Source organism: Anas acuta, chromosome 7, assembly GCF_963932015.1.
Source record: "Anas acuta chromosome 7, bAnaAcu1.1, whole genome shotgun sequence".
In the NCBI taxonomy this organism is placed as follows: Eukaryota; Metazoa; Chordata; class Aves; order Anseriformes; family Anatidae; genus Anas; species Anas acuta.
The window spans coordinates 37046420-37190169 of NC_088985.1; the positions used below are offsets into that span (position 1 = coordinate 37046420).

The 143750-nt window shown below is 42.6% G+C and overlaps 2 protein-coding genes and 3 long non-coding RNA genes across 5 annotated transcripts in view; 4 read left to right on the forward strand and 1 right to left on the reverse strand.

Annotated features, from left to right (window-relative positions):
• Positions 1-20245: 20245 nt before the first annotated feature.
• C7H10orf143 (chromosome 7 C10orf143 homolog) lies at positions 20246-30417 on the reverse strand. Its single transcript, XM_068689284.1, has 4 exons — positions 30264-30417; positions 27940-28080; positions 27758-27823; positions 20246-25329 (listed from the first exon to the last, which is right to left on the reverse strand). Exons 1-4 carry the CDS (start codon positions 30333-30335, stop codon positions 25300-25302), a joined length of 309 nt encoding a protein of 102 aa, XP_068545385.1. The 5' UTR covers positions 30336-30417; the 3' UTR covers positions 20246-25299.
• Positions 30418-38106: 7689 nt separating this feature from the next.
• On the forward strand, positions 38107-58144 carry GLRX3 (glutaredoxin 3). The gene is made up of 11 exons (XM_068689285.1): positions 38107-38261; positions 42406-42514; positions 45207-45281; positions 45883-46084; positions 50931-51103; positions 51200-51261; positions 54009-54066; positions 55135-55187; positions 56254-56293; positions 56374-56466; positions 57875-58144. Exons 1-11 carry the CDS (start codon positions 38188-38190, stop codon positions 57923-57925), a joined length of 990 nt encoding a protein of 329 aa, XP_068545386.1. The 5' UTR covers positions 38107-38187; the 3' UTR covers positions 57926-58144.
• Positions 58145-62635: 4491 nt separating this feature from the next.
• LOC137859822 (uncharacterized) lies at positions 62636-70518 on the forward strand. The gene is made up of 2 exons (XR_011098577.1): positions 62636-63044; positions 69709-70518. It is a non-coding gene; the product is annotated as an uncharacterized lncRNA (long non-coding RNA).
• Positions 70519-105388: 34870 nt separating this feature from the next.
• LOC137859824 (uncharacterized) lies at positions 105389-125397 on the forward strand. The gene is made up of 5 exons (XR_011098579.1): positions 105389-106061; positions 115591-115709; positions 118940-119311; positions 124235-124404; positions 124530-125397. It is a non-coding gene; the product is annotated as an uncharacterized lncRNA (long non-coding RNA).
• Positions 125398-140751: 15354 nt separating this feature from the next.
• LOC137859823 (uncharacterized) overlaps positions 140752-143750 on the forward strand; it is a 16398-nt gene continuing 13399 nt past the window's right edge. Inside the window, exons 1-2 of the long non-coding RNA XR_011098578.1 lie at positions 140752-141107; positions 141317-141410. This is a non-coding gene — a long non-coding RNA (uncharacterized lncRNA). The remainder of the gene's footprint in view (positions 141108-141316; positions 141411-143750) is intronic.

The window sequence follows — 143750 nt, forward strand, 5'->3', positions numbered from 1 at the left end:
TGCATCTGAGGCCTTGCTAAAGGAGGAAGCAATAATTCTTTATTTAGAGGAGATTACAGCTTACTGCTGTAAATTACTGTATCTCTTTATTTGATCATGGCGCTAACGGCCCCGAAGGCTTAATGGTGGGGGGAGCCGTGTGCTGTACCATGAGAAATGCTGCCAGCAGCAGGGCTGAGCAGGGCACTGGGTGCGTGGTGGCCTTCTCCCATGCTTGTGCACATCATCTGGGTGCAGGGATACCTTCAAAATGAGCTCCAGGAGCAGGTAAGGAGCAGAGCTATGCCTCCGTGCAGCACCAGTGATGGTCTGGGCCTGCAGCTGCCCCTTACTGTGGGTCTTGCAATCAGACTCTGCTTCCTTCTCCTTCTGTTCTGAGGGCTGCCTGTTACTGTGTGCTTTGTTTTTCTGTGCTGCTCAAGTAATAGGTTGTGAAGTAATAGCTGCTATGAGGGCAAGCATTTTAGTAGTCCTTTCTTCCGGCTGCAGGTGTTGGTTAAACTTCTGGACTTAGAGGATGTTTCTGGTTCCTGTGCCTTTTCCTAGGTATTAGCTTGTGGGATAATTTGAGTCAAAGTTGTGGCGTGCTTAAAAATGAGCAGGGTCTCAGTATCTCCTCCCTGGCCCCTGTGGCTTTGCCCAGTGCTCCCCTGGGAGCTGTGGCTCCTGGAGCGCTCCCATTGCCCAGCACTTACGGAGCAGCTGTCTGCTGAGAGCAACCCTGGTCCCCCCAAATCAATGCTATTGACTTAACAACTGGTGTGTTAGTCCTGATGAATAACAGCTTTCAACTTTTCCGCTGATGGATGGGATGGGAAAAGCTTTTAGTGGCTACCAGCCACCCGAATTCCTGCCTGGGCCCAGCTCTTGTTTTATTGCGGCAGTTACGTGCCCAAAACCGAGTCAGCTGCTGAGCTGTGAATGTGTGTGGCAGAGCAGGCTCAAACTGTTTAAGAAGATCAAGCCCTTGTTTGTCATGGATTAGCAGTGACATCTCGCCAAGCACAGGCTGCGGTTTCCTGGGCCCTGCGGGCGAGGATGCTCGCTCAGGAGGGCAGTGGTGCCACCACCTCGTGCTTGGCATGGGCTGCTGCCTGCTGCAAGTCACAAAATGAGCAACCTGAAGGTGTCCCGGGCCCTGCAAGGGGCTGTCAGCCTCTCCTGGAGCTGTGCCCTGTCTTGGGGCAAGCTTACGAGGGGGATCCCCATTGCTGCTCCTACTCATTGCTGCTGGCACAGGGGGCCTGAGCTGTGCCACACTGCCTGGAGAGGACTTGCAGAAGGTGGGCAACGAGGAATCCAGCGATGGGCTTGGTTGGCTGGGCTTTTTCTGGGAGGTCTCCCCGTGATTGTGCCCCTGCTCTCGCTGCCTGTTCCAAGCACGGTGTGCTCAGCCCGTCCCGGGATTGCTGCAGCGCGGCGATGCTGCGCCGCGTGCCCCTGTGAGCGTTTGTCAATATTAGTCACATAGCCCAGGTTTTTAATTGATCGTGCTGCCTGCTTGTACGTGATGGGTTTTTTTCAGGGTTTTACCATAATAATGACTTCTAATGAAGCTGATTATGTCTCCCATAAGGAACATTAATAGATGAATGCATTGTTCTTAAGGTACATCTATTTATCGAATGAATTGTAATGAGCGCAGCATGGAGCTCCGTGGAGCACGGTGCTACACACACCACGTACCTGGGACACCTCTGTCTCCTCGCTGTGGGGCTGGGGGAGCTCGGATGATGGGGAGTGAGCCGCGGTGACTGCAGGGGTTAGGGCAGAAAGCAAGCAGTGCACTGGTGCATGGCACCATGGGGTTAGTTCGGCTGTGCCCAGTGTTGGAGATGCTTCTTTCAAACAACACATTGATGAGTGTCACTACTGCAAGGTGCAAACCGAGACACCAAACGAGGCATAGGCAGCACAAAGGCAGCAGTGGTTATTGCTGCGTTACTCTACAGGTGAGAAGGGGCAGGTACAGCACTCCTCTCCGCTCTTCTCCCCCCGTGCGTATTACCAGGTAACTTTTCTTTCAGCTCTCAGAGCGTGTAATCTTCTGCACAATGGCCTGTGCATGTTCAGACTCTAAATCCTTATGAAGTTGGACTAATTTTCCTGCTTCAATGTAGTGAGTATTAACAAAGTATTCTATCTAAATAGTGCTGTGAAATGCAAATTACTGCTTCCATAGTAGTTTGCTTATTACGAACTCATTAAAATGCGTAACCCAAAAACTCTACTCTCATTACGGAGCTCTGTGCTATATCGCTTCATACTATAAAGCAGCTGCGTGTTGGCTCTTTGATATTGGAAACCCTATTGTCATTAACCTCATTATGACAATACTTCTTTATACTGTTTGAAATGCGTGCCTTTCAAGAAGGATGCCGTGTAGATGATGATATTTTTGTTTTGCATAGTACAAAGTGAGGGGGAAAGGGGGCAGCAGGAGATGAGGGGACTTGGATTATTTATTAGCATCCCCAAGAACGATGGTGGCTCTCTAAGTTTAGCCACCAGGAGATGTTTGTGCCTTTGACAGGGATTTCTCTTTCCAGCCTCCCATTGCTGCGGATGAGTATTTGGTTCCTGTAGGAGACCTGAGGGGATCGCAGGGATAGCTGGGGAGTTTCTGGGGGTGTTTGCCCAAATGGATCATCCTCCCCTCAACTCATTCATGCCTGCCAGGCTCTTCACCTGGAGAAACATCCCCCGAACTTACCGAACTGCTCTAACCAAGAAAGCTCTGGCTTTATTTTATTTAACTATTTTTGTACTTCTTTCCTGGCTTTATTATATTGACTTTGAGGCTGGAGGGGACTGGCGTTGCAGGTGGTGTTCAATGGGCAGGCACACACTGCATCTACACGATCGTGATGTTTTCTGTTTTCATTTCAATTCCTTTCCTTGTAATCCTTAATACTCCATTTGCGATTGAGCACTGAGTCGAATTCTTCATAGAATGACAATGATTCTTTTGTAAATGGTAATAGCTCAGAAACCTTGCTAATAATATAAAGCTAGGACTGTCTTTTCCCTGCTTCCTGTATAACTTACCATTTACTGCAGTTTTTATCACCCAGTAACTCCGATATTGTGCAATAACTGCTTTCAGTTTCACAGCTTGGAGGTCGCTGTAGGCAGGTCTGTCTGCAACTCCACTGGGGTCTGCTGCCCCCCCTCCAACTGGTGTTCTCCTGAGTGCTCCAAGCAGGCATAGGATGAGCTTGGCCCCTTCTGACACCTGCGAGGGCTTGCATTGGGTTTGTGTCCAGGCCAGTGTTAAGGGACACACACACACAGTGGTGATGGAGCAATCCCAAGAGTTATGGTATTGGCACACCAGCAGAACAATCTGCTTTTCCCAAAACATGCTTTTTAGTGTTCTGTGCCTCCTTGTTTGCTGTGAAGTTACCTTTTTGCACTCTATTTCAATATATTTCTCTGTCTGGCCCTATGTTTGGCAGAGCGGGGTTACCACAGCCCCATGGTGTCCCTGGTGATCCCGTCTTCCTTGCTATTGCTTCTTCTCTCGGATGTTGTATTAACCACCACGACCCCTGCTTTTTTTCCCAGGGATACAATGACATGGTACAGGGTCTACTCTACAACTGAAGGTTGTGGTGTTTCTTGGGGAACATTTCTGGGTTTCTTCTTGGCCTTACAGAGTTGGGAGGTGGTGGCATGAAGATCAGGGTATGTGGAGGAAAGAAGTCAGCGCGCGTTTCTGGGAAGGTGCGCAGTGATGTCGGGTCCCTTCCATCCTGCCTTCCTTCCGCCTGCATTTCTCAGAAGCTAAACACCATGTGTGGAGCAATGGCTGGAGCAGGATTCAGCTGGGATGGGATCACCTGGGATTCACCTGCCCTGGGATCCCACCGGGGTGGGGTGGCTGCAGCCGTGAGCTTTGCTGCACCACACAAGCTGAGCGCGTCCCCTCAGCCTGCCTGTGTTGCAGGGAGAGCTCGAACTGCAACTTTTGTAATGTTTCCTTTGCACTGCATAAGTAATGCTTAATCTGCATGTCTGATTGGGAATACCTTTTTTCATCTGAGTGCACTCCATTTTGGCTCGTGTATCTCTTGGGTGAATAACAAAGAGGATGCCAGTTGTCTGGAGGAGAAGCGGTTTTCTGAATCACAAAAGAACACACTTTATCAGAAAATCTAATAATGTGCAACACTTTTGTAAACTAAGCCCTGTGTGACCAGCTGGAACTTTGAAAATTTTACAAGAAGCCATGGGGACAATTAATCATAATAGAGCCAACTTTTATGCGGTTTTCTGAAATAGCAAGCAATTACATAATTATTACAAGAGAAAACAGCAGTGGGGGAGGGTGGGGGAAAGGCGCTTGTTTTGTATACGTAGCAGGAATCTTAGCATTTGAACGGAGTTGGGTCTGCCCATAAATTCATACTTTCCATGTCATCAGCTGGGATGAGGCTTCCCAAAAAGTTTGGAGCAGATGCACAGGACTTTCTTGGGGTGAGTTGTTCTGCACAGCAATGAGAGATCAATGATTTTTTTGGTCCATTTTTATTTATTATGTATTTATTTAAAAAAGTTACAAACATTTGCATCAATTCTATTTGAAACAGACTCTTCGGTACAAACCTTGCTAAATAATTAACCTCCTTTATTTTGTGGGATTAGACATCAGATAGTTAACTAAATGTTACAGAAGTGCCTCAGGAGCTCGGTACAGAGAAGGATTTTGCAGAGGCAGACTTCTCCTTAACTTCTCAGCTGGGACATCAGAGCACCGAGCACTCTCCTGCCACGCTCAGGTCTGGGTCCTCACTCTGGCTATTAGATGACTACTGTATATTATCGATAAATATCCCCAGAATGAACCTCTGCCCTCGTGATACAGCACAATCACCCCTCTACTGATTTCACACACAATTGCCTATTTACAGAAGTGTTTGTATCTAAAAGCCTTGGCTTCTGAGAACAGCCACAATCATTTTGCCCAAACGCACACGGTGGGTGCCTCGTGGTCCTGCTCGTGGGAGCAGAGGAAAGGCTTCTGCCCAAGGTAGCAGTGGATGTGTTTTTTTCGCTTCCTCCATGAAGGTTAAACCCTAGCGTTTCGAGTCTCTCTTCCCTCTTTCCTTTTTAGCAAAATCTGCTTAAATTTTGAAATAGGTTCTTGAACTACTCAAAAGTTCGTCCCTGGTGAATTCCTCCACCATTAAGGCTGCTCTTTACTGATGTTTCCCGTTCATTTTGGTGGAATGAAATGGCAGTCTGTCTCTTACATGATGGGTAAAAGCAGCAGTAAACTGAAACTGAAACAGAAGTACAATTCACAGGGGAAGCACTACTACAGGTTTAATGTATTCCCATCAGAAATCACAAAAGTCTTTCAGGGTCTTATGTGTTTATCGTTAAACTTCTGCAGTGCTTGGATGACTAAGGGCACCTGTATATTTTACATTTTGTTGTTGCATGTAGACGTTTTATAAGCAAGTGCTGAAGCTGCAAGAACTGCTTTGCTTTTTACAAGCTCAGGGTTGAAAATGTTCATGTTGCTGGGGAGCGGCTTTGGCATGTTCTTAAATATTTTCAGAGGCTTTGGTATTGATTTCTGGTGGCAGGCTGTAATACTGCGCAGCAAGGATCTGCTGTGGGAAGATGCAAGTAATGCTAAAAGAGCCTGTACAAGCGGTTATTTCCTCGTGCACACTTCATTACACAAAACAATCATTTATTTCAATCCGTCTATTGCTTGGAATCTTCTTTTCAATGAATAAGCTGCTAGCATGTAAGCTGTGATTTAAGCTAGCTCTACGTATAGTGTCTGAGTACCGGCTGTATGTACTCCCTGAGAAGGCTTTTTGCCTTGTCTTTGAAATGCAATTAGAAGTGGTTATGGTTGTGTATCTGCTGGGATGCCCAAGTCCTTGAATTGCAAAGTTCTCCCTTACCTGGTTCCTTTTCTCTTCAGCACTACAGAATCTGTGTAAGGTAACCAAGTGCTTGACTCTGAATTAGGACACAGGGAACCAGCAAACTAAGTGAAAGCAATGAGTTGGTGATCTCGGCTTGATGTTAAAAAAGGATTAAGATGGGTCAAAGGGGGCTGGCAGCACAACGCACGTGGGCATGGGGAAGGAAGAGGCAGGCTGGACTCAGGCGCAGGACCTCGGAGCTCCTACCCCCATCCCTGTGCTTTTGCTACAGTTTATTTGTTGTCTTGCACTAAAAATTTGTCACCGAGTCTGCAATGGAAATACTTCTGTAATTGCCTGTATTATATGGATCATTGACCTTCAACAGTGGAACTGTTGAAGCAACTGTCCATTTATCTGGAAAATTACCACATGGCAAGATCACATTAGGCCGTTTTACTCGGTCTCCTCCAGCAAGTGCCCGTGTGTGATTAGCTGCTGGGCCACGAACCTCTGCACGGGGCTACCGGCTGCACCTTCAGGGATTAAACACAGGACAAGGGTACGAGACTGCTCGGTTCCCATCACTGCGTCCTGTTCCAGCTTCGTATAATCAGAGAACCAGCAAATACTGGTTCTGACCATGAAAGTTAAGTATCAGCTTGGAAATACCCATGTCAAAGTTGCAGATCAGTGGATGCAGGAGCTCTGCCAGAAGCGCAGCCCCCATGGGGCACCCGCTCCTGTGCCCTGCTGGGTTGCTCCTGTGTGGTGTGGGATGGAGCTGCTGCTGAGCTGGAGCTCCTCAGCATCCAGTGCCTTCTCCTTGCTCTTTCTGGTTCAGCTGGATGTGGTTTGATTGATCAGGATGCCAGGGGTGGGGCTGTTGTGTTGTGCAGAATTTTGTTCACTTCCATTTGTGACCTTAAGGTTCGTGCAAAGAAGCCCACGTGTGCCCAGCCTGGCTTCCCCTTGGCACGCTGCATTCTGTATGGCTTGTGTACAGTAGATGTCCCCAACATGGCTGTTACCTTGTAGCCTGAATTTCTCGAGCACCTGAACTCTCATGCAGCACTGAGATGGCCACAGCATTACTACAAGCCGGATTTGGGACTACTTTAATCAGTCTGAGGGGAGAAAAGCAAACCCTATTTATTGCTTGCTCAGAAATCTATTTATATAACTTTAAAGAACCTCAGGTAAAGTGGGCAATGAAAGCAAATATTTTCATAAAGCCATGGCAAATTTACTAAAATACATTCCACTGTAGTAAATGAAAATCTAATATTTCCTCTCCAGGTTTAGCTGCAGCTCTCAGTTATGGCTTTGTAAGCTGATGTCTACCATGCAAAACAAAGGATAAAATTAGATGCTCGTTATCTTCAGCTATATTTACTGTATCTTATAAATCTGTATGAGGACTGAAATAAAGACAAATTAGTGCTTGGTGACAAGTGCCACGTGCTGTAGAAGTGTTGTTCTTGGGGCTGTGCATCCTCTTGCTTCTGCCACTGCCACTTGAAGGGGGAGTTTCCTAACATCAGTTGCCTTAAAAATGAAGCTTTGCTGGACCTATTTAAGCAGTGACAATGACATGAGCTGTAGTGCACTGTATATTAATGCATTAAAAAAGCAGTCTCTGCTTGTCTCAAGACTCCTACATGGTCTTAAAGCAGTTACCATTAGGGCTGCCTGGCTGGATTACTCCTCTGCCTTATGCCATCATTCACAGCGCTCTCCCAGAAGCACACCCCCCAATAATGACCAGTCTCCTGGGCTATTTTGCTCCATAAATATTAATATCTGTGCCCATTCTTGCTTTGTTTCTTCCTTCTGGAACATTTGACTATTTTCTGTTTTTCTTTCCCAAGTGGAATTTCCCCCCAAAACTCAAAATTCTAGTTCGGAACACTTTGGGAGAAGATATGCTGCTCTGGAGGAATGATTTGAGACCTCTCCTGGATGTCAAGCAGCTCCTTGTGCTGTCATCTCCCACTGCCAGGTGCAGAGAGGCTCTTCGGGGTGAAGGAGTGGGGATTTGGGACATCTGACCCACGGGCTCCCAGACACAGTAGCCTCTTCTGACCAAATCTGTATGCATTCTCAGTCATAATCCCATATTTAAGCTTAGTGCTTAGTTTCCAGGAAGGATTCAGCGCTGCCAAAAAGAAAATCAATCCTTTAAAAACTGAATGGGAAGTTATTGATCAGCATTCCAGAATTTGCATCAGAACAAACTTTGGAGACTTGTTCTTAAATACTGTAACGAGCTGTAATTGAGTCTCCCCCCTGAGCACACACCTCTAAACACCTCTGCTGTTCCTCTCATTCCCCACAGTTTATCTCCTCGTCCTGGTGAGGTGCCAGGGCCAGGCACAGAGCAGCCTCTGAGGAGGGCTGTTACCTGCGGGCCCCTCTTCAGGCATTGCCTCCCTGGTGCTGTGGTAGATCACTGTGTGATTTATAATTTATCACTGTGCCTCTAGGCTGGTGGTGCTGCTGCAAGGGAGAGGGAGAAGTGGCTGGGGTTGCACGTAGGGATTGGTGCTGGCAGGGCTTGGGTACCACAAGGTGCTGGAGGAAAGGGTGGTGGGATGTTAAAGCACCTGCGTGGGGTGTCCTGCAGGTGAAAAAGGAAACTTCTTTTTCACAGGATAACGGGTTAAGATGCATGAGGTACATGAAATGAAGCATGTTGACAGTTAGCTGAAGACAAGGTCACAACTGGTCTGAGCAGTCTAAGAAATAGGCCAAGTAACAGCATGCCGAGTGCAGATTCAGTGGGAGAACAAAGGCCAATTTGGTATTTCCAGGCCTGCATAGGCCTGACTTGGATCCGATGGTGTCCTGGCATTGACTGGGACATGGCTGGTGCCTCATGAGAAGGGCTGCCTGGCCCCAGGACTGCAGGAACCCTCTGGGAGGCTCACAGAGGCCACGTCCCGCTCTGTCCTGATGCCCGCTGGCTGCTGGGCCACAGTTGGCATGACTGAGGGAGCCGTGAAACACAAAGTGCTCTAAAATATACCCAGATCTGAAAATCTATGGAAAACTGCAGTGTATATACACTGCAATCTCTAAATATTTGCATTTTATTCTGTAGCTGTACGTACAGAAAGCGGTGAGAGCGGGATCAAGCCGCAGACAGTCTTTGTTTTGTTGGCGAGAGGAGTTTTTAACGGGCTTCATTTTCACTACATAAGCCACTCTGATCTTTCTTATGCATCTGCTTCCCCTTCATCTTGCTGTGTGAGTGACAGCTACTTTGCACTAGCATTATCTGTCAAAATATTATTTAACTGGAATACCTTCCAGAACTAGTCTTTGTTATTATTAGAAACAAAAATGCAGTGATAATTGAATCCCTTTATATTCCCCATGTAATGCAAGGAGTAAGACATATTCACACCTAAGGGGAAAACACATCTGGATTTCCTCTTTGCCCCAAGACCGCGTGCTCTCCCGTACCCTGTAATGGCTTTGATTCACTATACCTTAGAGGGAGATGAAATTTGCAGTGCATGCATATCATCTAAGGAAAACAATAGCATACATTCTTTTTTTTTTTTTTTGCTATAGGAATCACATTAAATAAATATATAGCGAGCTGCAGTGTCACAACAAGTAGATGTACAATTACGAAGACAAAATACCCAAAGGAAATCAACACAAGGCTTATTAATATCCAGGCCTGCAGAAGACAACTGTCAGACAATTGGTCAACAAGGTACATGGTATCTGTTAGATACTGACTAACCCATTATGATCTTTATGAAGTGTCCTTTTGGGGGTCTAGATCTTCAAATATGAGTTGGAAGACCCTTTTCTTTTATTAGTTGCTAAGCTCTTTATACTTTTACCATATTGCGGCAGGTTAGAAGTCTGAGCTTTATTGTCTTATGTTATTGAAAATCCAGATTCCCGCAGCCTTCTCCCTCAGGTCAAGATTTGTCTGAGAATACATTCTCATTTCTCCATGTACAAAGGCTGTCTGGAGAGAGGCAGAAAAAGATTATGACTGTAATATACTTAAATCCAATTTATTTGCCTGACTAGAAACTTCCACACTTCACAATTGCTTCCTACAGAAGATTTTGTATTTAATTCTTTCATCGCAGTAAGAAGCAGGAGTGATCTTAGTCCTCTGACAGGTACAGCCGCGGCGCACACCTGAGCCAGATGAAGCGCGGCGGCAGAGACGATGAAAATAGCAAATGTACACACTTATTTTGCATGTTGGCAGTTTATTTCTGCTTAAGAATAATGAATTCGAAATGGATCTTTAAATATCCTGTGCCGAGCCGGCATTACGCCCCGCCGTGAGTTACGAGCTCGCCTATCAGCCCTGCTTGATGGAGATGTCGCGCTGTGTGGTGACTTCGTGCTCACCTTCCTCTCGGGCCTTGGGGAGGGACAGAGGCCCGCAGGAGGAGGCCTGGCAGCAACCTGGCCTCCCACACCCTGCTGCCATGGGCACTGGGTGTGCTGTGCCCCACAGACAGGCAGGGGGCACTTTTTTAAAATACTGAGTGAAAAAAACACCTCACAAAACCCCGAGCGGAGCCCACGGTGGCTGCTGGGGCATGAGGCTTCTCAAAGTGAGGGCTTGCTGAAGTCGGGGTGCTGGGATGCTCATACCAGTGCTGTGTGGTGCCCAGTGCCTGAGGCACTGGTGCTTGCTGGTGGGACTGGGCAGGGCAGGAGCGAGGGGCCCCAAGGTTGTGGCTGTGCGGGGAGGAAGGCTCCGAGAGGCCTCCTGGCTGCCCAAGGCGGCACGGCCTCGGCCTCACTCCAGGTGAAAAAACAGCCTGAGAAAGACTGTAAATCAATTTTGGGACAGCTGTTTCTGCATGGAAATGCCACAGGTTCTCCTCAGCGCTGAAGAACAATCTCAGATCAGTGCCTTCTTGGTCCAAAGCAGGGACAAGCGGCCCTCTCCCAATGCATCAAGGTGATGCATGGGGCACCCCATGGAGATCTCCCCCGCAGCCAGCACCAAACCAGGGGCTGCACTTCAGCAGAGCTCCTATCCAGTTCTGAATATTTATTTGGCTGCTCCTGAACTTCTGCAGCCTGTAAACTTTAGGTTTGTGGATCTGTGGTTTGTGCTGTGACTGCCACACCTGCCAGCCTGTGGGCTGGGCTGGTTTCACTCCCCTTTTAGGCACATGAAGCCACATCCCGGCATGGCACGTCCCTTCCACAGGGGCTGGGCGCAGCCACAGCGCTGAATTTTCTCATTTTCCTCACAACCTTCGGAACAAATTCTCCTTTCCCAAGTCTTCACCCAGTGGGGCTCTAAAATCATAACAATTAATGCTGGAAAAGACTCCTGAAGCCACCTAAGCCATCCCTCCTGTTAGGGCAGGATTGCTCAAGCATGCAAGGAAATTAATGGGGAGGAAAGGAGCTGGGACTGAGCAGTGACCTACTCTGAAGCTAAAATGGGGGGAAAAGCTAGAATTGGCTGAGACAGCTGGTTTAGGTGAGGTGGCTCCGTTACCTTGGTGTGGTAGTCACGCTGGAAGTTTGATCAGAAGTTTATCCCAACTTTAACTGGCATTTCAACTCATATTTTTTTTTTTTTTTACCTTTTCTTTCTTTCCTTTAAAAAAAAATAAATAACAAAGCACCTTTTTGCAAAGCCTGATCTCATAGCAACAAGGAGTAATCCAGAAGACTTACGATATTCAGCGTTTATCACCTATTTCAGAGACACTAAGCAGCTATAAATGCATATGAAACATCTTTGGTGGCTTCTTTGCCTGTTAAACAATGTGTTCTTACGTTTCTAATTACCAGCAGGAAAAATAGGAGGAATTTGTTTACCAGCTTCCTGCATAATATGCAGACATCTGGAGCTGCTAGGTCTGGATGGCATTCCTGGGGGAGAGCAGATGCATCAAGGGCAATTAGACAACTTGGGAACTGCAGCTGAGCAGGAACATGCCCAGGCACCGCGAGCAGCCCCGCACTGCTCCCCGCTGCTGGCTGTGCTGCCTGCTCCCTCGGATGCAATTTTTGTCACCCCCTTCAAGCACAACAGAAGGGCCAGCTCTCGGGGCTGTCCTTGCAGGTGTGGTTGGGCTGCCGAGTGTGGCCACTTGTGCTTCATGCAGCATGGGTGAGCGGGCTTGGGGTTTTTTGGGGGATCCTCGAGCCTGAGGTTTTGTGCCAACCTCAGGATCATCAGCCCTGTGCCTGTCCCTTGCTTCTGTAGAGGTCCCTCCAAAGTAGGGGGAACTATCCACAGTAATTGTCTGTGGAACACATAATTTATGTCTGTGCTACTGAAGGATGTGCTAGAACCTATTTAGGGAGTGTAAACTGGTGGTCCTTGGTGTGCCCTGGCTGCCTGAGCCCTTCCACTTTCTCCTGTACAGGGCTTGCAGCTACGCACCCTTGTGTTTTTGTGGTTTCCTATGGGCTTGTGCCACTCCCTGAAAATCTAGGGATCACAACGTGGAAAATAGGTAAAAGCAATCCCGAGGGGATGGTTTTCTCATCTGTGACACAGATGGGTTATTGATGGTATTCTCTTTTCTTATTTAACTGCTTGAGATGATCTGAGAGAGATGGTGTGGATTGATTTAAATCAGTGAGTCAAGTAACGCTTTTAATCATGGTTGAAATCAAAAAGTGAGAAACTGTGGTTTAATTGCAAAGCAAATTCAAAAAAAAAAAAATGTACATTTTAAGTTTCCTAAATAAAGGTCTGTCCCCTTTGGCAACATAGCGCAAACAAAATTCTCTTTTTAACAAATTCAGTGATATTTTGTTGCCAAACAAACTATACAATATCTGCTCATGTATTTTGAGAACATACTTTTATTCATATTTTTACATAAAAAAAAAAATCGCTCTACTTTTTTATTCCTTTTTTTGTTGCATGTGTTTTATGCTTCACTGCATCAGGCTGCAGCCGGAGAGGTGACGGCACCACAGCAAGGGCAGAGCAGTGTTTTTTTTGTCCTGTAGATAGCATTTTTCATTGCAGGCGTACCCAAGAACTGACACCCAAATATTTTTGGCACTTGTGAAGCCCTCTCCTGCTCCCCAGCCTGCTCCCAGCTGCCCTGGGCAGTGGGATTAGTGGGTATCATCCTCTTGTCTCTCTGATCTAGGGGAAGGAGCGCTGGGCTTCAGCTCCAATTATTTTCTCAGTTTTAGGGAAAGTCGTGAAGCTAAAGGAAATCTCACGGTGCTTTTATTTCTTGGTTTGGCAGTTTCTAACAGGTTGATTATAGGTTACAAGGAATTTAGTCCTTAGCCCAGGTATTTGTACTTGCAGGTGATCCTAACCATCCGGAGATGTACACAACGTAGGTCTTCTAAACTGGTTCCTTCTCAGGGCTGGGCAATGAAGGCGATCAGGGCAAAGACACCTTAGGGTTGTGCTGGAGGCCGTGGTGCTGCTCCCAGCCCATCCGGCTGAGCACACACAGCTTGCTGGAAAAAATACTCTGCGGACCTACGTCCTGGCAGGACAGGCACACACCTGCAGTCACTGGGCTGCCTTTGGCTGAGGAAGCCAGCATCAAACTATGGGGAAAAAAAAATAATCCAGGGAAAACAGAGGTTGTGCTGCTGAGGAAGCAGGAGAGTTTTCTGAGAAATGCTGAGAGGCATCCATTGATAAATTAGGAACCTGGACCACTTTCTGGTTGGTTTTCTACCTCGGGTGCCCTTTCAAAGGGCCCATCAGTATCTGGGGAGCATGAAGTGAGTGGCAGATGAGGAGGGGTGGGTGCGTGGGCAGCCAGGGCATGCGTGGGGACAGCCTGGGGGGAGCCCCAGAGCCCGGCCCCAGGCGGGGGCACAGCACGGAGCCGCCACCCGCAGTGGTGCGCGAGCTGCTTGTGCAGATCTTCAAAAGAAAAGAGTTTGGCCCTTAATGTTCTTTTTGATGTATTTTTTGTATGCAAATAAGGTTTAATTTCTGAACTTTGAACAGTTTGCAGACTAGTTTATTAGAGTGTTGTATTATTAAGTCGTATACTCCTGGGGTCAGAGCGAGGCGTTTGGAAACCTCAGTGAACATTATTTATATTGTTAAACAAAGTCAAGAACTTCAGACATCTGGTATTCACCACAAAAGCAGACAATCAAAACAAAGACATATTTGTAATCATACTCAGTAGTCTTTTTATGTGAAGTAATTACTAAAATAATCTAAAGACATGGATCAGATTATTAATGAAAATGATAGCCTGCAAACTACTGTAATATACATCTCTACCTTTCATAAAACAGACGGGAAACTGTATAATGTAATGAATAGCCCTGGGGTTGTGCAATGCCAGAATTCATACTTTGAAATCTGTTGTCTCAGCTGATGAGCTCTAAAGGGAGTATTAGCGGGCCTACTGCTGATTGGGCTGGAGATGGTAATTTTGAACTCTACTCTTCCGAGCTGATTTACTATTTTTGCTCCTTTTGCACTGAGGAAGCGAAATATGAGTTATTAATGAATTCCTTTTAATACAAGCATTTATATGCACATAGCTGGATAAAATACAAAATAAGGTGGAAAACATGGAGGGCTAACTTGCCCGTATTAACATAGGAATGGGAGGCGAAGCCAAGCACAGTGTGGGAGTAGGAGACGGTGCGGGACTGTGGGCAGCCGTGGGTCTGCCTGCCAGCATGCTGACCATGTTGGGCTGAGGTTACATTCCCGTGTGGTTTGGGACATGGGTTACATTGCCCTGTGGTTTGAGGCTCCATGGGGTGAGCTGTGCTGACACCGCAGGCCCGAGGTGTACGGGGCAGTGCAGGCCGCTGCTGGAGGCCTGGGAGCCCTGGCCGGCTGCCCTGTGGTGGGAGGCAAAGGCCCTTTGCTGCTTTGTCCTGTGGCTGTCATGTGTGAAATCTGGATTTTGGGCTGCTCTTTTCCTTTCTCTTCTCCCAAAAGCCGTGGTGAGACTCGGCCCTGTCATCCACGTCCGCTTACAGCTGCCGCTGACTTCAAAGGAGATCCTGCTGGCAAAATAGCGACGGGATTGTGTCAGGAGTTTATTCGCTCCCGAGATGTTGTCTGTTTAGATAATTAATGAAGTTAGAATATTAAAATTACATAAAGTGAAGGGTAATCTTAAAACGTTTATTATTTTGTAAATGGCCCCGAAGATTGTAACACAGTTATAGTCACAAATCAGGCACTGTGCAGGAGGCAAGTCCTTTCAAATAAGGAAGCACAATTAATAATCTCAGTTTCTGTCGTTATTTATTCATGCTGCTGCTGAATTGTCTTCTCTCCCACACCTGTGAAGCCAGGACGCTGTCTTTACCTGCTGATGCTATTCTGAGAGAAAGTTTAAACTGAGTTCTGTGCTGGAACCTGCCCGGATCACATCATGGGGTGAACTCCAAACAGATCACTCTGGTTAGGCCTAGGTACTCTTAAATTCTATCAAACTTCTGCTGTTTGCCTTTCCCTTCATGTTTAGATGTGCTGTGCAACACCTACTATAGATTCGGAATTAATTATTGAAGACTCAGTGATGGCAAAACAGACATTCACTATTTTCGACATATAATCACGGCAAGTATTGATTCTGCTCCACTCTTGTACTGTATTTGTGACAGTATCGGGGTGATTGCTATTAATATGAATGCATTGTTTGACTTGTTTCAAAACAAGCCTCTCTTACACATCAGAGTTTTAGTTAAAGCAAATTCTCAGTTCCCATTTTTTTCCACCCCGCAGTCTGTATGGCACTGGGCAGGCAGCGAGGATTCAGAAGGATCCACTGAAGTAAATCAGGTCTTTAATCAGCAGCAGACCCTCTGCAGCTGTGCCCAAGGCAGTAACAAGAATCCCAAATTCCAGGTCATGGTGTCTGGCTCTAAAACCGAGTTACCTGACTGCATTTCAACGTATCTAGCAATGTTTTTGTAAAGAAGTGGGTGAGAAAACTTTTAGCCCCTTTTCTGAAAACACTTATCACAGACTCTAATCTTGGAAAGTGATTTGTTGCATATAAAAACTGCAAAAGTGTTGGTCTGCAAAGATCTGTATTTTCTGACTCGTTTTTTAACAGAGTTGTAATGGCTACAACTTGGTCATTGGCAAAATTACCAAATATGTTACCCTGGCAATTAAGAGTGAACAGAAAATGTGGACTATCATTTCCTAGCTCTTCTAAATTGTCTAATCTGCAGTAATAGCATCTCTTTAATAAATAACACAATTTCTATTTCCCTTTTCTTATAAACGTTTTCTTTTTATTATTCTTCTTCTGAATTCTTTTCCTGCTTGGCTGTGCTCTGAAGTTAACCTTCTAAAAAGTTTCATAGACTTTTTCCTTTGCAAGTTACCGAATCATGGACAGAAAACATCTTTGCTTACTGGACGTTTTCAAGACAGAGGTGTTGGGTTCAGTTAACTTTTATTTAAGGTCTTCTTAGCACACTGATAAATATATTTATATTTATATATATAAATGGCCCCGGCATGGCAGAGCGGGAGCTGGGGGTGTCCCGCTGAGCTCCTCGCCCACCCCATGGATCTGCCAGGTGTCTCCTGCAAGCAGAGGACAGGCAGCTTCCAGCGAGGGGTTCAAGCTGTGGCCTGCCGTGCAGGTGGGCTGCCACCATCAAAGGCGTGAAACGGGGTGTAAGACCTCCCCTAGAACGGTGTCATGTTCCTCTCAGTGTGTGGATGAGCCTGTGCTGGGACACAATTGAGAAAATAGTGCCAATGCAATCTCTCCCTAATTAGGGCCTAATTCATAACGAGTTAGCCAAGCAACTCAGTGGATACAGATCTCATCATTGGGTGGTAATTTGAAGAATCAAGGTCTTAACTAGCATGTTTTGGATGATCTTTTTTCAGTGCTTTCAGTTGAGAAGGTCCTGCTTACTTACCCAGCCAACATTTTGTCCATTGTACCAGTAAAAACATGAACGTCTGCCCTGCAATTCTAATTTTTCTGCTTTGAGCACTCTCTCTCGAACTTTCAGTCTGTACCCTTGTTTTCTTAGGCTTTTATTTGCTGCTGTACTGCAGGGTGGCTTTGAGCACTGCTATTTTACTTTGGAGATGTGGAAGATGGCATCGATGTGTTCTTCCTCCTGCCCCTGGTTTGTGCTTGAGCAGGAGGGAGCTGGGGCCGCACGCGTGCCCCTGCTTTGCATGGAGGCGAGAGCAAGGGGATCTCAGGTGAAGTGTGAGGCTGCATGAGCAGAGGGACTGCGTGCTGTGCGAAGCTTTATTTGCTCCACGTGCATGCTGATATTAATGCAATTAATGGGTAAATAGAGTTTGGAGGGGGAACTGCTGTCGTGATGCTCAGATGGAGGCTGTCCCCCTGCCACTACCCTGACCCGCACCCGCCCAGCCCTCGGTGGGTGCCTGAGCAGCATCAGGGAGCACCGTGTCTTCTCTTGGTGGCGTATTGCAGGTGCCCCAGATGAGGAAAAATCTTCTCGCTTCTGCAGGTCGTCCTAATGCTTCACAGGCCGCTTGCTGTGCAATTACAGGAGGATTTTAGTCTGATTATACATTAAAAACTCTTCTCTATAAAGAAATTCAAAGATCAGAGAGGTTTTCTTTCAAGTATTACATTGAAATTTGAACACTCCTGCTGCTTAGTACAAAATGTTTCTACAAGGCACTATCAAATTCGGAGACGTTATATTTTCACTGTTACACGTCTCTTCTTTCTCTATTTAAACATCAAATCTGAGCATTTCACTTGTATCTGTTTTTCCACTGAAACATATATTATAGAAGTTTTAATTACAACCCGAGCAGAATGCGTTGTCACAAGCCATTGTTATGGATAGCACTAGCAGGACTAAGAGAATCAAAACCAAACAAAAAATAAATGACATTTTTGTCCTTCAGATATGTGAAAATGTGAATGCAAATTCTGTAGTCTTATTTTTTCTGATCCCTACTATTCTCTAATCTTATCAAATATATATTCCCATATTCTGAGTCAGGCTGATAAAGCAGCTTGATATAAACAAGTTGCATTAGATTTTGCGGAGCACATTTTCCTAGTAAATCCAATTTCACAATCTTTTTTTCTGGTGACACATTAGCCATTCTTTAGTATATAAAATGTTCTTTGAATATTTTAACCAGTGTTCTACAAGCAAACGTAGCAGAATGCGGTTGTGCCGTACGCTGTCTTTCTTTAGAAACCGTTCTTTATTGGAAATGTGTTATTGCTTTACAGCATGCTCCTTGTTTACCCTTTCGAGACAGAGGTAAGTAACGCTCACCGGTAAGCATCTCGATTACCAGTACCTGCCTCGGCGCAGCGTATCTGCACGGGGAGCTTTTGATATCACTGTTTGTCTGTGAATGGAGGTGCCTCAAGGTTCATAAATCTGTATGCAGTAGTATGGGTTCTCTAACAGCAATTCATTTTAATTATGTGAGACATAAAAAGACCACCTACAGATGAGACAATACAGCTGTAAGATTCTCAAGGTTACTATGGGGAATACTTCATAACTGAAGTATGTTTTCCCAAAGGAATTATACTACCATTTGATTTAATTTTTAATTTTTACATTTTAATCAAAAATAGATCAAATGGTGGTGTTATCTCCTGGGAAACATACTTCAGATATGAAGCAGTCCATGTTCCTTTTAAATATGTAAAGCTGCCATTTATGTATAACTCATGAATGACACCCTGTGTTGCAAGCAAATATCATGCAGTGATTTCTATATTGTTTCAGTAACAACACTATAATCGCACACAAATATCACTACACCTGATTCTACAAAGCAGATGGCATTAAATACTATCAACTTCAGACGCTAGCACAACATATATCCAGTGCTAAATAAGAGCCATCACGTATTGAACATGTGCGCATTAATATTGGCAGGGACCGCGTCCCAGGGGGCAGTCCAACATCAAGGAAGTTGTTGTTTAGGTTTCTAAAAGCTATTTGGAAACTCAGATTCAGAAACACAGGTTGGTTTATTACAGCAAAGAGCAGAGCAGCATTTTCACATCTGATCGCAGCTTGTAGGCCTTAACACGTGTGTGGTTGAGGAATGGCAAATCTGTTTTTTAGGGCTGGTGAGGGCCTGTTGTTTGGCAGTGGGTGAGGTTCAGATAAATGAATGACGATTTGATCTGCCTAGGTTGATTATTGCTATTTTTATGGGGAAAAAAAAAAAAGCAAGATGGCTTGTGTTTTTCTTGCTTACTTGTGAAGGAGATGGGGATGACTGCGGAGGGCAGAGCAGCTGGCCAGTCCTGCTGCCCCTGGCTCGCTGGCAAAGCAAATAATAAGTGAATTAGGCTAGTATCATGGCCTAAACCAACTAAATCCAGCACAAAAATATTGCACAGTATGGATAATGTATTTATTATTTCCATCCATTCATCCTACCAACTCACATTCACTCTCGCTCCTTCTTACAAGGCTTAATGCTCTCATCTTCCCTTTATACAAACTGATGTGCAATGCTATCCTGCCAAAATCATGTCCATCTATAAAGAGAGGAACTCCCTCAATACACGCAGGTGTGGGTGAGAAAAGAAGATCACAAACAAGCCAAAAATTCTCTTCACCCTCCCTCCCCTTGCTCACAGTGTCGCTGTTCCCATGTACAGCTGCTGCTTTCCCAGGACCATTGGACTGTAAGGTGTGGACAAGGTTACGCTTCTGCAAGGCAGACAGTTAAAACATTTTCTCTAGAACTGTACTAAATGCAAGCAAGTTGATGTGTGCTTATTTAGCAAACAGGTTTTATTTTCTTTGAAGATTTTTTGCAGAAAGGGCAAGTTAAAGTAAGGGCTACAGCCCAACACATATGCAGGACATTGTGTGGAGGTTTGACTTTGGACTACACGTAGCCTGCTGCCCTGAGCACAGCTGCCCCAAGGAGCAGCCCATGGCTCCGATCCCACGCGGGCAATGCGATGTGCACCGGGACGGTGGTCCCAGGGCAAGAGATTGTGCATGAAGCCACTTCAAGAACTAAATCTGAAGCAATGCACAGCGAGTGGCAGTGGGGGGGGGATTTGCTTCAAAACCACACTACTGCACAGCAAAATGATAATCTAACCAAAGCAGCGGTAGTCTAAGGAGATCAGAGCTTAGACTCACGAAGGTATCTAGGCACCTACGTTTTGACTCAAATCCTCAGGAACTTAGGTCTGATCCTAAGGTGTTCCAATTAGTTGAGGAAAAACAAAATCTGGAAACGCAGATGGAGAAGATCTGTTGAAAAGTATTAATGTTTAACTCCCCATTAAACCAAGCCTGTAGAGGAATTACTTGTTGCAAAATATTGATTCTGCATATCATTCATGTATCTGGCCCGTGAGGGGGGAAAACCACGCGGGCTATGCTGCACAAAGGAAACTCCATACAAAATAAACCACAAACAGGTTTTATTTACCTTTATACCTGAGTGCCTGCAGAACGCAATTCAATTATTGATGGAATAACAAAATCAGTCAGTTTCATACTGTAGCCAAAGTGGTGTTTAATGCTTCTGCTTTTCTGAGTAACAAATTACAAAATACAAAGATAAAAATATTATATAATCTATCTTTAATCTGAATTAAAAAGACCATATGCTTATTTTACTATATACATGTAAATAAAGTTTCACTTGAGTTATCTTGTGTACAAACCACAGCATTAAGAAATATAAAGAGTATATAATATTTATCAATAAAACAAAATTTCAGTTATACAAGGTGAAGAAAGTCTTACAAAAATAGTTTTGAGGTTCTACTGCAGATTTTACACAAATCTGCCTTATAGAAATGTTTACCTGTCCCAAACTTCATGGCATTCAGCTGTACTTCTTACAATTACTTCATGATTCTGACAACAAATCTTGAAATGAATTAAAAATACAGTACATCTGCTAAAGCAAGCAAGCAAACAAAAACCTCCCACACTGTTACAAGTCTTCAATATATCAAAGTATTTCAGTTGCAGTTTGGTTTCACCATGGCTGGTTTATAAATGCATTCCTTACCCCGTCTGAAGGCACGGAGGAAGGAATCACATCCCGGCCTAAAGATTCTCTTTAGGGTTTACACAAAAGTGTATGCAGCTCAGTTGTGAAAAGAACCATGGATGTCCATGAGGCTTCTGAACAGAAGTTGTTCTTGCCGTGTTTTTAGTCAGCTGGAAATACCAGTTAACAGTGCAGCAGGAATAAACCTAGCAGCCACTTTACAAGGACCAAAGGAGCCAGGCTCAAGGATATTCAGCAGGTGCTGCTGTGCCCCCAGTGAAGAGCTTGCAGAGAAAAATCAGCATCACAAAGTGAGCAACATCTATTGTTTCATTTCTGGATACTTTACACACCATATAACTAAAATTTACATCTACCCAGAATACTTTATCAACAGTAGCATTCAGAAAAGTAAGTAAAAATCTCAAGGGTTTTTTTTAGCACTTATAGCCTCACACAAAAAGGAAGAATGCAGAACACTGGAAAAAAAAAAGACAGTGCAATTACCCTTCTGCATCCTACCTTGAACTGCAATTCCCAGAGGTTTGTTTTTATTTTTTAAATTCTCTGCAAACTCAAGAAAAACAGAAAAGAGGGAGCTGCTATTTTTAACAAATACTAGGTAGAGTATCCTTATACTGTACAAATTACGTTTGACTACACAAAAACATTTAAACTCAAGTCAAACAGGAATTATTTCTTAAATAGTGAAGGCACCGATGTTTAATGAGAAAGGAAAAGTCAAATAGAACATTCGCCTGAAGCCTGCCACACGTTTGTATTGATAAACAAGTGTGAGGACAAAAATACCACTGGAAACTATCTGCATTTTCCTAATTTTTGTGATACCTGATGTTCAGGACTTAGCTATGAGGCAAGACTGAACGCCCACAACAGAACATGGCATAAAACACTGTTTTTCTATTTGTAAAAAGTGTTTCTATTCAGCACATGCCCCGTTTCTTAGACCTTTCCCATGTGGCTGTCTGCTACTAGTCACTGGAGCATACAGGAGATTGAACTGGGTGTTCCCAGCTGACCCAGCCTGGTGCTGCTGCAGTTAAATAACTGGGGAAAATTATCCTGGAAATTGAAATGGTAAGGAAGCAAGGATTAAAACACTCGTCAAATCTGAAGGAATAGAAAGATACAGATAGGCTTTCTTATAAATCTTTGCTACGGAAGGAAGGCATTACATTTCTGTATCAAAAAGTACTTTTTGTACTCATTCTTTCATTACAAACTGTGTTATAATGCAGCAGATGGTAATAACCAACTGTTTTTTCATTCCTTTTCAATACTGATGCATTTTATTTACAACACTCTGTATAACTACAATGATAATTGGGATGGACTGAAAATGAAGGGAGTTTCCACTAGGTGGTCTTCATCTAAATCTATTTTTGGAGTTTATTCTCCAAACAGATGAAATTGGTAGGACAACAAAGTTTTGTATTTTGTTTAAATATTACTAGAGAATTGATCTGACATATTGCTGTGCTCCTGGAGAATGTAAAAGGCTATAGTTAAACCAACAAACAAAACCCTCTACTTGTGACCCTACATTTTACTCAAGTTTACTTTCTATAGCGTAGCATTTAGAGATTCAAAATGTACTCATAACATAACCCCCTAACCAATTAGATTTGCTGTGAACTGCAGCATTATGTTTCTAACAGTGTAAAGAAAGTACAAGTGGCCATGGTCACACTGCAGGTTACAGAGTAAAAGCAGTATGAAGTATAAAGTTCTCCTATTTTCTAGAGCTGTACAGATGTAGTAATCTCCAAGGACAGACCTCAGAGTCACTGTGGACAGTGTAATAAAATACCTGTACAGTGCACAGCAACGATGAGAAGGCTGATATGAAAAAATTACATTAAAATCGAACAGTAGTATGACTTCATCAGGCCTCTGTAATGCAGCCAGCAACTATGACCAATTCCCTGATTTATGTACGGTGAGACTTCACAAAAAACAAGTGACCGCCACTCTGAAGGGTGAGGAATTAAAAAGAACATGACAAAAACTACAAGGATCACAAGGAAAACCACTTGGTTCTCATTTTACCTTACTCTATAGCAGATTAAAATACAGTTAAGTTTAAAGCAAACAGAAGAAACAGAGGCACTGGCATCCGTGAATTCTTAACATGATGAAATTTGAATTATTTAAACAGAAAACACTCTGGTTTGATGATACACAGAACTATTCCCTGTGTTTTAAACATGCTGGTGTAATTATTTGCTCTTTTATATTCCAGCATAAAACTTTTCCATTCAAGAGTCCAAGCGTACTTCTGATACTCTTGTCTTCAGATACCCTAAATATTGACTATATACGGTTCTGCTAATTGCTCCTTGCCAAACATATAGTCAATGAAGCATAATAGGTTTTGAGTCATTTTGCAGAGATTAAACTTTTAGGTACCTTTTACCCTTTTACATTCAGGTAGCTATTTCAACTTTTACAGCACAGAAACTGATACTTAGGCAGCTTTTTTCTTGGCTGCTATTATTACCAGGATTTTTAAAAATAAAAACTGAAAAATTGTGTAAAAATGAACTGCTCTCAAAATATGATGTAGTTATCTTAGTAACAAACATGTAATTTCAGAGCAAACAGCGTCTTTAGAAAACATTTTGTATTCCTTTTTTGCATTAGTTGATCAACTCTGATAAGTTTATGGGATTTTGCTCATGCACTTGTATAGTTTCAAGTGAGAACATGTTCCCTTCCAGCTTGGATAAATAACTATTGCTTCTATCAACCTGTACTGGGAGTTAGATAGTTTAAGGTGAGTCTCTTACCTTAACAAACAGGGCCAATACAATTTTTAAAACCACTGTGCTTCTTAGTGATTTGCTCTTTGAACAGACTGTACTGCTTCTGTGGCTGAAGAAGATTTTGAGGTTTTTGAAAAAAAACTGCTCTTTGCAAAGATTTATTTTCAGTGTATCTAAAATTTATATTGGCTTGGAGGAAATTTATTCTTTCCTAACAAAACACTTTGGATACCAATTTACTGCAGCTCTGCTTAACAGACTTATTTCCTCATTTGTCACTTAATTCAATTCAGTATTTAGAGGATATTCATGTATTTAGGAAGAATATCTTCTTAATAACAGTCAACTCAGCGCTAGCTACAACTCCACACACAACACGGGAAGCACTCTAAGACTGTGAAAAGCTTCGTCTAAGCATTTCACAGTATGATAAACCCCACTGGGAAAGTAAGGTTTAAAAGCCTGTCACCAGATCGTTGCAACTTTGGAGCCACCATTTTAATTTGCACTGCCTAATGTCTGCTTTCAAAACAGGAGGGGCCAAACGCTGTTCTCCCTGCGATATCTGCTTTGGGCTGAACTCTGCCCACAGGCTCGGTGGCAGCAGGGCACGGCTATGGCTCAGCACTTCTCCAACAGCAGAGATTGATTCCTGCATGAACTTTGGCAGGTCACAGCAGTTTCCCTCCAATGCAGAAGGTTAACACGCTGCTGCTTGGTTCTGAGATTTAGGACCTGAAGCAGCCACTGAGGTGTCACATCCAAGCAGCACAACTCAGATACCTTAAGAGACTAAAAATCTGAATGTGTTTAAAAATTACAGTCCAGCATACTGCTAAAATGCAGAGGAAATTATCTGTGGCCAGCCAATAAAATCATGTTGGATAACAAGCTCAAACTTCTCAAACAGATTTGTTCTAATATTACCATAAGTGGAAAGGAGGAGTCCGGGTGTCAAATGGCATCTTCAGCAGCTTTGAGAGAATTGCCTGGATCTAAAATACCATCCATCTTTGCATTATAGTGCTGTTCCAATAATACTGATTTTTCTGTTAGATATTTACCTGTCCCATTCACAAACTGTACTCATTACAAAGTAGATGTTTAGCGTGTACGAAAGGTTCCTGAACTGGATGCATACTTTGGATTTTACCATAACATTAAGTTTCAGTAGGATTTTTACCGGCCTTCGCAGAGCTGCAAAGCTGATTAGCTCTCTGTCTAAAACTGAATTTCACCTATTTCTGCCTGCTTACACAGAGCTGAGCTAAAAACGCAGGCCTTGTACCAATGTAAACACAAGGACCACCTCCCAAGAGTACCAGAGCAAGAGAGACAGGAAAATATCTTGTATCAGCATGATCTTTGATCCAGTCCCGGGTGAAGACTGGGCCAAAGACTCAATGAGCTTACCTACTCTAAAAAGTTAAATCAAATGTATATTTTTTGTACCTGCTGAGCTACCTTAAAAGCAGAAGCATTTTTTCAAGTGTAAAAACAATGTCAGTTGCAATCATACACGGGAAGAGTAACGCGTACAGCAAAGTGCTCTATGCTGCATACCACACACAAATCCACGCCGTGAGGGCAGGTACAGATATCCAGCTGTACGGTGTTCACAGGGGTGTCTTTAGCATTTAGAAAGTGTTGCTGAGCTGCAGTCTCTCAATCTCTAGAAGCCCAGGATATGATTGAAGTGTCCCTGAAATGACAAAATTTCACGTGTGGTTTTCCAGAGGTGAATTTTAACTCTGAAGAAAGTTATCTGAGCTCAAATCAGATCACTACACATTGTACTCATAATATGAGCTTTTTATTATTTTAAGAATAAAGATAATTTACTAATATAATTCCCACTAAATTTAACAAAATATAACGGTAATATCCGTTGTGGCACTGGCCACCAGTAAGGGATCATCTGAAGAACACAGAGCTAACAGATCTATACGGCCAGTTCATCATCGGGAGTTAGAGGGCTTAGAGCCGAGTTGTGCTGTGAATGCAGGGACACTCACGTGAGCCAGCTCGGATCAGGACGGTGTTAGGAGCTCAGCACAACGTCAATTCAGCTGCACTCTAACGCAGCTCCAGCTGCTCTAGGCCTGTCTTTGTGTGGCACGCTGTGTAAACCACCAAACTCTGCTGACTGGAACTGGGAGCCAGAAAGAATCCCCCCTCTCTGCAAAAGCAAGCCGTCAGAGCAGAGCAGTCAGGTTTTTCTTTCATCTGCAGATTGTTCCAGGCCCATGACTCAAATAATGGAGAAGTGAATATATATGCTAACTTGCTTATTCCGTTACCAAACACTGCATCTTACTACTTAAACTCTAATTTGAATCTGACATTATGCAACAGAGACGGATAAACTTTGTCCCCACTACAGGGAAAATCACAGAAATCAGAATTTCATCAAATTCAGTCACATTTTAAATCACCCTGCTTTAAGCAAAGCAGTTTCTGTTTCAACTCAATGACACGAGGCTAATTTAGCAAGAAGTCTAGCAAGCAGCTACACGAGGGCTCCAGATTTGAATAACACCAACTTGAGCTGCTTTATTGCCAGCACAGGACAGTTAGCAGGAAAATTCTTATGAATGTTTGTTGAAGAGGTGAATTACACAACCCCAGGTAACTTAGGGAGTATTTTTGATTTCAAGTTCATTACTACACCAGAAGAAAAACCATGTCAAGCTACTCTGACATGTTACTACTTAAACTAGGAATGTGCTTATTTGGAATTACAGTGTTTATACTCATGTTACATGAAAGTGGTGATAATTTTCCAAAATTCAGTGGTTAACAGTAGAGAAGAGTATTACAAACTCTGATGTTGGCACTGGAGTTCTGTAAGGTAACAAAACTGACTTCTAATGTGCCAGTTTGGGTTTTAATCCCAAAACCCCTTCTTTAAGGTCTTCGTGCCCCCAAAGAAGGTAACATACCTCAAAAGCTCAAACAGTAGTTCACATATTCGGTCATACTGGTTTATTCTCATAATAATTACTCCTAAAGTCAGCCCTAGATCTGGTTTTATTTTATTTTAAAAGACAAGCAGAAGTAAGATAACACAGTAAATGCCTTTTTAGTTACAGCTTCTGATTTATGACAGAAACCTCAGTCTTGCAGCATTCAGTGGAAACTTTGCCATCAGTTCCATCAGACTGAAGATTCTGCTATGAACGTTCAGCCCTTTGGAAGAAATGCATGGCACTCTCCCAAACTTATTTTTGGCTCTCTAAGGAATCCTGTGTGATCAAAAGCTACTCAACTTTTGAGCAGCTCCCATACACTTAAAAGACTTCCAAAACTTTGGTTAGAAAATTTACATGAAAACTGAAGCTGCAGGAATGGTGTAACCCCTGTCACTGCTCCCAGCTGTCCTCTCTTCTGGGTTTGGTTGTTTATGCATGGTAAAAAAGAAAGTGCTTAAGCTCACCATCATCTCTTGGTGAGAGATCCTTGTGCTCCTGGTGCACTGTTACAGCATGTTCCTTGTGCCAAATCGTAGCGGTGGCTCCTGCCTACACAAACACCACAGCTGGTTTTGGCCAGCTGACTTTGGGTATCAAGACAGCTCAGAAGGCAGCACTATTCGGCTGTCCAAACACTTGCATTGTTTTTCAGGAAGCTCAAGCTGTCTGCACCAAGCTCTGATGGCTACTGCTCCTTAGCTAGTTTGTTTAAAACTAGGCCTAGTACACCTACAGGGCAATGCTTTCAGGCAAGGTCTACTATTTGGAAAGGAAATATCCAATTAGAGGAAAAAATATGACACAGAATGGGATTCCTGAGTGTTTTATTATGATTCACTACATCAAGGAAGATATAAAAATGGGGTAGAGGAAGTTGTACGCTACTGTTTGCTTCAGTTACTTCCTAAACTCTGCTTTTTAGAGGGAATTTGAAAAATGTGTTTGCTGCCTCCGTATTTTCCAACTGCTGCTGCAAACGGATTAGTTTGTACTCTGCTGGCATACCTGAGAAATGCTAAATCAATCTGCCTTCTTTTATTTACATGCTTTATTCCTGAGGAATGTAATTGTGGTTTTTATTAACTTTATGTTTTATGGATCTAATGCTTAAGAACAAGTCCATCTTTCATGCCACCGAAAGAAGGTTAATACACTTACAGATTCTCCAGCAATACATCTCGGGCACGGCTGGGTAGTACCTCTGCTTCCTTGGTTTTCAAAAACCTAATTAACAAAAACACGTACAAAACCATAAAAAAAAGGCAATTATTTGCAATTTGATTATAAAACCTATTTTAAACGTGCTCTAGGAATAGGTATTGTTGCCGGTGTGAACATACCATAGAATTTGGCTTTGTCTTTGCATCCCACGGACCGCAGCCAGAGGAGAGCTTCTGTTTGGAATCCAGCTCCATAGCACAGTCAATGAGGCGAGCATCGGCCTCATTTGGAAGGGTTTCTAACAGCTTGCACACTCGCTTCTGAAAGAATCAAAAGCAATATTTACATATCTTTGCAAGGCATAGGACCTCGAATACAAGTCCGCAGGATTTTATTGTTTCTGCCTGATAGGCACCTTGCATTCATTTGGAGGCTCGGTAAGTACAGTAAGTCAGGAAAATGCAGCCTGTCGGGGGCTAGGTCAACACAAAAACTTTCTATTTAACACCGTTTCATGCTGGATGAGCAGGGAAATAGACAGATCTCACTAAACATCTCCAAGACTCAACTTCAGAAACCGGGGATAAAATGCCCCTGGGAAGAGAGGCTACGTCACCCTCCAGTCATGTATAATTTAGGATGGGGCTTATCAAAGGAGCAGATCATGGGAAGTGCTGTGAAACGGCTAATTAAATCGAGGAAACGGAAGGAAAACCCCGAAGCCAAGTCAGACAGCTATGAAGACATCGCTTGTAATGAGCTCTCTGCGTCTCTTTCTGCAAACTGCCCCCTTTTCCTGCTTCTCACCTGGACCATTCCCTATGATTTTGGGATTTCCTGCACATCAGAAGCACTCGGACGGGAGTGGGCTGTCCGAGCCAGGCTGTCTTTAGCACAGCTCTCAGCACCCCAGGGCAAGGTGTTCACCGCTCCGTGAGAAGGATGTTGGGTGCCCTCAGCCCAGCAATGGGGCACAACCCGACTCCTGGGGGCTCCTAAAATCGTGGCAGCAAATTAGCAGCCTAACGAGCAGCTTCAGAACTGACACAGCCATCTCGGGGCCCGACTCTGCCTGAATTCCTTGGAGATGCGCACGCGTTTGAAATGTTTTCCTAATGCCTTTCTGAACAAACTTTGTTTAAGGAGTAACAATATTCGATCCCTTGCACGAGCACGTGATTCCACAGGCACGAGCTGCGTTGCCACAGAACTAACAGACTACTGAAGCATGGAAGCTAAATTTAACATTTGAATACCTTATGTAAAAATAAAATGGATCAATACAGCGGGAACCTCGGCGGAAAACAGTTGAAACAAGAACACTGCCAAGGAATAGAGGATATTTGGATGGGATGCAAATCAGAAAGCGAAATGTGTATTGTACTAAGAAAGTGAATAATATAATGACAAAAAGTCTGACAAGGTCCTCTAAAGGCAGGCCGCCTTCCGCTGGGAAAACATTCTCTTCCCTTTGTTGCTGCACAGCTCGTCCTTTATTAAAAGCCACGGCGCGGGGGTACAGCAGCAGAGCTGGTGGGATGCGGGAGATGAAGGCGAGGAGGAAAAAACGATGTGCTGCCACGTATCAGAAGAAATTTGGCTTATTAAAAATAAATTCAAAGTACTGTTTTGGGGGGGTTTAAGATATTTAGCATCAGAGACAGGAATCCGGCAGACAGAGGAGCTGCCTGACAAGCTTATCGCTCTGATGCCAAGACAATTTGGGGAAGTTTCTCGTAGAGGCTGGCTTCAGGGAAGGCTTTGCCCTCCGGAATTATCTTGTAGGGAAGAAACAATCAATGCATTGGTCCTGCCTGTGAACAGACCACGGTTAGTGTGCGTGATTAACAAGGATCAATGAGCAAGCTAGGCAAAAGGCAAGCAAGGATTTCTTCAAAATGACTGATTTTGTTAGGGAGTGTTGGGCTACATCTCCAGCTTGGAAACAGAGTTTAGGACAAGCAGCAGCACTTAGGTCATGTCCCAGGACAGGCAGAAAAGAGCTCTACTCGCAGAGAAGAACCCATAACCCTTCCAGGTGGAAAGGCCTGTGAACACACAGGTGTTTTCACTGCTGCTGGAAGGAGAAAGCAAGGCCTCACCGAGATGCTGCTTTACAGAAGCAAACAGCGAAGCGGTGCAAAACCCAGCTGTGTACAAACAACTGCCCTAAACGCAGCCAAAGAGGTTTTCAGAAAGTTGTCACAAGCAATGACTGGGTTGTTTGACAAATTTCTGAAAGCCTGACTAGCTTCTGTGTTGTGTTTCCTACACAGCTGCCCTCCAGGTATGGAAACGGGTCTCCACCCAGCTCGGCTTCGTGTGCGTTTGGATCCCCTGGGTACCCTGCTGGGAAGGACAGCGGTGGCAGCGCGATGATCCCCGTCACCCACACCGTTCCCTCGGCTCCTGTCGCTGTCCCAGAGCCCTGCTGCAGCACTCACAGGGCCCGTGCTCAGCCCCGCGGATCCCCCCGGCTCCCCTCAGCCCCGGCCCCACTCACTCTGGGCGGCTCCCCCGGCTCCGCAGCGCCCGGCGGCCCCCGGCGGCCCGGCAGCAGCGGCGGCGCCTCCATGGCCACCGCGGCCCCGGGCGCTGCCGCCCGCCCGCCGGGGCGGAGCCGGGAGCGGGGCCGGGAGCGGGAGCGGGGCTGAGGCGGGCGCCCCCGTGAGGCGTGAGGCACCGCCAGGCCCCGCGGGGAAGGGTTTTTGGGGTGAAAGTTGGGTAAAAAGGGCAGCTGGGCCTTCAACACGAGGGGATCCTGGTAAAGCCTGACGTAAATCCTGTCATAAAGTCTGTCATAGCTCCTGCCACAGCTCCTGCCATAACTCCTGTCATAACTCCTGTCATAACTCCCGCCATAACTCTTGTCACAGCCCCTGCCGAGCGCTTTGCTCTTCACTTTGGGTGTCCTCAGGGTTACGGCGAAAAGGGAAATGTCACCAGGACCTTCGTAGCCTCTCACATGCACAGCCCAGTTTCCGTGCCTGCGAGCTGTGGGGCTGCCCGGGCGTCGAAGCACAAAAGCCACGGGGAAGCGAGGCTGGGGCTGCAAGCAGGGAGCTCGAGAGCTGACGGTGGAGAGGGAAAATAAATAAATATAAAAAAAGGAGACTTCCCAGGGAGGGGTAAAAAGCCCTGCCCTGTTTATTTGCAGCCTAAAGCTTGTCTCTTGCAGGCTGCCCAGCACAGCTGGGTAACTTCAGCCACGCTGTGGCGTACAGCAGGAGGGGCTCCACAGCCTAACTGCATGCTCCAGGTTTCACTTTTTCCTTTTTCTTTTTTTTTTTTTTTTTTCCTTTTTCCTTTTTTTTTTCCTTTTTCTTTTTCATTTCCTTTTTCTTTTCTTTTTCTTTTTCCTTTTCTCTTTCTCTCTCTCTTTTTTTTTTTTTTTTTTTTCCCCCTGAGCTTTTCTGCTTCTTCCCTGCTTTTCAGCGCACACGGGAGTACATAACCACAGACAACACCACTTTTTTTTGTGTTAACCAATAACCCAAGCAGCTGTGAACTGAAGGACCCCTTCTGCCTCCCTCTGCAGCGTGCCTGCCTGGCAGAACACCGGGTCCTCCCCATCAAAAGCTCCTCCGAGGTGGCTTTGCCTTAACTGTGACAGTCACTTTTAGCCATACGAGTACTTCTCTAATGCATGTTAAGAACACACAGATTAAAAACCATTTACTTCCATGATCGTTTCAGATTAAGTCACAGGAAAGTACCCGAGTTTCACTACAGAAATGTCCAATTTCCAAACAGAATGGGTCAGAAGCTTCCAAGGATCATCTGCAAATTGCCACCCATGATGGCAGAAGACCAAAAGCATTAGCACAGCCTTGGAGCGGGGATGTGGCCATTCAAACTGCCCAGGCAGTGCCAAACAGGCAGAGTTGTTTGGGATTCATTCTGAAACAGGAGATTCTTTGCTAGAGGAGGACTCACGTCTTCAAAGAAGCAAAGGTGCCTTCTGCCCCAGCCGTCTCCTACCAAAACGGAGAAGACACAACGCATGGCAGGAGGTGTGGCCCAACAGAATTTAGCATTAGTGCTCGTCACTCCCTGGCTCTGGGTGTCACAGATAAAATTCGAGCCCTTCCTTTTACTTCTGGTGGGCCTGGAGACCAGCACAGGCGTAACACACTGCTTGTCTTTTCTGCTCTGCTCCATCCAGCTATTTCGCAGGAGGACACACGTATCGTCAGTCTATCCTGGCACTCCTTCCAGAGCTTATTCTTCACCAGGGATCCAGTTGTACTTACACTGTGTGCTCTACCGCGTTCTTTGAGCCTGAGGGTATATCACAACAAAGAAATCCATAGATTTTTTTTTTATTTTTATTTTTATCTTTTTTTTTAATTTAGCAATTGACGTGTGCCGGATAGAAAAATAACCCTAAACCTGGGTAATCCAGTTTGCAGAGCATCTGAAGCATAACTCATTTCTGAGCTCGAATCCAGCCCAAATCCATTCACATCGACTCAGATTTATTTAATTATTTCAAAACGACCTTCCCGTTCCACCCCCAGAGTCTCTTTATGCTTCTTGCCAGTACAGCTAGCATTGTGAACTGGCTTCCCTGTTACATTCATGTGTTTAGAACCATAGGATGCGCTATAAAAATCCAGCACGTTGTGATGCATCCATCTAAATGTGTCAGCATACGTCAGGGGATCCTTTTTTTGCAGGTGCGAGGTTTGGAAATGTCAGTTGCATCAGGAAAGCATCTTCTGAGGTGCAAAGCGCAGGGTTAAGTGGTACCTGCTCAAGCAGAATTACCATTAGTTCTCTCCCTCCATGGATATTTTTCTGAATAAGGAAAAGTTTAGCTCTGTAAAAAGTAGGAAAGCTCTCTTCAGTAAGTTGCAAATCATAGTCACACAAATTAAAAAGGGCGGTCTCGTAAAGTGATTAATTGCTTACGCTGTGAGGACTTTGTGGCCTGAAGTAGAGATGCAAATGCTGTAATCACAAGATTTCAAGAGTTTAGTAACTAAGGTAGAGGATGTATAATTTACAAACCTTTTCAAGACATCTTGGGAGCTGAGGGACTAGAAATAAAAGGGAGGTGAGACATGACCAAAACCCAAAAAAAGAAAAGAAATTTATTTGTTAGCCATGTCATTCAATGTATAAAGCTCATAGTCAAGGCCCCTAGGGTGAAACCAAATATCAAAAATAAAATACTTTATCAATAAAAGTAAACTGTTTTAATATATATTTCATTTTGTCTTTGAACGCAACCCCATTTCCTTTAACCCTTTTTTTTTTTTTTTTTTTTTTTCTAGGAACATGCTTAGTTTGTGCAGTTTAGTAAATCTCACTAGTTCAGACACCCAGAAAGCTACATTTTTTACACGCATCAACAAAAACATGCTATTCTTTATGACTTTGTACAAATAAGATGCCAAATTAATGCATAAAAAAATTATTTCAGAGCCAAGGAGAGACTAAATTCCCAGAAGTACAGATTATGGTACAGATCGGTATAGAGAAAGGATGCAACCAGATAAAAAAAAAGAAAAGGCGTTGCTTAGGCACACTTTAAAGCTATTTATTTTTATTTTATATTGTACATGTACAAATACTAGTTTTGTATAAAAAGCATAGCTTATGTGTATTCTGAATACTGAGCAACTTTCAGGACTTTAATTTCTTCTAACCAAAATTATGTAAGTCTCTCTATTGTTATATCTTTACCTAAGCATGGCTCAGGAAAATAGCGTCAAACACCAGTAACATTTCTCTACACATAAAATCGTGCGTTCGGGGATGAGCTAGAACTAGAACCACGTTAAAACAATTCAATATTTTATGGGGAATTCCCAGCTTGAATACAACAGAATAAAACCCATGTCCTCTAATTATTTAAGTATTAGAAGCTGACTACATGATTCAGGCAGGGCCAGAAGACGTGAGTGGCACTCCGGCGTGACCGCCTGTGCCACTCAGGTCTGCTGTCCCTTCCTTCAGCTGGTGTTTCACCCAGCGTGGGGCATTGCCTCTGTCATCAGGTCCTTTGCAGCTTGGGGTGAGTAGTAGATCAACTGGGCACTACGGGAGGCTTGCCAGATTAATTTGGCCTGCTGCCTGTTGTTCAATCTGGAGTCGTTGAAGCCCTGGGTTTCCCTGGGACCATGCTGCCAAGTGCTCCATATGGGATGCCCAGAAATATAGCCTCATGTTAGGGAGATTTAGGTCTTCTGCGTCTCAGTGGGCCTATACGTTTTTAACAGCAATCCTTGCTTTTACCTTCCAAATGAACCTTGAGAAGGTCTTGTGAACCTTATTAAAGAATGAGGTTTTAAATTAGGGGACGTGGCTGTAGCTGACACGGGCTACAGAGGAAGATATTTATTCTGAGAACTTAGATCCCACAGCTGAAGCAGGGCGAGGTGCTCTCATGAGGAGCTTTGGCCAGAGAGCGCCTTAACCCTGGGCTCCGCAGCGGGCAGCTCTGAGCAGCGGGCACGGCGCGACCCTGAGCTGAATGGAGGGGACCTGAGCTTGGGGCAACCAGAACGCACATTTTCTGTGGCACCGGGAAACAAAAGGGGAAAGAATTTACCCTTGGAGAACAGATTTGTCTGTGAAATAACATACCATAGTTTTACTCATGGCCTGCGGCCTGTGCCACTCTACACAGTCTAATGCTTTTCCTCAGTCATTAGAGCTGCAGGTGGAGGTTACGTACTGTTTTCTTTCTGTTCTAGATTATTTCATATGGGAAGGATTTTTATTTTTATTTTTATTTTTATTTTTATTTTTATTTTTATTTTTATTTTTATTTTTATTTTTATTTTCAATCTGAAGTCTAAAATAGAAATAGGGAATCTGTCTGATGTTATTCTATCACAAGGAATTTGGATTTTAGGCAAAATTATTTTCTTTGAACCGCATAAATATTTTACTGGGAAAAAAAATTACAAGTTTTTGCTTCTTTTCTGACTGAAAGGATCAGTAATTTTTAAAAGTAAAATGCGATGTAAAGTCCCAAATACATCTTTCCCAAAGATTTTCTATTCTTGAAAATTCCCGTTTATGTCACTGATTTTCTGGTAGGTTAAAATGTCGAGAAAATGTACAGAATGGACTGGTTGCCTTCCCTTCTTCTCAAATCACGAGAGACGCAGAGATCAGTAAATAGAATCAAGTTCTCATAGTTCTAATCATGCCTGGGAAAAGTCTCTTTGAATCTCTGCTTTCATCATGACAGAAGTTAAGATGAACATATGACTGTTAAGACAAGTTGTGGTGATCTCGCTTCACGATCATGGAATGGTTTGGTTTAACAGGGACCCTACAGACCACCCGCCTCCCCCCCCACCTTCCTCCCACCCTCTTCCTTCCTCCCTTTCCCCCCCAATGAGCCCCCTGCCCCAGCCCAGGCTGCCCAAAGCCCCCCAGCCCGGCCTTGGGCACTGCCAGGGATGGGGCACCCACAGCTCCTGGGGCAGCCTGGGCAGGGCCTCACCGCCCTCATGGGGAGAAGTTCCTGCTAATGTCTGGTCATAACCTACTCCCCTTTAGTTTAAAACAGATCAAAATTTTCAGATACATTCTTCACTCGCTGCTTTTCAAAAGTTGTTGAAACATTGTCAAAAGTTGAAGATTTAGAGCGGTCTGATAACAATCTTAAAGTTTAATCCGTTCTTAGCTGTTGTGGTGTAACCCACAGGTCTTTCCCTATTAGTGTAACGAGGTAGCAGTGTACTTTATGTCAACTAGAAATTGTTTTGGGAAAGCATATATTGTTACACCTTACTTTTTCTTTGTTGTCATTAGAAATGTTTATAAAATTCTGATTTTTAGAAGTATTATTTGAGAACAGACAGTAACTCAATGAACTAAACATTTTACTTTGGATTAATTTCTGTTATGCTTTTTCAGATTTCAGACAAAACGTTGTCCAGCAGTGTATCAAGACTTTATGTTAAATTTATACGAAGAGTAAAAATTCTTCAGGATGCTTTATAACCATCTTTTCCACAGCACAGGGATAAAAGTATTTTGGATTTTTTTTTCTCTTTCTGCATCAAAAGGATATAAATATTATTAGACAAAATCAAATAAAATATTCACTCTCATCCTGTTCCACTTCTGCACAATGTGATTCTCCTTCACCTGTGGTAATCCTGGTTTCAGTGGCATGAATTGTAGCAGCTGCATATTTACAAGCAGTGAGCTTGGAGTGAAAATCTAATTTCAGGTTGACATCATGTCTGATTCTTTTCAAGAGAGAATTTTGGCAAAGGAATGGGAGGAAAATGGTAATAGGTAGGTCCTGGGCAGCCTTTGTAGGTAATGGTAATAGATAGGCCCTGAAGGCCTTTGTAATGGTGATAGGCGTTTGTAATTTAATGGTAACAGGTAGGCCCTGAAAGCCTTTGACATGGTCTCCCACAGTATTCTGGAGAAGCCGGCAGCCCATAGCTTGGACATGTGCTGGGTTAACAACTGGCTGGATGGCCGGGCCCAGAGACTGGTGGTGAACGGAGAGACATCCAGCTGGTGACTGGTCACCAGTGGTGTTCCCCAGGGGTCAATGTTGGGGCCCATCCTCTTTAATATCTTTATTGATGACTTTGATGAGGGAATTGAGCGCACCCTCAGTAAGTTTGCAGATGACACCAAGCTGGAGGAAGTGTTGATTTGCCAGAGGGCAGGGAGGCCCTGCAGAGGGACCTGGACAGGGTGGGTCAATGGGCATAGGCCAACGGGATGAGGTTCAACATGGCTTAGTGTTGCGTCCTGCACTTTGGCCACAACAACCCCATGCAGCGCTACAGGCTTGAGGCTGGAAAGCTGTGAAGAGGAAAAGAACTTGGGCATGTTGGTCAGTGCTCGCTTGAACATGAGCCAGCAGTGTGCCCAGGTGGCCAAGAAGGCCAGCAGCATCCTGGTTGTGTCAGGAATAGTGCAGCCAGCAGGACCAGGGAGGTGATCGTCCCCTTGTATTCAGCTCTGCTGAGGCTGCCCCTCGAGTGCTGTGCTCAGCTTTGGGCCCCTCACTACCAGAAGGACTTCAAGGCCCTGGAGTGTGTCCAGAGAAGGGCTGTGAAGCTGGTGAAGGGCCTGGAACACAAGTCCTGTGAGGGGCAGCTGAGGGCACTGGGGTTGTTTAGTCTGGAGAAGAGGAGGCTTGGGAGACCTTTTTGCCCTCTTGAACAACCAGGAAGGAAGGTGTGGGGAGCTGGGGTTGGCCTCTTCTCACAAGTAACTAGCAATAGGAGCAGAGGGAATGGCCTCAAGTTGCACCAGGGGAGGTTCAGGTTGGAAATGAGGAGACATTTCTCCTCAGAAGGTGCAGTCAGCCCTTGGGATGGGTTGCCCAGGGAGGTGGTGGCATCGCCATCCCTGGGGGTGTTCAAGGAGAGGTTGGACGTGGTGCTTGGGGACATGGTTTGGTGGTGACATTGGTGGTAAGGGTACAGTTGGCCCAGATGATCTTGAAGGCCTTTTCCAACCCTAATGATTCTGTTAGTCTACGAACGGCAACCTGATATGAATGGCAAGAACTACAAACAGCCTCTCCTTTTGTACCTTTTATTGAGAGTATAATTAAAATGACCTATTATTTTCCAGTGTGTATGTTCCTCTGTCAAGGTGCTTGGAAATATTATTGCCCTGGTGTTGCTTTTGAAGAGGCCACAAGGCAAGAGCCAAGGATGCTGCTGGGCTGCCTGCCTGCCCTCACACACCTCAGGGCTGACTTCAGACGCACGTCTCTCACACCCACATTACTCCTTTTTCAAACTTTGCGTTCTCATTTGTTAAGTATTACATTCTGTAAACTTCTGGGTTCCTTCAGTGTGTAAATTACATTAGATTGAAATCTTGAAGTCCTTGCTTCACTAGAAACAGAAGGTGCATTATTTCGGTAAGGAAAGCGTTGACTAATAATCGTTTGTAAAGGTGAAGAGAAACTCCAGGTCTTGTTTAATCGGTTGATTACGGAAAAGTAGTTAAGTTAATCCATACTCGGACTTTATTTAGGTATCCTTAATTCTTTTTATGGATATTCTTATGCAGAACAGGAGTGGTCTTCATTTGGTGACCGCTTTATAGACAGGAACCTTTCAGCAACACACCACTGACTGATTTTTTTTTTTAATTTTCCTTTGAAATATCTCTAAGACTCGTGAGATAAGCGGCTGTTTTGTTCCTTCATAACGAGAAACCCTTTACCACAGCGTCTGACACCGCCAGGCACCACCACAGGACCCCCCCCCTCCATCCTCCCCTCAGCCCTTCCCGCCCTCAGCGCCTGCGCCGCGGGGCGGCTCTGCGCCTGCGCGGGCCGCACAGCCCGGGCTGCGCCCGACCTATGACGCGCCGCGAAGCGCCGCGAAGCGCCCCACGTGACGCGGCCCTCACGTGAGGGCTCCTCCCCCCCCCCCCCCCCCCTTCCTCCTCCTCCTCCTCCTCAGGCGGCCATGGCGGCGGCGGGGGTGGTGGCGGCGGCCGGCTCGGCCCAGCAGCTCGGGCAGCTCCTGAGGCAGCCCGGAGGGTGAGAGGGCACCGGGGGTACCGAAGAGGGGGTACCGGGTATTGGGGGGGGCGTTAAACCTCCGCTGGGGCAGGCGCTGCCTCAGGGGGCGGCCTGAGCGGGGGGCCGGGCCCCCAACGGCCCCCAACGGCCCCGCAGCGCTGGGGCCCGGCCCGGCCCTCCCGGCTGTGCCCGCACCGCGCTGGGGCTGCTCAGTGCTGGAGGGGGGTGCTCGGCGCCTCTTGGGTCAGCTCCGTGAGGTGGGGGCTCTGGGGGTGGTTTTGGGCTTGGTGTTTAGGGACGTGGTGGTGGGAGGGGGGTGGTGGGAGCCAGGTGGCCTCGGAGGGCTTCTCCAACCCCTAATGGTTCCAGGATTTTCCTCTGACTTGAAAGTGTTTGGTTTTGGTGTTTTATTTTTATGTTCCTCACTGCTAAGAAACCAAAAAAAGCAAACGAAGCTTCGCTCACTGAGCTAACAGCACACAACTCCCCCAAATCGTGTATATATATTTTAACTGATCTCATTTCTGAATTATGATAGATCTGAAAATATACACTAGCTTACATAGCTTACTTTCCGTATTTAGATTCACAAAATGAACGTGAAGGTGAGTAATGTCAAAACAATTTTAAATGCTCACTGAAATAATGAAATGGGAAAGGCAAAGTTTCTTAAAGGAATATTTTTTTTTAGAGATAAATGTTTAGATCAGAAACGCACAGAACTTCTAAGGTTCATCCTAATGCTATTTTACTGCTAACTTTGCTTTTTTAAAGGAATTGCACTTTTTCCAAGGTAATAGGATTGCTGCTAATCATTTGCAAATGTCGACACTTTACTCTGGTGCTTAATTTCTCAGGAGTTCTTGTTTCAGAAAAATTAATCTCTTGCATCAACTTATTAGTAAACACTGTATTACAGAAGAAGTGTAAATTTGAAGGTTTACTTTTTTCCAAAACGTTTACATTTTTAGAGTTTCATAAGATGAACTGAGTCAGCGTCTTCAAAGTTTTTGAGTCTCTTCTCTCATCGTTTTGTAGTCTGTTGTTTTGCATAGCCTAATGTTTTAGAAAAGTCAGTGTATAAACCCAAGTAATTTGGGCTGCTGGTCAAAGAATATAAGTACTTACTAAACATTTGCCATATAGGCTTAAAAAGTGGGTGGATTACAGAGCAATTATTTCCTAGATTTCCTAAGTAGAGAACATCTCACTGATCCGGTTCTACAGTCAACGGGCTCTTTGTTTTAAAGGTGAGCTTTGTGAGTCTGTCTCTAGCAATTTTTTTTTTTTTTAAGGTAGAAACAGGGCTTTCAGAATGTGTGACACATCCTTGTAACTTAGCTGCGGCTACTTAAGGTAAAGAAAAGCGTCAGTGATGGAGGAAGTGGATTTTAATTTTTGAGCCCAAAGTTTACCCCCAGAACGTGAAATATGGAATGATGCAGGAAGAGAAACACTGGGGCATGATATAACCTTTTTGTTTCTATTCTGTTTTGTGGGTAATGGTAATTTACTTTAGAAATAGTGTGGTTGAATATAGGAAATATGTTGTTTAGAATCACTAATCTGCTTCATTTTGTTAACTCGTATTTTTTTTTCCTTCTTTAACAATAATCCTTTGAATTACTTTTGTGTTTTTCAAGCTTCATTTAAAACGCCCAGGTACCGAGAGGGTAATTACAGAATTTAGGCTTCTTTGAGTGAACTTTTGTTTTAAAAAAACAAAAACCTTGGTGCAAATTAATTTAAAATAAATATTTAATTTTTATCTTTGTGAAGTGCACCACAGCTATATGTTGGTAAGGAAACACCAGGTTCTGGGGAAGTGAACGTTAAGTAGCTGTGATTGTCCCTTCTCTTTGCTTGGCACATGCAGACATTGGTGTGATGAGGTTACTGGTGTTTTGGCCTGATGTGGAGCCACAGACTGCTTCTGCGCGTTGTCCCCCTGCGTGGTTTTAGCCCCGGGCAGCATCCCTTGCCCTGCTTGCAGTTCAGCAGATGCAAATTCTTCCTACCTATGCAGGCATTGTACAGTTGCTGTGACAGCTTGACAACTGCATCCACTTTGTTCTCTTTTATTAAGCCTAGAAGCTTTAGGAGACCAAGGTAGAATAGCCTGTTTTGTCATGACTACAGTGACATCGTAAAACTTGATTTTTTTTAAAATATAACTTGTTCAGCTTTGGTCCATTTGTAGCAAGTTCCCCGAGCTCTTCCCGGTGTAAGTAAGCAGCGTGTGCCTGAAGAACAGTGCTGGAGGAGGCCTCCAGGTTGGAACTTCACATGAAGGTTGTGATGGGCAGGTACAGGAAAACCAACCCTGGAGCAAATTTCTCAATTACTCTGCATCAGAGCGTGGTCTGTTCCCCAAGATACCGACCTGCTGCTGCCTCTGGCGTTTTAAAATTCTCTCTGTTGTGCCCAGGCCCTCATGTGCAGATGGAGGATTCCTCCCCTATCCTGGTCTCCCCTCCGTTCATGGGCTCAGTCAAGCACTGGCTTAAAAACCTGCGTGCTGAGCAGAGCTCTGGGATTCATGTGTTACTTCGAGCACGAGACCTGAGCTTTCTCAAGGAGTCTATCAAATCCCATCTATAAGTAACGAATAAATCATTTAAATGAGGCTTTCAATGCTAGTGTCAGTTGTGGGCAGTGAAGTCAGTCCAAAGCTGAGTTCTCATAGTAGGAGAGCTTGTAGTTCTTGTTAATAGCACGGCTATTCTCTTGTAATTAAAGAGAGACTGTTTGCCTTGGGGATCGGTGGTGTTGGTGACTTGTGGGAAAGTGCTGGAAGAATCTGTGCAGATGGCAGCGCAGGAGGTGCTGAGCTGTCCCCGTGCTCAGGTCTAAGCCTGCGAGGCTGGTGCTGCAGGAAAACGGAGCTGTCCTGCCGTTCCTTGCCTTCAGCTGTCGCTAGCCTCTAAGTCCTGCCAAGTTTTAATCAGCTTTCAGAGCAGAACCTTGCTCTGACTGGTGGCACAATGGGAAAAAAGACTGCCCTAATTAGTCTGCATTTCTACCAAGGTTTCCTGGAATTGCTTTGGAAAATCAGCTTTATGAATTCTATAGTTCTGTGGCTGAATTGAATTCAGCTTTGTATTCACAATACGTGCTCAGATAACACAGCTGCTGTTCCGATATGAACGTTGTGCTGCCCACAGGGCTATTACAATTTATAGTGAACTTTCCTTATTTACTGATGAAAGACACTAAATGGCTTCTGGGGTATGGTTGTGTTGACTTCTGCATCTTTTTTGAAGCACGTTAAAAACAGTACACTGCATGGGTTTTATTCTGCATCTTCTGTTATCCAGCGGTTTTGACTTAAGCAAACCTGGAAAATGGAGTTGAAAATAAAATGCAAATATGTTGTCACTGTTGTCATCAAAGGCTGCGTGGTTGAGCTTGTGAGAGCTACCTCGTGGTACCCGGTTTGGTGGGATTTGCTGAATGGAGCTCTGGGATTAATGCGTCACATTGAGCGGTCACATGGCACCTGAGGGCTCTCAAGGAGTCTGTATCAAATCCCATTTATAAGTAAAGAACAAATCATTTAAATGCTGTGTCTGATTAATACCAAACATTCAAGGAAACCCTGAAGTTGAATAAGAAGTTGAAGCAGAATAGGGTGTTTAAGTCGCTACGGTACGGTGTTTTCAGAGAAGTCCCAGCTGACTTGAAAAGTTCCCACTTTGTTTCCCGGATAAGGAGCAAGGGGCAGTCCTGGCACTGAGGAGAGGAGCTGTGCTGAGGCCTACAGCTCCCAGGGCTTCTGAACCCAAAACCTGGCAGGGGAGAGATGTGGGGTGCCTGAGAGCTTCATCTTCATCACCTCCCAAGCTGCATCCCGTGATGTTTCACTTGATCTCTACTGTTCTGGCTGCTGCTTGCTGTCTGACGTTCCCACGGATGATCCTTAGCTATCAGAACACACGATGGTAGTTTCTGTGCATCACCTTAGCAGTGGCGTTGGGTTTTGGTGCAGTTCCTGAAGAAGCAGTGGGGTTGTCTTCTCCGCAAGCTGTAGAAAAGGTTCTCAGTTTGACTTGTTGATTTCTGTCTCAGGAAGATACGTGCGTTTGTGTGCGTGGCAAATCCAACTTTTATACTGCATAATTCTAACGTAAAAATAAATGCTGTTACTTTTTTTTTTTAATAGGTCTCTCGTAGTTGTCCACTTCTGGGCGCCATGGGCTCCTCAGTGTGCTCAGATGAACGAGGTCATGGCCACGCTCGCCAAGGAGCACACACATGTCACCTTCGTCACGGTAAGTCCCCAAGGCCAGGCAGCTGAGCTGGGCTTGTTTTAAGCAGGGGAGAGCTGTTACTGCCATGAGGGAACAGAGTGCTACAAAGATGAGTACAGCTGTTCTTGTGCTTGAAGACAAGAGTTGAACGTGTGGAAGAGGTATATCGAAAATTTTGTGGGATATAAGGTCTCGCTTGATCCAAACGTGACACTGCAAGCTTAAATAACATCTTCATTTTATCTTGGTATGGGAAAAAAAAAAAAGGAAACACATCAGTCTGCTAAGATACAATGAAGAGGTTTCTTTCATTAGCTACTTCATCTAACAAATCAGCCTTTAAAGTTGTGCCTGCAGCATCTTGGTCCAACCTCCTGTGTACAGCTGTATTTTTGCAGTGTGACTTTTTACCTGTGGTTTTGAGATGCCATTTGAAAAGAACAGTGTTTCTTAATTACTAGAGGTCTCTTTTGTTCCCACGATGTTACTAGTTGGCTGCATAGATCCCAGGATTCATATGGATATCTGAGTTGATTCTCCGTCTGATACTTAAGATAAACTAATTTTCACGAGGTTTATGGGAAAGACAATTTAAGCTTACACAACGTTGATGCTTGTTAATGAGATGCCTCTGATTGTGGGGGCAGGGAGTACTGGAACAGCCAGCTGTTTGTGAATATTTTCATTTGATTTATGACAGCTTTTAGTGTTTTTTTAATGATCCCTCTCTCGGTTGGTATTTCTTCCTGTAAAACAGGAGGATGGAACTATTTTAATTGCGTTATTTTATGAACTAGAGCATCAAAGGACTAATTCTCAACATTTTGAAAATTGGAGATGCGTGTTTTTATGGCGTTGTTTTAGCTTTTTTAATAGCTCCAAGAAAGTTTGAAAACTTCCTTCTTTTCTAGCCATGTGGCCATGTGTTGCAAAGCTGAGGCAATCACACCTGCCCCCTTAGCCCACCAAAACTCCTTTAGTGCTTTAGAGAAAGCACTCTACGGAAAGTCTTGGGTAAATTCTCTTTCTATGGATTTTCTTTTTTTAATTCCTCATGGGGACGTGTGTGGTTTTTGGAGGTTCTCTGTGTGATTTTGGTCTGTGGTCCAGAGTAGCCAGAATCTGAATCTTCTTTGGCCTTTTAGCTCAACAGATGGTCACAGCTGGCTAACGCAGAGTGGCGTACCGCAGTGCAAATCCTGATCAGTCGCATTCTGGGACAGAGCTAAGGAATAGTGAAATAAACTTCAGCACTGACAGTAAATCTTGAAGTTATTCTAAACGCAATTTCTCATGTTAGTTGTTGCATATCCTAATTCTAAGATCCTTGCCTTGGTTAAAATGGAAGTGTTTTTATGATGAGAAATAGAAACAGTGTTTTGATAAGAGCAAGTTACTGGAATAAGAAATGAAATCTGTTCTGTGTGTGTGAACCTTACCAGAGTGGAACATAAATAATAAGGTAAGCAGGAAACTTTACTGGAAAAGAAAAATTCATATGGATATGTCATTTAATCATCTTCCACTCTGAGGAGGCCAGCTAATTGAAATCTATTTCCAGGTTTCAGTTTACAGCTTTAGTTTCTCTGTTCTTGTTGGAGCACTTACAGGAGTAGAGGCAAAGATGAACTCTGTTCTGAGTTACTCTGTTGGGTTGTTCTGGTGTTCAGCAAGAGCCTGTATGGCTTAAGCAAATCAAAACACGCTGTAGTGTTAAAATATTCAGAGGTTTGCTACGTTTCAGCTGAGTGAGAACAATCAGTAATGTCTGAAATAATGCAGTAGGGTTGGACAAGAGGGCAGGGGCAAGCTGTTAAGTAGCTCTCGGTGCTTGTTCCTGAAGTGTCACCGTGTGGTTTGGGGAAGAAGGTTTTGAAAGGCTTTTTCTTCTATATTCTTGATCGCAGGCTTCTGTTTGAAACATATCTATTAGCATTTTTTTTACTGTTAACTCTGCAGTTGCTGTAGAGCTAGCGTTTTAAACACTTGCACTGTAACTTCTGTCCCTCAAGTAATCTTTTAGACCATGCATAGAAAACCATAAATCTGAGTCAATTAAAAGATGCATCTTCTTGATAATTTCCTACATTGTGTAGTTTCAAGGTGTGCCTTTGAAGGCTGAATAAGATTAGAACCAATAATCTAAACAAGCTTTGCACTCAATACCTAGTAGCCTTGTAGGAGTTAAAAATAAAATTTAGTAGGCATCAATAGCTTATTGAAGAAATGCTCCTTTTTGCTTCATAATTTGCAGAAGGCTGCATAAGTCAGTCGTGATGTACAGCCCCTAGAAATTAGTCAATAGAGCAAACAGCAAGAATTGCTGTGGGCAGAAAATAAGCACTGTGATCATGACATAACTGGGGTCAATGATTTATGGATTTCAATATAGTAGTAGCTGCATATGATTGAAAATTTACTAGGTCACCAGTGCACCAAAAATTTTATTCGCAGCCTCCAGGCATCTTTGGAAATGTGCAACAAAATAAAAACCTCTGAACCTGTTTTGACACTGTAGGCTCAGTGGATGACACGCCAACCCAGTGAGTCTCATTTAAATGCAAATATGTCACAAACTTCGGTATCAAATTCCTTTTAAAATGGATAAAACGTATTGAAGAACATTTTAGACAGGTTTGACATCCACAATTGAGCTTTAAAGAAGATTATGAAAATAAAACTATCTTTCTCTTTCCTTGTTCTTGTTTTTTAGCTGGAAGCTGAAGCTGTGCCCGAAGTGTCTGAAAAATATGAAATTAGTTCTGTTCCAACCTTCTTATTCTTTAAGGTAAGAGAAAATGGGTTTAAGAGAAAATGAGTTTATAATATGTATACTTTTTTTTATTACTGCTGGAAAAGCAGAAACTTAGTAAGAACTCTCACAATGAAGAAATGTTTGCGTGTCTGATCTATTCCATCCAATCGAACCTAAAAGAGTAAACAGAAATGATTCTGTGTAATATTTCAGAGGTTCCTTAATTGCTTTGGGTTTCATATAAAGGTTTTATTTTAGCTGTCATACCTTCTTGGGTCATATGTTTTGGTAATATTCCCTAGCTATGGTACTACAGCATGACAAAGTAAATGAGCAAATAATCTTTTGGTAGAAACAAGTGTGTATGGAGCACATTTGCCTGTGATGATAAAATTCAAAATATTTTCTTTATCGCTCTTTTAATAGCAAACTTTGCTAGTGTTAAGAGTAGCAGGCTAACAGAATGGTGTGAGTCTCGAGTCAGCTCGAACTAAAGATTGGCTGAAAGATCAATACAGTAATCCGCTCTGCATCTGAAAATCTCTATTTTTTATGGTGGTTTTTACTATTTTTTATGACAGTACAAATTCTGGGTTTAATCCTTTAACACAAGCCTGTGTGTTGGCTTTCCTAGAATTCTCAGAAAGTTGACAGGTTGGATGGTGCACATGCCCCCGAGCTGACCAAGAAAGTCCAGCGCCACGCGTCCAGCAGTTCCGTGTCTGCTGGCTCCAACGACAGTGCAAAGGAAGATCTGACTGCGCGTCTGAAGAAACTCATCAATGCTGCCCCTTGCATGCTGTTCATGAAAGGCTCTCCGAAAGAGCCTCGTTGTGGTAAGGATTTTCTGAAGTTCATGTTCAATATGGCAACGCTTGCTTCAGGCTGTTTTTCAGAATGACTCGGTTGTGTGGAGTTACATCCCAACAGTGTGTTGCATGCTTAGAAACATGAAGGTGTTAGCATACTGCTTATCTGCAGCTAGAGCACTGCTGTTCCCTTGCTTAAATTTTGGAAATGGAATGACAAAACAGGTGCTTCCCAAAGAACGTGTGCAATACTATCCCTGAACTGGGAAACTTTTCATGAGGTTCAGTTGCTGTTTATTTTGTGCCTTGTTACACATGTTAAAAATGTAACATAGTCTGAAGAGAATGGTTCAATTCAAGGAATAACAAGAATTGACTAACCTCTGGCATTGCTGTTGCCATTTTGGAAAAAGAAAAGTCATTCCAGCTGTTAAAATTGAAAGACGGTAGTATGATTCTGCCAGGGTGGAAATGATTTTTCTTAAGCCTAATGCTTTTAATCCTTGCTCACCATCTAGAGTGTGTGATTCCCAGCTACCTTGAAGAGTTGATCTGTACTGGGAAAGCTGATAAATGTTGAAGAGCAAAGTTGTTAAGCACCATGAAGCTGCCTTCCTTCTGCTCAAGCAGTCGAGAGCTTGCTTTGGGGAACTGACTCTGTAGAGCCTTCTGTGATGCTCTACAGGAGGTAACTAGAAGGATGGGGACTGCTCGACCAGGCAGCACTCTCGGCAGTGCTTGCTTGGTGATGGCTTCCTCTTGTTGTGGTGTAGCTCTGTGGGCATCGTTTTGGCAATTAACACAATGCTCTCCAGGTTGCCTGCTTTGAGGGTAATCCCCACCTGCCTTCTGGGGACAGATGTCAGGACAACAGCTTCTTTAAGTTAACCTTCACTTGTCAACCTGCTCCTCACCCACCAGTCTTTTTGCCAATCCGTTAGGGGAGTGCATGCTTAGCTCCTAGTTTCTGTGCTTTTATTTTCAGATGCACCTTTCCCCCAAAGCCCATATCCCACCTTGGGAGGAGGGGAGAAATAAATAATTGAACCAACCAAGGAGCAAAATGTGGTGTAAGAAAACACCCACAACCACTTATTTGTTTCTCTCTGTGTGTACAGAACACATGGGCTTGGTGGAGTGAGAACAACATGGACTTGTGATATGTGACTTGCAAACAGCCTCTGCTGTTCTGCATTGTGTCTGCGAAGGCTTCACCTTACAGGAGAGCAGTTTACTTTTTGGGAGCTATGCTGTGGCTCTGTTTATTGCAATTGGTGATGAGGTCGGTAGAAGCAGTAGGTCTTCTCATTACTTCAGGTACCCTTGGGTCAGGATCGGTGCTTGACAAAGTTTTGGGTTGTTCCGAAGTAGATCTGTGAGGTGCAGCCATACATCCTGCAGTAACCCCAAGTCGTAGGGCAGTGCTCTGACGAGCCCCAACAGTTGGTGAGTACGTTTGGGGTGCCTGTTTGGGGCAGGTTGTTGAGCTGTGTGTTTAGGTTATGCTGTGCTGGCTGCTGACATGGCAGTGCTATAGTGAGCTGTGCTTGTGCTGTGAGTTTGGCGGGTGCGTGGCGAGCTGCGAGGGGAGGCACGGCTCTTGCTGTGTCCTCGGTGGGCCCACAAGTGCTGTGCAGGCAGGGGCAGCTCTGCCCTGACCTGCTGCATGCTTGGCTTCTCCTTACACCCGAGGCAGCCACAAGGCTGGGCAGCACCAGCTGGCAGTGTGGGCACGGCACAGCTCCTCTGCAGGCACTGAGCAGGCTGCTGGGCAGATTTAAAGGTATGTAGGAAAAAGACCCCTCACGGATTTGTGTGTGTTTCATTGATGGGAGAGGCTGTTTAAAAACAGAAACCAAAAAGACATGTTGAGGCATCAAACCTAAGGATAGTTAAGTACTGTGGCATAAACCCAGCATGGAAGGTGAATTAAAAGTCTAACACAGGTTCATGTGCTTGTGTTAATGGGGTCAAGTAGGTATTTCTTCAAACTTTCAGTTCCTGTATTTGATCCCTGGTACCCCCTGAAAAATACAAAGGAGGAGCTTACCTAAATAGATGCATGTATTAAAATGTAGTGCAATACCCAACCTCACCCGAATGTACAGCTGTGTATTTTGTAGTTAGCCTAAAGCAGGCACTTTGTTTGCTTTGATAGCTCCTGGCAGTAGCTGGGAGGTGTTAGTAAGCTGGGTCAGACATCCTTGAATGGACACAGCCTTTTTTGAGGTGAAATAAGGTAACCTTTTGTCAAAATCTTGAAATCTTTTTGTAGTTTGTGGCTCCTCCATTGGAAAAAACAGCAAAGCATAGGGTAATGTAAGCTCTGTCCCCTCTGTGTGGGTCCTGGCAGCTGTAGGTGGTTGCTGTGGTCGTTGGGTTATTTCATCAGATCCCTTCGGCCTGCGATAGCATTTATTTGCTTCATTGATGAAGTCATTTATTTAGGCTGAGTGGCATTTGTGACTTTGTAGATAATTGCTTAAAATATTTTGTTCAGTTTAATTATTCCATGTAATGTGTGCATAGTATTTCCTCAGAAATTCAACCTAAATCTTTTGTTATGAAAGTGAAGCTGTTCTGGCACTTCATCCCTAAGCATAATACTTGCAGACTGCTACCATAACCCTTCAAAATGAAACACAGCCAATCAATCTTTCTAGTTTGCATGTAATTGCCTACAGCTAAAATAAAGCTTCCCCCCCACTGCCTCTTACAGTAGAAATGAGCTAATGTATTGGTGATAGAATAACCATCAGCAATCAGCCTTTAGCTGTTTGCTAATGAACTCCCAGATGTATGGAAAAATTCAGAATCTGTGTTTTACTTCAGGCTGTACATGAACTTAACACTTCGGTTGTAGAAAGAAAAGCAACTTAGATGCCATACATATAAATACTGCTACTTCATATCTCAATAAATTGCAGATTGTGAAAACTGCAGAAAGCTGTAGTAAAAATCCATATTTCAAAAACTAATAGGCGGTCTTGCAAGCTGAAATCAAAGGTTATTCTTGTATGGCACTCTGAGTCGTTTTCTAATTTAAAGCTTCTTTTTTCCCTTTATTAAAGCCTTTAAGCATCGTCTTTTTTTAACATTTGTGTAGAGGTTTTCATCTGTCTGCACAGCACGTGTTGGAGTTCTTTTAGGAATTAGTAGGATTGCAAGGGCATTTGACTATGCAAGAATGAGTTAGAGAAGATGTAAAACATTATCACGTGGTGTTATGGGCAGATGCTCAGGGATGGCTTTTGCAAACTGCATGGCACTGTGATCTAGTGGGTTTGTATTTCATTAGAAGGGCTGTTCACTAGAACAGCAGCAGTAGGTGTTGAAATATTTTGGGACAATAACACGTGTTAAAAATGCAGCAAAACTTCAGAATCTTTCAGTGCGTGGCTATGGATTTAGCAGTTCCTTCTGAATAGCTTAATTTTTGTAGCAGGGCAAGTAGAGGAGCAGTGGAGTTCTGGATCGAGACCTGCTCGTTAGCTCTAATGATCCAGTCCTTGCCTACCTTATGCTATAAAGTACAGCAGACCTCTTCCTAGCCATTTGCTTTACAGACTAAATATCTGTGCTGGACTGTGAAACGTGGTAGGCTGCTGTCTTCTGCAGAGGACCATTTGTGCCTCTGCGTTGGTGGAAGTGTTAAATGGATGAAGGTGACATTGAGCATCAAAGGCTAAGGTTTCTTTTCAGATTAGCCCGTAAAGAATGGACTTGTTGACTTGAAGGATACAGCCTGGGGTGTGCGGTTGTGGTTTTAAAGTAATTTCAAAGAGTTTCTGTGGAGAGTAATTGTCTTAAAATTTTCTTTTGGAGACACCAATTTCATGTTTCACTTTAATAAAAGAGAATGGCAAATTTGAAATAGAAAAGAAGGAGAATTGTTTGGAAAATGAAATTTTATGTGCGTTTCCCCCTAGTGTAAGAAGATTTAGTTAAGTTCTGTAATACCAGAATTTTCACAAATGCAACTTTTTATAGAAGACATGATGATTTTATTTGGAAGAAGATTCTTAGTTACAGAAGGGAGTAACTTTTTTTCTGAGGTTGGACACATAATTTATAAAATCTGGATGTTTACACTGTAATATTCACTGCTTAATATCCTTCAGAAGAAAATGTCAGAGTAGGGCTCAATGAAAATTGGTCATAAACGGAGAAACAAAGCATGGTATGCAAGTATCACAAGAGTGGTTAAATAGTATTATATACTCAGGGGAACACAGAGTTTAAAAAATGGAGGAATCTGCATTTTTACCCTGAAGTAGGAAAGGACATACTCTTAAAATAAAAGTATTAGGAAACAAACATTAAAGCCAAGTTTCTCAGTTAAATCGGTGATGTAGTAGTGGATTTGAATCCCAGTTCTGCACTGTCAACTTCCACTGGTTTTGGTGCAACAGAAGGAAGGTCAGTAGTAGCTAGAGAAATGACAGCAGCAGAGAAAATGATATGCCAGTGGAGGAATGAAATGAAGGCTGCTGAAGATGCTGTTACAGTTACTGAGCAGCTTTTCGTGTTTGTGAATGCTGCATGGAGAAGAGCTGGAGGAGACAGAATAAGAGTGCGTTTAGCTTTAACAGTGTGTTGGAACAACAGGCAAGCATCTGAAGGTTACTGTGTAGTTTTGCATGTAGGGAAGCTCCAGGCTTATCAAGCTGTCTGTGTACTTGTAATCCCAGTAATAAACACACTTTTTCCTCCTTTATACTATTTGAGAATATCGATAGAGCAATATATAACACATTATAACTTATTGGGAATTTCCTATATGGAAGAATTGCATATTTTTTTACTGAATGAAGCTTAATGCAGATACATCAATACTGTGCTTAAACTTACATATTTATTTTCTTGTTTGCAGGTTTCAGCAAACAAATGGTGGAGATACTGAACAAACATGGTATTTCATTTAGCAGTTTTGATATTTTTTCTGATGAAGAAGTTCGTCAGGGCCTGAAAACATATTCTAATTGGCCAACTTATCCACAGTTGTATGTAGCTGGAGAGCTTATAGGTGGACTTGATATTATCAAGGTTAGATAATGAGAAATTTCTTAATCTTGGTAATAGTCAGAAGCATGTGGGTTTTGTTTTTGCTCTTACATCTGATTTTTCTTCTCCAATCCCTAGGAACTTGAGGCTTCTGGAGAACTGGATACAATCTGTCCGAAGGCACAGAAGTTAGAGGACAGGTATGAGGTACTATGTTGTTATTTTAAGGAGGTCTGTTCTTGAGATTTTCTGTCTTTTCATTTTTACAAAACACCTATATTTACTCCCTAAATTCCTGTTCTTTATCAGTAAGTTGGAATGGTTTAAGTTGGAAAGACTCAAGGTCATCTTTAAAGATCACCTAGTTCCAACCTCCCTGCCTTGGGCAGGGGGATACCTCCACTAGATCAGGTTGCTCAAGGTCCCTAAATTTCCTTTCAATTACAGAAATCCTATAATCTTTAATTCAAGTTGATTAACATGTTCTGTTTTCTATACAGTAAGCATTTCTTTATATAAAATTACTAAGCCGTACTGTTATTACAGGCTTTGCTTATTACCTTTATAATTGGTTAATTTTTTATTATGGCAGGAGTGTATAGATTTTTGTCTTTTTTTAACAAGAATTTATTCTTTAAAGGTAACTGAGAAAATCCCCTTCTGAACACGCTAGTAACTTCTGCTAGCTTTATTTGACGTAGGCTTCATAGCTATGATGTTATTGTAGGCAAAATACTTAGGCTTCTGCTCATTTTTCTTGATTACTCCTGTCCTTCAGTTCCTCTTTTCTTTCACCTTGGCCACATGAGCATATGTTGCATCAGTAGGCAGCGCTGCTTCCTGAATCAGGGGTAATGTCTGGAAACCAATTTGTCCTCCTTTAACCTTCCTGTTTGAAGATTCACTCCTGTTTGAAATTCCGACGTGCCCCAGGCAGTCAAGCTCCATACATCTGACAGGTCGTTCTCTTTGAGAAGATGCTGGTGTGTGTGGCACTCCTTTCTGGTTTGCGTGAGCAGTGCTGCTAAGACATGCAAACTGAGGCTCATTTACCAGCAAGGTGGCCTGTGCCTTGAAGGCAAATATGTAAGCAGAGATTTCCCACTTGCTGTCTGAGGACGGCAAGAGCAGGTTTTAAGGAATGCTAGGTGAGACTGGTGCTGGTCTTCTGGTTTCTCAGCCTAGTGGAGAACTAATTTGATGAAACTAATTTTGATAACAGCAATGAAGGACGCTCTCAGAGTTGTGTAGTTATAAATTCCCTTTTCACTTGTGCTGTGCTTGAAGTTCATGTATTGTTACTCCAGGAGGGTAACTTGTAAATTGTTTCAGTGAGATCACAAAAATCCTCACCTCTTGCAGGTTAAGACTAAATTATATCTAAAAATGAGATTGTGACCATGTTACTTTCAAGAAATCTGTTCTAGAAATCTTCCTTTAATCTTTTTGTTAATCTTCTTGCAAAATTGCATACCCTGTAACTTCCCTGAATTTAAACATCACTTTTTGCTTTGCCTGGTCTGTTTGAGGGAGAGAAGACAACTTGAAGTGTCCTACACTTGGCTTTAATAGACCAAAATTATTGATATAGCAAATGTCTCCCTAAAGGAGCAACAGCATCTTTTAAACAGGCATATGAATTTTATCAATTCTATCCAATTTTGACACAGAAATGGTGTGAAGGCAAACTGGATGAGTCGCAAGATGCTTCTTGTTGCCTGGTTTATTCTTGCTTTTTAAGTTAGGTGCTAGTTGATGAGGTTAACGTGCAACAGTTTTTTTCTGAGGTCTGCTTTCTGTTGACACCAGGGAAGTTTTTTACTCTGACACATACTAGTTTTTCTTTGTAGTTAACCTCATGCTTAATTTTGGGGTAACTTCCATCTCTTTCAAGCTGTGCTCACTATATCAGTCGCTCATAAGAAAAAAAGAAACACCTACGGGCTAGCTGCTCAAATGTCTTAAGACTCAAGAAAGTGAAGGAAATTGATAGTGGAATACAAGACGGCATTAACTAGATTCTGTTACTCAGTGTTTGATCTCTTCTAATCAGTGAACTGTGTCATCTTTTGAAAATTGCCTGGAAAATGGACTCTGGAAATCAGCTTGCTGTAGTGAGGCAGATCTGGAGCATGGGGAACCAGCTCAGATTGCAGTAGCTCATCCTTGCTGGAGGTGTTAGTTTAACTCTTGCTTTTTACCCTAGAGGTGACTTGGATGGAAAAATAGGTGGTTTTAGGTTTGTAGCACAGGCTGTAGGTCACCAGCAAAACATCTGTATTTTGCAAAGCCCTGGGATTCTCCAGTCTAGGATTACTTTGCATTGAGTGAAACTTCAGAGAGAATGCCCAGCTGCCATGTGTTTTACAGAGGGTAACATGCCTCTAGAAGGAAACTGTTGGACAGCAGCTTCTGCTTTTTCATCAGTTGTCACAGAAGGACTTTCCTAAAAGCAGAGGGAAAGGTGGGGACCGTCTGGTTTTGTGGGTGAACCAGCAGCAGCCAGGGCACAGTGGACCTATTCCTGAATTTCAGCAGTAGTTTGTCTGTAGTGATTGTGACTGATTCTAGGAATGGCTTTTCTTCACAAGACTGCCTTGCATGTAGAACAAGAAACATCACGCTGTATTCGGTGTGTGGAAAAGCAATATATGAGTAAATACACATATTGTGTGAAAAATAACCAAAAAGAATGTTTCTCCTAAATTTGTTGCTGCTAGAGGTCAATCTAGAAAAGTAAATTGTTGCTCTAAAAGTAACAGGATTGTTCAATTTCATTTACTAAAAGTACTGTAAACAGTATAAATGGAATTGCTTGTAGTGCTGCTTTAAATGCATTTGCTGAAGCTGTAGGTTGCTGTCTTTCCACTTCTTGCATTTATTTTCTTGTTGAAACAGAGCTTGAGAAATAACTGAGCTGTTTTGTCTTTTTTCCTGCTTTCTGTAGGCTTAAAGCCTTGATAAACAAAGCTCCTGTGATGCTTTTTATGAAGGGAAACAAACAGGTAAGATTTAAAAAAAAAAAAAAGTATATTATGCAACACTTTCAAACAGCTAGTTACTTCTTTTCCTTGCTTAATAAAAATCGGTGGTTCTGGGAAGGTATGTCTTTTTATTTGGTACTTCTGTGAGTAATAAAAGAACACTCTATATTTTACCTGATTGAAATATATTGCTCACATGTTGATAGCATTGTTACAAACCAAGCATGAAATACTCCGATTTTAGTGACATCTGTCAATTGATCTACAGTGCAGGAATGAATGGAAGAACTGTGCATGTCGTTTTGGTCTTGGCTTATTGATCGTCTTTGCAGATAACAGGTTTTCTTCTGGTGTACTGAGTGCTGTCCCTGGTGTCTGTCCTACTTGAAGCGTACTCTTTGACTATTACCTGACACTTTAACTTTGGTTACATTTTTTTTTTGAAGTTTCCCTCTGATGACCTGGTTGGATTGGGTGCCCTATCCTCAGTTTCTGATTTTATTATGCTTTCACAGCTGCTTTGAAAACCATGGGTGCTCTGTGTCCTCACACTGTCAATGTAAAGAGTTTGCAGTACGTAATTCAAATTAATAATTGGAAGTGGGAGTTGCTGTACACGTATTTTTATATTTATTGGTTGGCCATAGTGTGCTACTCTCTCCAGAATGGTTAAGGAAAGGGTGGAGTAAGTCTCCAAATAATCTGTTTTACAAATGCATGCCAGGCATACACAACCTATGTATGACTTTGGCTTTTTGAACATTAGGAAGGCTCCAAAGCCCCACTAGTTTCCAAGATAATATCACCAAACCTAGAAAACAGATTCACCTTGCATCACTTCGCAGCTGAGGAAAGTGGTTAATATTCTCAGACTTCTCATTTACTTCCAAGTATGGAAAGAAAGATCTTCAGTAGAGTTTGAAGCTTAGAGTGGAAAGAAGAATGAAAAAAGGATTAGTAGTATTGCTCATTCAGTCAGGTTGCCATTAGCAATAAATTGATAATAGCTTTAGTGTAACTTGGAGCTGGAATTCTGTTCATTAAATATAGCAGAAATGTGTTCTAATGTCTGTGTGTTTTGCATTCTAGACTGCAAAATGTGGATTCAGCAAGCAAATTATAGAAATCATAAATAATACTGGGTATGTAAGTCTCTATGTAATTTAGGAAGCCAGTTTTGTTTTAACAACTGCAGTTGAATATTTTCCAAACTCGTTATTTATGGTGGAAGACTTCCCAGAATGTCATTTTCTTTGCTCAAAAGTGTTTGAGTATCCCTATATAAAAGCCAGTAGTGTAAATCCCTACTCCGTTCATTTGATACCAAGTCAAACGTGGTGTGTCTGATATTGCACTGCTTTAGCTCTGCTGCATAGTGATTGTCTTGCTCTGATTGAACAGGTTATTGCAACAGTAATTTTTTTGCTGTTGACATTAAAGAAATCCTTCCACTCTGATAAGCAGCTCCTCTTAGAGGTCCCTCTTGATCAGCTTCCTTAATCTTGGAGCCTCTTGTTATGTAGTCTCAATTTTCATCTTCAAAGCAGTTACTTCTGTAGTGAGAGAGAGCGAGGGATTAATATCATCTTTCTTTGAATAAACCCAGGTGCCATTTGTACTGCTGGTGTGAGGTTAAGCAGTTGCCTCGATATATAAATGTTAGAATGATTTATTGGCTTAGATGACAGACAACTAGAGAAGGACTGTAAATATCAATATACAGTTTGGAAATAAGTAGCGGTTATTCAAATTGTTATTCCCTGTCATTGACCCTTGAAGGAATCTATATACTTTCCAGTCACTGAAGACTGACAGATCTTTGGGTGCAAGGAATTTCATACCACAACTCAAATATGAATCAACCAGTACTCAAATTTGCATTGGCACTTTATTGTGGGCGTTTTCATGTATTACTTGCAAAAAAAAATAAAAATAATAGTTGCAGCTGGATGATCCCTTAGTAAAAACTTCTAAAGTATGTCTTCTCTTTTTTTTTTTTTAAAGCTAGTACTGACCAGAATTGCTTTGAACACATTTGGCCAATAACAGTATAAACCATACGTCTTAATTTTTATCACATCATGTTCTCATTTGTGCATTGTAAGGAGTTTCCCATGACACTAGATATTTGTTAGATTAGTTCTTGATGCCTGTGAAGCTGATGTTTTTCTTTATTATTACAACCCCTTTTTTTTTCTCCCTTTCTAGTGTTGATTATGAGACATTCGACATACTGGAGGATGAAGAGGTAATTAAGTCTTTCCATCACTGGTGTTTGTCGTTACTCTTCCTAAAGTTGAAGTTTACAGTTCAGGTTGCTTTTCTTAGGTGCGGCAAGGATTAAAAACCTATTCTAACTGGCCAACGTATCCTCAGTTATATGTGAAAGGTGAACTTGTTGGAGGCTTGGATATCGTTAAGGTAAGAATGGGAGAATCAATGTAAATTGCCCACTTGTTTTAAAACTCGAGAAATGTTTTCTGCCTATAACATCCAGAAATGGCTGTGTAGTGGCCGTGGATCTTGAAACTGAGCGTCTTGGTTGTTTTTAGTGTGACTTCCATTAGCTCAACATACGCTTGAAAGGAGCTCTAAATCTCTACCATTCTCATATGCCAAGATTTATCAGTGAAATGTATTTTCTTGACAGCAGTCAGTTACTGTTACTGTAAAGACCACTTTTACCCCGTGGGTGTATTTTTACAGGTTTCTCTTCTTAGTTTTACTTCTGACATTGCTTTTCTCAAATAAGGTGGGTGAGACATTTTTTCCTACCAAAGAGTCTCATTCCTGGAAAAAAGTAAGGTTTATTGTAGTTGTTTGAACAGACCCCGAAGCAACAAAAATAGATCTGCATCTGTTACTGTGGTTTTTGATTTTTGTAACAGCAGGCACAGTGTTCTAAACCCCAAATACTCTTGAGCCCATTCTTGTCTGAATGTTTTATAGCCAATTCCTCAGACATTGTAACTCTTGGGAAGATGCAATCAATAAATCTCATTTAGTTCTAAAAATACTGGTATTACTTAAATTATATAGATTACTTTAATTTTATTTATTTAACAAGTGTGTGGGTTACTTCAGTGATCAGTAAGTATAGTCTTGGGCATTGCAGAGATGCTACAAAATACTTCTCTCACTGGTATTTAAATATAATTTGTCTATTTGTGTTGTTAGGCTGTATTCGGTTCCCAGTAAATTGTATGGGTAGATGAATGTTGTCAGGACTTTAAAGTGCATTCCATTACACAGCATAATATGAAATAAAACTGAGATAGAGCTGTTTCTCTTGAGATGTGGGAAAAGAATACACACTCCACAACACAAGTTATTTTAAAACCATTTCCTGGTTTTCTCTATCTGTTTAGTAAGTTAAGGCCTCAAAATTTGTATTAAGCCATGAAGATAATACATGCAAGTACTTCTTATTTATAACTCTTGTAAATCTCATTGTCGGGTTTGACAGATTTTGCTACCAGCACACATTAAAAGAGTGGGTGATGTTTTTTCATTTTGGATGCTGTAAAATTTTGTATATGCTTAGATATATCTAGAAGGAGATATTCTGTGGGATGTTTACCTGTTGAAGTTGATAACAATTCTTTTGAAGGTTTCTTTTCCCTAAATAAGCACTCTTTTACTTGATAGACACAATTTGAATTCAAGATTATGAACTTTAAAGAGTCTTGGTCAAGGGAGACCTCTAGTGGGTCGTCTAGTTCATCCCCTTAATAGCCACTGAATTGATCTGTAAACTGTCCCTGTTGAAATTGTGTTAGTGTAATCACAAAATGTACAGAGAATAATTGTTTTGTACATTTCTTTACAGGAGCTAAAAGAAAGTGGTGAACTGTTGCCTATTCTGAAGGGAGAAAATTAATGTCAACGGACAGCAATGGGAACTGAAGTACTTTGAACAATTACTCATTTATAGATTATATTGGAGCAATATACAACTTAACCCTGTGGAACTGATCAGAAGTAAATAAAGGCTTCTTATGTACTCTGTATTTCACAAGACCATGTTACATGTGAACATGTATTTCCATTGAAGATAAAAAAAAGTCAAGTTCTTCAATTAAAATACAATGCTGAAGAAGTTTGGGGTTTTTATTTGTATTTCTATGTATTCGTTGCATCCAGCTGTTCAAGAGTCAAGTAATGTGTTGCACTACTGTATAGGACTAAATTGCATCTTTCTGGGGCCCAGCTATCATTAGGAGAATATTAATGGGAATACCTCTGTGGTATGGAGTGTAATAACTTTCTGTCCCTGCTAATATTTATTTTAATGTCTCGTGAGTGAGAATGCTGTTGAAACCTTAATCCGGTGCACCATTAGGAAGTTGTTATTAATGAGTTTCAGCTGTATAATGTGCATCTTCATTATTTAAGCAGGTACAGTAATTGTTAATTTCAGATATTAGTCCAATTTTAATGTAGCTCTTTGGACATGTTTAAATTTTAGTGGAAATGAGCCAATAAATGCAATGATTAGGCCAGTCTTCTGATGTATTCGGTGTTACTTCATTTAGAAGGAAAGGTGTACTCTCTGGGCTACAACTTCTTTAGTTGTATGTTAATATAGAAATCCTTTTTTCTGGATTTTTTTTTATTTATCTTTGTTTCAGTACTGGTAATACTAATAAATATAATGAGCTCTAACAATAGGCTGACCATCAGACCAGCTACAGCACAGGTATACTTCTAAGTGTGTCCTGGATGTTTTACCTCGGGGGAAAAATAAAGCAGCTTCAAAAATCAGAATACAGCACAGTCCGTGTTTTCTGCAGTGCTGACGGGGAGGGTATTTCTCTTCAAGGAAAGCACCTCTTGCTTTCAGTCTGAGTTCCTAGCATCTGTGCTAAGATTATTGAGCTGTTTATTGCAGAGGATGGTTTTGTCAGTGAAATACTGAAATACTTTTGGTGAGTTACACAGAGACCACTGTGTGTGACAGCGATATCAGCTGCTACAGATTTCCAGCTGCAAAATGCTGGTATAAACTGTTCTGAGTGCATTGGCCATATACAATAAAGACAAGGACACCGTATTCTTAGAGAGGTCTGGAACCTGAAGAGGAGCAGGCGCTGTTTACAAAACCCAGCAAATGAAATGCTGGCGAGCAGAGAAGTGCCCAAACCTCCCCAGTAGTAAATTCTGAGCGGAGAGGTATTGCTGAAAGCCTATTGCTCACTGTTGTGTTGACTGTGCTTGCAGAGAAACACCTGTATGCTCAGATCTGCAGCCAAAAATGTTTCTGGAAAGTTGCTCCCTTGTTAGGAGGGGTCAGGACTGAATGCGTGCTGTACAAAACGTGCCTGATGGATTAGGTGATGTGAGGTTTTAGGCAGCAGCTGAGGAAGAAGGTTTTGGAAACAAGTTTGGGCTTTGTTGCTTAAATTCCATTTAAATCTATTGGAACTGGAACCTGAAGCAAGACTGTTTTGAGATGTAGTCCCAAACTACTGAAAAAGTTGTGTTACATAATTCTTAGAATGATCTGTATTTAATTCAAGCATTAACTTTGTAAGAATAATTTTAGTCACTATTTTAAAAGTATATCTTACAACTTTAAACCTATTTTAATATCTATTAGAAGCAGGGCAAGATTTTTTTTTTGAGAACAGGCTTTAATCAGTGTCTCAAAGTGAATTGCAAATGCATCCAGGCAGTTGTCAGTAATTATAACCTACTTTATTTAAAAACAAACAAACCCCAAAAACCTTAATAAGTAACATCCTTAGGGTCAGATTAGGAGTTAGAAGCTTCAACTAAAATGAGACTACATACAAAAATGCGACTAAATACAAATTCTATTTATGTAATAGCTTTTTTTCTTTTTAAATGCCTTTTTCTTTAAATTTTTTTCCTTGAAACTTCATTCTAGTGGAGTTTAACTTCCCAGGATTTATAGAGTCCTCACAATACATTTAGACATGTGAAAGACCAGCAGTGAACAGCAGTTGTTTTTCTGAGATATTCTTCCTATACTCCATATAATCTAGTGCTACACTTCTTTCACCAAAACGGAGTTTATTCTTGAAGTGAAAGTACTGTGCTGCTTCAGAAACCTGGGATTATTTTTTCTTTGGCATTGTTCTCTCAGCTTCTCATTGTGGGCCCATGCTTTGGTAATGAGCAACACTTGAAATACGTGGTATCATTTTCTTTTTTTTTTTAAATCAGAATTCATTGTAAAGTAACTCAATTTAAGTCAAAATGTCACGCTGTTCAGACAAAGCCAGACTTTCTGGAAATAAGCACTTTTAAAAGTGCTTTTCCCAAGGACCACTTTTCTCAGTGGCTGTCCTGCCCGTGCCTGGATGCAGTGCCGGGGGGTGCCCGTGCATCACTGAAGAGCCCAGCTTGGACAGGGCTGCTCCAGATCAGGGTGTTAAATGTGGCAACTGGAGTATCAGCCTCCTGTGGCTTTATGGTATGAGTGAAGCATCATCACATCGGAATTTTGTGCCGGTGCAGTTAAAAAGCATTAGAAAGTGACAGTATTTTTGCACTGCTGTGTTGTGGTTACACCCCTGCAGCTGGGCAATTTAAGACTTTGTACCGAGCATGCATGTGGGCTTTCCTGCAGCTGAAATTTTGGGTAGGATCTGCTTGTGTCTCAGCTTTCCTGGCTCAGGGAGGGATGTGTGGGTGGAGGCTGCCTCTCGGTGGTGGGAAGGTGCACGGCGTGCTCATGTGCCGGGCCTGGCATCCCCGCCTGGCTCGGGGAGAGCAGCAAAACCACACCAAGTGTTCATTGCGTGTATCCCATTACATATCCTACAGTGGGTGTGCAGTTTGTCTGCACTCACTGTGAGATGGGGATGAGGTATTTAGCACTGAGGTCTGCAGCAGTTTGAGGGTGAAGCAGTGCCAGCGAGAGTTCCCTGGTAGGTGCCTGAAACCACTTAAGGTGCTGGTTCCTATTGCAGGTTTATGCACTCCTGCATATACACATACACATGTTGCCTTCTGCAAATACATTTCTTGGTACTCTTCTCAAAGTCGGCCTTTTGGGTCCTTTGACCTCCTAATGGAAAAGTACCGACTGAGCTCTTTGGCTCTTTTTCTGTAAATGGGGCTGAATTAGGCAGTGCAGTTCAGGGGACATACCCAGGCTTCTGCAGGTGGCCGGAGTGAGGCACGGGGTCACTGAGCTGGGAGACACCACGGAAAAATGCATGTTTTGCACAGAAGTGGCAGAGAAATAGTGTCGGAGCTACAGTCCTCCAGGTGGACTGAGGTAAGTGAGGTCTTGTACTTTTTGTGGTTGCCAAAGAGGCATGTCTTTATTTATTTATTTAATTATTTACTGGTGGAAAAGTACTTGTTACCCATGTTTGGTGCAGTGATTAACATCACCTAGCTTATATTCTGCTTATTTTCTCTTTCTCCCTTTTCTTTCCCTTGCTTGTCCAAAGATTTCTGCTAGATTCTTGTTTTCCTACACTTCCCTTCTAGGGTATAAGGAGAAAACAGAACAACAAAAACCAAAACAAAATTAGAATGGTCAAATGAGTTTGGGTTGCCTTGAGAGGCTGGGGCTCTTCAGAGGTGTTCAGGACTCAACTAGACAAGCCCCCAAGCAACCTGATCTAATTTGACAGAGGGTCAGGCTGGATGACCTGCGGGGTCTGTTCCAACCTAAATTAGTCTGGTTTTAATGATAGAGCAGTGGAGTGCTAGTGAATAGCGAAGAGTGTTAGAGAACAGAGTGCAGAACGGGGCTTCTCTTGCCCTGAGTGCCAGCTCTGAGTCCTGCTGCATGGCATTAACTGTCTGCAACAAGGCTGGTAACCAGAAAGCTCCTTTCCCATCACTTCTTCTGTACTTGAATAAGAAATACTTTGAAAACGCTATGATTTTTTTTTTTTTTTAAGGTAAATGCTATATAGCTGAGGTAGGTAATGCAATATCGTTTTTAAATTAAAAATTAATCTGGAACTACGTGAATGTTGGTTAAAGGCTTCAGACAGCCCAAGGAGAAATGCGATGCAGTTAACATTTTTAATTGGGAGAGCATTTCATTTAAAGTAATCACAAAGATACAGTATCTCATAGTACTGAAGCAGAAGTGGAGGAAAACTTTTTTTTTTTTTTTTTTAAGCTTAGAAAATAAGCTTTCTTAAACCTTAGAGCTTCTTAAAGCTTTTTTTTTCCTTTTCTTCTCTTTTTTTTTTTTTTTTTCCTTTTGTAATTCTGGGCAGCTGATTCAGTTGAGACTACTGAGTTATGCAGAGAGCAATCAGTGAGCACAGGGTTACCAAGCCTGCAAGCCTACTTTTGGCCCATTTCTGACCCGGACTTTCTTTGTTTTCCTGGTGTGGCTGCAGCCTGCTCTGCTGCAGCACGAGCAAGGAGAGTAATGACTTTTGCCCAACTTTGCTTAGAGGAAAGAACTGTCTGCCCGTTCTCCTGGCAATATTCATCTGCTCTGTCCTGTGCATGGTCAGGCTGAGTGGAGTCCCTTTCCAAGCGAGAGAAGTGTGACACAGAGGGCGAGGAGGCAGGAACTGGTACAGCCCTTACTGCTTCCTTTGCAGAAGTCCCAACCCCAGTTACCTGCGTGTCTCTCAGCTGTCGCTGCTTTTCTCCTTCAGATGCAAAGAATCAGAGAACAGGCAGCAACAGCTGCTGCTGGTAGCACCAAGGACACTTGGTGACACCTGCGGTGCTGCTGACAAGGGAGTTAAGTGCTGTGCTCGCCCTCCCACAGGGAAGGCAGGAGTTGAGCATGGTGGTGGTGGCTGCTGTCCTCTTGTAGTGCAGCTGTGAGCTGTGTGTGTCGGGGGAGTGCTTCCCCCACTATACAGGAACCACTCGTGCCTGTGGGCACACTGGCACTTCTACCGACCCTACTGCACGTGTACTGAGTGTTTAAAACCCCACAGAAAGTGTGCAGGCAGGGCCACACCTGGTGTGAGCCAGAGGTGAAGGTGGCTGTGGCGCTGCTGATCTGAGAGTAGGACGTGGGTCGTGGTTCATCAGAGCAGGTAAGTGGCTGGTTTTGCTTCATGGTCTCTTAAAATGCCTCTCCCATTGAGCCGTTTCCCATCTTATTTCCTATCTTAAATTGAGATCTGTTTAAGCTTTGACCCTCCGTAGAAGATGTGAAGGCACGGGGCAGGATGGCTCACAGACTGTCTCAGCCTCCTGTGAAGGTGCAGAGGAAGGCACCGCTTGAGTTCATGTGGTGAAAGGCTGCAGGCTGACCATGTCTGAGTGCTTGGGGCCTCCTGTGTGAAAGAATACATTTCCAACACTTCTCCCATGTCCTGCACGAACACTGAGCAAGGCAAGGCAGCAGTGGGGCTGGTGAACAGTCAACTCCAAAACCACTCAGGTGGGCTCAGAGCTCCAGGCCTGCCCTGGACCTGAGTGGTTTGAAGTGGCTCTGGGAGGCAGAGCTGCGTGTCCTGTGCTGCAGCAGGCTCAGATCAGGGTGTTTGGGGGGCTGCAGATGCCGCAGTTGGCCCATCAGTGCCTTTTCCCTGGTCTCATCCCAGCCACTGCCGTAGCCATGAGATCAGTCTTCAGGAAAACAACAGAAAACAACGGGGCAGCGGTGTGCAGCTGGGGGCAGGCGTGATGGAAATGGAGGGGTTGGAACTGGGGGTCTGTGCTGAGCCCCTGGGGAGGGGGTCCTGAGAGCCTGGGTGAGCGGTGGGAGCAGCCCCACAGCTGGGGGGATGGCTCGAAACCCTGTGGTGCCAGGGCCCCTCCTGGAGGAGGGAGAGGCACACAATGTGGTCTTCCAACCTGGGAAAACTCACGTGAAATTAAAAGGCCAAACACCAGTGCTGCATGTGAGTCAGGGCAGTAGGGTATGGTCCTCAGCTGGCTTGGTTCGTAAACGCTTATTTTTATAATCCCTCGTTTGTTAGGAGGTGCTGTGTCATGTTTTACCTGTGGTGTGACTTTTTGTACCAGGTTCAAGGTACAAAAAATCCATCTTTAGTCATTTCTGGATGGAGAGCTGTGATCCTCAACAGCCCCACGACCACTGGGCAAGCAGGGAACTCCTCATACCTGGCAGGGAAGTCCAGTTGTTTTGCTAGGACAACTGAAAGCCCTGTGTCAATTACTTCTCCCAGCTCTTTTCCCGTTTAATTTTTTTCCCCTGGATTACACACGTTTAACGCTAGATGGAGCCTTCTGTGCGCTGCAGGAACTGGGGAGAGCGAAGAGTTCAGAGAAACATCCTTCACTTAGAGCAGTGTCTTGTGAAATGTGTTAATGGAAGTATCGCTGGCAATAAGGGTGTTGTTTAATGAGAAAAACACAGTGGGAGATTCCTTTTTACACCAACAGAAAGCAAAAATTCGGTGGTGCTTCCCTTTACGTGAGAAACACATCAGATCTCAGAATTAGAATGGTTATAGGTTATTCAAGGTTACGTACACATCAATTTTAAAATACTTCTTGAAGTATGCAGAGAGGAAGGGCAGTGTCTGTGGTTTCAGAACACGCATATAGATGTGTGTAGAATTGTTTCTGTCCTACAGATGTCTGTGGCTTTCCCTGACTGCTTCTGCAGCTCTCCTTAGAAAAATTATTCAAAATATGATGAGTTGTTTGATGTTTCCTTAATAAGCTGCTTATTATGTTGCACTACAGCCTTGGTGTTGGTTGTGTAGCTGCTGATCTTTCTAGATGACGCAACGGTGATGATGTTGGGAAGCTCTTCGATATTATTCTTACAGAAGCTGGGTGGTGTCAGCATTCTGCGCACATCCACAGCCTCTGAAAGCAACCAAGAAAGTAGATTACAGAAGACGAGTTTCCAAGAAGACAAAATTGCAACATCATTATGAAATGAACCGTGTCGTCTTAATTCTTCTGCAAGTTTTAGGCTGCATACAAACAACGGGTGCATCTTGCTGACATCAAGAACAGTTATAGGATATTGAGACAATGCAAATATAAAACATTTTAGGCAAATTACATGTTTGCACTGAGAATGTTAACTGAGAGAAATTCTGGTAGAAAACTCCCCGACGGACGAAGGTTGCCATGCAAAGGATACATCCTCTGAACCAAATGATTGCCAACAATTTTCAAACCCCACAGGAAGGGATCTTTGATGGGTTAATGGCCTAGTTCTGCAAATATTTATGCATAGGGCTTTAATTTTATGCTCAACTGAATAGTTCCCAATGAATTTACCAGAATTGCTTCATGATAGCCTCTTAAGTGGAGGAAAAAAAAAGATAATTAAAACATGCATACTTCTACATGTATGGACATAATTTTTTTTTGATTCTTCCATTTAAGCAAATAAATGCTTAAATGGTTTTTTACTTAGAAAAAGAAAAAAAATAAAGGTCTATAATTTACATTCTTCTCAACCATTGTTTGCTTTGCTCTACCTTCATATGCTTTTGCACCGTGCAAGACACTGGTTTCTTGCAGTAAGGGATGTAACAGCAGAGGTTGCCATTGACTTTGCAATCAGTCTATAAAATGGGCTGCGAGTCTCTTCAGCGAGAGCTAGCACACTGACTGCTCCCCCTGCTCAGCAACCCACCGAGAGACTCCGTAAGGCTTTTGGTTGAGGGATTCCACCTAGCAAAGTAATGAAAAACTTGAAAATAATGACAAAATAACCCACAGCATGTTTTGTCTTCAAAATTAAACTCATTGCCAACAGCATGTTAAATTTCCAAATGAATTTCCTTAAGTAATTCAGAACAATCTTATTACTCCTAAACCACCTGAACTGGCCTGTGCCTTCCTGAGTTTGTCTTGTAGAAGTCATCAGATATGCAGGCTGCTTTGACTAAGTAGCTTTCCCTTTGTTTCCAGGTGAACATGACTTGCACGTGCTGCTCAGAGTTTCAGTGCCCTTTTAAAAGACTATTGCAGCCACTTGAAGAAGTAACCTGTCAAAGCTGACGTTCATCCCCTCTCCCCTAAATCTCTCTCTTCCTAATTCAGCTGTGCTGAGTAGCAAGGTAGAGAGGTATTAGTGGAACCAGTCCATAAAGTTCACTCTATCTTTGTATTAAAAAGTTACCTGTGATTGTGGTAGCGATAGGGGATGTGCTCATAATGAAAATATTGCTGTCTAGATCTTGATACTGATAATACCCCAAGGCATTGGCAAACAAGTAATTGTGGAGCTGATATTTGGCTGCTCTCACCAGGGGCTGCAGGGAAAGTGTTTTTAAGCCATTTGCAAGCTACAGATTGGGAGTCCCTTGGGGCATCTTAATGTGTCATTTTGGGGTCTTTGCTCAATCCCTTGTCCTGGGGCTGGGTGTGGGCAGTTCTGAGGCTGGCTGTCATTTACAGTGACTTTAGGGCTCAGGGATGGGTAGTGGGGATGAGTAACCCAGGTGGAGCACTATGGAAATGCAGTGGGATTACTGCAGGGATGAAGCACAAATCTCGCTGTTTTGACTCCCTGTAGCCTGTACTGGGTTATTGGCAGCTTGCTCGGACACCTCTGCAAAGCTCTGAATTGTGCAAGCTGCACAGCCTGCAACTCCTGCGTGTGTTTGGGTACACGACTCCTTTCCGTAGGCACCTTCCTAACAAGGCCAGCAACATTTTCTTCCTCATATGTCTGCTGAAGCATGAAGCATTTTTGATGGAGAGTACATAAGTGTTTTGGAGAGATCAATCACCCTGTAGGTAACTAGGCATTGGTCATGTACATGCATAGTTTTGCTATACTTTTATCTTAGGAATGAGTGTTACTGAGGATGATCTGACCTCCTCTGTCCCAAGTACCTAAGAGGCTTTTACTGCAAACTACCTCCCTGGGTGTGCAGCCGTTCCTGTGTGAATTCCCAGGGGATTCAGGGAATTCCTCGGTGGCACTGATTTCTTGCACTTCTTTTCTTCTTCTCTTACGTGTTCACAACTATCTGGAAATCCCAGGCATCTCTGCCCTATTTTCCCACTGCTGGGCTCAGGGACCGGAGCACAGCTGGCTTGGTGTGCGCTGGCTGTTGTCCCTTCTGTGTCTGCCCAGCTTCCCCTGCTTGCAGTTGACCTAAAACAATTTTGTCAGGTGCTCTCACTGCCTTGCTATTCACCACTTCTTGCAGGCTGTTAATGAATATATTGAAAAACACCAGCCCGAAGACTGATCCCTAGGGCACTACACTATTAACCTTTCTCCATGCTGAGAATTGGCCATTTATTTCCATTCTCTTTCCTATCTCTTAACTTGCTTTAATCCATGACAAGACTTGATCGTTCACCCGGCGGTAACCGTGTTTCCTTTGCAGCCTCCAGGTAGGTAGGAACTTTATCAAATGCCTTTGGAGGCATTTTTGAACAAATCAGCCTTCCCAGTCGTCCTTTGCATGATGTCTCCTTTGTACTGCAAAAGGCTCCCAGTAACCAGAGGAGGTGCAGGTCTCGAGGTGTCGTTGGGGATTGCTGCGGTCTGAATGTGCCAGCAAGGTGCTGCTTTTACAGCACTGAGGGGGGGACGAAGTCAGCTTCTCACTTCTTGTCTTCCCGAATGTCCATATTTAATGTATCTCGGGGCTTTCATGGGCTGCGACACGTTGTGTGGCTTCTGCCCAGCCAGGGGATTTGAGCTGTGTTCTCTTCTTGCCTGGGTTAACGCTCTCCTGACTTTTTCCACAGACTTCCCTATTTTTGCATGTGGCGCCAGCTTGTGTTCTTTGCCCAGGGTTGTTGCTTAGCTCTGGTATCGTACAAAGTTTTTTTCTTACCACATTAAGCATGCGGAGGAACCAAAGAAATTGTATATGTCAATTGGTTCATATCTCCTGTGGTTAAAAATACGTGGGTTTTACTGGAAATGTGGGTTGGCTGTATTGGAGCAACAATGGATATGGGGACTCCTTGCAAGAAAACTGAAGATGAGTGAAGTGACTTGGCATAATGCAGAGAAACAAGGACTTCTGCTCCCTGCTAGAGAGCTCTGGAGATGGAAACACAGAAAGCTGCCTTCTGTGATGGGTGCAGGGACAAGGAAAGAGGACCAAGTGTGGGAGCGTGTGCATGGGCAGGCTTCAGACAGGGGGACGATGGCAGTCGTCACTTATCCTGGTTGTAGGGAGTGTGGCACAGCGCTGCTGGAGTCACTGAGGATATTACACGCTGGTAGATCATGGTTTGCATCTTCAATGGTGAAGTTCCCTTATTTTATAAAATAACTTGTTTATTTCTTGAATCAAGCTATAATAAATAATTTGGTTTGTGGACAGGGAAGGATTGTTGTAGTGTCTCTTAGTTTGGCAAATGAATTATTTTGTATGAGATAAGTCACAAATTTGAATGTGGCAAAAGCTCCTACACTATTTATCAAGGGAATCAGGTTCATGAACACCATTGCTTCAGAAAGTCCCACCTGAAACTCCTGAAATGTGGGTGATGTTGTTGGGAAGTAACGAGCACATAATGAGAGCACCCGTTATCTCTTTAAAAAACGAGTTTAGGGCACTCAGCTCTGCAAAGTCACATGCAGCTTAGAAGATTGAGTGGAAATTGGGGTGATACTTCCAGTTTTGAACCATGCAGCAATCATCTAAAACTAATACATAATTTTAGAATGAGTGGAACTGATATGTCCTATCTACCTGTGGGTGGGAGCACGAAATGTAGTGTGTTTTTTTGGCCTCCATTTGAAGTATTTCAGAGGTGCTGATACAAAACAAAGCATCAACATTGTGTGCAGAGGTGCCTGTCTACACTTTAATTTTTGTGTGAGAATGGCTTGGAAGGCTATTTTAGGCTTGCAATGGTTGATGTATGATTAGGGTAAATATCTGGAATGCGTCTGGAATCTGGATGGCATCTGCCATCTTTTTCACATCTCTTTTGTCCTTGGCTTAACGTAATGTGTCTGTTCGGTGAAGATAGTGCAAAGAGGGAACTTTCTGAATAAGAGGCTGGTTTTGTTCAGTAGGACAGCCAAATAACTGAGCAGAGACCTTATTAGTTTCAGTTCAAATGCAACACAGTCTCATCCCTGAAATGGAAATTTTCAAAAAATGTTTTTTCTTGAAAGGTGTCTTTTTTCCCCTCACTTAACTTTTATACAGAATTCATTTCCAGTCACGTTGAGAACAAACACTACAATTTCTGTCTTTCAGGAAATGTTCTCAAATTCTTTAGCTAAGAACTATTTGAAAATCTATTTTGAGTTTTTTAAACAGGTTTGCCCGCCTCAAATGACTTTTTCCAAAAGAACAATCTTCACCTGAAAAGTTTTTCCCAGCCCCAGGGAAGAGCTGTATCTGCATGCTAAAACATCCGAGGAGTGGTGTGCGTCTGTGGGACGTGGCTTTCTGAAGTAGAAAAGGGAGATAGGAAACCAACAGCATGAGGGAGAAGTCATTTCACATTAGTGAAACCTTAATTCTTAAAAATAAATACAATACAGTAGGCATTGATGCTCAGGAGAAGCAAAATATGAAAGAGAAGCACAGGGTTTAAACACAGCATCCTGGTAGTGCAAGGCATTCTCTGTTTCCTCTGTTCTCCTGAGAGCTCAGGTTAAATCATGTTTTCCTATCTGTGCAAAGTGTGTTTAATGAGACAATTAGGCACTATGGACTTTAGCGGGCAATGGTAACTCCTGGGTTACCTTTTTTTTATTATTTATTTATTTTTTCAGTACTTTTAGTTGGAAAACTGGTATTTTAGTGCCTTGTTTGTTTCTCCACCAAGTGACAGATCTGGATTTCGCTCACCTACCTCCTGGCTGAACTTTGGTGTCACCTGTGCCTGCAGGGCCGTGCAGCACTGCAGCCGTGTTTCGGATGAAGCACAGGAATGAATGCAGACTTCAGATTCTCTGAAACAGAAACGTGGTGCACATGCACTGAAATAATCATGATCTCATTCCCAGGCTGGAGCCTGTGTCCCTGCCTGGCAGCTTGTGCCCTGGGCAGGGAGAGCGGCTGGCACCCAGAGCCTGCGTGGGGACAGTGGATGTCAGTGCATTGGCCAAGTGCAAAAACAAAACAGCCAACAGCAGCCAAAATCCTCTTGTGCACCGTGTTCAGAAAGTTCAGAAAATCGTTGGCTTAAGGAAATACAATTTCAGCCTTCAGCATTCTCTTCTGGCAATATGCATTTCCTGTAAATAGACAGTTATTTCTGCCAGGGGTGGAATTTTTCTCTCTTTGAAGCTGAAAACTCGTTAAAATCTGACGTTAAACAATTAATGTTCCTAGGGACAAATTGTTTCATGTACTAGGACTTTCTCCAGCCAGAGAAAACACAGTATCCCAGAAAATTACAGGACTCATAATAAACTTCATACTAACAAAATGCTCGGCAGTGTTTGTTTCAAGCCCCAGTATTTTTTACTGAACCTGTGAGAATCTGTTTGCAGATCTGCCATCTGCTTGCTGATGAATGATCTCAGTAAATAATGTGTCTTACCATAGCTTATTCTGAGTTTGATGGACAAAGAATGAAGGTAAGCACGTTTATCTACAGAATCAGTATTAAAACTAGTATTAAAATTTGAAATCCCGTAGTCTCAATTTTTTTTGGTTGTGGTTTTGAAAATAGTCTCCCTTCAAACTTGAGGACCTGCTGCTCTGCTCGGTGTCTGGGAAGCCAGTCACCACCCTCCTGCTGCACTCTCCAGCCGCGTTGGGCAGTGCAGGGTCTGTCCAGCCCTAATGGGCTCAGGGCTCCTAATGTCTTCTGGGGTCACCAGAGCCCTTCAGGCTTACACGCTTTGTGTGCTGGAGAAACCAAAATGAGATTCTGCTTTCCTTAAGGTTTCGTTGGAAGCATGAGAAGTCAGAGGTTGGGCTGTGTGTGTTGTTGGAGCCTACAGGTTGTGCCTCCATCCTGTGCAGCAGTGCTGTAGGGGCTCAACCTCTTGTCCTAAGGGGCAGGAGGAGGCACGGGTGTAAAGGTGCTCTCTGGGTTCACAGCCTCCCCTTTGCACAGCAGAAACAAGACACAAACACCATTAGACACACCTATGGCATCGTGTCAGGATGGAGGGGGACAGCTTTGGGTCGAGAAGGCCTGGGGGAGGACCAGGCTGGCACACACGGCATCTTCTGTACTAACGCAATCCTGCGAGTGCAGAGCAGATCCAGCAAATGTGGAATACTCACACGAGGAGGCAATCTAAAATATCGATCCTGTGTTCAGCTCAGGAGCGAACCTGAAGATGTGTTAGTGAATGGTTACGGTGTGGGAATCTGTAGAGATGAGCACACTGATCTGGTGATTTTGTCTGTTCATCTGAAATAAAAATTTAGAGATTTCTCTGGAATTATGAAACTGTATTTATTGGCTTTAAACTTGACCAGAATGAACAAGTCCATTCACTGGCTATTTGCTGAATTTAGCCCTAAACATTACAAAGAATTGATCCAGAGAATGTAATGAGAATTCCATTTTAAATTGAACTATATTTTTCCCCATGTATCTTAATAAAAACAATTCAAATAATAAGAGAATTACTTAGGCAAAAACCCCACTTCCGAGTTCTCGCATTTATTGTCGTCATTACCCTCGGTTTGTGGGTAAGGGCATTGTTCATGCAAATAGCCTTTTACTACTGAACCTTATGATTCTAATGACCGTTTCTGATCCTAATCCAGTTTGCTGCATTTTCTGACACAAACTGCTGCTCTGAAACCTGCAGAGCCACGTGGAGACCGAAACAACTCTGTAGCTGAAGACTGAGTGTCCTGGTGGTAGGTGCTGGCACAGCCGTGCACCAGCAGCAGTTGTCCCTTCTCATTGTATCCCTAATTTTATATGAGAAACCAATGAGTTTTTTTTTTTTTTTCTCCAAAATTTGAAGATCTCCTTTTCTTGCATCAAGATGAAACTATATCACACTTCATTAACCTAACTCCGATAATTCTCTTTCCCTGAGGGGCATGATGAGCTTCTCAGCAGTAGAAAGTAATTGGTCATTAAATGCTAGTTTTGGGGGCGCCCGGCACATCTCACACCTCCAGTGGCATAAATGGCACGTGGCCATGCTGCTGATCTCCAGATCCATCGCTGCTGAAGGGGCAGGCTGCGGAGGGAGGGAGGTGACTTCTGAACTCGTCCTTGCTTGCTCTTCTCAAACTGATTATGTCCTCCAAGAACAAACATTTATCACATCCAACTTTTCATTTACTTATTTTCCTCAAAATGGTAAACTATTACTAGGATGTATCCTTATGTCCTCATATTATGTATCTCATTAATCAATTTCTTTGGAAAATGTTTGGTCTGGCTCTCTGGGAATGGGTTACCAAAAAGGCTACACTTCCATCCCAGCAGACCAACATCACCTCATCTGTATTCTTTGAGCTCCCTCAGTCCAAGAGGACTCTATCCTCCTCACATTAATGTTAATGCTCTCAAACAATTCTTGTCTTCTACGTTCATATGGATTTCTAATTGATCAGTTTCTTCTAGGTTAGAAAACGTAACTGGGCAGCTTACATCACTCGTCTACTCAAGGCTTTTTACGTGCATTTCCTTCGGTCAATCACAGAGCAAATCCTGGTGGCTGTCTCACTAATGCTCATCCCTCAGACTTTAACTTTCTGCTCAAGCTTTTTACTGTTGGCCTGGTTACATTTCTTGTCCACCTTACCCAGACTGTCCTCCTCATCAGGTGTTGGCACTTCTTAATAGTAAATAGTGGGTAACCGTGATTATTTGGGAAACAAATCTCTCTCCTCCACCTCTCTTTAAGGCTCTTACACCTGGCTTACCTAAAGTCTAGTCATATTATTACTGTTTTAAGTCCATGCAAAAAAATTGTGACTTCGGTCCTTTTAATAGCAGCCTGCAGGACAAAGTAGCAGAGTTTGAAGTGTAGGAAACCCATGTATACCTGTGCTAAATCTTGCTTATTTATAGCAGCCCAGGGTTTCCTCTTGCTACAGCAGTGCAGCTGTAGCAGAAGTTTCAGAGTGAGCCACTGCAGTGAAAAATTTCAGTCTGCGCGTTCAGGTGTTGAGGTATTTATGTATTGGAGCCGGTTGCTTCTGAGGCATTGCAGGACTGCAAGCAGGTGACTGAGACACGACGCTCCTTAATAATTTAAAGCGGGGATGAACTACGAGACCATCAGTTAAAACGGATTCCTACTAAATCCTGGCATAAAATCAATGATCAGCAAAAACAAACAGCAGCCTTTGGAGCCTTTGATGCTGCTTTTGCAGGGACTGGACGTCAGCTTAGACCAGCTCTTGAATGCCGCGGAGCTGCCTGCTGCCCTAGGCATGTGAGCAGGCTCCCATCGGCTGCATGAGATGCTGCCCATCCCCATGGACCCTGGGCTGGGCGTCCCTCTGCATCCAACCACCCAGCCTGTGCTCGGGGTGGGAGCATGCAGCCAGCAAGGGCACCTGCCCTCCGTGCAGAAAAAGGAGCTGAGCAGCTTCAGACAGTTGAAAAACACGTAACTGTAGTAATTAGCTTATTATCTGCAACACTGTTGTAAACATGTTAATAATTAAGCAGCATCTACGTTGTATAGTGTGCCTTTGGTTAATGTGGCGATGGTTATTAAAATGCATTAATGATTCTGAGAAAGTTGGTGTAGATACTGCAAATCCTTTTTCCAAGTTTAGCACTTTTTTCTTTTTTTTTTTTTTTTTTTTGGGTGTTCACAGCAATTGCATATTTTGCAGAAAAGCACATAAAGATAATTCTTCTGTAAACTACATTTTTCAATGTGTCACTTAATGTGCATTTTCCTAAAATCATTTTGTGGGAATAAAGATGATGTCTGGTAGCTAAATTATTTGTTATCAGACTCTATACCATGAAAAGTCTGATTAGAATTGCGGGCAATAAAAATGAAAACCAAAATATTTAATGCACCCACTAACAAAATAGTCTGCTTCTGTAAATGATCTTTGTGGGTTGTCTACTGTAAAACCAACAAAAAAAGAGGAATGAAAATTGAGATGAGATATTTTCCCTTACCCTGTGATATGAGGTAAAATGTATATAAATATACAATACCCAAATGTAGCGCTAGCTTACATCCCTGTTCCCTTCTTGGGAACTTCTGTTGCATTCCCTCCCTTTCTAGCTCACAGCCTGTGTGTTTGCAGAGCTTTTCTCTGGTCTCCTGCCTGTGGCTTTGCCTCCTGGGGCTTTGCCTCTGCCTCCAGTGCCTGATGTGTTTTCCAGCAAACAGCACGTGTTTGCTGGCACAGGGACCTGTTTGTCTCCTGGTAGGTGGAGGAGGTGAACGTGTGGTTTTTGTCTTTGTCTTTGACCACGGACAGTGTTAATCTGGCTGTGAGTAACCTCTGATGTTTATTTTAAACAGAATCAAAGCGTACATTTATTTGTTTTGGACTGGAAATAGCAATAAGGAGTGACGGAGAGGCATTTTTCTGTCTGTGGGAGCACAATGCATGTGTTCTTTTGCAATACAGAGCAGCCTTACCTGCTAAGCACCTGATCCTGACCCATAAACCATCCTTGCCATGCTTCGGATTGCCGAAATTTCATCAGGCTTTAGCCAGAAAACCCCGATCACTTAATCAGAGGATTATTGTGAAGTACACAAGTAGTATAATTAAATGTCTTAGTACCTGATTAGACTATGGATTTAGAGATGGAGCGGAATTATGCAGAGATACAATGTAACTGGGTTAATAACAATCAACTGATTAATGTAGTACATCTCATTCAGGCCTAAAGGAGAATAGACCGAGATGATTAGCACAGTTGCAAATATGCAGGAGTGCACAAAGCAGAATGTATGCGACAAGACTGAGCAAATGAGGGGGAATTTCATCAGTGTACCAAAATACGAAGATGTTTAAAGGAGGAGCAGTGTTAGACAACTTGCTGAAAGTAGCCTGGAAGCTGCAGTGATTCCTGGCATGTTTGTTGTGCCGTGTGCTTACGATTGCAGTGAGTGAGTGCTCGTAATGGAAGCAAACAGAACATTTTGTGTTAATAAACAAATCCGATCGCATTTGTCTGTGGAAGGAAACAGAACTGAGTGGGTACCCTGATCTTAATGCTCGCCTGGGTAAAAAATGTACTGGAAAGCAAAATTGAACAGAAACCTTTACGGGCTGTGAGCACTTAAAGGCTTTGAGTTGTGGTGGACGAGGTGAGCAGGGGCAGCTGCGAGCCCCCTGTGCTAACCCACCGACCCGGCACGGGGCACAGACAGGGCAGGGCTCTGGGGAGGTCATGGGTTTGTTTCCTGTGGTGTCCAGGTGGTTTTGGTAGGCTTTTGGTAAATTCTAGGAGCTGGGGCTGGCTTAGCTTGAAATCAAGGAAAAACTTTTTCCCTGACAGCCAAAGGAGCAATGGAAAGCTGCTTTCTGGTGCTCACAGTGCGCAGTGGAGTTGGGTGTGATGGTTGGGACTATGGAGAATATTTCTGACATGCTTTTTCATAAAACTCTCTGGACAACAGCTATTGAACCTTTAGCAGGTTCCTCTGGAGGTCACCTCCTTCAGAAAGATCCCTTGCAGCTACCTCAGGACCCGTGGTGTGCAGGAGGGGCGCGGGACCCCGCTCTGACCCTCCCAGGGTGATGCTGGTGCTGTGGGAGCTGGCGGCTGCTGCAGTGGGTGAGAATTAACCATCATCATCTGGGGACTGAAGGCGGCTACAAAGGAGGATTCGTGTTGTTTCCGGATGCCTAATTCTCTTCTGCAGTTCAATGATTTGTTTTAATGGCACCTAAACTGACGGATTGCAGAGCAGTGCTCCAGAGATAAGCCGTGCATACACAGTCAGACTTCTCCCTGGTCTTTCTGGTGATAAAAGACTGCATTAACAGAGGATAAAGATTATGGCACCTGCTGTAATCCACCTACCCCTGAGACTGCACAGCACACCTGCATGGCACGAAGCAGGACCCAACATCTCGAGCGATGCCATTCAGGAGCTGGAGTGATGCCACATGGAGCTGGAGTTGCTGTGGGAGTTATCCCAACTTCTGCATTTTGGTAGCAGAAAACTGCCCAGCTACTGCCCATTTGTGATTAAAGACCTTTGGAGAAGCCCTCCAAAATATGTTTTTTTAAGACATGGGGGGTAGGGGTGGGAGCTTTTAGGTGCAGCGTCCTAATAAAGACTTTATTAATTAGCTGTGTATTAGAAGATGTATATTAGAAAGCTTAACTTGCAATAATAAATGAACAATAAAGCACAGTAAATGAAAGGAAAGAGGCTGTGAAAATTATATAGGATTTTAAACTATAAATAGAACTTGAGATGTTATATTGCCTTAGAGAACAGCTCCAGTCACCTCTGGGTAAGATGTAAAGAAAAGTCAGCATGTGTCGGGACTGGGGGTAAAGGGAGGGAAATAACTTCTTAGCTGATACAATCCAAAAGTGGAGGTGGTAATATAAGGAAAAGAGAAAATAAACATTCGCTTGAGTTATAGACTGAAATATGACTGTGATGTGATTTGGACCAGGTGATCTCTGCAGGTCTGTTCCAGCCTCATTCATTCTGTGGTTTGAGCTTGGACAGCCTGAGTTCTCATTTCTGCTGTCACTTCCTATCTTTAAAGGCTTTAGAAGGAAGATTGAGCAAGCTATATTTAGTCGGGCTTGAAAAGCACCTGTTTTTTCTTTTTTTTTTTTTTTTTTTTTTTTTTTTTTTTCCTTTTTTCTCCATACTGCATTTATAGGCTGCTGAGGTCAGGTACCTGAGAGGCAACTTTGATTGCTTCCTATTATTTTTTCTCTTAACTGTTGCTCTCTTGAAATGCAGCCTTACCTTGACCAGCAGCATCCTGCTCGTGCCTCTGCACAAGCTGCTGTTGCTGTTTGCAGATTCATACCCAGAAGGGATTCAAATATATCTTCTGCCTTACAGGAGCAGGCATAGGTAATAGCTTGTTTTTGGTTGCAAGCAAAATAGTGGAACAAGGGAGAAGCTATAGTGAACTAAAACGAAAAAATACGAGAAGAATCCTAATCTCATCATGTCTGAACCTGGTACAAATTCAAGTTAATGGAATCTCGCATTGGAATAGTTACTAAAATGGGTAGTTTTACCACTGACTGCTGAAAGGCCACGAGTTCACCTTCTTTGACTGTATTTGTGGTACGTAGGTGTGTGAATAAAGGCATCTGGAGACGTGAGTGCAAACCTTGTTCTGCGCTTGTACCTGCTACCACTGGTCGATCTGGGTGTTCCCCACAGGGCAGGTGATCTCTTGTCACCGTGTGCTTGACCCCAGTGTATTTAGATTTTCTCACCCTATTTCTGTTTTGCATTTCCTTTCCATCTTATTTTCTTAGATGGAGGGAAATATCATCCGTATCTAAGACTTTTATATATTATTCCCAATTATTAGAAGACAGCAAAATTAAATTAAATTTATCCCAAGATCTTTCTTTCATGACTTAACTGTCTTCTTTTGCCTTACACTCCTATCGTTTTATAAATCATGAAGCCTCTCTATAATTCTTTTCAACTTAGTGAACGTACTCCATGTGTTCTTTGGTTACATACAATTCTGTTCATTTCACATCTCCTGGGGCTTTTGTAATAGGATACAAGACACCATTATGAGCAATCTGTCTTCTTTCTCCAATACAGAGAGAAGTAGATCTGATTTTAGAGGTAGACTAATGTACGGTTTCTTATTTAGAAGAAAGATGTATTGTGGGAACAAAACAGATTATCTATGGTAGCTTTGATTCATAAAGCTGACAAATGTATAATTTATCATTTGGGATGAGAACATGTGATTAGACTTTATGGTAGAGTACAGAAGTCCCAGCAACTGTACGAACCAGTCTTAACCAGACTAAACGCTTTCCTTCTCTGTTGTTTCAGGTTCAATCCGAGTGATGGGGGCTCTGCATCAGGCATGCAAGACGTGCTGCTGTGTTCGACAATATTTGATGGAAGGTCAGAGAAGCTGACAGCAGAGAGAGAAATTTCATTTGTCTAATAGTCTGGGAGATTTAATTCTGGTTTTATTTATTCTTCCTTTCTGTTGAAAGGCGCTAAAACCCCTAACTTCAAGAAAATACAAAAATAGGCCATGCACTCTTGTCCATTAATTGATGTGGAGAACTATGTAGCTTCTGAGTTGAGGAAAAGTGATGTAGGGAGCTACTGTGACTCCTGAGATCCGTGCACATTTGCTTGTAAAAGACTTGCAATAGATCTGCAAAGGAACCGAATATCAGATATGAATGGCAAAACAATAAGGTAGCAGTGAGTTTAGGGAATTTTGCTGTTTGACCCTGTCGTTTGTTACTGGTTTGTTTCTCTCTCTTGGAGATTTGTGAAGATCTGCAGGGGTGTGAGGGTTAAGACACTTTTCTTACCTGGACAGAGAAGGGCAGAGTAACAAGAAACACGCTTGCCCCTGTCTGCACATACATCCTCCTCCTCCTCCTCACAGGGGAAGCTCAGGAAGGCCCCTTAGCAATTCAAAACCTTGGTGCCAAGGGCCATGCAGAAGCAATGTTCCTGCTGGCAGCCTGAGATCTGGGGCTCTTCATTGGCCTGCCATCTGCTGCACAGCACCAGGGGAGGCTCAGGAAAAAGTCTGAAATGGGAGAATTAGAAAAAGGAGCAGGGTGATGAGAACCCGAAATGTGAAAGCTGCATCAGACTGAGGTATCCGGCAAGGCGTGTGTTAGGATGCAAACAAGGCCACTAATTATCATTCAGGAAGCCAACGCTTTGGTGATGCAGGTGCCCTTTTCCCTCCCTCCCTCCCCCTGACTAGATTTTATGAACTTTATAGGAGTAGATTTATTGTTGAAGCAAGAAAAGAGGAAAAAGAGCTGAGATGTATGATTTATGTGCATTTCAAAGGGCCACGGGAAGTCACTCTGGATGTACTGTAAATCATGCCACATGCATCATTTTCTGGAAAGTGCGGCGTGCAAGGAGGAGATTCAGTGCTCGCTGGTTATGATGGGTGGGGAGAGCTTTCTTTAGAGCAGTGTGTGTAATTAGGTTTCCTACAGAGCACAGAGTGAATTGCTAATGGCATGATTTTTTTTTGTAGTCTCTCTGAAGGGCAGGTTGATCAGAAGTGCAGATAGTCTGGTTGATCCTTTATACAACACTATACCTCCTTCACAAAAATTACCACAGAGGAAATTTGATCAGTCACTTCCTTCTGTTTCTGTTATGTGGTCTGCAATCTCCTCTCACCTCTTCTGCTTTTCTCACCCATTTTTCTTTACTTTTTCTTTACTTATTTATTTTTGCAAATACTTACTGCATAGTAGCCAAACATTAGAAGAATGCCAAGAAGCCATGCGATGGGAAAGGAAGAGAAGAAAATCTTTCCAGCTCCTGATTTTTGTGACTATACACATTTTTTTTTTTTTTTCTGAAAAACCTCTGAAAACCTTTTGAAACCTCAATATTTCCCCTAATCAGAGGACCTGCCTTTGCAGTACGTTGTATGCTGGTACTCATGCTGTGTCCTAGTTAACAGTAGACTTACCCTCATCAAAGAGATTTGCATGTAATCTCCTGATTTGGTGTACGTACCCAATATTCAGCTTCCTGCTTTGACAACGCACATAGTAATTTTGGAAAATACTTTAATAATAAAACTAGCTTTGACCATGTTGCTAAACACTCATCAAAACACCCAAGGTGTGATACAGCTTTTGCTACAGTGCTGATTAGCAAGTTGCCTGAACAAAAGTTGCCTCCTTTAGCACTGTGGTGTCCTAGGAATACTCTGATGTACATTAAAAAAGGATTTGAAAAAGCTGCAAAGATGAAAAATGAGTCGTTTCCTATCAATTATTTACCTCTCTAAGGGCATGGGATATGTTGCATCATGCAGATGCTAAAGTGCTTGTATGAGAATAGTCTCCAACGAGATCACTTGATACTGGTAGTTAATATAGTGGAATAATTCCTGAGCACATAATAAATCTAACTCTTCCTACATCAAATTCTGTAGCGTGGGAGGTCTTGAAGTGATATGTTGAAAAGCACCTGTTCCTTCTTAGAATAAATGCTAATTAAGTTTGATTCATAAGTCTATGGATAGTGTCAAGATGTGTGCAGCAAAGAACTTTGGTAATGTGGCTGTGAAAGGCAGACGAGGTTTGGGATCCTTGGTATTCTATAAATGGGGTTTACATTTTTCCTTAATACATTTCAAAGTAAAAAATCATTACTGAATTCTGTGTGACCATCGTATCTGGGTTCTTCAATAATTATTTGTACATGCAAGTGTAAGACAGCCATCCTCAGAATATACTGTGCTGTTGTCAATGTATATAAAATCCTTTTCAGTTTGCTTTAGACTTTGTAGGTCTGGATCACCATCAGGGACTATTGAGTTGTCTTTGTATGATTTTTTCTCCCAATTTCTCAAACTGGGTAAAACTGTAGAAGTAGAGGTGAAGTACTACAGAGTACACATCTGCTGACGTCAGTTAATTTTTATTGTTCCTACTGTACAGACAATTGGGAAAGACGTCACCCAGTTGGACAAATTAACTCAAAAAGGTTGGCTTGGATCAAGAAGATTTTGGTTTGAGTTGATACTGCTTCTGACCAGCAACTTCACTTCTCTGGGGAGAAAAGCAATTGTAGAGAAAGCAGCAATGAGATGAATTTCAACAAACTAAAGTACTGTGGTTCAGGATCTCTTCTCCTGGTAGGTGTGAGCAAGGGACTGAAGTTGTGTTACTGGTGCTGTACTGCTGGGGGACACCTTCAGCTGCAAAACTGCTGCCTCGTTGGAAATACTGAAGGTTGACCTCAGTGTTAATCAGGTATGTTGATGTGTTTGTCATTCATGGCCAGGTTATCTAGAGTCTCCTTGCAATGGTTTGACTTTTCCTCAGGGAAATGAAAGGCTATTTATGTGCAGATATTTATGTATATCTTGTTGCTCAGTGCATGACATGTAATTGGTAGGAATAATTGTCAGTAACATGAGTAAATAACAGAGAATTAAGGGTTTTAGTAAGTAGCTTCTGCGGCAGAGGGATGCATATAATCCATCCTGTGGGGAGTTTACACTGTGAAGAGGAGGAGCATGTCAGGCTGTGGGCAGTGGTTGCCCACATTGATTACCCCAGAACAGTTGCACATCAACTGAACAACAGTTTGGAGAAGAGTCCTCTCCTAAAAGAAGGTAGGGCAACCCTGGGGAATTTCCATTAGAAATTTCTTCTGGATGCTTTCTTCTCCTTTAAGAGATAAGAAAATGTATTTTTAAAAATCTAATCCTAGTAGCTGAATCTGCAGTTCTTGTGGAGATGGATGGTACTTAGACAAGTATTCAGCTTACGATCATTATTTCCTAATTGCCCAGAAGGGTTGCTGAAGGGATAGTTAAATACTATAGTAATTCGTTCTTTAATTTAGTTAGCTAGACTTTTGTAAAACCAAGTCATGTATCACAGAGGGTTATGATAATACAGGTGATATGATAAAAAGGAAGAAAAAAGTACAAATGGCAGGTAGAAAGAAGAAAACGCCGCACTGAATGAATAGACCTGGAAGATGCTTTGGAACACGGTGTGTTATTGCAGCAGTAATTATTTCCTCCTCATCCAGTCCATTTCATGTGATGCTCCTTCTTCCCTTGTGCCTCCTTAAATGTTTTATAGCTGTTCATTACGAATATTTTTCTCCAAACCATTAAAAAAACATAGCATTGTTTCATAACGGTATTTAAACTATAGCGTTCCTTGAGTCTTGGCCTTTTATTTCCTATGGCGCCTCAGCTGCTTCTGGGATGTTTATTTATCATTTTCCCTGCAAAACCTGGCTTTGGAATATGCTGTTGATTACAGAAAAGCTCACTGATGGCCTTTTGACATTTTGCTTTTTCTAATGCTTGCCTTCACCATTGAATTCTATGGAAATTCATTGCATCATGAGCATTTTAAGGCTGGAAAAGTGCTGGAGGAAAAGACCTACTTCAGCCAGACATCAGAGGATCATGTATTGACCTAGCTGTGTCCTAATGAATTATTTGTGTCAGGAGTAAAGTGGAAAATAAGTTTTCACATAGTGCAAAAAGTTACTTCTAAAAAACAACAACAACAACAACAACAAAAAAAACTGTTTAGTTCTTAATAGCAGAGGCATGCAAGAGTAGCCCTCTGCTCTACCACAGAAGAAAGCACTTTAAAGATTTTAAAGATAGTAATGCACACTAAGTATGAGGGGCAGGTCTTCAGGCAGTGTAAGCTGCCACTCATATTGGTAAAAATCCAAAAAATACAGAATAAATCACTGACTCAGAGCCAGCCCAATAACTTCCAGAAAGTTTACCTTGTCCCTCCTCCTCTAACTCACTGCAACTTCTTCTTTCATTGCAGCAATTGGTGCCCAGTTAACTTCTGTCTTTTTTTTTTTTTTTTTAACAGATTTGTCTTATCAAGATCATTTAAGTTATCAAAGATAATATCCGTACAGTCTCTTTTTGCTCCTAGGCAAAGATGGTTGGAGAATGCTTAATCTTTAACAAGGCTTTTGAAAGTGGATGACAGCAGCGTAGAGAAAGTTACCGTGTCTCTTATTAGTGCTTTTGGAGAACACTTACTTTAGCCGAGGAAAACTAAGGTAATAGAAAATGCTGGGAGTAAGGAAGCAATGGCCTTGCCTTGAAGTACAAGTATTGTTAATTTGCCACCCCTCTCTCTTGCATACTTCTAAGATACTCAGCAAATAACGTAGTCGTGATTGTTCCACCTTCTTGACCTGCCCTTTCCAGCTAGCAGGTGTTGCTGCGCCTCTCTGTGGAATCAAGCACCATGGAATAATTGTTTCCAGGGGGGTTCTTTACCTCTGAGGCCTGGTTTTATGACCATTTACAAGAAAATTGGCTCCACCTTTCAGCTTCTCCAAGTATTTGGCTTTCTCTGGAGTCAGAATTGACGACCTTGCTTAGCAGGAATTTATTTTGGGCTGCTGAGGGATAGTCTCTGTATTGCCTGGCACTCGTGCTATTCAATTAGAAGAAATATTTTCTTCATTCTTTATATTCTGCAAGGTTTGGAAACAGCCTTCCCTTCTGTCACAAAGGAATTGGCTCTTCTCTGCCTAACCCATGGAAAAGTAACACCGCCTTTATTTTCCTGTTGGCGTCTTTGGAGAATTGACTTCATACAACGCTCTCTCAGCCTGTTTAAAAAATAACGATGTGTTGGATATCAAGAAAAATCTATGTCTGTTTTCTGATGGAAAGTGTTAACTATAGTCTGGGTTCAAAAGTCAAAGGCAAATTTAGATCCTGCTGCTCTGCCAGCGTTCATCTCAAGTAGCCCTGTTAAAGAGCGAGGGGTAGGGGAAGGCAACGAAACGCAGAGAGGTGAATATGAGAGCACACCACTAATGAGAACCCAGCGAGCTGAGGGCTGGAGAAAGCAGGAGAATGGGCAATAGTTCCCAAGGAGAAGACATTTCTTTGCCTAGGGTGACAGGGCTCAACAAGTTGAAAGGCAATTAATCTGCGTGCCACTTGCAGTGATATACCTTAAATGACCCCTAGGAAAGCTGAGTGCCTTTACTGGCATTCTGAATTTAAAGCAGAAATATTTACAAATTCTTTAATTGGCTTTAAAAAAAAAAAAAAGGAAAAAAACACAACATCAAAACATGTCCAGTTTTTTAAAAGCTTACATGAGGTGGCATCAAAATAAATTAAAAAAGGATACAAACAAAAGTGCTTCTCATCTGGCACACCGTTTACTATCAGAAGTAATGTGGTGTAGCTATACGTGGGCTAAGCAAAGCTGATCAGAGCTCTGGGTCCTTTCTGTCCATTTGAAATCCTGTATCTTATATCTATTTAAGTCAAGCGTACAAAAATGTCTAACGAAGCACTCTGAGCAGCAAGTGGAGCACTCTGAACATTCACCCAGCCATGTCTTTTTCTCTTGGTTGCAAACTTGTATTGCTGTTATTGGTTTTTCTGTTTCTGGTTAACATATTAAAGTACAATTCATTTTTAACCATATATATATATTTTATCACAGTGTGCCCTTTGAGAGACTTTTCTACATAATATTGAAATGCTTTCCTTCTGGTCAAGTACTGTATTTTATATTAACACCTCTGTTATTTCCCCCGACTAAGATGCTGGGGTTGCTAGAGAATGCAAACATTGATTTCAAGACTAGCAGGGGTTTTCTCCTTGTTGACGCTGAAACAATCTCGGAGTGCTAAAAATCTAATTTCATTCTTTCTATTTTGGAAGCGGTTGATGAAGAAAATAAATTACTGCTGATGTTGCTTACTCTAATGACAGCAATAATAGCTACGGAGAGGTTAGCTCCGACGCAGCTCTGGCTCAGGGTAACAACACAACCTCTGTCCTGCACTGCGGTGAAGCTGTTACGTGGCACAGGATGGGGCTGTTACGTCTGGGGAGCACCAAAACAGTACAGGCTAAAATCCTACTAGCTACTGTCTACCTGGATATTGTGTAGATTGTTTGTCCAGCTGAGTGGGAGAGTACATAAATATTCAGTATTACTTGCTATAGAGTGGCTTAGGAAAACCAAAGCAAGATATGCAGCAGTTTTCTAGGCCATAATATTTCCTTTCTATTAAAAAAAAAATAAACCATAAGGCTGTGAAAGACATCTCTAACATCATTGAGAACAAGTAGTTTCTAGCTTTTTTTTTTTATTTTTTTTTTTAATCAGAGGCAAGATTTTTGTGTTATTTACACAGAAGTGCAGATACAAGGACAAGATACACTTCTTAAAGTCAGTGTGACTTCTGTAGCAACTTTTAGTAGAAGTTAAAGCATTGTCAGCTAGAATTCATTTACTGAAAGATTTGACTATATTTTAGGACTGTAGAAATCTTGGAGAAAATCTGTATGGAAAAACCTGTAAGAAGAGTCCCATGTGCCTCCTCCTGTGATGGAGGATTCAGGGAAGTGTGGGACAGAGAGGACCAGATGACTTCTTGGCTTTCTTCCCTCTCCCTTGTTCATTTTAGATTATTTCTTTGGGAAGATTTCTCACCAATAGGACAAACTAACTTAAGAACTCAAATAGAACCAAAAATAGATTTAATGGGCTTGGCCATTAAATGTTTGTTTTAAACCCTGCACTAGTACCAATGCCTGGAGGATGGCCTCAGCAAAATGCAGCCCCCAGAGCCATGCAGCAGGACAAGCAGGTCCATGGGGCAGGGAGCCCAAACCTGGGGTCCTTATCAGCCACCCAGGATAACTCCACAGAGCTGTGGACCAGCTGAGGGCCGGCTCCTAAGTGCAGATAATGAGACACAAAACTAAAAGGTTGTTTTACATGACTGGATCTTCCTCTGTCCTGTGCTGCTCTAACTGCACACAGTTAAATTTTCATCATCAGAGTCCTTCCCAGTGCTTCCTCTTCCCATAGCACACTGAGTTTTGTGTGCTAGATATTGCTGTTGTGATTCTCAGTTTTTTATTCATTAAATTTACTGCGTCCAATTAAAAGCTGAGACTGATTTGCAATTTCAGTAAAACCAGCATGTAAATACATTTCATGCCATGTAACTGCAATTGGCAAAAATGTTGATACAAATTATAATTTTCAGAGTAACCATCGTGATGATAGAATAAAAAAAAATCAGAAAATGCTTTGCCTTTGGGGGCAAACTGTTAGATTTGCTTCCTGTTTTGAAGGTCACCGTGACACCACATGCTGTGCCTGGAAAATAACAAAGGTGGGTATGGATGGGATGCTACCCAGCACCCTGAGATGGAGTTGACTGAAATCAGAAGAAACAATGGTTTGATATTCTTAAATGTCAGTGGATAAAAGTGTTATTCTCTGCAGGATGTATTCTGAGGGCATTTCTTCCACTTTCTGTCCATTTTCTCCAACCCAAGGAATGGGGTTGGGCCAGTGACCCCTTCCAGCCCCAGCCAGCCTTTGTTTTTTTGGGAAGTGAAGACCCTTCATGGCACGTGGGTGCTGTGTTCTCAGGTGGGAACCTGGCTGCGTGGTTGTTGCTTTCCGATGTGCTCTGATGAGACTTGTGGAGGAAGGAGGGAAACCAACTGCTCTGTAGCTGGCTTGCAAACCTGGGAGCTGAAAAGTCTGAAAGCCAGTGGCAAGGAATTCCCTCCTCCCATTATGTGAAAATCTGACATTTGGATGAATGTTTTCCAGTAAAAGGGTTTCTGAAGAGTTTTGTCTGCTGCAACTAAGGTGACGTGAGCTGTGACTTGTTACCCAACCTTTTCTCCCAAGGAACGTGAAATAAAGCCTGGAATTACTGCAAAATCTTAAGGAGGAAACAGAACCAAGGTGTGGAGGGGAGGAGAGCTCACCTGGGGCTGCCCTTCCTCAAGCCACGGAGCTGCCCCTCATTTCCCCCAGCGCACGGGCAAGTCTAATGGAGCACTCAGAGCCCAGCTGCTCAGCTGTCTGAGATGTTTCTGAATTTTTCTTTTTGTGCAGGGAGCTGAGAGCTTGCCTCCTTCCGTACGTCTGGGCATGGGGAAGGAGAGAGAAATACGGGCTGAACTTACTGTCGGCTCTCTTAAAAGCTTTTTATTGTAGCTAAAATGTGTGATAATGGTACCCAGAACTATCATTATGGTTAATTAAAGGTCTGTTACATTTTATAATGTGAGGGTTTTATTTTCTGGAGTTGATAACATGGCCATAAAACCTTGCTTTAGGCAAAATCTAGGTATTCAAGGTCACAATTTAGAAGTAATTTTGAAATCAAAGACAAACACCAAACCAGCATAGAGTTCCTGTTATTTCTGAGCTGTGGAAGTACAGAGGTAATGATTTAGACCAAGAAAAGGAACACCAGCACCTACGCACTGATGAAATGATGAAATGTTTGGTATTGATTGCTGCGGAAAGAGAAGCCTTCAGTTCTGTGGCGGGCACAGAGGACGGGCTGGGGTAGCAGGGTTTGGGAAGCTGAGAACTTGCCAATCTTTGGGCTGAAAATGCAGAGCCTGGTTCCAGGGACAGGACCAAGTCTGGATGCAAACACAGAATTTTACCAAAGATGGAGATTTTCAGTCTGTGATGAACAGAGCTTAATGCACTGCGAATGGGGGGGGATGTCGTGGGGCGTTCCCACACCCCACTGCTTTCAGTGTGCTGCTGAGGCTCCCTCTTACCGATTCATGTCTTTATGCTTACGGGAAAAGAGAAATCAAAGCACAAACCATTGCTTAAATAACAGTCAGTATAGTGTTGCTTATCATGAACTTTTTGTATTTTTTTTTCTTTTTTTTTTCTTTTTCCCCAGTTGTGGTTCTGCTTGCTGTTTTCCTAACGCTGATGTAGATATTTTTTCAGCATTACTAAATTTGAAAAATATAATCTCTCAACAACTTATCAGCACAGACTATAGTTTATTACTTTATCATTTAAGTGATATTTCTTCCTTCTTCCATTTTAGGGCCATCTGACAAGGCAGCAGGTGCTGTGTTGGACAAAATGACACTTACCCAAGTAAGAAGTGTGAAGCAAATGCTGGCATTAAGAGACTGAATCACTAGAGATCTGTTGAGGAAATTCTGAGCTTCCTGTTATCTAAAATACTTTTATTGAGATGGCATGGGGTGCTGCGGGCATGAAAGCATAAATTAATAATGGAAAAATATTTAAATTGCAATGTCTTTGGGCGCTGTCAAGCCATCTGCTTTCAAGCATGGAATGTGTAGGAAGGGGTGGACACCTCTGTCCCCTGGCACAAACACCCTACGTGTGGCCAGGGGGTGTTAATTAGCCAAAAATCCTTGTAACCCTCTGCCTTTGAGCAGCAGAGCCTGCAGCTTGTAGGCATGGGGGCTGGGGGCAGCTCCGCTGCTCGCCAGCTGGGGATGCTCCCTGCCATGGGGCACTGCTGGAAAACTGATGTTACCGTGAGCTCCTGCTATGTTAAAGTGTGTGTGCTTAGAAACCTACGTGAGATGAGGGTTTCCATATAGGTGCCGGGAGCTCTGAGGCATGGAAGATGAAGGTAGGTAAAGACCTGGGGTGGAGAAGCGAAGGGCAGGAGATGGGGGGGGTGAGAGCCACTGTGGGCTGGTGCGAGGGGCACACACATCGTGCCCCATGGTGTGGGAGGCTGTGCTGCCCTTGTGCCACCATGAATGCCAGGAAAACACCAACAGGAAGGAAAAAGCTTAGAAAGGCATTATCTAGAGAGAAAAAAGTTTCTATCTAGTGATGGGAAAAAAACTAACAGTGATTAACGGAGAATCGTATTAAAATTTCAGAAGGCTTTTTGAGTTTAAAAAGCACGAGTAAACAAAAAATAGAGACAATTCCCAGAATATAATCCTAACAAACATTGCTCTGCATCTTTGTGAGGTGTCCCTGAAAGGTGGGAGCTGGGGGCAGCTGGCATCACTTGCCAGCCCTGGCTGCTCTGCTCGTCCAGCAGCAGCTCCCCTGGGATGCTGCAGATGGCCTCATCCTGCCCCGTGGCCGTGGTGTCTGGGTGCCCTGAGCCAGGGCTCTGGGGCTGTTTGGGTTGCTCGAGGAGTGGGTATGCAGTGAAGGGATGGGAACGGTGACTTGGACAAACGGGGAGCTTTGTTCTGCCTGCTGTTGTGCACTGACCTCCTGTCGGTCTCTTGTGGAGAGCAGGAACTGGGCTTGTCCCTCATCTGCAGTGTCATGTTCACCCTGATTACTAAGGCTGCGCTAATTAATGAGCGAGCAGAGGACAGAGTGCGGGAGGTAGGAGGAAAAGAGCTCCTTGTGCAAGTGCAACTTTAGCCATGCATTCCTAATTGCTATCAGCAAATGTGACACGAGGAAAACTCCAGCCTTTTAGAGAATTTCAGCTGAGTGAAATAAGAATCAGAGAGGCTATATGAATAATTCCTTTGTTCAGTTGTCTTTTATATTTAAATCTTAGTTACAGGTCAAAACAATGGGGACTGCATGTCAGAGGAAATGCTTGCTCACCCCCTTCCCACTGCGGCACTTGGGGATGCTCCGAACTTGCTAATGTCAGGCTTGAAAGACAGCACACGGCTTCAGTGAAAAATGGGAATTAGAAATCAGAGCTCCAGACTCTGTCCAGTAATCTTCAGCAAAACATGGTGATAATTGGATATTAGAGGCAGTCTAACTGCAGCAGATCTGCACAAGGCAATTTTTTCCTTCTGAAAGCATAAATTAACGTGTCTCGTTTGCTGTTTTCCTGCCCAGACTGCTACCGATACCCAGCTGGCCTCTTCAAAGCTGGCCAGCACCGTGCCTCTCTTGTTGTGGTGATGCAAGCTGGAATTCAGACCTCCCCTGAAGGATTGGAAAATTGGGTATACAAATACATAGAAATGAATGAACAGAAATAAATGAATAAACTGAGCTTCCTTGGCTACAAAAGGATGTTGCTGTACTTCTAAGGAAACCTTGTTGCTATCACATTTTTTAGGGTCATCCAAATGTAATGGTTTTGGAGAAGATATGGTGGTACTTCATCAGCAACCTTTGCAACAAGGAGCGTATAATAATAATAATAATAATGAGATGACAGCAGAAATGATCATCTTTCCAATCATTCCTTGTAAATCACAGAACTTGTTATAAGCATGAAGGGAAAATGCAAGTTACGCACACTTGCATGACAGGCTACAGAATCAGAAGTGGATTTTGCCTGCTCCTATTACAGGAGAAAATCAGAGGATTGTTGTACTCATGTTATTTCAACAAAAGCATCAGAGCTGTGAGTCAATACAACTTGGATCTTAAAGTATTAGGACTTCTGCCAGAGATTTTTTTGCTCCGTATCTGTTCTAAGGAAGTAAAATCAGCAGAAATGTAGAGCATATAAGGAGATTCTTGCTGTAACTCTAAAAATTACGTCTTTACATTGCTTAAAACAATACATAATACAGATGCTAGCTCCTGATCTTTTAAATACTAATTATTTTGGATGACCTTCAAAAATGCAAAGTCAAATATTTGTTGTACTAAACTCTCCTAGGGGAAAGCCAAACCAAAACAACAAAACCAACCCTGATCTGTAGTCTTCAGTATTGTTTCTTGTCTCTGAAGGTTTGCTGCGTTTGCAGAGGGATGAAGGCATCTCATGGGTCTAACGTGGCTTCTTATAAATGAGTGTGAAATCAAGATGTATTTAAACCTATCCAACTAGCACAAATAGAAATAGTATTTCTAATACATGCATTTTGTGATGGATATAAAACTATAGCAGGAGCCACATTAAAAAATTTAAGTGTAACCTTTATATTGCTGTCAGAAACCCAGACCCACCCCATCTCTCAAAGTTTCTATTGTAAGACCTTTTCTGCTGAAACTCTGTGTCTTTCTTGAAGCCAGACTAACCCTGAATGAAATAACGACTCCTTTTTGATATAAAAGTTCATAAGAGAGAGTAAGGTGCAGAGATAATTGTGTGTGCCTCTGACCTCCAGGGCAATTTTAAAATGTAGGCGTTCTGAGACTGTATGGGTGGTTTAATGGGAGATTTATCTCCCTTAGAGAAGGTTTTGATAGAAACCTCTACGTTATAGTAGTCTGCAATAACAAGGTTGCTTCCCTATCCATGAAAACCTATTCTTATTTTTTTTCTGCTTAGTTTTTCTATAAAGGGCTCTGATTTCCAGGGCAAATTCCTAATTTTAGGAGCACTTACGGAAAATGTCAGTCTCTTTCCAGCAAGAGCAGTCTAGTTCGAGCTCCCTTTTGCCACGCAGCCTCTCACAGCCCCTGCCAGGCTGTCCCGTGGGGTGCTCCGGTGGCACCCACACCTGGGATGTGCACACGGTGGCCCTGCTCACTGGGACATGGGACCAGAGGCTCCTGCATGCATTCCACATGCAGGGTTTCCACCTTGAAGCTTGTGTTTTGGTGGAGGTGCCCAGTGGAGGAATATCTGTCCCTCATCCTTAGATGTGCTGAAGAGCAGTTGGGTCACACCATGGACTGCGAGTGCTCAAGTTCCTTGAAAATGCAGGGGATTGGTTGTTCTCCTATTCTTATTCCCCTCCTGTAACAATTAATTGATTTTTTTTTTTTTCAGCCCACTGTGCTAATTCGTTTTCCTGGCTGTACCTTCTGCCGACGCCGTGTCCTCTCAAGGACACATGGCAGGAGCAGGACGGGCTACAAGGGGTGTGCGTGTGCTCCTGTATCCACTGATCCTCTTCCTTGGGTCTGAGCCCCAAAACCTCCACCCTGGGTGGGCACCAGTGTGCTCCCAGCAGGGTGCTGGTGCACGGGAGCACCAGGGCTTACCCCAGCCCCTCTGCCACCCTGCTGCCCCTGGGGAGAGCTGTCTGTGGGCTGTGTGTCACCGATATAGGATCAGCCACAGATCTGCAGATGTGACACAGGATTCAGGCCTTGCGTTACCCTCCAGAGACTTGCCTTCTCTTCTTTTTTTTTAATGAGAACGAGCCCGACGCTTTGCTCTTTGCTGCTCCTCAGCTTCTACAGTGTCATTAGAATTGACATTGTTGACAGAAAATTTTGAAAATTGTTTGCGTGATGTGATAATAGCGCTCCATATTCCTCCTCCAGGTGTGAGATTTATTTTTAATAAACTGTCACACAGCACATTCGCAGCGGTGGCTCTTCCCACTGTGCAGATAGCGGGGGAAGGCTACTGATTCCTCGGGGCCGACTTACCCTGCACGGTGTGCTCTGCAGCAAAATACGTCATAAATCTACATAACTCCTAGAGTTTGCACCTACTTAAGCTGTAAAAGAGAGAATATCCAGAAAAATCTCTTAGTGCCTTCCCACTGAAGGGCTGCTGCTGTTGGAGTATTGATGCTGATGGACTTCTTACACACGGTTACTTTAGAGGAGTAATTAATCTCGGCTTTCAGACTAGCAGCTAAACTCTATGAGCACCTACATTAATCTCGCTACTAAAAGCATCACATAAGAAATCTGCTTTAGCACCACAGCAGCATTTTTCTTTTTTTCTTTTTTTATTTGGACCTGAAAAAAAAAAGAAAAGGTCCAGAAACTTCAGTGACACTACAAAAAGTTATGGCGATAATTTTATTTCTGTCTAAAGAAGCCACTCTGCTTTGGAGAGCGCTATGAAAATAGTGGGCTTTTAAAATGAGTTATCTTTATAGATTGTGTGAGGTGAGATAAGCGATCATTTAAATTCAGACATCATTGCATGAAGCACAACTGGTCTTAAAGGGGATACAGAGTAAATCAGAGATGCGAGTTAAAAAAAAAATTGCTCTCCGGAAAAGATGGAGGATGAGCTCAGGGAACAGCCTTCCTGGGTCGAGATAAGCTCTTTGAGCAGGAACTGGCATGTAGAAGCAAAAAGCATGCTTGGAAGTCAGTAGGAAAGCAGAGAAGGGGGGGAGCTCTCTTTAACCCACTGTTTAAGCTGGAGAAGCTGCTGTGCTTTCATAGCGCTAATGCTCCAGAGCTGTCTCATGGCCCCAAACCTTTTGACTGCGAAGTAATCTGCTACATCTCAGCGCATCAAAGGGCATTATAAAGAGCTGGGGAGCTTCCTGCTCATCAGCCAGCACTTCGTCTTTCTTCTGGAAGAGACCCAGCAGGGGTCTTTTTTTTTTTTGGGCCATGGAGTGTCGGAGCTGCTGCTGATTCCTGGCCATTCGCTGCTGATGGCAGCAAGGGGGGTTCCCATGGGACAGGTATATGAGAGCTGAGGATCTCTCTGCACTGCACTGGCAGTGCTTCCTGGAGTGTCAGGCTCAGGGGTTGTCTAAAACTCTTCCTGTTGTGAAAAAAAATGAAAAATGGGCTCTGCCTTGCCTGTATATAATGAATAAACACAGGCAAACTGACAGTGTTTGGTAAAGATAGTTTCGAGGGTGTAGAGTTTGATGGCTTTGGGGATGGGAAGGGCATTAAAAAAAGTCCTTAAAAAAAGTTAAAAGCTTCTCAGTTCTCAGTGTTACAGAACTGTACTGTGACCCCCAGAAAGGTCCTGCCCCAAAAACCTTTCCTCCCCCTGCGGGACATCTTCCCTTGAAGTGACAACACGGGCTGGATGCAACAGTTTTGTTTATAGACTGTGAGATGGAAAATGAGGTGGCTTATAAAAGGGCAACTACATTTTTTTATGTCACTTGGTGGAACGGAGATAGTGGTGAGACAAGCAGTGGTGCAGCAAAGCCCTGGTGGCCTGGAGGGGCTGAGGATGGCCTGGCCAGCATTCCCCGAGCTGGGTCAGCACCCAGCCTGGCTCTGTCATTCCCCTGTTATCTGTCACAAGCTGTGGAGGGGCAGCAGAGAGAGCAGCAGCAGGGAATCGGTGTGAAACGGGCGCTGGTGCAGCACTGGAGCATCTGTGGGCGCTGCGGTGCTGCTCCCAAGCTGTCACTGCCCTGCTGAGCCCAACAGAGGAACAGCCTGGTTCTGAGCGGCAGCATTTGTCTGAAAAACACAAATCTTCCTCAAGTTGTACCCGTTATATGCGTGCACCACTGCGGACAGTCAGTGGTGGTGGTTGCTGCACAGGGTAACGTTCACTAAGCAGAGTAATAACTTGTAAATCACAGCACTATCGCCAAAACCAGAACGCAGTAATAACAGAAAGATTAGGAAGACATCAAAAATAAAGTTGTTTTGTCAGGCTCATTTACTCTCTGATCACAGAGATGATAAAGAGTGGCTCTGTGTTTAAGTGATAGACGGGAGCCGCTAATGTAATCAGAGACCTTCCAGGACTGTTTGCAGTCAGAATTAAAGGAGAAAACTTTAATGGTGTCAGATGGTTTTGGAGTCTAGAGAGCACTTGGGTTTTGTAGGAGGGTTGGTATTAAATACAGCCTCTTACTTTTACGAATTTCGGTATTGTTTTGTGCCTGATAAGTAGCTGCAGTGAATTACTGGGGAGAAAATCCCCTCGTACCTCCTCTGCTCAGCCGTGAACACCTCTTGGCTCCTTCAAAGGCCATTTCGAAAACCCTGAAAGAACTTTCTGACAACCTAGGAATCACTTTTATCTCTGTGATACTCCTGCATTTGAGAGTTTACTGGAGTAATAAGCCCCCTCACAAAATCCACAAAGCCTTGGTTTCCAAAAAGCTCTTCTCTGTGAAATCCCGGACATCCATGGGCAGGGCACTGTGCTTGGGGTTTGCCTCTAAAACCCACCACAGGGGCACCTGGCCTTAAATTACATCCACGCATGAGGACTGACACACACACACGCTGAACCGTGCCCAGAGAGGAGTTTTTAAAACGTTGCTGGGGGATGCAACAGCACTGCTGGCAGCCTCACGTCTTCTAGGGGTAAGCAGGGCTTGCACCATGTGTCTCGTAGAGCAGAAATGAAGGGGAAGGTGCTCTGAGGGTGTGCGAGCTGCCACACATCTTTTATGGTGGAAGAGTTGCTGTTCATTCTTTTGGCTGATATTTTTTTGAATTTCATGCCAGCTGCCAATTCTGCCTCCTTGCTTGTGCAGTAATACATGTTAGTGTAGGCATTCATATATATATATATATGAATATATATAATATATAAATATTTTTATATATTAATATTTTAATAATAGTAATAATAATAGTAATAATAATAGTAATATATTAATATTACTATATAAGAATATAGTTACATATTAATAACAGCAATATTAGCAGATAATAAATATTGTATACTCTGCAGTAATATGTCTTAGTGTAGGTATTTATACATGTAAGTATATACATGTAACATTTTGATCATCATAAAATTAATATAATTAATACAATAACATATGAACATAGTTATATATCAATAACAGCAATATTAGCAGATAATAAATATTGTATACTCTAGTTTCATTCCACTTCTGTTTCTTTTCCACTTTCATGTGTATGTTTTTTGTTGATTTTTGTTCTCCCCAGACACAGAATCTCTACAGCAGCGTTTTGCAGTCAGGAGGAGAGCAGCATGCATTAAGCAGTGAACTTGTGGCAGGCTGTCCCCAGGGCATGTCACGAGGAGCACCCTCCCTGAAGGGCTGGCAGAGCCTCTGTAGCCTCCGTGAGCGATGGACGTGGCAGCAGGTTGTGCCTGGATCTCTGTGAGCTGAGCTGGGTGGTTTTAGGAGCAGCTGGTGGCTGTTTGCAGGCTTCCTGACCTTGCTTTGCTTTTTGCTTGAAATGCTTTTTTTCTTCTTTTTTTTTGAAAAGAATGGTATAGTTTGACCTTGCTGCCTGCATTTACCACTCTCACATGAAGGTGAACATCTCTAGCTCAAAGTGCTTTTGGATAACCTGTGGAGTATTTATCTCTGCTCAAGAGAACTCCTTTCAGCCATTGCTGAACATACAAATCTGATTCTATAGGTACAATGATAATGAATGAATTGGTGTCACTCAACAGATTTTCAAAGAGAAGCTATTGCAGCTCAAAATCTGAGGCTGGAGCTTGATAAAGATGACAATTAGTGTGTTGTGTGTGGGCATCAACTGCACCCATAGTTGTTAACTTCCTAGGAGAAAAATCAGCACTTTTAGCATGGAAATATTAGTCAAAATGCTTTCAACATAACATGAGAGAGCTTTAATGTTTCCGTGTTAGCAGAATGATAAATTATTTTGTTTCACTTAAGACCTTTGAAATATTCTGTCAGCAAGCTGAATGATATTTATTGTAAAATGCAAAAAGAAGTGGCAAATACGGGAAGCAGAGAAACCTGCAAATTTAGGGACTCACTTTGTCATCAGTGAGGTCTGTAGGAGAATGAAAGGTGTGTTCAACCAGGAGAAAATCTTTCCCTGGGTTTCCCTGCAGCCCAAGTAAAGCAAGGACGGAGCTCTGGGGAAAAGGAAGAAATGTTTTTCCTGCTGCCGTCTCTCTCCTGAGGCTTGTCCTCTGCCCGCTGAGATGGATTTTCACTTCACATCAAGTCTAAGGAAAGACTTCAGGAAGAGGTTTAATTAATCAGATGTAGCAGGAAGGTAAAATACATAACAAGACATATGTTAATGCCACAGCTTCCCACCGAGAGAGAGAGTGATATTTAATCCGAAGCTAAATGCCGCGTGGTTATGACCTATGGCTAATGAGCTGCTGTTTGGTTGAAGGCTGAAAGCCTTCTTGGGGAAGCATTAAACCAACGTGCTTGTGTGTGTGCTGCCTCGCCAGCACCTCCCGCAGCCGGTCACGTTCACCCCGTGCCCATGCCGAGGACGGCTCTGGCTCTCCTGGGGCTCTCTCTGGTTTTGCTTTCTCAGCGAGGCTCCAGCCTCAGATCACGTTTTCAGGGAGCCGCACTGAAGCCCGCGTTCAAACACACGGGATCTGAGCGAGTTTTCTCCCTGCTTTCCCTCTGTTATGCAAATGCCATAAACTCGCGTTTTGCGTGTTTTAAGCCAGGCGGCAGCTGGGCTTTGACTGTGGGATCTGTGAAATTACTGCCCGGCACTTTTGAAGCCAGAGCTCTGTTTTCTCCCAGGGGACAGGCACAGGTAAACGTGACTGCCTGTGGATTGCAAGGCAGTACCTCTAGTCCTTCCCAAAGAAGGTCCTTGGAAGTCCTGTGTGCTCTATTCTGGGCAGAAAAAAAAATCAATGAAATGATGACATGCAGATCTGAACTGCAGACGATGAATTCCAATGGCAAGTATCTGAAATGACTGAAGTTAAAATCAAGGCACTCCAAAAGTGAGTCAGAACTGCAATGAGACCGACCGGGGGCCGTGCTGCCACCCAGCTCTTCCATTTGACCCTCGTACTGTGTAAAATGTGCAGCACACCTTGTCGCTTGAAAGCCATTTCTGAAGTTTACTGGAGGAAAGCAACCAGCCTCTATGCTAGGTGTTACCATCGCTCAGCCAGCAGCTGGGTTCTGCATGGATGGGAGGAAAAGGCCCTGCCGTGAGGGTTCCCCGAGCACAGAGCAGGGTCTGGGACCTTTCCTGGTGCCTCTTCTGATAGAGGTTAACCTCTGACAGAGGTTAAAAGGCTGGGAGCGATGCTGGCTTGCAGGTAGCACCGTGCTGCCTTTGATCAGCCAGCAGCAGAAGAAAGCTTCCCTGGTCCTCTGATCTTCTCCTGGTCTGTTCGGGCGACGAAGCAGGAAAATAAAATCAAGACAGAACAAAAGCTGTGCAATACCTGAGGCTTGTTCAGAGCAGCCGTGTGAATGGACAACAGGTGGGTGATGGGCAGCTCTCCGGAGACAGACACTTCTTGTAACCCTGAGTGGACCTCAAATTTGGGTGTGCAGGTGCACAGTTGTCTGTGCTGATACAGAGGGAGGTTGTAGCTCCACGTGGATACGACAGCAAGAAGTGAAAGGGGTTTAATACCTGACAGCCAGCTGGTGTTTATCCACAGGCTGCCTGGATGCCAGCAGTCACTTCTGACATAATGCTCAGGCTGGGTTCAGCATTACATCCAAAGCAACTGGATTAAGAACGTTTACAAGGACGACACCTGGAAACCCTTGGTTGGATAATCACACAGCTTCACTTAGCGCAGCGTGGGGTTTTGGTGTCTCTGTTGCCAAAAACACAAGTCCTCCCAGGGACTGGGTGTGCTTTCAGGTCCCTGCAGCATCTAATGCCTTTTCTAGAGGAAAGAGATTTCCTTGCTCTCTTTCCATTTTTCTGTTTTGTCTTTTTTTTTTTTTCCTTTTTCTTTTCTTCTTTTTTTTTTTTTTTTTCCTGGGTCTGCTTTGTGGTGGTCTGATCCGTGTGGGGTTTAGCCTCTGCTATGAAAGGCTCAGAAGCCGCTTGACTCTTTATAACTCATGAATGTTCCCTATCATTTTAAAAAAAAAAAAAAAGATGCAAACATTCCATATTCCAGTGTGATTTTTTTCCCCACTCAGTATTGTCTGTACCTGTGATTTTCTGAGCATCCTCTAGATGCTTCTCTCTTATTTTTTATTTCCCTTCCCTCTCTATTTCTCTGCAGATGCCTGGGGATACAGTGGTGATTCAGCCTCCAATTTACCTGATTCATCATGCTAAATCCACTGATGAAATGTGCTTGCTTTAAATCCTATACTGCTGTGGAGACAATCTGTTTTGTAGCCAAAATGTATTGTGGCTGTTAAGGTTTCCTACCATTCTGAGACTGCATCTTCAATAACATTATTATTTTTTGTTTTTGTTGTTGTTCTGGAGGAACAAAAGTCCTGGGAAGTATTTGCATTTTCTTTTTCTCTGGGATTAAGGCCTATAAGTCTCAAAATCTCTATTTTACAGAGTAGCATCCATGCCCCTTCTGAAACTCCATGTTTTTTTCCCTCAGGCTTAAGCATCAAAGTCTTTTAAATGTCAGTTGTGTTGCTTCCTGGATGATGACGATGATTATTACCATTTTAGATGCTGCAAAACGAACTTGCATTCTGGATAAACCGACACAGTACCTCACCCTTCCTGCCTTATTTTTTTCATGAAGTAGGGTGGTGACGTTCAGGGGAGCTTGGTGGGTGAGAGGCAGCGTTTTGGAACAAAGTGCGTTGAGACCCTGTGAATCCTGGGATGCAAATATCAGGAAAATCCTTTCAACTGTTGGCAGTCCAGAACTGGCTGCGAACTGCAATGGGTATTTACTGACACAGCCTGAATTCAGAACGTGTTTGCAGATGATTGGAGTGATGATCAAGAGCTACATGCCTTTAGTCTTTAAAAAACAACCAAACAGAAAATCTTATCTTTATGAAAGGAGATAGCATTTAGCAGTTGCAAATTTATGTCCAATTTTAATATTATTCTCCTTGCTGCCTTACAGCAACATTCATTTTAGACTGGTGATGTCTTGTTCATTAGCCACGATTCTTCCTAGACTTTGCTGACCTCAATACCTTAGAGAACGACTTCAGTAATGATCATTAGCTCCGGCAGAACAAATTCGGGAGGCCCTGTGTGCCTGGCACTGGCAGGGCAGGAGGCAGGGTGTGCAATGAGGGGGCAGCCTCTCCTTGCTGTCCACCTTCCTGCTTCCTCTGCCATCTCTCAGAGATTAATGATTGTCTTCAGAAGAGCCCTTATCACTGCTTTACACAGCAGTTCTTTTTATGGTCCTGCTCCTTTTGTCTTTGGGAAAATGCCTGGGGTTGGTGCTGTGAATTTCTCTTCTCCCATTGTTTGCGGTTGGTCACAATATTTCCCAGTTTTATTTCTTCAGGGTCTGCCATAAGTTTTCACCTGTGAGCATGGACAGCCATCATCCTGCCTGTCCGTGGGGTCCTGCAGCTGCCCTGGCTGACAAACACACACCTCCTTGTAACGAGGTGGCTGCACAGAGAGAATCAGTCCAAGTGGTTTGTCAAAGGCGCGCAGAAGGATACGTGCAGAGCAAAGGGCTCGGGGTAGGTCTCCCAATTCTCAGAGCAGCATCCTCTCTGTTGGATGTGCTATTTTCTTGGCAAAAATAACCTATTCAAGAGCTTGCTATTTGAAATATTGTCCCTCGGGAGAGCAAGATAGGATACTAATTTCTTGTTTCAGATAATAGTGCTGCACAGGTAATCTTTGCCCTGTTGAAGAGAGAGGTTTCAAATGTGCTTTCCAGGTCTAAATTTCATTTTGATCCTGAAGGAGTATTTTATCTGATGAGTTATGACTTACAGGACATGCTCCTTTCTCAGGACTGAACATGTAATTGACTTGCTAGACAGGACTGGTAATACAGCGCTGATTCTTTTTGAAACTTGAAAAAACTCCCTGATGTCAAATGTCTCCCAGGTTGCTTCTGTCGGATGATATCTAAAAACCTTCAAAGAACTAAATTTCCCTTTTAACCTACTCAAAATTTTGAGGAGAAAGGTACAAGGAGTTATAAGAGATGCAGAGACTGCCATGAATCTGCCCGGGCTGGTGGCGTTCAGAAGTTAATTATGAGACTTCTTTAAAAAAGCATTTCTATTTTTTTTCTAATTCTTTTCCTGTGAGGTTTATCTTGATAATAAAGCATCACCTTTTGAGAGTACCAGAGAAAAGAATGGTTTCCAGAACTGAAACAACACAATTTTTAGTTGCAACAGGTTCATAAGTCAGTCAAGAACTCTCCTGCTAAAAACTGTTATTAACATAATAGGTTAATAAACACTGATGGCCGTAAAGTTGTCTCTAATGAGAGAAATAAGTGGGAAAGCAGAAGTGTGTGGTGGCCCTTTGCTCAGTGCTAGCTCAAAGAGCAGCTCGCCTCCCACTGTGTCACAGATGTTGTTTCTCTCAGCCAGCTTTGGTGTTTTTCGGGAGGTCGAGCATTTATTCTTGGTAGTCCTGAATCTGCTCTGTTTATCACAACCCAAAGGCATCGTTACAGCGGGGTAGCCTCCTGTGCTGGGCCTGTGAAGAGTGCTCCTAGCAGGGCTGTCGGCTTGGTGACCACTGAGAAACCTCCTGCAAATTTTCACTAAACCACGAGAATACTTGGCGTATTTTTGTTACATTTATATACTTTCCTATTCCACAACATGTGAAGTAGAAGATGGACAGAGCCATGGCAAATAGTACATTTTATTGCAGCAGAGACACCCCTCCTCCCTTACAGCTTTTGCACAGAGCAGTGTCTTTTTGCTCTTGCCTTCTTGTTTTTTTGGACTGTAGCTTCAAGAGGAGAGTGTTTTTGAAAAAAATGAGAGAATTGAGAGGGAATGAAACACCAGTGCAAGAAAGCAGAGAAAAGAAGTGGAAGCAGAAGAAGTGGAAAAGGGGTAAAAAAAACCCACAACAAATAATACATGAGGTACAGCCATGTGTAGTCATATGGAAATGATGTGTGTGTAGCAGATCTATCCATAAATATTTTTAAACAAACAAGCTACAAATGAAAGAGGCAAAAAGTAACACAAATGGGCCATATTGCAGCTAGGAAACAAAGGAAAAAGGAAGAAAGGTGAAATGGATGCCTGTGACATGAAGCAATGACCTCGGGAGAGTCCTGGAGCAGAAGAGGTTTGATTCATGCCCAAGGTGTTAGAATAACACGGTTGTTGCTGGGGGACAAGGTGGTGATAACTTCTGTGGTTTTGTACACAACGTATTTTGTCCTCAAAAAATGTTAATAACTAGAATTCAGAAGAAACTAAGGGACTTGAAAGCTGCAACTGGCACATTTCCCATGACTACAGCATCCCCTGCCCAGTGCAAAGCATGTTGGTAAGGATGCAATTGAAATGGGGCAGGACATGGATAAAGCAAAAGCTTTTAGAACTGGAAAAAGTACTTTGAATCTTATAGAGTATTTCTGGATGAAAGGGACACGGTATGGCTTTGGCTTGGTATAACCATGTTTTGATCTGGACGCTTAAGGGTCACTCTGTAGCAGGTTTCTTCACCCCGAGCTTGGTAATTGCAGGCTATGCAAGAAATTTTGGCAGACAATGGGAGTGAGCTGTGGAGCTGCTGACGGCATTTGTCCCAAAGTGAGTACTAGATTAAGGTTAGTCCAGAACCCAGCCAAAGAGCAGAGGAATGGAGTGAGATAATCAAATGTTTTATTTTATCCTTATTGTATGAATTATCCCTATAATGTAAGTCAAATTTTCAACTATTTTTCCTGACCTAAAATAAAATTTGTTAATCGAATTCCTTCATTCTTGTATTAAACTCTTATTTTTTCTTTTATTCTTCTTCTAGAAAGAGCCACAGCGACTCTGAACCCACTACTTAATTTGCAATCCTACAAATCCTACAAATCCTACAAAAGGACACTACAGAACTGTCATAACATTGGATGCATTTCTTCATTAAATCACTGCTTGTCCAAGGTAACTTTACTTTTTCGTTTAATATCCTTGTGCTGCAAAACACAGAAGACTGGAGGGTTTCCTAACTACATGTCTGTGTGTACCTGCCCTGTTTTTATATACTTCTCCAGCTGACTAGTATTGAAAAAGCTAGGGGGATTAGACTAGTTGATCTTTCAAGGTCCCTTCCAATCCCTAACATTCTGTGATTCTGGGAAAAGAGGTTACAGGGCTAAACCCACCTTTGAGCTCTGTGATATGAATGGTCCTGTGCATGTACATGCCTGTATAAGTAGTAAATGATTTAGTTAGTCAAACACAAAGTAAAAAAAAATAAATATATATAAATGTGTGTATATAACTGAGACATTTCCAATGGTGTCATGCTATCATGAATGATGATATGTTGCTGAGTTCAAACTGCCTCTTCCCCCTAAATATGATCTATATACACAAATATATTTTTTTATAAGATTATTATTTACTCCCTTATTTGTGTAAAACAAACAAACAAAACACCACAAAAAAAAAAATCATAAGTTAATAAATATATATGTGATTCCATGGTATGATGCCTAGTATTTTGTGTAACGTTGTCCAGTACCACTGTGGCCATAGGGCAGGATGTCTTTGGATTGTACAGGGAAAGGAATGTTTAAAAAAAACCTTTGGTACAAGAGCTGAGCACTTGCTGTTCTCTTGCTTTGAACAATATACACAGTGTTAGATTATTCTTTATTGCTTGATTATTTTTCTTTATAATAATTATGTGACATACGGCTCATAAATAAATAGCGGGTATTTATTTCTCCTAGGAAGCACTCAATGTGAAGGGATGGAGCTTTCAGAATCTTTTATAAACAGCGTGTCAGGCATGGAGTTAATAGAGTTCAGATCTGTTGCTTCACAGATATCGCTGAAAAACAAGAAATTGTCTTAAAAGGCAAAGAAATATTGCCGTAGATAGGACTAGCTGAGGTACAAGCCAGTCTGTTTTCAGCGCTGTGTAAATAGGCTGCAGCTCCAAGCCAGCATAAAAAGAAACAGCGCTGTGCGTTAGCGGTGTTACTAATGTGATTAGCTGTTGGCATTGCCCCGGTTCTTGCTATAATTAATTTCCCTCAAATGATGGGCTTATTAGATGCGAGAGAGATGGTAGCAGAAGATAATGATTTGCCGGCACTGTTTGGCGAACACCACGGGTGCTGCCAGGGCCGAGCTGCAGGCGAGGCTGCTCCTGGCCACCTCTCCCATTCCCACCGAGCCTCGGTGCTGCTCCCATGAAGACGAATTGGACAATCCGTCTTCAAGGCAGGAGCTCTGATGATTTGTAGAAAAACCATCATCAGCGATAGGACAGCCAATCTATCACACCGGGCCATCTCCTTTATCCTTCATTTCATCCCTCTTTATTGCAATACTCTCACGCTCACCCTCTTGACACTTCTCTCCCTCACTCCAACTCTGCTGCTCTGTAGATTGCCTCAGAAATTGGGAAAATGGAAACATAACATCATTTAAGGCACACAAGTGCAGGTCTCCCTGCATGGGCAGGGATGCAGAGAATGCTGTTTTTCTTGCTTGCTGTCAGCAGGGCCACGAGCACCTCTGCCAGGCCAGCCAGGCACGCCGGCAGCAGGAGGCTGCTGGAGATTTACTCCTTTATTCCCTGGGAGTAAAAGGAGGCTTCAGGAGAGCCTCAGAAACTCCAAGAACCACGTACGCTGGTCTACCCAAGGTGATACAATGTTCTTTGCTTGTTAACACAGCTGGTTCTTTCGTCTGCAAGGCCAAAGATAATTGGAAATTTGCATTCCGGTCCTTCCCGAGGAACTGAAGCACGGCACCTTTAGCACCGAAGGTAACTTGCTCTGCCTAATCTAAAGGTGGTGTAAAACGAGCTGTGTAAAACAGCAAACACCTGCAGCAAATTATGGTATCCTGATGGGCTTTTAGGAGCATCCTTGCCCTGAATCCCATTCTGAGAAAACACAAGCAGTTCTGTGGCAAGAAATAAATAATGCATCAACTTAATTCTGCGAAGAATTAATGCTGCTTCTTTAGAGGGAATAGTCACTCACACGTTTCTTTTAATTTGCTAATCTTCAGAATGCAGGGAATCGCTGTCAGTGAAGGCGTTTCTGTGGGTATCTGGCTGAATCTCCTGTGTGGGCTTTAAGCGAGGAGGCTGACGCGCAATTGGAGACCTGGATGGTGGCACATCAGCTGCCAGGAACACGGAGCAGACATAATGGGAATTACACACATCTGCTCTGATTCAAACTGCTATGGCACCGCTTCATTGCTTTGTTATGTAGTCTGTAGATCTTAATCATCCCCTGTGCCAGCAGAGGATACCAGATTCAGGATACAGCACAGATAAATAAATAAAAAAAAACTCATTTATGGGCTAATTTGAAACCTACCCAGTAGGGTGCGGTGCATGAAGTGCTTCTCTGGGCAATGGGTGTGTTTTGATTTTAGATTGAGTTCATGTATGGTCATTTTTCACTCAGTTTTGTTATGGTCAGAATGAGTCACAAATGTTTTTTTTTTTTTTTTTTCTTGTGTCTAATGTGAAAATTTTGGCTTTGCCATACCAGTTTTGCCTTCTGCCATCAATAATAGCCTTTGGCAGGGTTTTTTAAAACTGACAAACTGTTGGATATAAAACAGATTTGCCCATGGATGAAATATATATTTTGGTCAAAACCCTTCTCATATAAATCAGGAGCACCACTGCTTGTTTAATTTACAAATTTTAGAGCTCATTAGGGAAAAATGAAATAGCCGACTGATGGCAAGTTGTTTTGTTCATTTGCTTTTTATTATATAAATGGCATGTGGATAATGAGCGACTGAAACAGCCAACCAACTTTTGATTAATATATTTGATACAGTTGCTCAGAAGGGAAAACATTCTGAATAATTTGTTGTTGTTTGTAATGAGCACACGATATGACAGTAGTGATTACCTTAATGAATCAATTAAGCGCAATGCAATTTGAGTTGAATGGAGCTGGTGATGGCCAATTGTGCAGCCACCGCTGGGAGCGTTGCTCAGTAAACCATAGCACATCTCAGCCAGCCGAGCCCGTTGGTGCAGCAGAGGTGGTTTTTGGGGGTGGAGAAGGCGAGGAAGCAGGTGGTAGAGCCTCTGCTTGGGAGAGGAGCGCGCTTTGGCAACCCGCGTGTCTCCGAACAGGGTAATTATCTCTGTTGTTTGGGTTGGACCAGATCTGGTCCCCGACCCTCTGGAAACAGCAGAGATGGCTTCTGAGCCACGTGAATTTCTCACCAGATGCTTCTATCAGCAAGGCTGGATCTATTCAGAGGGGAGTAATATGGCTCACGGGGGAGTGGCAAGGGAGCTCGCATGCTCGGCACAGTCAACCATAACTTTTTAATTGAAATACCGTGTAACTGGAGTGTTTCTCCGTACTAAGTCCATGAAAAAAAAACAAACGTTAATGTAAAGTTGTCTTTTTGTCTTGTTTTGGGATCCATCACATTTTGCATCTGGGTTCATCTGGTCTGAGCAGTGTACAGCCTAGGCTGTGGGATTTCTCTGACATAACTCAGGTCCAAAAACTCACGTTGAACTGGGATATGCCTTGAAGAGAAACACTCAGTCTTGAGTTAAAGACCTCCAGCAATAGAGCATCTGTAAGAACCTTCAGTAATATTCTTCAGTCATTAATTATCCACACCATTAGATCAAGAGCTTCTCTTTTCCTGTGTGATTCTGGCATTTTTCCACTTGTAGCCCCTGGAAATTGATATATAGTCATCTCCAGATTGAAGTGCTTGCTATAGCAGATTTTCATTATCCTTTTGGGTTCTTAAACTTTGATCAAAGTTCCCCTTTCACCTTCTCTTTGATAAACTAAACAGACTGACCTCTGCAGATCTTTCTCTGTGGTCCTACTTTCTAATCCCTCAATATGTTTTCATAGCCTTTCCCTTAACACTCTCCAGCTTTGAATTATAGTGCACTGCTCAGATAAATCTTTTAAATGGTTGTTTTTTAAGACTTGAAGACTGGCCAGACCCTTTGCTGCTTTCAGTGATGGAAGGTGAAGAATCGGCCACTCTGTTTTTCTGTTCTGGCCCTGTCACTCAGTTGCCAAAGGACTTTCTCTCACCAAAACTCATGTTGTGTTCTTACTTTTAATGGGAAAAAACTCTTCTTTGTAACCGAGATAAATGTCATTTTACTTGCAGATAATTTAAGTTTGGATATTTAGAGTATTTTTTTTTTTAAACTTAAATGACATTCTGAGGTTCTGATTGAATACCTTTGTTTCTTTCTCAGATGAAATTAGTTACATAGCTTCACCTGGCTTTCTGCATGAGTTGCACATGTGAGCTGCTTTAAATGCAGATTGGCTGCTGAAGAGCCTTTTTCCAGCCTGAGCTAGATGCCTCCAAAGCACGTCCCATCTGGTGGGAGACTGGTGCAGTGCTCAGATCTGCTCTAAGGTTGCTGTGGAGCTTTTCTTAATCATTTTTAATAGTTTGAGGTGCTTACTAACTAGTCTGTACAAAGAATGCTTCCAAAAAATTGTACTGACAGCTGTCTTATCACCGAGCACGTCTATGTACGATCTGTTAAAGTTATTGGATATTTTATTTTATTTTTTGATATCGGGGGCTTTCTGTACCTGAAGTAGATGTCCAGAGACTTGCTCAGGAGTGGGCCAGTTCTGCATCATCCTCTCTTTATTTGCTGTCACAGTCCAAGTTGTTCCATCTTTCAGCAGTCGGAAAGGCAGTTACTGTATGCAAAGTGCCATGCTTGTAATAGACTGTTTCATTAATTTATTGGTTAAGAGATGAACCCATGAGAAGAAGGATTTCAGTTTTGATGTTTGTATCTTGGCTTTACATTTCTTTTTCATTCCTTGCTGGTGGTTGTGTAACTCTTTTCCTTCAGCAGGTCACCGTTATCTCAGATCTTGTGGCCAGTCCCTCCTATATATTTTGCTGAAAGAACCCTTGCATGTGCAGAGATGAGATGCTGGAGTACTTTAATTAAAGCCATGTTTCAGGCAAGCTGTTTGGTCTGCTGTACAAAAATTGAAAGCCTTATGTAAAACTTAATTTGAGAGACTTGACAAATTGTACAGGGAAAAAATCAGGTAATGGATTGCTTGCGAGCTCTGGAAAATATAAACACTTCTCTCACTCCTGCTGTTGTGTATGGAGGAGTAATGTGCTGTGCTAATGCTTGATTTGGCATGGAACACACCAGGTATTTTGTGCATAAAGCTGTGTAATTTGAGAAAGAGGTAGGATGGAAGGGTGGGGGCGACAGAGGACACTCACTTCCACAACAGCAGGATAAAGAGTTTTGCGTTTCTGCAAAACTGGGAAAGCCACCCAGGGAAAATAACCCTGCACGTTTCTTCTTATGGTGATGCATGTTGGCTAAAGGCTACTTTCAAAGAAAGGATAATGTTCTAGAAAAACCTCAGGTCTATCAGTACTTACACAGAAACTGCTTTTAGACACCATTTCAATAAAATCTATATTCCACTTCTGTGCTTGTGTAATAGTTTGGCCTCTGTCACTGAACCTCTTCCCTGAAATTATCAGTTGTGCCTGAATAACTGAAGGCAGGTGTAAGTAATTCCATATATTTTTAAGAAGGTATTTTTTTCTAGATCGGGAGTGCTTTAATATGTATTTATCGGGAGAAGCAAAAATATTGTATTTTTAATGGCTGTGGTGGAATTGATGAAAATCTTTCCTTCTTCAATGCTGAAACTTTTTGTCACGTTTGAGTAAAAGTTCCTGCAGTGCCGCAGGTTTCTAGGTGCTATTGGAACATGTGATAGTAACACCTTTTTGCTTGTTTTCAGTTAAGTAGCTATTAGGAAGTACAAAAGAAGATTTACAATAGTCAGACTGGATATACTGAACTGTAGCATTAAATTAGCTTTACTGTAATGATACTTCACTGTGTTATTTACTCTGAGACTCCTACAGGACTGTTCTTCTTAACCAAAATGAGAAGTTTGAATGCATCACAGTTAGTTCCTCAACTCCTCTAATTTTCTCGTTGAGGTTTTTGGTTTAATTTGCATCTGACATGAGTTTATTTTTCAAATTAATTCTTATTTCTGTTAAATTTACACAGAAAGTTTAGATTTTTTTTTTTAATCTGATTATGAGCATCCTAGAGTTTCCAGTTTGACTGAGAACTGAAGACAGTTCTTCATCCCTAACCATTGTCAAAATCCAATTTAAAGCTTTGTCTTTCTATAAGTTTGAGTTACAACTGATTTTCCTACTTCTGAAGTCTTCTTTCTCAGCTTTATTTCTTTGTAAGCACAGAAACAGGCAGTTATCTTTCAACGTCTTTTAATGATGATATTTGCTGTACATGTCAATACTTCTATACTCTGTCATAGATGGCATATTTTCAAGTTGGTTATCAGTCATAATCCTTATGATATAATATAGTCCATTTCATGTAATTTTATATAGCCCATATGTATATACAAAGATACACTTGAGATGCGTTGGGCACTATGCTGGGACTGTAGGAATTGTTGGAGTGATGCTCTCTGCCACGTATGATGTCAGAATATCATGCAGGAATTCATTGTGTGGGTCTTGATCAATTTTATTTTTTTTAGAAAACATGAGTGCTACGATGAGAGTATTAAATTTTAGGGAGTGCATTTTTTTTATTTATTTTTTTAATGACATGGAAACTGGCTTGACAGTTTGTGTTCAAGTGAAGGTTAAGTATCTTCGTCTTTCATAACAAGCTTCCAGCTTCACAAAAGCGTGTTAATCTTCTGAGAGAAGGAACATATGACAATCAGAAGAAGATCCTTGCCGGATAAATCTGTGTGATTTCTACAAAATGTCAGACACAGCCATAGGCTAGTAAATACTTCACAGATTTTAAGCTGCTCAGGTGACAAAGCTGGGCAGACCGTGTGTACATATAGGCCACAGCTGCTGAGTGTTACACCTTCAGCCTCCTCCAGTTCCACATGCATCGTGTCCAGTAGTTATTCTTATTTTAACAGAGAATCAGGTACAGTAGCATTACAGGTACAGCAATGAAGCCCCTCCTGAAAAAAAAAAAACAAAACACAAACTGCAGAATTTCTATTCTTGCTTTTTCTGATAGCTCATTGCAATGTCATTGAAAACAAAACAACAAACAAGGAACTTCTATAATCTCGTTTTCTTTTTACTAGGTTACTCTCTCAGTTAAGCTACAAAACAAATCTAATTTCTTTTTTTTTTCTCTGTATAAAAATACATGCAAGAGAGACTAAAAGCAAAATGCTGGTTGATGCCTGAAGAGTCATTTGGTTTTCTCAGATTCAAAGCCTAAATGAAATGAGAGCTTTCAGAGCTTTTTCTCATATAGAAGATATTTCTTGTGTGCATTGAAATATGTGTGCATATGGTGCTTCTTACTTTTAATACACTGTTTGCTTTAATTAATAATACACTATTGTATATGGGAGGCATATGGAAAAACATCAAAATTACTCTTCAAAAGTAATGAACATTTCAAGCAGATCTCATTGCTATGGTTCTCCCTTTTTTGACATATATTGTTCCATTTCAAAACAGTGAATGAATGGTTTGGTGTGCACGAGAGGTTGAATTTCCAGCTGCTGCTAACTTTCTCAGATGAAGAATGGCACAATCTAGGACGTAGCTTTCTCCTTCCCCCCCCTCCCTCTTCTGATAACTTTTGTGCTCTTGATCTTCCAGCGCTGCTTAGTGAATCAAAGGATGCTTGCATCAATTTGTCTGCTCAGTAGATGGTGATAGAAGTGCTACACTTGTTGAAAGCAACTTTAAAAGAGAACATGAGAAAACCAGCTTAAATGTAGGTGGAACTGCTGATACAAATGCAAAATGATGGATGAAGTAGTAAAATAAGTCTTTGGAAGCTTTTGAAGCTGACTTGCAACCTGGGAAATCGACAGGTAGCTTTAGCAATTAACCACACTGTAAAGCAGGAGGGAAAGGAAAGAGAGAGGAGGGAGACTTGATTCATCTGGAAATTGGATGCTTCCCTGGACTTGCTAAATTCCTTGAGCATCCACAGAGGCAGTAGGAAACGCTGTTAGCAGTCATGGACGTTGGAGTCCAGACAAAATATCTGAACAAATGAGACTGCAACGAACTTTAAAAAGGAGACTTCAGTTGTTGCCCAACATAAGCTTGTTGTTGCAGTAAAATACTCTTCAAGCTTGCCCAGCAGGAGCGAAGCCAGCTCTGACGTGCAGCATCCCTGCCCAGCAGTGTCGAGCATCTCAGGGTGGTGAGAGCTCCCATCTGCTGCATTGCCATCACTTCACTACCACAAGAGCCAACAGCTCTTGTGCTTCATTTTCTCTTTGCAAGCTTATGGCGTGTGCACTGCAGTCCCTTAGGCACAGGCTGAATTCTGCCAGGCAGGCTCCAGTAGCAGCGCTGTGCAAAGTAGCGTCATCTGTACAACCCACCAGGGGAGGTGGGATAATATCTGGGGTTGGGCTGTGCAGTGTTTTCAAGAGTGTTCATGTTAGCTGCTTTTTAAATAGCTATAACCTACTTTGGTCTATAGGAGAGCTGGGCTGGAAGCAAAGTTTTGAGCTGCATCTTTAGTTAATGTTGAGGCAAAGACGAGCTATAAACGACTGCTTTGCAGAGCTCGTCTATTAATGTGGTAGGAACAAAGAGCAGGCTTCGGAGCCATTAGAAGTCCCTGGAGTAAGCTTGGCAAGACTGCTCAACTTCTGAATACTAATACCCAAAGCATAAACAAGGCTGTGAGGAGGAAATTGGAAACAAAATGCTCTGAACTCAGTGCAATTGCACTGAGTTGTGCAGCTGTAGTGCAGTTACATTTGCATAGTGTTAAGACCAAATAGCAAGAATACATCCAGACAGAACAGCAAAGCAAGGCAGTTCTCCAAATAACAAAACACTGGAGGTGGACAAAGTTGTTTATTTCAGGGATGTTTAAAATAAAGGACATGGTATGGTTTTCTTTTCTGACACCTTTAGTTGCACAAATTAGTGGAATATGGGTAATGTTCTTTGCTGTGTGTATGTTCTGGAAAGAAAAACATTTTGTGTCACCAGAAATGTCACTTGAGTGCTTTCTTAAAACACTATAATTAATGATATTATAATTACAGATGTACTGAAGCAGGTCTGAATTACTTCAAACATGAGATGTGCTTCAAGGAAGTCAGGCAGGGTCACAGATTCAAGGACATTTTTCTGCTACCCTCCACATCCCCTTGACCCAACTCCCCCCAGAAGTTAATAAGTTGAGGTCAATTATTTTTTTACAAGTATTCTTGCTGTACAGTGACTGTTCTGCTGTTTAAGGAACTGGGTCAGAGAGGTGTGGGTGCATGATCTATCCTGCCCTACTCCCGGCCGGCTGCGTGCAGTGCATGAGTGCAACCGGGTGCCTGGGCTGCTCAGGGCAAGCTCCCTCTTGGGATGAGGTCTCGATGGCAGAGAATTCAGCACACAACACACTCAGAAGGCTGTGGCTGTACCTTCCCTGCTCTTCCTACAGTAGATGGCTACATTAAAATTAGTGCCTGCGTGCTACCGAGCTACTATCGCCTGCCTAATTGCAGTGGAGATGTGCACTGCGTTGAATTTCACAGGTCAAATTATCCATAAAATCAACATTTGCTGTAAGAGAACAGTGGTTAATGTAAAAAAAAAAAAAAAAAAAAAAGTGATGTGTAATGCAGAGGACTTGTTCCAGTGTGTCTTCTGAAGTGACCAACTGATGTATCTGTAGAGCCAGATACAAAAGATTGAAATTAAACACCACAGAAAAATAAAGTGAGGGCAGTCCTAATAATTAAGATATAATTTATTTTATATAAAATTGTTTTTAGCATAAAACAGATGTTGAGGATAATGGTCACACACGTTATAGTACTTCTGTTTATCTATCCATGATGTGAATGCAGAGATCGTAAATCACCTTTAAATGTCTGAAAGTCAAGCAAATCGCTTTCAGTCACAGGGAAACAAACTCATTCCCAGCCAACCATATGTGCGATAAAGAAAAACTTTGCATTTCAGATGAAATACACCTTGGGATGTATAGATAATCTTGGTTAACAGCTGTGAATGTCTATATATAAAACAAAGGTCACAATTTTACAGGCAATGCTCTCATTTGAATGCAAGAGTTGGCATTTGTTTTTCAGTATTATAGTGTTTGCAAACAAGTTGGGAAAACATTTTCCCAATGAGGCTATGGTAAACATATGGGGGTTATATTACAGTATATAAAGGAAATTTCAATTTGAAGAGGGCTGTAGTGGTAAAGTCCTCAGGAAAAAAAATAATTTAACAAATATTGGAAGGTTTTCACTGAAGAGCAGTGATGAGAAACTTTGGCTCCATAGCTAGCTGCTGCCTCTCCTGTAACGTTTGTCACAAATTTACAACTTCTTTCTGTTCTCCCCCTCTGATGGCATGGAAACCACGCACATTTTGTCCCCTTTGATTGCACTCTGCCTTCAGCCGGGAAAAAAGCTGTTGCTGTAGTCTGAAGTCTCAGCCTTGCAGTCTGTCCTGAGGCCTGCCCAAGCCCCAGCCCCCAGAGCAGGCAGCGTGTGGCTCTGGCAGGAAGGATGGGGAACAGGTCTGTCCTGGCCCGGACATACCCATGGCGATACCTGTCAAGGGGTGAAATCACATTTCATACACACATCAGCTGTGTTGGCGACTTTTCCCACCGGTGTCAGATTTATCATCATTTCTACAGCCAATTAGCTCCACCAGTCTTTTAAATTAGTGGCTAGGACCCCTCAGAAATACAAGAGTATTCCTTCCTCTCACTGTGGGGTTGTCTATTAAGGAGAGTCTTTGAAGTAATGGAGATAAATAACATGCAGGAATAGGTTGTTATTTGTTTATCTGTACTTGGACTGAGATCATTTGTACCTGGGGTATGTGTGGGACGTTTCATTAAGCATTACCGATGCTTGTGCAATTGCAGGAAGGGCTGCAGCATGTGCCAGCCGTGGTGAAGGCTCCTCTTTGCTTTAAAAAAATATCTACTGATTTTTTTTCACCATTGTCCCTTCAGGAACAAACCTGGAAAAACCTTTAGGGACTTTTAGGAAGCTTTTAGCACTACCAGAGGCAGGAAGGCTTCCCCTGGTGAGGGGTGCAGGGATGGGAGATGTGTGGGTGCAGGGGAAGGAGCACAGCTGTTTGTGGGGGAGAAGGACCCAGCACAACAGAAACTTCTGGTTGGTGCTGAATATTTTCATTGCTTTAAGGAGAGGTAAAAGGTGGTCAAGCAAAGTAATTGAGAATACCCATGGGTAAATTTTCAACCCCTATTTAGAGAAGCTATTAGGCACCTGTCAGAGCAATTAGCATGGAAAGTAATTTCCATCTAATTGCAGAATAATTGCAAATCTGCAGTAGCTTTTTTTTGTTGTTAAAACTAACATAAGTTAATATGCTTCTGATGCTTCTTATGTATCCACGAAACACCTTAATCTACAATTAAAATGTATAAACATGCATTAATCTGAGTTAAGTGTCCTTTGTCATTTAATAAGAAGGTGAGCATAAAACCGAAGGTTCATATTTCTGAACTACAAGCCCAGACCCAGGCAGCACCTCCAGCAGAGCACCACGCTTGTGAGCAGCCAGCACGGTGCCTGGCAGCCTGTTGCATGCCCCATTCATTGTGAAATGTAATGGGAAGGGGATTAGACCTGTTGTACCATTTTTCCTATGCTTCTCACATCTGATCTGAGTAGTTTTGATCTGTTGTGTGAGCCTGACAAAGTGATGTTGTCTGCTGATGGTTTGGATTGGCTCATTACTGGGCAAGTGAGCCTCTTGGTGCAGACCTGACAGCGACCGTGTTCAAATCTTCCACATTCTTGAGTCCATTTTGGGTTTCTGAGGTCATATTTCAAAACTTAAATAAGGGGAGGGGGAAATGGGGGGGGATTTCCATAGCTGCTTTCATTACCGAGCAGCAGTGTCCCTGATAATTTCAAGCTTTGTTTCAAGTTTTACAATAGTTTATCTCACGGTTGGGCTAAACTTGCACAATTAAAAATGTTTTCCTCTTGAGCCCATGGCTAGAAGTCTGTTAGCAGGGCTATGAGATGCAGAAATAATTAAATGTAGTCGTTGTATATATGCTCTGAGAGAGCCAGGACTGCTCAGCCTGGAGAAGAAGAGGCTCAGGGGGGTTTATCCCCAGCTCTCTCAGCCTCTCCTCATAGGAAAGGTGCTCCAGTCCCTTGATGATCTTGGTGGCCTTCCACTGGAGTCTTTACAGTATGTCCGGGTCTCTCATACAGACTCCTGGGAATGGAAATCTGCCCACGTATTGCTGGGCTGAAAGAAGTGTGATTTGTTGCTAACCCTTTGGGGGAGGGTTTACAAAAAAATCCAAGTCATAGCCTTGTACCATGTCACGTGCAGGCATACACATCTTTGAAATAAAAGGAGATCGATGTTCCCATTTAAATGAGAATTATTCTGATTTTGAGGGGTCACATGAGAAATGCTGGTTTGCCCTTAAGGTATGTACTTGACTTGATTTAAGCAAGAGATGACCATGTCTGAAATAGCACTATCAGTTTTAGGACTATAATTTGCAAAATGAAAGCATTTTTGTTATTGAAGTTCTGAAAAATAAAGTAGCATTGTAGCTGGATATTTAAGTTAAGTAGGCAGCCAGTGATCAATTCAAATAACATAAAAACAACAAGACTACTCTCCCAATAATCTCACAAATCAATACAGTTTGAGGAGCTGAATTTTTATTGTTGTTAACACTATTTTTGGATTGAGCTAAAATGAAAATAATTTTACAGCACCAGATCTCTACAGGTAAAATAAGAAAACTCTTCCTGTCCTGACAGTTGTGGCAGCCTGAAAACTGGGAGACGTTAAATGAGTACATTTGTAGGATTTCCTACCTCATTCTGCAGAGCAGTGCCTGAGCTTGCATGTTATGACTATTTTTATTCATTTCATTTTTAACACACTCGCTGAAGCAGCTCATGTTGTCTAAAACCGACTTTCCTCTTCCACTGCCATCCTGGCATCCATTAGGAAGGAACGAACCTTTGATGGCAGTGACTTTGTGAGCATAACAAATCTTTATTTCTCATCTTCAGTGTTAGTACAAGCTGTCAAGTCTCAGCTGCCATTTCTACTCATTTTGGGGAAGGCACGGGTGATCGCTTACTTTTCCGTATCTTCCTCCTCCTCTTTGCGGAATGACCCGGTACTCTGGATTCTGGTTGGCTGTTACATGGGCAATGCAGAAATCACAGTTTTGCCACAAAATTGTGTGGCTGTTCTAAAGCCCATTCCCAAACGGGCTGTTGCAAGGTGTCAGAAATGTATTTTAATGAAAAGCTTCTGTGGGGAATGGGGTCTTTGTTGGTGAGGAGCGTTGGTTAGCATGCAGGTAGGCAAGAACTGCTTATGTCTTGGAGAAAACCATTGCTTGGAGTGGGTATTTTGATATTCTGCACTTCTGTTTAAGTCACCCATTATTAATATTTGAAGCTCTCCTGTGGTCAGTGCTTCAAATCTCAACTTCTGTCCCATCCGAGGCTGTGAGAAATGCACATACATGTCATCAGTTAGACTGAATAAAGCCAACAAACTTACTGGATTTGCCAATAAAGCAGAAATTTCTTTTGGCAATATATTTTTGTACAGGCAGAAAAGTATTTTTTAAATTATTTTTTTTTTTTTACATAGCTTGAAGTAATTGAATGCTTAATACTTACAATATTTCTGCATTTACTTTCTATGAGTACTTAAATATTTGAACATAAAATATGTTCTTTCCCTGTGTTAATAAAATCTAAGCACCTAATAGTCACATTCATTGTAAGAGGCAATAAATCATCTTTGTGAGTTTACTTTTGCCTCCAATATAAATTCAGATTTATGAGCATTTCTGTTACCTGATATATTTGCATTTTTTCTTTCTTTTTTTTTTTTTCAGGAAGACCATCACTATCTCCTTCTTCCCAAACATCAAGTGTACATAAAAAGTGATGAAAGTAATGAGGAATCATTAAAAAAATATATATCCTGTCACCGTTTTTCCAATAGACAGCTCAGGTAAAAATTTTTAGCTGCTCTATTGCAGGGACTTTTGAGTAGAAGAAAATGGTAGATCATTGAATAAGAAGAGATACTTGCCAGAGCCAAGTAGAGTTTGAGTACAAATGTAACGTTCTGCACTGTAGATGGATAAAGAGAAATGATGCAATTCTTCCATACAAAAATAGCAAAACATGCCTTTTATTTATACCTGCCCCACTGTGTGTGTGTGTTGCTGCTTTTATTGCTTTGTTATTGACTTTGTATTACTGTTCAAGCCGCCTTGTATGCGTAGCAGTAAAACATTTTCCATTAGCGAACATTTGTATTTAACAAATTGTATTTTATGGCAGAAGAAGCTTGTATTTACCAATTGTTTTCTTGAACCTGTGGGATTTTTCATTGTTCCGTGGAGAACTACCTCAAAGCTTTTAGTTTTCAAGTAAGATCAGCCATTCTTGTTTTTCTGGGGCTCTGGAAGGATGTACATGGGAAAATCTCTGACCCTTAGGAAGGATTGTCAAGGAGAGAAATGTATTTATAGGAATGGAGAGAGGCAAAGAAGAGTTTTAAAATTGTGCTACTAATGCATTGTATGGCACTTCCATGAGTTTTTAATAGCCTTTGTGACTTTGCAAAGAAACGTGAACGTAGTTTTAATAAATCTATTAGGTTGCTAAGTGAGGATAGCTCTTTAAAGCAATCATTTATTTACCAGGCCATTAATGCATCATGCACATTATTATGTACATTGCGGTATTCTAATTTACAGATTGTAGCACTTAATCTCAACTAATTAAAGTTGATTTTCCAGTATTTCAGTTCACAGTGTCTTTGAATTACACAAAAAGATACGTACACTTTCTCTTTAGAGGAATTTTGTTTGCTTGAATGCTTCTGATGTCATGAGATGAGTCAGCCTATTTCATTATATAAATTTTTCACTAAGCTATATGTCTTTTTTTTTTCTTTTTTAGGAAAGGGGAGGTAAAATGGGTCTATGAATACAAAATTACTCCTCAGTTTTAACTTCAAAAGATATTTGGACTGCTTCAAAGGATTTTTTTTTTTTGCCAAAGAGATATCATGTTTTTTGAAAATACATGTACCCCCCCCCACACAAAAAAAGGGCAGGTGGGGGGGTAAGAAAAAAGAAAAAGACAAGACTTTGTATATGTTTACAGTGAAAAAATTCATCCTCAGATGACTTAAGCAATTCTGGGCAGTAGTGATTTCACTATATTTGTAAGACTTACTCATTATGTAAGCTTTGATTGGCAATGGTTGATGCCTCCAGGCTCTTCATCTATATAACTACATTTAAATTAAAAATAAGGCAAAACATTTAGCTGCAACACGTCCCTTATGCTCTGCATTTAGTATTCTCCAGTTGTCACAGAGGTTGCTAAGGGAAAATTTAATTTATCTATTTGCCCTTCTGGAATGTCTGTTTGAACATCCTTCACTGGAACTCTTTTAAGAGTCTCGATTTCTTCAGCAATTCTATCTTTCATATTTCTACTTAATATTATGTAATTATTATAATATAGCCACAGGTGAATACGGTGTCATCTGCTGGTGTTTATTTACTTAAAAGAATCAAATGACACATTGTTAATAAACAATGCCTGCATTTTGGAAAAATAAAATAAAATGAAGGGACTCATGCAACACATTCCAATGTATGGTTAACGTTCCTCTTGATTTAATGAGGTATGAATCAAGCGAGAAGGGAATTATAAAAAAGAATAATACTTTTCATCTTGATGTTATCTCTAGTAGGTCACCGCGCTGACATGAATAAATATTCCTCGGAGTAACATGTTCCTCTGTGTCTGTGGGTGGCGGAGGCAGATGCTCTGTGGTTCCTGAGTAGAAAAACATGTTATTTTCAGTAAAAAAAAAAAAAAAAAAAGATGGAGTTTTTCTTTTGAAAAACTGTTTTCAGAAAGCTTGCTAATATGCTTTCTTTTTTTGCTATTAAACCAAGTTGTTTCCTACACTAAAAATCCACATATTAAAAATTACTTTTCACTTATTTTTTACTCTGATTCCCACTATAGGTTGTCCTGGATTATTTCAGGAGAGATTAAGACATTTAAAAGTGGAAATTTGATTTCCTGGCTTCTAAAGTAAGATGCTTTTCTTCACATTAACTGAGTATGGAAAATCTATAAAATTCTGGAATTTTAAGGTGGGTCAGGGCGTATATGCATGCATGTATCCACCTATAGGAGAAAGTAGACCTGCAAACATCTGTCTGTGCATGGCGAAACCCCACATTTACCCTTAGAGATTTGAAACTTCCATAAATACAGCTATTTCTAAAAAGACCCCTGTTCCACCTGGAGCTCTGCCCCCAGACTCACCAGGCCATCCCTCTGCTCACGCCTCACACACGCGGTGTCTCTGCCACCCTCAGGGGGCAGCCACAGGCCCAGGCCCTCCCTGTGACCAGAGCCCTGAACCGCCAAATTTTTGAGCCTGGGTGGCCACAGACTTTCTAAAAAAGTCTGTCCCAGACTTTCTGGGAGACAACGGGGTTGTCTGAGACCGAGGGCTCACCACCATGACCAAACCCAGCCGTGTCTGCCTCCCACCATCCCTGCACGCCGATCGTTTCAGGTGCTGAAGAGCTATTTAAGAGAGAGGAGATTTGTTCCTTCCATTTCCCTTGCTGATCTCCCCTCTTATATCAAAATGACTTGATGACACATAAGAAAATGAAGTGCACTTGCTGAGCCTTTATTGAAGGAAAACCTGTATGCTGTTAAATGCTGGCGGCAGTGATAAATAGGCAGGCAGCAAGTGGCTGCGCTGCTTCCCTGTGTTTTTCTCCGAGAACCTGCAGCAGATTGCCTATAATTGCTCATTGCTCTCCATTAGTGTATCTCCCTCCTGGCAACTCTTTAATAGTTTACATCTCTTGGGGCTGAAAATTACTATTTTAATTAAAACAATTTGTTTCAAATGGGGCTCCCAAATCCCCACACGATGTTTTAGGAGCCCTGGGCGAAGAACCGAAAATGGAGAGGAGCAATTGTTTTTAGGGCTAAGAGTGAAGCTGAATGTAGGAGTTCGGGATTCATGAGCAATTTCTGAGGCCCAACCTCGCAGCTGAGGAAACGAACCCTCCAACGCTGAGGTCCAGTAGGACTGAAACTTTGTTTTCCAACTATTTTTTAATTGACCATGGGAGGGGAAAACTCTGAGTTTCTATTTAGCCTTGTTTTCTTTCTCTTGTGCAGGCTCTGAGAAGCAATGATTTTCTGGAGAAGAAAAAGAAAATGCCAAGAAAAGGAGCTCTGAGCACTTAAATGCTGCAACAACACGCTTTGGAAGTGGGAGGGAGCAGCCAGAGCCATGCGTGTGCCATTTGTTCTTCCTGCACGTGCCGAGCTGGAGGCTCGTGGTTGCTGTGCCATTTCTCAGTTCCTGAGGGTTTTGTGCCTGCTGCCAGCTGTGCCCAGGGCTCCTGCTGCGTGCTGGAGCGAGTTCTTCATCAGGCATCGAGGGAAAGGACTTGGGAAGTTTCCATATCTGGGGCTGGGCCCTGATGCCTGGTGTGCTGGATTGACCACACACCAGCAGCACAACGATCAGCCACTTCGTTCCAAGCAGTATGTAATTTTTATAGGTGCATATATATATAAAATAATTTTATTAATATATTTTTACAATTTTTTCCCTGAATTATAGCCATATGTAATTTAGATATGTGTATAAAATATACAAATATGTGTGCACGTGATGTTATTCTGCATCAGCCCAGTGCTTGCTGTGCAGACAGGAGAGGTGGGCGCAGTCCTGTCCTTGGGCTGTGGCTCTCAGCCTCCTGCCCCTCCTCGAGGGGAGCACCCCAGCATCCCCACCCCTGCGTCCTGTACTAACTTGGTATGGAGCCAGGCTCCCATCTTCGCTCTCTGTAGTCTCATAAATATTACATTTCTCCTTCAGTGTTGGCTCAGCTTTATTTTATCATCCCTCTTCTGTGCAACTGCTCTCGCCATTAGTCTGTTATATTACAGAGGAGGAGAGGCAGCTCCCCAGCAGAGGCGAGCCCGGCTGCTAGGATGCAGGGCTGTGATTTAAGCACCACTTTGCAGAGAGTGGTTTTGGACTCTCAAACTGCATCACGCAGTTATTTAATTCATGTCTGCCGATATTGCCTGGTTCCCAGCTCTCCCGTACTCGCTCCCACACCAGTGGCAGAGCCTCCATGGGAGCTGGGGGCTGTGGCCAAGGGTCTGATACAGCACCCAGCTCCTCGGGACATCTGTGGTGGGGGCTGGCACCCCACAGCAGCCCAGGAAAGCCAGATGGGGCAATGAGTATTGACTGAGAGGAGGCTGGTCTTGAAATGTCTTAATTGTTAGCTAAAAGCTTCTTGATAACTGCACCTACCCAGGCACTGAGCACGCCAGGGTTAGAGCTGCCCCTACCTTTCCTGGCTCTGGCTGAAGTGTTAACACACGAGGTCTGTGCTGTACCCCATGGCAAAATTTAAACAACAACCACTCTCAAAGGCTAGGATTACCAAGGGCTCAAGATGAGAAACATGGCACCATGCAGAACATGTGAGAAAGTCTCAGGTTGGGGCAAAAAATGTATCTGTGCTGTGCATGATGCAGCAGTCGTGGTGAGCAGCCAAAAATAACCAGAGACCCCCAGAGGAGCCCAGCTGCTGCTGCACTGCCCCAGCTCGGTGCAGTGGGAGTGCGTGGTGAGCTTGCAGGCTTCTGAAGACAATTAAGCTGCTAGGGCAAGGAAATGTATTTTGCCCTCTGCAAAACTGATAGCACTTATTACTGTTCCAATTCTCACATTATTTTAACTCCAGTTTGGCTGCTTTGTCTACTTTCTTCCTGTTTTGTATGCTTCCCAGCTTGCCTGCCTTGCCTTTCCTTCTTTTCACCATTGCTTTCTGCATTTATGGCCAGGCAGTCGTTTCTGACTTCTTATCTTAAAAGGCAAAGAAACTCTGTGCATTGCTTTAAAAATCTGCCATATTATTAGGAATGCCTGGCTTTATTTTAGCTTTGTTCTGAGCCTTATATGAATATTATTTATGCTGCTTACGCTGTTGGTCCCTACTGCTGTCAAATCTGTGAGGTCTGAATAATTTCTGGTACATGCTTAAATGATATTTGTTTGTTTGTGTAGGTCTGCCTGTCTGCCTAGGGTCCAAACAGACTTCACTTTCAAGTGTGTTGATAGTGTAAGACCTAATTAGTTGCTCTGTAAGTGCCTGTGAACGTTCAGCCCTCTTCCATCATTATGCTGGGCCATTTTTATCTTTCTGCCACAGATCCTGTCCCAGTAGGTAGTGTCAGGCCTGCCAGGTTATTATGAAATCGCTGACCATCTGTTATCTGTGGGTTTTTGGTCTCTGCCAAGCAGTGCCCTGAAGGGAAGAGGCTGGTTTCTTCATTAAAATACATTTCAACTTTCTTGAGCTGTCCCAAAATTAGTTGCAGCTTTTGTTGCTGCAATAGAGCTGCCGTAGAGGTGGTATATGCGCATCTTCAAATAATTTAAACTGTCTTTAAGGAGGGCTAGGAAAAAAAAATCTCTGTTGGAAATGCAGATTCCCTCGCAGGCTGAAGGAGCAGTATTTTTTCCCTCACTGTTAGCAGGCAGCCTTCCTCTCCTCCTCAGGGGAGCCAGGCTGGCTGCAGGAGGCTGGTGGCGGTGGCGTGTCCCGGAGCTGATGTCTGGACGTGAGCAGCTTCTCCAGGACATTCCTGGTATCTTGTTGCAATGCTGACAGTTCAGTATTCAATGCTGATGCCTGGTCTGGTGCTCTTTGCACACCCAGACCTGATGTTGATTTGTACCTCACGTCACAGGGGTACCTGGCTGGGTGCAGGGTCAGGGCTGGCTGCGTTTCTCCACCCTTCCTCCTCATGCCCTTGTGATGGTGACTTTGCAGAAACAAAAATACAGAGGGATTACCAAATAATCCTACAGGATCCGAGCAGCCCACAGAGATTGCTGGGGTTTAAAGTTTACAAGGCAGCCTGATTGCCCTGAAAGCTGCTCCCTCCGACCAGAGCATGAGCCCCACGTCCAGCAGCAGCGATGCCCCCGCTCTGTCTGCTCCCTAGAAACAGCTCTGCTGCTTGGTGAGGTATAAACCGCACGAGTGGTGGGATTTCTTTTTGTTGTTCAACAAGAAAAAACAGTGTACACACTTTAGCTCAAAGAAAAACATGTACTATGATTCACAGCGCCTAATTACAGATGACAGGCCAGGTAGTTGTTGTTACCCATGCTATTAGATGTTTTTCCTGATACATGATGCTGCCACTTTCCCGCAGCTTTGAACACGTTTCCCTTTCATTACACCAGGAGATGTTAGTTTGTTATCAGTATTTGTAGTGCTGGGAAGCATATTTACCAGGAAAAAATAAATGCAAAGCATTTGCCTTTTTTTTTGTTGTTAGTTTTTTTACAAGCATGTATATGTGTGTATATATATATACATAAAACCTACTCATAGTTGTTTTAAATAACAGTCTTGGTTTCATAGCATGTCGTCTCTTAGAATTTTTTTTTAGACTGTTATATACAGGTTTTGGAAAAAAAAACAACTTGGAAAAGTTGTTCGTTCTGCTGGACATATAATGATTGTGTCATGATTTGTGTTACTTTTAGGAAGAAGATGCAATGAATTCATTTGATAATTTGAACCCCTACACAGAAGTAATTTTATGCATTACAGATATAGCACATGCATATCACAGCATGCACAAACTACCAAGATCTTAAAGTCTAGTTAACTGATCTGTGCTGTGTGGGGTTGTGCATGTGTGTTTTTGTGAATATGGCATTGAAGAAAAAACTGAGCCTTCAGTCTAAGTCCTGAATGTCTTTATGGCATCTGATGAACCAAAAGAAAGGAAGAATTTTTCAAACACACAAATATCTGCAGTGCAATTTACCTAAACTCTTACACTTTCCTACTTGGGACAATCTTTTATCAAGTGGCATGGTGTAATCATTAAACCCTCTGTATCTGTGAAAACATATTTATGAAGTACAAGTAATTATTTGATTGACTAAGAATTCTTGCTAATCAAGTTGCAATGAGCATTAAGGAGTGCACTGAGCCTAGTAAATCTGAGGAAAAAAAAAGAAAAATGAGGAGAACTCAAGAAAATACCCATTATTCCTTCAGGATGTATTAATTGTTCTTGAACTCTCGAGTGCTGATAAATATTCAGATGCAATGGCATGTCCAACTAAGAGGAGAAACCATAACAGTTTTTAGAAAACCTGACCCGCAAGGTAAAATAACACATGGAAATACTTCCTATGAACTCATATATGACGTTCCAAAAATGATGGGCCTTTGGGCAGTAGCCTTTGGAATGAGGAAGCATACAGGCTTTCAGATGACTCTGGTTTAGTGAATGGCCATGTTGGAGTCAATGTTTTGCTTTGGAGCTGAATGTCTCTGTGCAAGATAATGCAGGAACCTAGAGGATGGTGAATGCTTTCAGATATGATTAATGTAATTAATGTTAAGGGACTAATAAATCTTAGTTTAAACTAAGCTTTGAAAGTAAATGATAAGAATTCCATTATAAGAAAAATTAAGGAATCCACACTGATGTTTTTTTCTTCTTCTCTTAGTATAATTCAGTGCCAGAAGCGAGGTTTTTATTTTATTTTATTTTTTTTAAATATATGGAGCCTACTATTATCTTAGATATACAAACGGAAGGAACTATTATATTAAAGTTATAAAAGCTTAAAATACTGTTTCCGTGATTGTCATATTAACTTCAAACTCAAATGTAGCTACCTCAATAAGCCTACAATAAAACGAATAATTATTTCATGTCCTGCATAGCATAGTACTTGCTATGTACATAATGTTATCAGTTGCTGACACTGCTGTGAAAATATATATCTGAGAAAAACAAATCAAGCTTTCCAAGCAGCAATAAATGTTTTGTATTTTTCAGTGTTGGTTATTATGGAAAACATACTTTGAAGCTCAAAATGTTGTTTCCATCCAGAAAACTGCTTTCTTTTGAGTTTAAACAAGCAAGTAATCCTGTAAAAAATAATGGGATTAATTAAAATGCACATGTTTTTTGGAAGTATCCATGACCATAACAGAGATTTACTTTTTCATACCTTATTGCATAATTTTTCTTGAATTTCCTGCAAGATTTTAAAGATATTTTATGTCTTTGTTTATAAAAGGAAACTAGGGATTGCTAATCCAGTTAGTTTTAAGGCAATGATTGAATGAGCATATTCCAACATTTTGCAAAACATTTCTATTTCCTAGGTAATTATATTTCTCAATAAATATATTATTAGGAAGAATTTACATCTTCAGTATTTCTAATTCAAAACAGGGATAATTTTATTCTGTAGTTTTTACTAATCTTTCGCTATATTCAGCTAAACAATGTGACTAACACCCATCGAAGAGCAGGCGTTTCAGCTGTTGATGTGAGCATATCTGACTGCAGCAAGAAAAAGCCATCCCCCGTTAATGGCACCTTCATTCTCATTTTTACCAGCCTGCCTGCCTGCAAAACGTCCTTGCTCTGCGCTGATGGCAGCTTTTGTGATAGTTCCTGGGAAGCTGATGCTCGCACGTGTGCCAGGGACTGGCTGGTGACTGCAAACAGGATTCCCTTCTGGATCAAGCCACCAACGAGATGGGTCTGCTGCAGCTCCAGCTGCACAGGTACAGTTTAAGCTAAATATGCTGTCTGGTTTTCCGAAAGCTGAAAAATGTCACTGTTGATTACCTGGAAGCAGTCAGAAATTTTCGTCAAATTTTGAAAGGTTTTGGTGTGTTTTTCTTTTCAGTGGCTACATCGAAGTTCAGGGAAGGAAGGCTGCCCTCAGAGCTGGTGGCTAATGGCAATTCTGCAAATAACTGACGCACGCAGACATAGTTAAGACTGGAAGAAGTAGCCTTCAGAGACTACTAAATAAGAAAGAAAGAGTGTTAGGCAGTTCCTGGAGTCTGTGAGAGTATTTTAGAGATATACAGGTACAAAGTACGTGCTTTCCCTGCTCTTACACTTCTCTGTAGACGTCCATTGCTGACCTTGGTCCCAGACAATAGAAATCTGGGTTTTAATATGGGAGACGTTCAGTGTAAGGGGATTTGATTTGCATGTTTTCATCTGGGGCAGACAGCCCTCATGTTCATGATTCACCTGATGCAAACACTTGAGTGCCAAGCACAACGCAGTCACCTGGTGGCTGGGACAGGTCTCGTGTGCTGGGGCGAGGACACCTGGTTCTCTTCTCATGGGTGGGGAAGTAGTCCATGGAAACAAGAGCACTGAGAGAAGGAGAGCAAATTCTTTCCAAATGTGATATAAAATCATGGTGAGAGCCCTTCTTCTGGGGGTGGGCAGAGAGGGGAATCAGGGACTTCAACGCAAGCTACCTATGTATTGGCTGAAAATCCTCAGGGCCAGGCTGCTGGGGGAAGGAGAAGCAACACATCCTCACCCGATGCTCCATTGTAATGAGAAAAACAGCTAAAAAACATTTTGGGTCATTGTAAACAATTTTCTTTTCCAGTTTGGCTACTGAACTGAAAAATCAATTATTCCTACAGCCCTGCTGGAGATCTTGGGTTCAGTCCTTGATTTGTCTGCCAAGGTTGCAGAGAAAAACATTTGTAAGGCTGTAATAGTAAATCAGATGCCTTTGTCTTCTATATGCTGCACTCCTAGGCTTTGGACCTAATTGCGCTGTTTTGCTGGCCCTTGCTGTGATAAAATATCCACAGATAATGAGATTTGAATTCTGGGAACTGGCTGCTGGATGAGGGAACCAGTGGAAGAGAACATGAATTTCGCAGGTTCCAGTTTGTGTTGACGTTATTTATATAAGACATCAGCTGAAGACATGTAAGGTCAAGCATGCCGAAGTATATATATATTCTTTACATGAGATACGATTCAAAACAGCTATCATAAATAGGTATGAACTGTTCTGATCGATGTTTCTGAGCAAATATTCTCTAGTGGCAGTTTTGTGAGAGCTTTCTCATACCTTTCTGAGGTTATAGACAGAAAATGGGGTGGGATGAAATACCAGTCTGACGTATTATGATAAATACCAGGCATGTTTGGAATGCTCACAGGACTACATAAGCTCTTAGAGAGCCTCTGAAAACTGCAGAAGCTATTGGAGAAGGCATTTGTTACCCCTGTTGGTTTTTTTTATTTTCTTTTTTTTCCCCGTGGTATTTATTTGTATTCAAGTCGTGGAACCGGCAGATTCAGGACATTTAAGGAGTTGCACAGATATTCTTGCAGTACCCAAAAGCAGCCCTGAAGTAACCTGGCCTGTTCCCAAGCTGCAACTGGGCTGTTCTTTGTTTAGAAGAAACAAAACAGCAGTGGCGAAATGCTGCATAAAGAAGAAAAATAAGTTCAAATGTTGAAGCCCGGTCAAACACTAAAAAGTAGCAAAAAAGAGCTCCAACTTTTCTGTTTTACTCTTCAGGACTTCACAGAGGTTATCACAGGTTTGTGGGGAGGCCGGTGCTCTTTGCGTTTTCCACGATTATCATTACAGAGGTGTGACGGTGGCACCCTGGTTTATTGACTGATTGAGGCTGTCAAGTTAGGTATGTGCAACTCTTGGAGCTGACTGGGATAAGCACTGAATTTAACGGAGATTTTTGTTCTGAAAATATGGATGGATCTCTCACAGTCTTTTCCCAAAGGGGCCTGGTTCAGGCTGGAGCACAGCTCTGGGAAGTGTTCTCAGGATGGCGCTGGCAACTCCTGCTTTTTGTCTGTGGGAAGAAGAAGATATTTCTGCTGCAAACCAACCTCAACCCTAGGGGTTTCTACCTATGCTATTAGGTTTTTACTTGTTAGCCCAGCAGGGACTGCTGGAAAGTGCACAGTTCATTGGAAAGAGAATTCATCAGCTCAAATGATTGTGAACGTTTCTTTTCTTTGTATATATTAGACCATAGACTACGTAGTATACATTTCTTTCTGAGAAGAGAATATTTTCCCTGCTAAATATATATCTTTGGGATCCATAGCTTTTTTTTTTTTTTTTTTTTTTTTTTTTTTTTTTTTTTTAAAGCAGATAGAGTGCTTAACTAAATCGTGGAACTACTAAAGAATAACTGAGGTGGAGATGAGTAATGAGATAATTAGTGAAAGTTATGGAAAATGAGCTCATCAGTGAGCACACAAAGATGCTGGTATCAAACATTAAAGGTGTAAGTGGCTGAAAGGCAACAGGGTGCTTCTGATGGCAGTTTAACTGTGCTGTAATGTCGGCTTCTGACTCACCAGTTATTGTCCATCTTGAGATAAAATGTTAGGTAAACCTCAGAGATAGCCTGCCTCATGGACTGTGAGAATAGAATTTGATTTGTTTAGAGAAGGTAAGTTGGAAGAGGGACAGATGATGATAAAAACTGATCCAGCAAGATGGGGTCAGTAATACATCATAAGATGTGTGTGAACTGTAGGAGGCTATCCTAATCCAGCAGCCCTAAAAATCTAAACCAAAGAAATGACAGTCAGGTAGTCTGCCATGGGGTTTTTACTGTGTAATGTCATTTAATGTCAGTCACTTCACAGAGATGCTTTTGCTAAAGGTGTGCTTCGGGCTGACGAGCTCACAGGCTTGTGCTTTGCCTGATCTCTCAGCTCTGAGCAGACTTTCCCTAGAACCAGGTTAACTAGTCGTAGCAGAGCTGAAGCCAAATCAAATGAGCAGACGTTTACATTTCTGGGATAATACTAACCACATCTGGAGTGATACGAGCAAGAAATGCATAGAGGAAGAAAATTCAAAGAGTAATGTTTCTGCAGTTGTATCAATATTCCCTGGCTTGGCTGTACTTGAGGAAAAAAAGTCATTTAGTTCCTTTGCAGTTACATCTGCATTCTTGTTAAGCGTTATACAATAAAATGCATTGATCAGACACCTCACAGTTGAGAAAAAAGTTGTTATAATGACTAAATTGCCTTAATTAAATACTTGCACTGGTCTGCTGGGTAGAAGCTACCTGACACCCTGAGTCAATCTGCCATGGTTCAGACTTCCTGGCTGCCCGTAGCATGAATTTTGGAAAAGAAAATACAGAAAAGGGAGAAAAGAAAAAGAGACCAAGAACTTTCCGTGAAAAACAGCCCTTTCGCAAAATAAACAATCTCCTGTCATGCCAGCAGACGATAAAAGGAGTGAGGTGTAGGGTAAATTAGCAGCTTGTCAAGGAAGGCTTTTGCATGGAGATGACATGATTGGACTTGAGGCAGCACAAACCCAGCAATTGATGTACACGTGCTGTAGCAAATCGCTATTTTCTTTCTTGCTGTAACAAGGATGAGTGAAGGTAAGATGAAAGGGGATGCCTGTCTTACCAAAAACTTCTTATTAGCTTGGTAAATGCTGATTAATTTAAGAGCACGCCTGGTGCCATGCCGTCAGTGACAACAAAATCCTCCCTGCATGAAGTGGCTGTTTCCCAGACCCATCACGAGGTCTTGGGCAGTAGTTTTGTCTCAGCTTTACATGCTTTGCTGCTGGCGTGGGGGCTCAGCACCACTTTGAGCACAGTTTTTTTTGGTGGCTGTGAAGCCCTGGTCCCTCTGCCCCTACTCCCTGAGGCACCCTTTGGTGTGCTCCTTGTAGATCGTTTTGTTTCCTGGCTAAAGCACCCTAGCCTGTGTGGTCCAGTTTAACATATGTTGGTGTAATATCTGGAGTACCTTTGTTGTTAATGTGTTCCAACCTATTTAACCATTCCTACTTTTTTTTTTTTTTTTTTCAAAACCTCCCCTGATGAAGGACTTCAGGAAAAATTCTCCTGGTGGCCCCGCTGGATGCTGTGGCCTTCCCCAGCCTTCTCCATGTTCCCTTTGCCAGCTGCAGGTCTGTGAGGAAGGCTTTTCCCTCTAAAACCTCATCTAGGTCATTCTTATGCAGGTGTTCACTCCTCCTGTTTTTCACCGTACTCTCTACTAATCCTAGTCAATAGGACACCGAGGGTTATCCGGATACCCTTTAAATTAATTGGAGAGTGATCACAAATGAATAATTATTTGAACTTTCTTTTCTGTCCAGAGAGAGCAGGTTAGTACTTCATATACATATTCATACGTAGTGTGAGGCCTTGTGAAGCAAACAGGAGGGATGTCAGGGCAGCTCCTCGGTAATCTCTGCTGCCTGGGGATCGGCTTGCTTTGGGCATCGTCAGCTTTGAACGGGTCCCTTTGAAGCAGAGAAGAATTGTAGTTGTGTTCCCCTCCTCTGGGTTACAGGACTTTTGCCCAAAGAATTTAAGGAGTTTTGTGGCTATCTCTCTGTAAAATATATTTATAATCTGTATCGTACAACATGGTAATATGTTAAGACCTGCTTGCATGTAGGTGTGAAAGGAGAAAGTGCCATCAATAGCCCAACTAGATTTAGAAAATAACCTTACAAGATCATCTGCCCTTGATATTTGCTCTTGCCTCTCCCTCCCTGTTCTTCTGTAGAAATTGTTCCCAGGTGCTCAGAGTATTTAAGCATAAAACAATTTTTCTGCATTTCTAAGCCTTCCTGAGAGGGACTGCAGCATTGTTTTTTTGAAATTCCTGTTATGTTTTTGGCCATTTTTACTAGGAATCTGGGCTGTTCATGAAGCCAGGTCTGGAGCCCCCACTGTGGGGATTTGATTTTCCAAGTGGAAACCTGGGATGTTCCTCCAGGGACATCCTCACTGTGGATGTCCCTGCGCCTGCTGCTGTGTGGTGCTGCGTGTCCTGCACAGCATCCTGCAGCTGGCCTAATTGCAGGAGGAGGAAAGACAAATCCGAAAGTGGCAGGCTGGCTATAATGATGCTTCCCACAGCTAAATAATATTAGAAAACCATCAAAAAACGACTCCCAAACAAACAGAAAAGTGCTTTTGCCTAATAAGTACCTCTGAACAAAATACTTGGTAAATGACTTGAGAACTAAAGCTTCCACACCTTCCAAATACATGGGGATTAGTTTCCTTTACAAACAGTTAAAGGTACACACCAGCTGTGTTTCAGCTGTGAATTGTGCTCTGTACAGGTTTCTCTTTGTGCTTTTTTTTTTTTTTTTTTTTTCCTTTAGGTTTATTAAGGTCTCTTTTGATTCCACTTTTTGTCTCCCACTCTTTTATTAATATAAATGGTGTGGCTTCTAAGTGGCAGCCACTGACAGTGACATATTTTTGGCTTATTTCTAATTTAAAACTTTTCAGTCACTGTTTTCCTGAAGTTTTGAGCAATTCCCCACCTGATGTTCAAAATCAGTTCCTGAAACATTGACTTCAATACCCTGCAGAGCCGTGTAAATGGGACACGGAGCAGATTTTGGCCAAGGAGGATCCTTTCTTTCCACCTGTTTGGGTGGCATCGAGCTGTGCAGGCCAGCAGAGCATCACCTCGCTGGAAGCAGGGGCAGAACAGCCCCACGGTGCTGCCCTGCCTGCTTGCATAGGGGGATAGGAAGCATAAACTTTGCTTTTTCTTTAGTAACATTTTGGCATACATTTTGTTCTGAAAAAACATCTCGTAGCTGTCAGAACTGTGGTGAAGCAGGTCAGTCAAAATCTGCATGGCCAGTCATAGTAGTAATTTTCCCATATAAGAGACAGGCTTCCAGTGTTTGCAGTGTCAGAGAACCTCAGTGACACTCCTAATTTTTCTGATTGGGGTATATTTAAGACGGTTCGGTTACTGAAACAGAACGCACTGAGCCTTGTCAAATTGACAAGAGCACATCGTATATTTTGCTTGCTCTTCAGAGTGACAAGAGGAAAAAAACCCAAACACTACAGTAATTTTTTTGTTTGTCTTTTTCAAAATGATAGACATTTGAAGCTGGCATAGCCACTAACACATTTTTGTGTTTTTCCATCTGCATGTGAAATCCATCTGTTTGCAGAAATTGTTTTTACACAGTTCATAATCCCATTGATTCTCAGATATTAGAGATTGTGTCTATAATGGCATAGGAAACCATTTTTATTAAGAATCAGGAACTGAATTAGATAATTAGATTTATTGATGGGAAATTAAATTTAACAGCAGAGAATTGCCTTAAGTTAGCGTAACAAGATTTTCATTATTCCTGACGTAAAAAGTTTCTTGCCAGCTAGTGGGACATGAGCTGGTGTGCCTGGAAAACGTGATTCTTTGATCACATCACTGCAGGTCATCCCAGCTGGCTAGATTTTTCTTGATTAATCAAACATTTTCTATTTTAACAGCCTTTTATATACTCTTTTTATACTTTTCATATGCTCGTATACTTCTGTTGTAAAACAAAACTGCACAACAGAGATGCTTTGTGTATATGACTCTCTTCTATATGAGGCAGAACTGATGCACCATTTCTGTTGTGTCTGTGATGTGTTTCGTGGTTGTAATATACAGATATGTATTTCAGCTGTGCGTCTCGTAGCTAAATTCACTTGAATTTTCTAGGTGAAATCCACCATGCTGCCTTGGCTTGCTGGCTTGAATGAAGAGGTGAATGTTGAGGCCAAAACAGTTCAAATCCATGCATGTGTGTTTAAAGAAAAGAAAAAAAAAAAGAGTAACAACATTTCTGGCATTTTTCAACTTTTTAAAAATCAAAGTTACGTATGGCAGGCAAAACGTGAGCAGTACATACATGAGAAGGTTTGCTATAATTACTTAATATTTTAATCTGAGACTTTATAGGACAAAAGCATTGATGTTAACACCTGCAGGAGAGAAGGGAAACAATCCCTGCTGGCTACATGAGGCCAGTGTTCTTTGCCGTCCCGTGCTGCAGCGTGCAGTTGGCGTAAGTACAAAGGAACAAGTAGAAATGTAGTTTGCTGGGACAGATGTCAGGAGAGGGTGGCCAGCTTCCTATCCAGGCACTGCTGCAGGAAAAAAAAAAAAAAAAAAGTGATTCCTATGCCCCAGCTCTTGTGGGAAGCAAAAGCGTGCCAGATGGCAGCCCAGGAAAGATGCACGACTCATGCTGTCAGGATGAGAATCAGAAGGGCCTTCTTAAAATCAGTTTGTGCTTTTGCAGACAGCCACAGAAGCACTGCATAGCCATTACGTCATTACAGTTGCTTCAAATCCCTGCAGGCCACGGGAGCTGTGTGCTGCAGGAGGGCACTAGAGAGCCTCTGAAGATGGCAAAAAGCACAGAAATGCCTTAGTGTGACGTGGTGGTGGCTTTCCCCTGAGCGATGGAGCTCAATCCATACCTGCACGTGAGGTGTCACTCTTATCAGCAAAGTTTCTGAGCAAATGTGATGGGCCTGACATGAAGTGTTTGTACATTTGTGTCTTCTAAACACTCCTCCCAAGCCAATCTGTTCGGACTCCTCATAATGTTTAACTCTGTGCCATGCTCCAGCAACTGTTTTACTGCCCTGCAGAAGGCCACGACAGACACAGATCCTTCCTGCTTGCAGAGCTGGTTCACATGCAGACCCTGCACAAAGCATCCCACCAGCAATCAATGGGTGGAAACTCCTCCAGTGGAAACCACACAGAGGAAGAGGAAACACCAAAGAAAGACTGAAAAGCATGGCAAGCACAACTCATGCCAGGAAACACTCAGCAGGGCAGCATCACCTAGGAAGAAGGAACTGTGCATCTTCTATAAAAATCTTCTGTTTTTCCATTCCTGTAAATTTTCCCATTTATTAGATTTTTTTTTTTTTCTCTTCTAAAGTAACGGTGAACTGTTACACTTATGGTAATTTGCTAATTCCCCAAATGACTTATAACTTGACTTGTCCTTTCATTTTTCCTCTTCGTACTTAAAGCTACTTCACACCAGGTACATCTTCCATTCACATGCTAACAATACTCTATTGAAATCTGTAACAATCTCCTTATTATCTCACTGCCAGCTTTATTCTTTTTTTTTCCACCTTTTGTTTCTTCGAAATAAAACATTTCTGCAAAAATACAGCTATTCAGATACACCACACTCATTCATAAAATCTTCAATTCTGCCATTGTGATAGCTTTTCAATTGTGTTGTCTTTATTGAGTTACTTTCTTAGCTGCTATTTCAGATTTCACTATTTTAATATTTCAGTGCCTGTTTCTACATAGCTTCTTGATTGTTCACTGGTCTTTTAAGTCATAACTCAATCATGTTTTTCTGTATCCTCTCAAACTTCTGAATTGTTGGGCACACTTGCTTGGCTTTTCTCATATTCTCTTTAAGACTTTGTGATTGATTCTGGTAAGAATCTCTCTATCTTATTTTTCCTGGAAGTTCCTTTTATTATCTCTATAAAAACTCCCATGTCAGTTCAATTGAACAAACTGCATTTGTACCCGTGACAATGCAGCCATCCAGTTTATGATAAAATGTATTATTTTTTTTTTGTAAAGCATGGTATTAACTTTCCATTCTCATGCATTTGGAGATTTTTTTTGTATTTTTTCCAGTTTATGCTGGCGCTGTTATTCTGTCTGAAGACACATGGAGAGTAATTTCAAACTGAGTGTTTCCTGTATGAGATGGGGCTTTGACAGGAAGATGTGACTCTTCATAAGAGATGTTGATGCTCCCTCCCTTCAGCCACCCTCCATGAAGAGGTTCTCTTGTGACCAAGATATCTTTTCTATGGTGATCCATACTATACAACTTTTGCACCAGTACATGGAACTGGGAACCTGTTTTTGAAGTTCTTGTACTTCTAACATGTGTAGAATATCACTAATTTCTGGACAGATTTGTTTAGTTCCAGCAAGACCACTGAGCTGCACGTTTGCTAATTTACCAACAGTCTTTAGTTCACCATTTGAGGAAAGTTATGATAAGAACAGTGCTAGAAAATAATATAATAATATAAGCAAGCAAATATACACAACTTTCACTTTTTTTTTTTTTTTTTTAAACAGAATATCTCAAAGGATTTTATGGAGCAGTCATCATCATCATCTCTACCTGGTAGGGAGAATGGAGGTGCAGTGACTGATTTAACTAAGCTGCTGAGAGCAGGATAAGAGCACCCAAATCTCCAGGGTTTCAGTCCTGCCCTGCAATTCTGGCTGTGTTGGTTTTCTTTTGTGAGTTTCACTTTGTTTTCTCACTGGATATTTGTCTTAGGAGAAAATCAGATAGCAATTTTCTTACCACAGTGTTTCACAGTGCATATGAAAAACAATATGAACACGTTGTAAAGTGGGCTGGAAAAGTGGGCTGTGGCTGAGAGTAGGAAGATGCAGAATTGCTCTTGAAGATTTCCTGTAGCAGTGTGTCACCAGGGAGCTGATTAGCAGTGTCTGGGGACAGGCAGTGGTATGATACATTTGCCACTTACATTTTAATAGCCTATGAGTCAAGATATCTTCTGAGTCTGAAATTCCTTTCTGCCTTATTTCTTTTCTTTGGGTTGAAAAAACTACAACAACAAAAGTTCCTGAAAGATCTCAAAAGTAATTTTTCTCTTTAGTCTACTGACTAGTAGGTGTGTTTTAAAGGGAATAGGCAGCACATAAAACGTTTGGCTTACAAAAGATTTATTTCATTTCCAGTATAATATGGATATTATGAAAGAGATGCAGAAGACGTGGTAGGAACTGCAAATGTTTGCAGTCTTAATGTGAAAAATGTCCACTCATGGTATGAAAAATCACTGCTTGCTTCGGTAAATTTTCCTTTAGCAGTAGCCATGTCAGTTGCCAAAAGTCAGGGAAATATAATAAATGGTGAGAGAAATGTGCCACGATGACTTTTCGTCTTTATTAGACATGCATCCATATAAAATATGCAATGATGCAAATAAGCAGAAATGTGGAAGGTGTCTGAAGCGTGGCTGGTTTTACTGAGGCACCATGATTTTGGCAGTCACTTGCAAGATGGATGTTTTCTTTAAGAATCCAGGTATTGAGTTCCTTTCAAGTCAGGCACCTTTTTTTTGCCCAGCCGGGAGCTTTGATGGTTATCGGACTTGTGGACGGTGTTGGGCTGTGACTGCTTCCGTGTGGCTGGCCTTCAGGTGGCCGTGGTGTGATTGGCAGTGCTGGGGAAGAGCATCCCCTCTGATGACAGCCCTGCCAAATGCTGTGTGTGCTGCCTTTGGGGGGATGGCTCTGCTGGCTGTAGACATGAACGAGCCTTTGCTGCTGCGTTTCGCCATGACCCCCAGGGATGCTTTCAGTCCCACTGCGAGTCTCCCACAGACCTCTTGGGAAGGTGATTTTCCCCTGGGTTTGCAGGGAAGTCCTGTCATCTGCGAGTTCAGAAATTGCATTTGGCGCCTGGTAGAGGAATAGAGAAGAAAATGCATTTCTCATTTTCACCCTCTTTTTTTTTTTTTTTTTTTTTTTTTCCTTTTTCTCTCTCTTTCTGCTCCTGTTCCAAGAAATGTTCCCCAAGAATTGCTGTATTTTTCTTATGGAAGGATAAGTGCTAAAAGCCTACTCAGCCTTGGTGCAATCTAAATAAGTAATGACAGATATCTTGTGATGAGTCCCGCTGTATAAGAGAGACCTTTTGAAAGACCACCTTCGTCCCTAAAAAAAAAAAAAAAAAAAGCCATTTCACATCTGAGACAAAAAATGAAAGGTGTTCTTAATCTCTTTTGGAGTGTCTAATTTAGATATTTTTGAGTCCATCTCCCTATTTTGCCAGAGGCTTTTAGAGAATTGAGGCTCCTTATATTCCAAATAATACCTTAATCATGTACCTAGAACACCCAGAGTGGCATCGCTGGATGTTCCTGCTACCTGCATGTCACCCGCGCAGGGACTACCTTCTGCTTTCATTTCTCAGGGCCCTTTCATGAAGGTTTCTGTTGTCAACTTTTTTCTCTGGACTTCTTACAGTACTATTTGAGAAGTGCAGTGATGAGCCTCCCCTGTCTTTGCACATCATCTCCACGCTGTAAGGCTATTCATTTCAGCACGTACCGGTTAGTGTGGCCCAGGGTGCCATTTGTTTTCAGAAGCTGTAAATCCTTACGGATAAAATATGTTCCTTCTCCTGTGCATGAAGAGAGTGTGTTGCTTGTTTGGCTAAGTGCCTGCAAAATATCAAGCAACGCTTTGCATTAAAAGAAAAGAATTATCTATCTGGGTGAACAGCCTCACTGGTTAGCTGCTTTGTTAATGCTCAGTAGCAACTATGTTTTGCTTTTCCACGTAATGTTCTTTCTAGCATGCATTAGGGGAAAAGAAATGCTAGGGTATTTACAGGTGGAAACCCTTCCAGGGCTGTATTTGCACTATGCTTTTAATCTTACAGTGGGCAAAACTAATGTGTAAGGAAAAATGTATTTTGAGAAGTAGTTTGGTATCAAAAAAGTGCTGTGTGTGTTTATGCTGTTGGGCCCCATCTGTCATTCATCCTACATGAAGTAACTGACCTTTTTACAGAGAACTTCTATTTCTTTCTTTAAAATATGTTCTTGCTCTGTTATAAATTATAGTCTTCATGCAGGAATCACTTGATGAAACTTATAGCCTGTGTGATGCATGAGTTTGAATAGACCGTAATGGTCTCTTCTGGCTCTAAAATCTATGAATCTTTGAATATCTCATCTAATTTAATAAGTGAAAAAGTACCACAAGGATTCATTTGGGTCCAGTGCCTCCACAGGGATAAGTAAGAACAAAGCAGCTGTGTTGGGTCTGACCATCATCAGAAAGTGTGCGTGCAGCAGTGGCTGTGGGTGGTTACTGGGGGGGGAGTAGGAACAGGGCTTTGATGTGTCTTATTTTCTGTCAAATATTTTTCTTAATTTCTGTTGTGTTGGGTAGAGCAGACAGCTGGGGAGACTCTACTTGTTGGAATGGTCTTAGGATGCACCAAAACCATTCTCTGGTTTGTCATCGCTAACCCCATGAGAGAGGACTGTACAAATGTGGCTGCTCCTTGTCTGCTTCATCAGACTCCTCCAAGCAGACTGATGAGCTTCCTCCTCTCATTTTAAGACATTTCCAATGGTTCTTCCTCACTGAGAGTTAACGTTTCTCATGAAGAGAGCAACCCAAAGATAATCTGTGTAACCCTGCTGCATCTGCTGCAGAAGACGATCGCTGACCCTTCCCCTCCACACACCAAAAAGTTTGAGGAAAAGGGCCCTCTTTCTTTGTTGACTTTAATTTCTCTGATGAACTGGTATTTGTAAGCATTGACCCATGCTGGAAAGGTCAAGCGATCTCCTAATGATGTTCTTAAATGTGACGTTCGCAATATAGACATTTTTGTCCTGTACTGACATCTTCCTAAATCTAAAAGAGAGCCACTTCCATTTTTATGCATCCGAATCAGTCCCTCCCAGAACATCTAAATCATGGATCTCCTTTCCCACGGGGAGTGAATAACTACCATATAGGTCTTAAAATACTAAAATCCTGTATCGTAGTTCTCTGGCAGCTCTGTGAATGGAATTAATTTCTTCATATTTACCTCTGTGTGACTATTCAGTGTTCACCTCATCACTGAGTGACTGATAATAGATATATTTGAAGAGACTGGTGTTTGAACAGGAGGTGCTTTGGTTATAATATATCCAGGGAAATCTGCAGAATAGCCAGCACATTTATGAGAAATTCTCTGATTATTTATAGAAGTTAATTGTCCTTTCCACCCCACCTTACGCCATCCCCTGCCTCATTTAACACAAAGCATGTTTTACCTGGAAAAGCAGCAATTGCCGCTGTTTGGGCTGCAGCTGTAAGGCCAAAGGTGCCTATACAATGTAAGTGGTGTAGCCAACATATCATATTTGCCTCTTGTAATTATTCTTCCTCCTAACCCTCTCTATGCGCTAGATTAATCAGTGCCACCTCATGCTGAACAGAGAGAGATGATTTTGACCAAGGGAGGTAAAATGGAACGTGAAATGAGAAAAGAAAAAAGAATTAGATCCTGTACTGTGCTCCCGCAGGTTTATATCCCTTTCCCATTTCTGAGGAGCAAACAATAACCATCCCAATTGCATTTCCTTTGCTTCTTCCTCTAGTCTGAAACAGCTCTGTGCATGAACATGTGATTATAACCCGAGAAAAACCTCCTAGAAAAACTAAGGTGGAAAAAAACCCAACAACTCGAGTATTTTGATATGGTTCTCTTGCTGTCTCAAGAAAACAAGTGATTTTTGGTGCAGCACTGAGCAAAACACAGCTTAAGAGGTCCGCAGGCTGATGAGGCTGCTGTGGTGTGGTGCCACCACGGGATGCCTGCGGGATCCGGGGCTGGCTGGAAATTCTCTGCTCAGTGCAGCAATTCACACGGGGCAGTCAAGGTCAAGTGGGCTTTAAACGCTTCAACTAATCTGAATTTTCCTTTTCTTAATTATAAATGCAACATTTCACTTCTCTCTCTCTCCCCCTCTCTCTTTCTCAAACTATGCCAGTTGCCCCAAAACTACCCTACAAAAGTTTCCAAAGTTTGCCAAAACCCAGTTTAAAATCACTGGAGCTTGACCTTTGAAGAACAACAATTGGGGGAGTCATGACCAAATAATGCACATAATTTTCTCCCGTAGAAATAGTCAGATGTAGCAAAGGGATTTTTTTTTTTTTTTTTTAACTACAGGCTTAAAAAGGAACCCAAAAATTAAAATTAAATTTTAATTTGTTATTCATTCCCATAGTTTAATTATGCAGTGTTCCTCCAGCAATAAATGTTTTAGTCTAGAGTGATTGTTAATTTATGAATGTATTCTGTATTGATTTTTAAGCCAAGCTATTTAAGCAACATCACCTTTCTTTCAGCATTTTATCTTTAGCAGGCTTAGGGTATTTGAATTTCTTATCTTCCAGTTCTGGTTCAAGGATTTATTAGAGCAAAGGCCAAACATAATTACATTAAAATATGAAATAAGTCTAATAATTGCAAGCAGATTTCTGTAATACAACAGACGAAACCATGCCATTATGGTGAGTGAGGTTTCCGTGAAGAAGAGCTGTAAGCCTTTTCAGCATGTTTTCCCTTTTGACTTCACAGTAAATTGATTGTTAACGTTCTGTATCAGAAATGTGGCTTTTTGGGGGTAAAGAAGTCTGGGTGACAGTCGATGAAGAACGATGGCTTTCAGCAGCTTCTAAATGGGGAACCCCATTTAGGACTGTGGAGCACGAGCTCTGGCTTTCACAGCTAAGTGTGCACCAGGGGCTCACTCACTGGGCTGTACCCATGAGAAGGCTTCTCCCCCAGTCTTGGTAACACTTGGTAGCTCTTGAAAATAAGGGTGCCTCGGCCTGAAGGCAATTCTCTGCCCAGGCTGCAGTCGCTCAGCCTCAAGTAACTTCTGCCCTCTATTTTCCCAGCATAAAAAATAAAGCAATGAAAGCAACACCTCGAAGTAATCTGGGTTGTAAAAGGAATAAAGGCTCTTTTTTGGGGCCAGAGATAGGTGTAGTTATGAATTTCATGTATTTCTCAGTTTGAGGGGTAGGGCAGACAAAGGCAGGTGTCAGACTGGAGGATGGGGATGAGAAAAAGAAGGCAGGAAAAGTGCTCCATAACTGAGGAAGGAACCTTGCCAGTCACTTAAGAAATGTGACAAATAATAATAGAGTAATTGTGATGGTTTTTTGTTTTTTTCCCTTGTTTCTGCAGCCCCAGAGACAAGAGCAGTGCTTTGTGGAGGAGTCACCGAGGCACGCACCAACCCCAGCGGGCGGAGGACGCGTTGTGCTCGGCACCGCTTGCTGCCAGGGAGCCCGGCTACAGGAGGAGCCCTCGCTGCAGCAGCTGCAGGAAATCAAATCCACATAGAGGTAATTTTCTATCAGAGAGTGACCTTGGTAACCAAAGAAAAACGCTGCACCCTGACTCTTTTACTGCTTTCCAAAGGCAGACCCCATGTCAGCCCTTAACGTGAAGGCAGTCCCAGCAGCCTGGTGTTCCTGGGCATCCCTGGGTGCATCCCTGCTCTGCTCAGGGCTGGCATTGCACTCCTTGGTGCATCTTCTAGTACTAGAATTTCCTGGATCATCATAGCTATGTGGTCTGTCACATCTAACTGCTTGCCTAGGAAGCAGCTCACTTTGGTTACAGCACAGCCAATAAGCAGGTTAATTAACCCAAAGCACATTGCCCAAAGTGTTCATTAGCTCCAGCCATCCTTCGTCTCAGATAAAGACCTGGTTTCCCAGGTGGGCTGGGATGCTTTCCAAGCAGCCTCTGGGGATTTTTCCAGCCCTCCCCATCCTCCGGGGACACAGCTCTGCACAGGGAGACCTGTGCTGCTGGGAGAGCTTCGTTTCTCCATTGTAAAAGCACAGAAACTGTACTGGGACAACAGATAAAAACGGGAAAGATTTTTGGGGTGTAGGGGGTGTCATCTGCCCATCAGTGCCAGGGCTGGTCTGGACACAGGTGGATAATGGGCAGGTTAAAGCTGTTTTGGAGATGGCCCAATACCTTCAGGGACCTTTTCTACCTTTATTTCATTATTTTTATTTTTATTTTTTTTGGTACTTGCACTTTCTGCAGCAATTTGAGGTTTATGTAGACCAGTAGCAAAGGCAGTGGCTTTGAAACATCACAGGTTGAGATGAAGAGGATTTTGCAGACAGATGGCAAGACTTGCTTCATTTTACAGAATGGGAATAAGTCCAGGGAAAAGTGTGAAAAAACATGTAGTGATTTCAGGTTCTTACTGTGGTCTCCTCCTCCCCATAATATGCATATTTTTATGTTATAAACTAAACAGATCCACCTGGCTGTAAAGTTTTATGTAGTCAAACTGTTTCACAGTGAGAACGATCATAGCGTGATCTTAAATGGGGCAAGCGAGATAAGTCTAATTGCTCATTTGAGCAGACTCTTATAGATTTCTTGAAGAAGAAGAAATAAAACCTGCAGGTATGGCAGAGAGAACAAAGAATAGGAAAAAAAAAAATCATTTGTTGCAATATTTATTTTGCCATCCAGGATATAAATACTACATGAGTTAGGGAGAGCTCTACACGCCTCTTAGCCATGGGATCCAGCAAGCAACGCTGTCTGTTGGTTTTGGGGTTTTGCAGTTCCCAGAGCTGTTACATCATTTAATACCACGTTGTTAGTTGTCACACCTGGTTACCGTGGCTTACATCAGCTGCGTCGTGTGATGTCTCATGGAAATTGGCAACAACTGGGGAAATGTTAAATAAGTGCAGGCAAAGCCTGCTTTGGCCATTTTCAGTCTCTAGGACTGGAGGTTCCTGAGCAGGGGAGTCTCAGGGGGCTTGCCTGGGGCAGGCACTGCCAGCACGGGCTGGGATCTTCCCATGGTGGCTGGGGACTGGTGCGTGGTGCCTGGTGGCCAGCAGTGGCCAGAGCTCGGGCCCAGGGCAGGAGGTGTCCTTCTGTACTGCCTGCATCGGCAGGAAACCAGCCAGTACAGCAGAAAGCTTCAAGAAAACTGTTAAAAATCTGAAATGCGCATGGTGTGGTTCATGGAAGGCTGGTTTTCTACAGGTATTTATGCACAGAAATCTTGCAGAAAAGGATTGTGTACTTACAAATAGAAAATTCTCACACTTACAGATTTTTGTTCTGATCCTTATTTGCTTTCAGAAATAGGCAACTTGGCAAGTGCAATGTTGTGCCTCTTTCTTCTTCTCATCCCACATTTTCAGCATTGATTTTTTTCCACTGGGTTGGCTTCTCTTCTGTTGTTACTGCAGGTTTGTTCCTGCTCTGTAGCAGTCTGGTTCAGGCAATGTGTTTCCCCCTGTGGTGCAGGGGCTGCAGAACCGCGCTGACATCTCCCCCTATGCAGTAGGTGTCTGTCCTGCTCTCCATGTCCTCACGCAGCCAAACTGCCCCGTGCCCTTGCTGCAAAAGGCGGATGCTCTGAAGCTGATGATAATTCATTAAAAGCCAGCATTAACCTTAGCAATTTACTTTGTTCTGCTTTCCGAGGCAATTAAATTTTAAACTCATTTTCTGATTGTTGACCCTCATATTTGACTGTTCGGAGAAGCATTGCTACAAACACAGCTGTATCAGCTGTACCAAGAACATTGTGAAGCTGGTCTACAATTTAATTTATATTAGAAGATCACCTATTAGGCAGGCTAATCATTTTTGATTCGTGCCTAAATAAAAATGTGTATATTTCTACTATGAAATTAATGAATTGATAGCTTCTAACCTAACCTGAAATCTAGGTGTTTTGAAACTGTTTTTGTATTTGTCCAACGTTATTCTAAAACAGTTGAACGTATTCAAGTATGGAACATAATCTAAAGAAACCAGATTTCTCTGCTGCCCATAACTGAAATGATGCTGGAGCGTGCCAGCCATCCTGTCAAGCCCTAGGTGTAAGTTAGTTATTTTCGATGCTAAGCTACGTTCAGACCCTTATTTGTGTCATAGCACATGACCTGCTTCAAGGCAGGCTGCAGGAGCTGCTCTAAGGGTACCAATCCACATGGACCAAAGGGATGCAGGTGCTCCAAGGAGCTTTCAGGTGTCTGAGCTGCTGGCAGGCAGGGGCTGCCCCATGGCATCAGCTCCCCTGGCACAGGGGGCACAGGACTGTGAGCTCCTCCTGCGCTGCTCCGAGGTCCTCATAGCTCTGCAGCTTGCCTCTCATAGCTCCTCCTGGCTTTTATGAACAGACAGACCTTCCTTTGACTTTGTGGTTCTTCGTAGGTGAAAATAATTTCTCACAGAACATAATGTGTCGGGAAGTTATTTCAAGACCAGCTTTAGCTACGTGGCAAATTGATTTGGGTGCAGCCCTCCCACAGCAGCCCTTATTGCAAAACGCAGCTTTTTTGCTCATATTGCTGAAAGTTCACCAAAAATGATGGTTGCGGTTAAAGTGTTCATGTCTTGCTGCTGAAGAATCCTTGCTACATAAGCATCTGCAGTTAAATGCTCATTGGGAGCAAGTGAGACTGTCCCATGCCTCCTGAGCAGGTGCAAGCACTCAGTCACACCACTGCAAGCATCGCTGGGCTCCTCTGCATAGGGAGGAGGGACACCTTCACCCACCTTCTTCAGGTACCACTGGCTGGAAATCATCTTGGACAACACTTTCCTGAAAGGAAAGAATTTCCCCATTTCTGCCTTGAATCTATGAACTGCTGAGATCAGAACTTTGTTTGTGTCTTACAAAAAGACAAAGTCAGTGTCAGCCTTACAGTCTTATGGGTCAGGTAGAGGGGTCTGCAGGGTAACTGCACCATTACAAAGCTATCTTTGGGAGTAACAATTGCAAAGAAAGCTGTTTTTCCCCAGTTTAAGATAATTCATGGATAGACTGAGCTGATGAGATACAAGGAGTTTTTGGCAGAACATGGTCTGCTCTGGGCAGGGTTTGGGGTGCGGTGGGTCAGGCTCTGGGCACATCTCCTCCCACGCACCTTGCTCCCTTCTCCCAGGGGAGGATTAGGATTTCTTGAGAGGATCTGTGCTTGGAAAGCTCTGGATTCTCTGATCTGACAGACTGTAAGAAAAACCGTGGGTCTGTGGATTAAGGTGCTTTGTGTAGCTCTTAACAGCACCGCGACTGAAGATAAGATCTCCATTCCCTGCAAAGCTTTCTGCCACTTTTCATCTGGAGTTAATACTTTGTCAACATGAAGTTTTATGTAAAGAGTGGGTGCTACTGACAACACTTTTGCATTGTTTTTCATTAGCTATGTATGCAAATTCAAGCTGTTTCTAGGTCAGGGGGAGCCTTAGGCTTCCCATCGCGTGTCTGCACGGTGCTGTTCGGAGACTTGTGCGCACACACCTTGGGGTCTGCATGTTTCTGCTATTTACTCTTCTCTTCAAGGCAGTGGCAGAAAACCCCTCCAACAACTTTCCTAGCATTAAAATGAAATGCTATCTCTAACATAATTATTCTTTTTTTTTTTTTTTTTTTTTTTTTAAATCCAAAAACAAACTAGATACATCTCCCTTGAAGCTTCAAATCAATAACCTAAAGTAATTGCTTCTCATAAGCTGGTCTCTGGATTGATGCTGATATTTCAAAGAGTGACTTCTCTTGCTAAATGAAATAATGCTAATGTTAGGGCAGAAACAATTACAAGCAAGGTGTAACTTTCTGTGGCTTCCTTTTTAAGGTAGAAGGTTAGGAAGCCAGACTTTTTTTTTGGGTGA

Coding starts and splice junctions, on each gene's coding strand:
- C7H10orf143 (XM_068689284.1), bottom strand. CDS start 30,335: ATGGAGGCGCCGCCGCTGCTGCCGGGCCGCCGGGGGCCGCCGGGCGCT. Junction 28,081..30,263: donor AGCCGGGGGAGCCGCCCAGA/GTGAGTGGGGCC, acceptor TGATTCTTTCAG/AAGCGAGTGTGCAAGCTGTT. Junction 27,824..27,939: donor AGACAAAGCCAAATTCTATG/GTATGTTCACAC, acceptor TTTGTTAATTAG/GTTTTTGAAAACCAAGGAAG.
- GLRX3 (XM_068689285.1), top strand. CDS start 38,188: ATGGCGGCGGCGGGGGTGGTGGCGGCGGCCGGCTCGGCCCAGCAGCTC. Junction 46,085..50,930: donor TCCGAAAGAGCCTCGTTGTG/GTAAGGATTTTC, acceptor TCTTGTTTGCAG/GTTTCAGCAAACAAATGGTG. Junction 54,067..55,134: donor TTATGAAGGGAAACAAACAG/GTAAGATTTAAA, acceptor TTTGCATTCTAG/ACTGCAAAATGTGGATTCAG.